Below are 144,179 nucleotides of genomic sequence, written 5' to 3' on the forward strand. Positions count from 1 at the left end.
CAAGTAGCAGCAATTGGTGATCCCTTCCCACCTAACTAAATTGGATCAAGTAAAATTATATCTACACGAAAAACTAGGCATTCCACAACAAGGACAATATAGAGAGAACATCTTTTTCACCAAAAAAATAGTATGACAAGTGACGATATCAGGGGAACCTTTAAACATCCCATTCGCTTAATTGGCATTCAACTTGGAGTACGGATCGTCTCCCCTCATCTGTGCTCTCCCGACGGTTCTTTACCACAGAATACAGGGGGCCCCACAAGGTGATGCGTTCCAATTTTTAAAATTTTTATTTTATTATTTTTCACTTGTTGGCTCCTAGGAGTGTCAATTTGTTGCCCGAACCATTAAAATCGAACCACATCGGCCTATTATAGCCCGAACCAACCCGAACCGAACCTTAATGGGCTGTGTTTGGGCTAAGGGTGGTAGACCATAATGTCTTGGATTGGATTCGAACACATTTCCCTTATAATTTTCCTATGCTCTCCCTGCCTTGAAACATGGTGTTAATATTCGTGACCTTCCGGACGAACAGTTTGTTTTCGTCAATAATATTAGGGTAATCTTCATCTGGACCCCTTGAGGTTTGGTCTATGTCATTTTTAGTCAAAAAAAAAAAACTGAGATTATGCATCTGCCTCCCTTGTACTATAGAAAAAAAATCAAATTTAAGGACAAATTATCACTTCGATGACGAATTCGCCCTTATTCTTTTTTTTATTATTTTTACATTTTAAGGGGTTAAAGTTTATTAATTTACAAAATTAGACCCTCCTTCATTACCCGATTCCCATATCCCTAGTTCTACCAATTCTAAATCCTTATTTTCCAAATCCTACTTGAAGATTAGGAAATGAAAATTAGTGGGTGAAACGTAATCTCCAACTCGTGAGCAAGAGGTGTTTGTGTTTGGCCTCGGAGAGAGAAGAGAGCCTAAAAGATGGAATTAAGGTACTTACGATTTCTACTGCTGCTGATGTTGTTTGCTCTTCACAAGTCCTCCGTTTCAGGTATTCATTCAAACCTAAATCCTCTTCAGTTCTTCCACCTATTTAAAATTTCATTAGAGACCTGAGACCCTCATTTACAATTTAATTTTAGCTTAAGCCTGTATGATAAGAAGAATCTGAGACGCAGGTTTTTGTCCTAAGAATAGTGATTAAACAAAGGATTATCCATCACTCTAGAGAATATCTAGTTCTACGATTTAAACGTAATCGTAAGTTCTTAGAGAAAGTCATTTCACCTCCTCCGCCAAAGCTCGTAGAGACTCCTCCTGATATGGAGAAAATATGATCGAACCGGGTTCATACTTGGTTTGATCCTTGACTCCGGTCGAGACGGAAGGAATCGACTTGCTCCCGAGCGAACCGAATCCGTAAGCTGACTTGCTGAGGAAGAAAACTTATTCAGCTCCAAGCACGCCCTAATCCAACGTATGGATTAGGTTAATTACCCTAATGATGGCAGACTCAAAATTGACGGCTGCGGCTAATCATTATCGAAGGGATAATCATCGTATAACCTGGAGGTTATCTCAGGAGTCCTCTACTAATCCAAACTAGTAGAAGTCTATCGCTCAACGGATCTAACTGTTAAGATCCAACGACTACCCAAAGAAGGCTCAAGTGCATCCAACAAAGGAGATTCGAAGGTACACTCTATATATGTAAAACCCAGCCATAACCTTGACCCGGAAACCTTGTTATTTGTAGGTCCTGTGACCCGAAGTAAAGTAAGAAGTCAGCTTTGGGCCATCCCAGTGGAGGACTTGGTGTCTGGCTTTGAATCCATGAAAGTTGATGATGAAGTTCTATTTATGGAAACTGAATCTTGATGAAGATCGGATTAGTTGATGGACTTGGAGTGCTCTCTATCTTGGTTTGAAGGCATTTCTACCTATTAGGTAAGTCACTTGACATGTGTGCAAAACCCCTTTAGGAATGGATTTGATCTGGGTCTTCAATTCCCTGTTTTGGAATTACTGTCTACATTGGTCAACTGATTGGTCGACTGGACCAATCGACCAATCCACTCGACCAATGAGTGCTGTCTTTGGCAATTAGGTTTTGCATTCTCTATTTAAGTCCAATCTCGAGTCTACTTCGTATTTGCTGCCTCCAAACTCTTTGGAACGAACCAAAGACCTCTGCAAGTCATCTCCCTTGCATCCTTGGTGATTTTCTTGACGGATCTTCGTCAAAACTCTTCCTTTTCATCAAAAGGTATGTCTACACTCTCTTCTTCTCCTCCATCTCTGTTTTTCTTTCCTTTTTAAGTTGAGACAGTAGAGGAGATGCTGCATTCTCTGTTGCAAACATCTCTGGACTTGTCTCTCATGATCATCCTAAGGATTAAAGGCTAGAACAATGATCTTAACCATGATCATTGCAAGCTTTTGAAGGAATCATGATCAAACCATGATCTAATCTTTGTTAAACTTCTGATTTGAATTCTGATATCCTTGGATCTTCTATATTGATCATGTTAGTAGTTAATTGCTGTGTTTTCTTTTCATGATCCATGATCTATCAATCTCTAGTTGTTCTCTTCTACCATACTATGTGTTCTTCATGAATCATGATAGTTACATATATGGTAGGTTTTGTTTCCTTATTTAGATTTATGCTTTTAAGCCTATTTCCTTGAAGATCTAAGTATGCTTTTCATGATACCTTTACCTGAAGCAATGATCCCTTCTCCTATTGTTCTTGTCTTTGATTTCTATTTTGAATTCATAAAGATCCATGGTTGATCTAACTATGGTAACTTTTTGTTTCCTAATTTGGATCTTGATGGCTTGATTTGATTAGTGTTTTGAGGTCCCCTATATGTTAGAATACTACTGATGTAGTTTACCCCTTGATTAGTACCCTTTTGAACCACCAAATTCGGATTTCATATCTTAAAACTCTGTTTTTTTTAGGGCTATCGTCTCGCATTGGTCGATTGATTGGTCGACCGACTACCATCGACCAATCCACTCGACCAATGAGTACAAAGCAACTCCAGAATTGGTCTCGTGTTGGATGTTTTGGTATCTTTTCTCTTAGGGATCTTTCCTAATATGTTGTATACACTTGTTTAGGACCTTCTTCTCAAGTTTGCCAAGATCTTACTTGATTTCTTAGGATTCCTTTGCGAGTTATAAAAGGTAAGGATGGTTATTTCCTTAATTACATAGATAGCATGAATCTAGTTTCTATATTTGAATATCATTGATATGTTTCCTTAATTAGATTCTTACAACGATATACTACTGCTGCATAACCTTGATTACAGTAGCATTGCTTAAATTGATTCATGTATGATTTACTTACCAATTATATACAAAGTGATTGTAATTATTGATTTCTTTCCATATATGAAGTTACCATATATGTGATGATCTGAATTGATGCATGTGTATGCTTAAGTATGGTTTGGAAAGGAGAGGTGTCCTTTTGACACTTCGTCCTTGGACTACTACGGGAATATTATGGAATGTTTCCGGAGATGCCCTATGGACACCTTCCTAAACTGTTGGATGACATATCTAGGATTGTCTAGTAGTGTTTGGCTAGGATGTCCTGTTATGTCGGACCCTAATCGGAGGGGGTATTGAGACCGAACGACCCGTGGTAGCAATGGGGATTCATGGGCGCTCAAGACCGGTAACCAACCCGTGAGAGGACAGGAATCACATTGTGGGGGCCATTTATTGGTAGGATTGCATATGGTTAGACTTGGGCTCACGGGCGCTTAAGACCGGTAACCAACCCGTGAGAGGACGTGAGAGCTTCCCATTTACCATATGTGGATGATCAATAGGGTTGATGAGTCCGTAGTCAGGGACTATGAGGACTCTAGTGTGAAGGATACCAGAAAGGATCGTCAGGGACGAGGAATGGACGTATCTGGATCTGACTTGATGTAACTAAGTAGAAGACTTGCATTTGGCTAGGTTTTACCCCGACATGCGCCAAGTACTTAGACCAATGGTGATGTGAGAGAGTGGTGACTTAACCCCCAGCCATGGAATGTCCCGAGGGATGCCGGACCCATTACCAACTGATGATGAGTGATTGAGACCTTCCTAAAGAAGTACGGTGCTATGACTTAAAGCATGTCTGCCAATAGAGACCAGCATACATAGAGTTAGATTCATTCATTCATTGCTTGTCTCATATCATATTGCATTTATGTTTGTTCTGAAATCTTGCCATTTATGTTATTATGGTTTTAACTGCCTTACTGAGTTTCTTTGAAACTCATTCCTTTATTGTACAATGTTTGTTAGACTATTCTGCAGGTACTGAATATTATGACGGTCCCTATGAAGAAGCGCAAGGCGAAGAGGCATATCTCCAAGAAGGTGATTGCGGTTACCACAATTACACTGAAGATCCCGCAAGTGGTTATGCTCCGTACGATGCTTAGTCTGACCATTGAGTGGAAGCATCCTTGTGCCATTTATGAGATTTATACTTATAAGGATGTTGTCTATAAAGTGGAGAACAATTTAGTTACCCATTGTACTTGCTACTGGGATTAGATTTTGTCTAGTTTATTCTCTTTTGGAGCTATTTTTCCGCTGGTTGTAGAGTGGGATTTTGCCTCACTTTACTTATCTGTTTTGACACTCTGATTATATCTAGCACTCTGATTTATATATGATTCATTCTTTCCTTATTGGATCTATGGTTTATCTTCCGCACTTTTATTATGATTGTTCATGATTATGTTATTGTTTATGTGGAAGGTTGATTACTCGATACCTGATCTTCGGGCTGTGGATCACACTCTCGGGTATGCCAGATAGGGTACCGGCTGGGAGGATGTGACAGATTGGTATCAGAGCCCAAGGTTCGAGGAGATCCTAACCACAAAAGACAATAACTGAACATTCTCGAGTCATTGATCCGAAATGACTCTTCTACTCTTAGAAGTGAATAATAGAACACTGAATTAGAAACTTAACCTTTGAGGCATAACAGAACATTTCCGAATAACATACCATAATTATACTTGAACAAATGTCACTAATGCAAGGAAAAGAAAAGTGCATAATATACAATAATTAAGTGAAACAAAATGAACTTCATTAATTTCAAAAGTTTTTACAACGATTACATCTGAAATGCATAAATGGAAATCCTAGGGTACAGTCTATCTAGGTGATCTTCTCCGATCTCTCGTATGCTCTGAACTCCTCCGCTAGCCGAGTCACCCGATGCTCTATCCTATCCTGTCGTGACTCCATCCTCTCATACATCTGCTCCTCGTCCGACCTCCATCCTCTCTAGCATGGAAGTCATCGATCTCATCTGTGCCCCAAGATCTAAAGTCTCTGAAACTGCATGTGAAGGGCCACCTGCCTCGAAGTGTGATGAAGGAAACTCGTGATGCACTGGCTCAGCCTCGTGCATATCTCGCATCATCTCCGGCCTGATCATCACTATCAGGACCGATATCCTCTCCTCCATCCTCCGACCCCCGATTCTCATCCTCCGACTCCTCATCATCCTCACCCTCCGGACCGGGAGAGATCTCTCTCGATCGCTGCAGTCTCATCCGACGAATGGTCCGAGTCCCAATAGAGTATCCCCGTGAACCGGTGTCCACTGGTGTATCCTCGAACCTCACCCCGAAATGCTTGAAGATCAAGGTCAGTAGCCTCCCATAGCAAAGGTTCCGCATGCTAGGCAGCAGAACTAAGTCCAGCATGACCTGCTGAATGATGTAAGAGAGATCGATCTCGAAGCCCATGTAGATGCGGTAGATGACTAAGGCCTCCATCACTGTGACCCGATGGTGATGTCCGGCCTTCGGCATAATGTTTCAGCCGACTATGCGACCGATAATCCGTGCAGAATCCGTCATCCGTCCGCTGGTCCACGGAGTGAAGCATCGACGACTATCCCATAGCGTAGAGCATATCTCGCGAAGCTCGTACGGCATCAGATGGCTGTCCAGATCTGCCCCTGCAGGTATCCACACACACTGCTGTGGATAGTAAGGAACCTGCAAGATCTCAGCCAGTGCCCGGGTGGAGAAGCGAATCTGAGTCCGGAAGACCCTGCTCCTTAGGACAAGTCTAAGTGGATGTCCTTGGCCTCGAGCCTCCTCCTCGTGTAGGTAAGGTTGCTGAAGAACAACCTCACTAGTTCCGGGTATACCGGCAGATCCTCGGTGAAGAGATGAGTCCACTGCAAAATGTCGAATCTCTGCCGAATCCTAAAGGCTCTGAGCTGGCGTAAGTGAAGTAGACGTCCCATCTCAATATTGCAAGAATCGAAGTAGGCCTCGTACAGAACTCGGCCCGAGGTGTGTCAAACATGTCCGGTCTCCTAACCTCCCGTGTCTAGGCTCGAAGGAACCCGACCTCTCGCCCCTAAGAGCACCTACAATGCGGCCACCACCTCTACCTCGTCCTCGCCCTCCCCTCTGCATAGTGTGTATCTGTGAAAGAAACAAGAGACAATTCCAGTTAGTGCTACCTTAAGATTTGAGCCAAAAGGGTATTTTCGTAATTTTTTGGAAAATTTCAAATTTGGGGGAAATTTGATTTGAACATACTAGCATGTGCGCAATACTTGGAATTTCATGTCTATGAAGTTTGTTTGATGAAAATCGATCAAAAACTTGGATTAAAGCGAAAAATTCAGCAAGAAGGAAATTTGGGGATTTCGCAATTTAGGTCAAAATTGGATTTTTGAAAAGTTGAAATTGGTTAAATCAAATTGTATGGACCTATCTACAATGTCATCTTGAGCATGTAGCATTTGATCTCGTGCGAAAATTTCAAGCGGTTTGAGAGAAAACGGAATTTTTCTAAAGATATTGATTTCGGTATGAAAACGTTGCGAGATGAACACCAATATGTTAAAACTTATTGTCTATGCATGGCATTGTGTTTAAAACCTAGGGAATATGTTTCTAAGCATTCCTAAGCATGATTTCTAGCATTGGATACAAGCAAAGCATGGTTTTGTTTGAAATGCAAGCATGAGAAGATGAAAATGGAAGAAAGAATGAGATTTTTACCTTGTTTGTGATGGTTGTGTGTTGTTGTGTTGTTGTTGAAGCACCAAATCACCTCAAGAACACTTGTGAGAACCTTTGGAGACTTTCCCTAGAGCTCTCTCACCTTTGGAAAAAGTTAGAATGAGGTTGGAATGTGGAAATGAGGCTTATAATGCGAATTTTCGCATTCTATCTGCATTGGTCGACTCATTGGTCGACTGGGTCAGTCGACCAATCACTCGACCAATGGTCACAGAGACCTCTTTTGCTGTTGAATTTTTGGAAAATGTGATTTTTGCCTTATGGATTATTGTTTGATGACTATATGGATATATTTAAGCTTGATTTAAGTTTTCAAATCATTTGGACTTGTGGTTTATGTTGAAACTTCGAAATTCGGTATTTTGATGTTCTCGGTTTTGCAGAATGGTTACTCTGAGAAGTGGGCGTGGTGAATCCAGTGGTCAAGGAGGTGGTGAAATACCTCATGGAGGTGGTGAAATACCTCATGGAGGTGGTGAGATACCTAATGTTGATCAGGGTACCCATGAGATACCTGGTGCCCCGAATGTTGGAAGTTTTCGAGATATTGCCAATATTATGGGCAACATGATGCAAAAGACAAGCAGCTCGGTTCAACCAGATGTTGGTGGGTTTCATGACTCGCATAATGAGACCCGAGCTGGTGCTAATGTGAATCCTCATGCCGCAGTCCCGAATGCGGGAGGTTTAGCTGAACTCCTCATACTCGCCTTGATGGAGAGTTTTCCCGAAGATGCAAGTACCCACTTTCACCGGAGTTACCAAGGACCCCTTGTTTCCTAACAAGTGGCTTCGTGAGTTGGAGAAGGCTTTCCGACATCCGCAATGCTCGGAAGCTCGCCAGATTCTGTTTGCTTGAGCATAAGTTGCAACAAGAAGCTGATGCATGGTGGATCTCCACTCGGCCTGTTTTGGAAGGTTTGCATGCAGGAGTTGTAACTTGGGAGTTGTTCAAAGAGGCTTTTTGTATGAATTACTTTCCCGAGGCGGTAAAAGATGCGAAGGAAGCCGAGTTCATGATTCTTACACAAGGATCTCTCGTCCGTGTTGGAGTACCAACAGAAGTTCGAGGAGCTTCATTTCTTTGCTCCAGATTCTCTCAAGGATGACCTCGCCAAAGCAAAGAAGTTCTTCAAAGGACTGCGCCCGCCATTAAAGCTTACCTCACGAGTCCAGCCTATAGTGAGCTATGCTCAAGTGGTGCAGAACTAGAAGAAGTTGGAAGAAACAGAGAAGGAAAGTGCTCGTGTGCAAAAGCCCTGGCAGTCAAGGAATTATGGTTTGGTGGATCGTAATGACCGTCGTTTTGTGAGACCTACACCCTACCCCACTCCTACCTTTCAGCCTAAGAGTGTAGGTCGAACACGGGTTTTCAAAGCAGCCCGGCCGGTTTAGGACAAGATGGCGGAAACCGACCACCAGCAAGTGCAAGTGCAAGTGCAAGTGCAAGGCCTTTTGTTCGAAGCCCTCTGTTGCAGCCACCCCTATTGGATCCAAAGAATCCCGTTTGCTTCTACCGCAAGCAAGCTGGTCATTTCGCTCGTGCTCCGTCCGAGCGGCCCGCCCAAGAGCCTGCCCCCCAATGGTGAAGAGTGCTCCCCGCTCCTCCCTCCGGTAGAGTTTTCAGTATTTCCAAGGCTTGAGCAGGATCCAAGCCATGAAGTGATTACAGGTACATTGTTAGTTGCTTCTATTTCTGCATTTGTCTTATTTGATACGGGTGCATCTCATTTGTTCATGTCATATGCATTCATCAAGAAGACTAACCTAATCCCTGAGAAGTTGTCTAGTTGTTTATTGATTAGTACACCTACTGGTCCTGTTGTGAAACTAGATAAGGGGTTATCTAAATGTCCTGTGTTGATTGGTGAGAAGAACTTGGAAGCCAATTTTGTAATTCTTGACATGAAGGACTTCGATATTATTTTGGGAATCGATTGGTTAACAGCCCACAAAGCTGTGTTCCTTTGTTCCTCAAAGAAGATTCAGTTCCATATTTGTGGAAGTCCGGTCTTGGAATTTCAGGGGGAAAAGAGAAGGGTTTGTAAGAAAGTGCTGTCCGCACTGATGCAAGTCTTTGCCCTAGTGGATGATGCTTCATCTGAAGGCAAGGGTAAAGTGGAGAAAAGAGTCGATGAAGTCAGGGTTGTCTGTGACTTTGTTGATGTCTTCCCTGATGATCTATCGGGAGTGCCTCCAGACAGGGATGTCGAGTTTTTTATTGATCTCGTCCCTGGTGCCGCTCCGGTATCTAAAGCTCCGTATAGGATGGCTCCTACTGAGTTGAAAGAGTTGCAAAATCAGTTGAATGAGCTCATTGATAGAGGTTTTGTACAGCCTAGTGTGTCACCTTGGGGAGCTCCGGTCTTGTTTGTCAAGAAGAAAGACGGTAGTATGCGCTTGTGCATCGACTACCGTGAGTTGAATAAGCTGACTATCAAGAATAGATATCCGCTGCCCGTGAATTGATGATCTCTTCGATCGGTTGAAGGGTGCAGTTGTGTTCTCAAAGATTGACTTAAGGTCCGGATATCACCAATTGAAAGTGAAGTCTAGTGATATCTTCAAGACAACTTTCCGAACGCGGTATGGTCACTACGAGTTTAGAGTCATGCCCTTCGGATTGACCAATGCTCCTGCAGTGTTCATGGACCTCATGAATCGAGTATTTCACGATGTGCTTGATAAGTTTGTGATTGTTTTCATTGATGACATCTTGATCTATTCGAAGAGCGAAGAAGAGCATGCGAGTCATCTAAGCTTCACTTTGCAAAGGTTGCGAGAAAAGAAGTTGTTCACTAAGTTTAGCAAGTGTGATCTCTGGCTTAAGAGAGTGGTATTCCTTGGTCATGTAGTTTCAGCCGAAGGTATTCGTGTCGATCCTGAAAAGGTTCAAGCTGTGGCTGATTGGGAAAGACCGAAGTCAGTAACGGAAATAAGAAGTTTTCTTGGATTGGCGGGTTACTACAGAAGGTTTATTGAGAACTTTTCTCGGTTGGCTGCTCCTATGACTAAGTTGACCAGGAAAGAAGAAAAGTTTGTTTGGTCTGACGCTTGCGAGAAGAATTTCCAAGAGTTGAAAGATAGATTGACAAGTGCCCCGGTTTTGACTATACCTGATAGTTCCGGCGGTATGACAGTTTATACCAATGCGTCAAAGATTGGATTGGGTTGCGTACTGATGCAACATGGCAAGGTCGTAGCCTATGCTTCTCGGCAATTGAAAGATTATAAGCGGAATTACCCCACTCACGATCTAGAACTTGCCGCTGTTGTCTTTGCTTTGAAGATTTGGAGACATTACCTCTACGGTGAGAAGATTGTCATTTTCACGGATCATAAGAGTTTGAAATACTTCTTCACTCAAAAGGAGTTGAACATGAGACAAAGGAGATGGTTGGAACTAGTCTCCGATTATGATTGTGATATTCAAGATCACCCCTGGGAAAGCAAACGTTGTTGCTGATGCTCTTAGTAGGAAGAACCAGAAGAAGACTTTGGATTTGAATGCTTTGAGTTTACCATTGTGGTCTTCTATTGAGAGTTTTGATTTGGAAATTGTCCTTGAGAATTCTGATTTTATTCTTTCTGCCATGACGGCATGATCTGGTCTTAGAGATAAGATTGTTGCTCTGCAGAGTTCCGATCAAGAGCTTTTGATCAAAGTTGAGAAGATTTCTTCGAATCCTGAGTCGGACCCCGACTTTGGTATATCCATGGATGGTGCTTTGTTGTTTAGAGGAAGACTGTGTGTGCCTGCAAACGATGAAAATAAGAAAGAAATATTGAAGGAAGCACACCAGTCAGTCTTTACTATACACCCGGGAAGCACCAAGATGTACAAGGACTTGAAGGAACATTTTTGGTGGATTGGTCTGAAGGCTGATGTTGATGATTTTGTTGCCAAGTGTGAGGCTTGCCAACGTGTGAATGCCGTTCGACAACCTCCATCCGGATTACTTCAACCTCTTCCTATTCCTAGTTGAAGTGGGAGGATATCTCTATGGACTTTGTGACTAGCTTGCCTCGGACAAGTAAAGGCAATGACACTGTGTGGGTGATTGTTGATAGGTTGACCAAATCAGCCCACTTCATTCCTATGAAGATCACTCATACTCGGATAAGCTAGCAAGGCTTTATGTGGATAATGTGGTTCGTCTGCATGGTGTGCGATTGAGTATTGTTTCGGATCGTGATCCTAGGTTCACCTCAAGGTTTTGGAATAGTTTGCAGAAGGCCTCAGGAACCCAATTGAACTTGAGTACAGCTCATCATCCACAATCCCGATGGACAATCCGAGCGGACAATTCGGACATTGGAAGACATGCTCGGATCTTGTGTGGTGGATATGGGTGGTAATTGGGATGAACACCTAGCTTTGGTTGAGTTTGCCTATAACAACGGTTATCAAGCAACAATAGGCATGGCTCCATTCAAGGCTTTGTATGGTAGTACTTGTAGGACACCTTTGTACTTGGATCGAGACAGTGAAAGAAAAGTCTTAGGTCCTGAAATGATTGAAGCTACGAGTGCTATGGTAGATATGATAAGAGAAAGGATTAAGTCCGCCTACCAAGTCAAGACAGAAATCTTATGCTGATAAGAGAAGGACCGATTTGGAATTTCAAGTTGGAGAGAAAGTATTTCTGAAAGTTTCACCAATGAAGGGTGTGATGAGATTCAATGTTAAGGGAAAGCTTAGTTACATTGGACCTTTCGAGATTTTGGAAAAGGTTGGACCTGTTGCGTATCGATTAGCATTACCTCCGCCTCTTGCTGGTGTTCACAATGTGTTTCATATTTCGATGCTCCGAAAATACATAGAGAATCCGGAACACATTTTGCAGCAAGCACCTGAAGGACTTAGTGCTGACTTGACCTACGATGAAGAACCGGCCGAAATCTTGGATAGGAAGGACAAGCAGCTACGGAATCGCACCATCCCTTTGGTGAAGATTCGGTGGAAAAACCATACCCCTGAAGAAGCTTCTTGGGAGAAAGAAGAAGACATGAAGGAGAAGTTTCCTTACCTCTTTGGAAGCACAGGTACGCTTTCAATTTCGAGGACGAAATTTCTTTAAGGGGGGGAGAATGTAAAACCCAGCCCTAACCTTGACCCGGAAACCTTGTTATTTGTAGGTCCTGTGACCCGAAGTAAAGTAAGAAGTCAGCTTTGGGCCATCCCAGTGGAGGACTTGGTGTCTGGCTTTGAATCCATGAAAGTTGATGATGAAGTTCTATTTATGGAAACTGAATCTTGATGAAGATCGGATTAGTTGATGGACTTGGAGTGCTCTCTATCTTGGTTTGAAGGCATTTCTACCTATTAGGTAAGTCACTTGACATGTGTGCAAAACCCCTTTAGGATTGGATTTGATCTGGGTCTTCAATTCCCTGTTTTGGAATTACTGTCTGCATTGGTCGACTGATTGGTCGACTGGACCAGTCGACCAATCCACTCGACCAATGAGTGCTGTTTTTGGCAATTAGGTTTTGCTTGCTCTATTTAAGTCCAATCTCGAGTCTACTTCGTATTTGCTGCCTCCAAACTCTTTGGAACGAACCAAAGACCTCTGCAAGTCATCTCCCTTGCATCCTTGGTGATTTTCTTGACGGATCTTCGTCAAAACTCTTCCTTTTCATCAAAAGGTATGTCTACACTCTCTTCTTCTCCTCCATCTCTGTTTTTCTTTCCTTTTTAAGTTGAGACAGTAGAGGAGATGCTGCATTCTCTGTTGCAAACATCTCTGGACTTGTCTCTCATGATCATCCTAAGGATTAAAGGCTAGAACAATGATCTTAACCATGATCATTGCAAGCTTTTGAAGGAATCATGATCAAACCATGATCTAATCTTTGTTAAACTTCTGATTTGAATTCTGATCTCCTTGGATCTTCTATATTGATCATGTTAGTAGTTAATTGCTGTGTTTTCTTTTCATGATCCATGATCTATCAATCTCTAGTTGTTCTCTTCTACCATACTATGTGTTATTCATGAATCATGATAGTTACATATATGGTAGGTTTTGTTTCCTTATTTAGATTTATGCTTTTAAGCCTATTTCCTTGAAGATCTAAGTATGCTTTTCATGATACCTTTACCTGAAGCAATGATCCCTTCTCCTATTGTTCTTGTCTTTGATTTCTATTTTGAATTCATAAAGATCCATGGTTGATCTAATTATGGTAACTTTTTGTTTCCTAATTTGGATCTTGATGGCTAGATTTGATTAGTGTTTTGAGGTTCCCTATATGTTAGAATACTACTGATGTAGTTTACCCCTTGATTAGTACCCTTTTGAACCACCAAATTCGGATTTCATATCTTAAAACTCTGTTTTTTTTAGGCTACTGTCTGCATTGGTCGACTGATTGGTCGACTGGACCAGTCGACCAATCCACTCGACCAATGAGTACAAAGAACTCCAGAATTGGTCCGTGTTGGATGTTTTGGTATCTTTTCTCTTAGGGATCTTTCCTAATATGTTGTATACACTTGTTTAGGACCTTCTTCTCAAGTTTGCCAAGATCTTACTTGATTTCTTAGGATTCCTTTGCGAGTTATAAAAGGTAAGGATGGTTATTTCCTTAATTACATAGATAGCATGAATCTAGTTTCTATATTTGAATATCATTGATATGTTTCCTTAATTAGATTCTTACAACGATATACTACTGCTGCATAACCTTGATTACAGTAGCATTGCTTAAATTGATTCATGTATGATTTACTTACCAATTATATACAAAGTGATTGTAATTATTGATTTCTTTCCATATATGAAGTTACCATATATGTGATGATCTGAATTGATGCATGTGTATGCTTAAGTATGGTTTGGAAAGGAGAGGTGTCCTTTTGACACTTCTGTCCTTGGACTACTACGGGAATATTATGGGATGTTTCCGGAGATGCCCTATGGACACCTTCCTAAACTGTTGGATGACATATCTAGGATTGTCTAGTAGTGTTTGGCTAGGATGTCCTGTTATGTCAGACCCTAATCGGAGGGGTATTGAGACCGAACGACCCGTGGTAGCAATGGGGATTCATGGGCGCTCAAGACCGGTAACCAACCCGTGAGAGGACAGGAATCACATTGTGGGGGCCATTTATTGGTAGGATTGCATATGGTTAGACTTGGGCTCACGGGCGCTTAAGACCGGTAACCAACCCGTGAGAGGACGTGAGAGCTTCCCATTTACCATATGTGGATGATCAATAGGGTTGATGAGTCCGTAGTCAGGGACTATGAGGACTCTAGTGTGAAGGATACCTGAAAGGATCGTCAGGGACGAGGAATGGACGTATCTGGATCCGACTTGATGTAACTAAGTAGAAGACTTGCATTTGGCTAGGTTTTACCCCGACATGCGCCAAGATTTCTTAGACCAATGGTGATGTGAGAGAGTGGTGACTTAACCCCCAGCCATGGAATGTCCCGAGGGATGCCGGACCCATTACCAACTGATGATGAGTGATTGAGACCTTCCTAAAGAAGTATTCCTGAAGATAGTGTTGATAGAGGTCGTGATCATATTCCTGAAGATCACCCGACTCAAATTTGTCAAGAATTGGCCAACGTCAATCAGAATTTAGGGCAGTTGGCTAAGGGAAGGATAACTGAGGATATTTACTCAGTCATTCGGAAGACCCCCTTTGCCGAGCCAATTGCGGGATATCAGTTTCCCCATAACTTCCGTTTGCCTACCTTTTCTACATTCGATGGCTCCGGAGATCCAACGGCCCACATTGGCTATTATCAGCAGACCATGGCAGTTTCAGGTAATTCTGATGAAATTTTATGCTGGATTTTTGGTTCATCTTTAACTGGAGCAGCACAAAAGTGGTTTTCGAACCTCCCCTCTGGAAGGATCGTAAACTTTGATGAATTGGCGTGCAAATTCATAGGACGATTCCAGGGTGGAATACAGGTCAAGAAAACGGAAGAAACTTTGTTTACTGTAAGACAAGGAAAAAGCGAATCGATCAGAGAGTTTCCGAAAAGATTCAACAAACTAAAAATGGAGATAGAAAATTTGGATGAGCAAGTAGCCAAACTGCTCTATTCACTGGACTCACTAACCGAAAACTCCTAGAGCTATTACTACAGGATATGCCTGCAACTTATGCTGAGTTGGTACAGAGATGCCAGAAGCAGGCCGAAGTCATGGAGATCCTAGATGCGCGCCAAGGGGATAACAAAGTTTCCACTAAGGAACATAAGGCTCCTGAGCAGAAGCAGAAGCCAAAGAAGAATGTCCGCGATTGGGTTGGAAAATCTCAGGCTTGGCGCCAGAGGTCTCCCGGTAAAAGTGAGTATACTCCATTGAATGCTCCTCAGGCTGATATTTTAAATATCATCAAAAGGCGAAATATTTTTAAGTGGCCACCAAAAATTCCTTTGAAGCCTGGAGAGCAGCAGGATCGAGAAAAGTATTGCCGATTCCACAAGGACTATGGTCATTATACAAATGACTGTCGTCATCTGAAAGCAGATATTGAGAGATTAATATCTCAGGGACACTTGTCCAATTTTGTTAGCAGAAGAAGGGAAGAGCCACGTGAGCCAAGCACAGCTGCCCCTAAAAGGGATCGTTCGGTTAGTTCAGAACGATCAAGGGAGGCTCCGAAGTCTTAGAAGGGCAAGGAGGTGATTGAAGCTACTTGGTCACCGATCCTTACCATTTTCAGAGGACCAGAGCCCGAATCACTCCGAAGTTTGAAAACAAAATCCAAATTTGTCGGAACCGGAGAGACGTAGAAGCGGAAGAAGCCAAACGGTGAGGATTCTATCACCTTTGGCGAGGAGGATGAAAGAGGCATTTGTCTACCTCATGATGATGCCATAGTCATCAAGGTAGAGATTGCACGCCGAGAAGTGCATAAAGTTTTGGTTGATACAGGGTCTGCCGCTGACTTAATTTCTTATGAAGTGTATCAAAAGTTGAAGGTGGATGAGGACTTGATGGATCCTTCATCCACACATCTATATGGTTTTGTAGGATCATCTGCGGTGGCGGAAGGATCTGTCCAGTTAGACTTATCTATTGGAAGTTTTCCTAAGGAAACAACCGTCCGAATCAATTTTTTGGTGGTTCGGGAACTGCCAACTTATAATGTTATCCTCGGGCGACCATCTTTATCCAAGATAGGTGCTATTGTTTCGACAAAACATCTGAAGATAAAATTCCCGACTGATATGGGAATTGGTCAAGTTTCCTCTGACCAGAGGATCTCTCGGCAATGTTATGTTGCCTATTTAAAAGACAAGGAGGGCCCGAGGAAGGTGACTGCCCTACCTATAGAAGTTCGAGATGATCGGGAAGAGGCAGAAATGCAAAGGCCCGAACCAGTGGAAAAGCTGGAATAAATCCAACTGTGTAACGAGGATAAGAAAAAAACTACTTACATCGAGTCTGAACAGCTGGAGGATTTCAAAGGTGAGTTGAAGTTATTTCTTCAACAGAATAATGATGTATTCGCATGGTCTGCTGAGGACATGCCAGGAATCGACCGGGCTGTCGCAGAGCACAAACTCTAGATAGATCCGAAGGTGAAACCAGTGATACAGAAAAGGAGAAATTTCTCCATTGAAAAGTATGAAGCCATTCGGGGCGAAGTTGAAAAACTGAAGAATTCTGGTTTCATAGAACCAATTGAATGCCCAACTTGGTTAGCTAACGTGGTAATGGTAAAAAAGGCGAATGGGAAGTGGAGGATGTGTACAGACTACACAGATCTCAACAAGGCTTGCCCTAAAGATTGTTATCCATTACCTCGGATTGACCTCTTGATAGATGCGACTGCAGGATATGAAACTCTAAGTTTCATGGATGCCTACTCAAGGTATAATCAGATCCTTATGAATAAGGAAGATGAGAAGTTCACGGCTTTCATGATTGATCGTGAAAGCTACTATTACAAAGTCATGCCATTTGGCCTGAAGAATGCAGGAGCTACATATCAAAGGGCCGTCAACAAGATTTTCAAAGATTTGATAGGGAAGAATGTTGAAGCTTATGTTGACGACATGCTTGTGAAGAGCTTTACAAAAGCAAATCATATTGCAGATTTAACTGAGGTATTCTCAGTACTGCGAAAATATCAAATGAAGCCGAATCCAGAAAAGTGCGCCTTTGGAGTTTCTTCAGGCAAATTTTTGGGCTTCATGGTGTCACAGAGAGGTATTGAGGCTAATCCTGCCAAAATACAGGCTCTGGTTGACATGGAGGCTCCCAAAATTGTTCGTGATGTGCAGTGCTTAACAGGGAGAGTTGCTGCTTTGAATCGTTTCATCTCCAAGTCTGGAGAAATGTGTTTGCCATTCTTCAAGGCACTCAAAGATTTAAGGGGCAGGAAGGAAGCAAAATGGACCGAAGAATGCCAGAAAGCTTTCGAGGAGTTAAAAGAAGCACTCGGACAACCGCCGATCTTGTCCCGACCAGAGAAGGGGGAAATATTACAGCTATATCTAGCGACGTCCCTTTTAGCGGTCAGTGCAGTACTTGTTTGTGAGAAAGATAAAAAACAGTGGTTTATTTACTATGTGAGCCACACATTGCTAGATGTGGAGACACAATATTCGCAGATTGAGAAGCAAGGCTCTGGCTCTCATGATGGCCGCCAGGAAGCTAAGGCCATACTTCCAGGCTCATCCAATTGAGGTATTTACAACTTTTCCTCTTAGTAAAGTTCTTAATAAACCTGATTTATCTGGAAGGATGGTGTCCTGGTCGGTTGAACTCAACGAGTTCCAAGTGAGCTTTAAGCCCAGAACTGCAATCAAAGCTCAGGCGCTAGCTGATTTTGTAGTAGAAACTACTGCACCAGTGGAGTCCACCATTGAAGATCCCATTATACCAACCACTTGGGAGGTATATGTGGATGGTTCGAGTAATAAAGATGGAGCAAGAGCTGGAATTCTATTGAAAAGTCCAATTCCAGCAGGATTTATTATTCGATATGCTTTGAGATTTGCATTCGAAGCAAGTAATAACGAAGCAGAATATGAAGCTCTGATAGCTGGACTTCGGTTGTCAAAAGCATTGTCTATTGCAGATGTTACTATTTATAGTGACTCTCAACTTATAGTCAACCAAGTCCAGGGGGAGTATGGTATTAAAAAACCACGCTTGCAGAAATATCAAGAGATAGTGCAAGCATTTCAAAAGCAATTTCGGAATTTGAAGATATCTCAGATTCCGAGGACTGAAAATACAGTGGCAGATGAGCTATCCCGATTAGCCAATGCCAAAGAAAAAAATCTAGACCCTTCGGTCTACAGTGAAGAGATAACATTTCCAAGTTATCATGAGAAAGAAATTTCTTATATTGAAGCAGAACGTTGCTGGATGGATCTGATAATCGAGTATATGAGAGATGACAAATTACCTGAAGATCCTAAAGAGGCAAGATTGATCAAGATACGATCGGCGAGATTTGTCATTCAGAATGGGAGACTATACAAAAGATCTTATTTTGGACCCCTTATGAGATGTATAGATCCCGAAGGAGCAAAATCAGCTTTGGCTGAGGTTCATGAAGGAATTTGTGGAGCTCACATGGGTGGACGAGCCCTGGCACACAAAATTCTAAGACTTGGGTTATATTGGCCTAAGATCTAAGAGACTGCTATGGAATATGTTCGTCGATGTGGCAACTGTCAAATTCATGCTACAGTATCAAAGCGCCCAGCGGAAACCATGACTTCAATTCTAGATCCCATTCCCTTTGCGATGTGGGGAATTGATATCATGGGCAAATTCACCAAGGCGTCAGGCGGACGACAATATCTGATATTAGCAATTGATTACTTCACAAAATGGGTTGAAGCCAGCACCCTGGCAACAATTACTGAGAAAAAAGTGGAGAAATTCGTGCTTGAGTCAATCATATATCGCTTTGGGATTCCAAAGATTATCGTCACTGACCATGGTACTCAGTTCGACTGTCCGCAATTTGAGCAATTTTGCGGAACATATATGATCGAGCATCGTATGTCCTCAGTGGCATACCCCCAGAGCAATGGACAAGTAGAGGTTACTAACCGAACACTACTGGAAGGGATAAAGACAAGACTCGAAGCTGATAAGGCTTCTTGGGTCGAAGAACTTCATAATGTACTGTGGGCCTATAGAACTACGGTTCGAACACCCACAGGAGAAACTCCATTCAGGTTCGCATATGGGTCCGAAGCATTGGCACCGGTGGAGATAATGGCGGGGACATTACAGGATCGAGAATTCAAGGAAAAAGCAAACGAGCAAGGACTGCTTGATAGTCTTGATTTGTTGGACGAAGTTCTGGCAAAGGCAATAGCACGAACTCAACATTATCAAAGAAGGATAGCGTCTCACTATAATACTCGAGTGAAGAATCGTCGGTACTTAGCTGGAGATTTGGTGTTGAGAAACACCTTAGCTTCAGACCCACGCCACCAAAGAAAATTGGACCCTTCCTGGGAAGGACCTTATATGGTTGTAAAACCAGTCGGTTCAGGAGCTTACAGACTGAAGAACATCAACTCCCAAAAAGAGTTGGATCGTTCTTGGAATGCCAGGCATCTCAAAAAATTTTATCCTTGATGATGATTACAATTTTGTTCGTGATGTAAACATTTTCAACTCAATCAATGCAATTATTGGCTTTCAACAAATTATCTTTTGATTGGGGGGCATCATACACCACATTCAAGAACAAGATCCAACTATAAGGCATTGAATGAAAGTCTGTGTGGCTCCTTCAACACTTATGGAATTCTTTTTTCGGAATTTCTTAAGTCAAGGCATCGGATGAAAATCTGAGTGAGTTCCTTCCGCAAGGCGTCGGTTTGAAACCCGAGTAAGTTCCTTCAAGACTTATTGAATTTTCAAATTATACTTAAGTTAAGGCATCGGTTTAAAACCCGAGTGAGTTCCTTCTACAAGGCATCAGTTTAAAATCCGAGTGACTTCCTTCTCAGACTTATTGTATTTCTCCGGAAATCCTTAAGTAAAGGCATCGGTTTAAAACCCGAGTGAGTTCCTTCTCAGACTTACTGTATTTCTCCGGAAATCTTTAAGTAGAGGCATTGTTCTAAACAACTAAGACCTAGTGCAACAATGATTCAAATGACTAGCAAAGTTCAAGATGAAGTTAACTTCTTATTTCTTCAAAAGACCAAAAGAGGCCAGTCTTAATATCAAAACATAAGATTACAAGAGCTGGATACAATCTTCGGTCAAAAAAGAAAGTCATCATCGATGATCATTAAGAAGTCATACAAGATCGGCACAACTTTTCTAGAACAAACACATGAGTCAACCATTGGTATGGATTCAAGGAAAAGAAGAGGAGAAATGAGGATTACAAAAAACATTTCAGTATGTATAAAATCCTCTGCAATTTCATACTCTTTGTCCAGCTTGTCTAGGAGAAGTATGGTCCTCGACCACACTTGCATTCAAGGCAAGCTCGTCATAATTGACTCCTTCCAGGGGAGAATAAACAGGAGAATCTTCCAGATAATGCATAATATCTGGATCAGAGGCGGAGGATCAATCTTATTTTTGGTCCAGTCAGGAGGAGGAAGGCCCAGGTTGGTAAATACTTCAGGATGGCAAACAGCACTCTAGGGAGTCGTATCAAAATGAGGATCCTTCCTTAGTATTGATTCCCATGCTTCGTTCTCACCATCCCGGTACGCCTGCAAGTTATAAGCATTCAGCATATCAACAAAGGGCTTACTGTGTAAATACTTGAAGAAGCAGGCTTTGCGAACATCAGTTGGAAGGGATTCGGGCAAAGGAACGACAGCTTGCCTTTGAGGTAACGTTTCAGATCCTTTGGCTCCTGACTTTCCAACTCCTTGCTCCAGTTGCCGAATCTTCTCCTTGGCATCATCTAAGTCTGACCGAAGACGATCAATCACCGAATTCTTTTCTCCTGCAACCTCCCAAGCTAGTTTCCTAAGGCGAGCAATCTCAGCATCTTTAGCTTCAGAGATTTCCCAAAGCCTGGAAACTTCATTGCTCAACCTATTGAGCCTAGAGGCTGCTTCCACTTGGTTGTGGAAGTTACCAGTAAGACTCCTGCAAACAACTTCCGAGTTAAAAAGGAGCAGAAGAGTAATATTCAGAATCGAAAGATAATGAAGAAAGACTTACATCACCATTCACTTCATAAAGACATCGTCTCGAAGTTTGGAAAGAACTGCACTCTCAGAATTCATTCGAGCAGCAGTGCACCATTCCAACGCTTTGTCAAACTCGTTTGACACTAATTTGGGTGAAGGATGAGAAGGATGAGCTACATCACTTGCCAACCAACGACGCTTCCTGGTGGCAAAATCCTCCGACTCCAAAGGAGAGAAAGAGGATGCCAAGCAAGCACTAGAATTGGAAATAGGAGCAGTACCTGCAGGAACTGCACCGTCATCAGACGCCAACATAGTTTCCTCAGATGCCCGAAGAGTCTCCTTCAGGGGTGCACGAACGGTCTCTGCGGCAGTGGCGTCAGCAGCACCGTCAACAGTGGAGTGATCAAGATCTTTCTGGGAAGCACAAGCGATCACTTCGAGGGCGAGGGCGTAGGGGCGGCATCAATAGAAACTGTGGGAATCTGACTTGAACATTCACCAACAGCATTCGCCTTACGCTTGGAGGATTCACTAGCTGAAACCACCTCACTGGCCCTAACCACAGCCGACGGAACGATTTTCTTACAAGATTTCGCCCTGATAAAGTTCGGATCGATTCTGGGAGCCACTGTATACACAGAAAAAGTTGTATCAGTACAAAAGCCCAACAACAACAGCAACAAGGGAAAACCCTAGTTTTCTGTCAAATATGAAAACCCGTTTAACTAAACCCCAAGTAATACTACTGTGCAGTTTACTCAGGGGGAAGGAGAAAGAGATGAGTAATCAAAAAACTCACTTGTTCAGAAGTTGATAGAGTTATTGTTGGAATACGAGGAATACGGAAGCAAGCAGCAGGACGGAATGTCGCTTTAGCAAATCTAACTTACAGATAGCAGGATAGATGGAGAGTACCCACGAAGGCTTTAAATAGCCTCAGGTATTGAGACGACGGTTGAGAGCCAAAGGCAACCAATGGGCCAGATCGAAAAGACGCTTCGAAATCCACAACATGCAAGATCAACGGTCAAAAGGAGGCCACGTAGAAACGAGCACCTGATGCGAGAATACCTCCAACCGTCGCACCGCCATTGTGATAATGGATGTATTATCGATTCATTGGAAACAGTGAATGGTATACTAAGGCAAGGAAACGTTTGGACTTCGCGGATACCAAAAGGGAAACATGTGGACTTTGCAGTAAATAAAGGAGTGGGGAAGATTAATGCATCTTTCCGAAACGTATCTTCATAATATCTTTACAAGATTATCATTCGTCGAAGAATGTGAAGTTAAGTGATAAGTTTTATCATTTATATTTTGATATTCAAGACAAGATTTCGATAGGAGATGAGGAAATAGTAAGGCCAACATGAAAAAGAAGTGTTTATTCATTAGCAAGGAGGTCAATCTTTACAAAAAAAAAAAAAAAAAAAAAGATAACTCCCTAAGCCTCTTCTTCATTGTTGCCCGAGGAGCCCTGGGCAGGGGGACTTTTCTCAGGATCCTGAGAAGAGCCTTCCTCAAGATTGACGTTGTCAGAACCCTTTTCAGCAGCAGCTTCTGACTCGGCTTGAGACTTTTCCTCTGGAAGCGCCGGCTCGTCAGCAAGATATGCTTCATATTGTGGGTCGGCTGGAAAAGGATCATCTTCTTCCTGAGCCCAGTCTGGGAGATCCATGCCTAATTTCCCGAAGACCTCTTTATGGCACACCTCACGAAAGGGAGCAGTATCGAAGGAAGGGATTGATGCGAGAATTCGCTCCCAAACGTCATTCTGCCCCAAGCGATAAGCTTGGATGTTGTAGGCACCCAGCAATTGGGAGAAATGTACGTTGTTCAGGTACTTCTGAACACAATCTTTCCAGAAGCTCTGGCTTGATGTGCTTGGGCTTGCTAGGAACCGCCCACTTCAGATATCTTTCGTTCTCCGCTTTCCGAAATTCCCACAACAACGTGGCGGCTTCTCTCCGCTTCTTGGCCTCGCGCTCGGCAGCAACAGCACGAGCCTTTAAAGAATTAAGGGCCTCCTTGAGGGAGTTCACTTCTTCCTCGTGCTTTCTTTGCAGTTCCTCGGCAGCTGCAATAAGCCGGTCTATCTCAGAATTGGCTTTGGCCAAATTCTCTTCACAGGTTTGCAGCAAGGAGCTGTTGCGGCCAACCCGGCTCAATGCTTCCATGTGTTGATAGAAGCTCAACACAACGATTCTGGGAAGGCAGAAATTATCAGAAGAAGTCATAAGAAATTATGAAAAAATAAGTAAGCAAGAAGACCGATACCTTGTGGATTGACTAACAAGGGCAACGTCGTCCAGGGTTTCAAATTCCTGGCAATCAGAAGGAATAAGACTGAGGGAGCTCCACTCTGCAGCTTTCTCAGGGTCTTGTATCACCCTGTCGGTCAACTTCAGGGTCCACTGGGGGGTGAAGACCTCCTCACAATCCGCAGAATTTTTGGATTTTTTATGGGAGGAAGCATCAACTATATCATGCCTCCTTTTGGTTCTAACGGAGGAGGAGACATTAGACCTCTCCACCATCGGCTTTTTCCCTTTACCCGAAGCATCAGCCACGGGCCTGATATTCCTGATACCCCTGTAAGAGGGGTCGGGAGAGGGAACAGAAGCCTCTTGATCAACGGTCAAGGCTCTAGGCGATCGTTGCTCGGCTGTCACAATGGCCCTAGCGGCCTTCACTCGCAGGTTCTCAGGGTTCATTCTTGGAGGCACTGCAAAGAAGAGCAAGGGTCAGAATTAAAGATGTATCACTTCAGTAAAATTCAAAGATGATGGTTAGAAGCTCACAATGAGCGAAGCCCCAGTACTGAAGAATGGAGTTATACTCCACCTCAAGTCCATGTATCTCTTGATACCATGGAATGGATTTGATTTTCCTGATGGCCACCTCGTCTTTTTTGGATAAGGGAAGGCCCCGGTTATTCTCAGAAGAAGAAGTACACCGCCTCCAGACGGTCGGGAAGTTAAGATCTGATGGAGGCGCTCGATAGAAAAAGTATCATTCGCGCCATCTTTTGTGGTTAGAAGGGCAAGTTCCTTTGACAAGGATGCTACCCCTCCAATCAAGTTCAGCCTTATTGCGTTTGGACAGAAAAACCCAGCCGGGAGGATGGGAGATGGAAAGAGCATGAAAATGCACAAAGAGAGGAAGAGATGGTGTAATGCCAAGTTCAAAACAGAAACCTAAGAAGCCGACGATGAGACGCCAGCTATTGGGAAGTAGCAATTTAGGACAAATGTCCCAGTGATTCAGAACGGCTGAGAACAAAGGATTAAAAAAGGGAAAGCGAACCCCGCTTTCTAGTGCATCTATATACAGAGAAAACTCACCCGAAAGGGTTGAATCAACCCTCTCATCAGGATGGGGAGCCCTAACCTGATAAGAGGAGGGAAAATTGAAATCTTGGATTGCTGAAAGGAGGGTTTCCTCCTTGAAAATGGAGGGGACAGAGCCAGGTCCGCCATCAGACCTGGAAGTTTGAGGCTGCCTAGAAGACTCGGCAATTACCCTAGGAGTCTTGGAAGATCCAGACTCAGGAGGGACAAAAGGAGTTTTGGTTTTTCTCTCCAAAGTTTTTTGAGAAACTTTAGCAAATTCGCGCCAGAGGACAGTTAGGGTTTTATTATCACTATCCGACTGTTCGAAAGAAGGGGAAGCAAAAGCTTCGTTACCACTACTATTACTAACACTGGGTACCAGAGAAACCCTATTATCCGCCATTACTTGTTTCAGTAAGGTACAAAAAGAAAAAGACCAGTAAACTTACTGATTCAGTGAGGCAAAAGGTCGAGAGCAAGAAGGCATGAAGCAGATGACGAAGGTTCAAATTCCAAACAAGAAGAATGAAACCTACGAAGACAATGAACCGCTTTTAAAACACCCGCACGAATGTTCGGGAATCTGAACGATCGAGATTGATTCAAAATCGACGATCGAGATTGGAAGACGTTTTGAAAGTTTGAATTCACGAATCCGAAACAAGCGTTCAGAAACCGTCTCTTGGGTTACGTGAGCCACGACAGATGAACTGCAAGGAGACACGTGGCATTACCCTCACAACGCTCGAGGAAAAGTGACCACCGCATTAAATGTGATATGACATTTAATGGAACACGCAGAGTGTGAAACCCAGCCCTAACCTTGACCCGGAAACCTTGTTATTTGTAGGTCCGATGACCCGAAGTAAAGTAAGAAGTCAGCTTTGGGCCATCCCAGTAGAGGACTTGGTGTCTGGCTTTGAATCCATGAAGGTTGATGATGAGGTGCTATTTATGGAAACAGAATCCTGATGAAGATCTAATTAGTTGATGGACTTGGAGTGATCTCTATCTTGGTTTGAAGGCATTTCTACCTACTAGGTAAGTCACTTGACTTGTGTGCAAAACCCCTTTAGGTTTGGATTTGATCCGGGCCTTCAATTCCCTGTTTTGGCCTTGTGTCTCGCATTGGTCGACCGATTGGTCGACCGGGCCGATCGACCAATCCACTCGACCAATGGGTGCTTGTCTTTGGCAATTAGGTTGATTCTTGCTCTATTTAAGCCTAACCTCGAGTCCACTTCGTATTTGCTGCCTCCAAACCCTCTCGGAACGAACCAAAGACCTCTGCAAGTCATCTCTCTTGCATCCTTGGAGTTTTCTTGGCGGATCTTCGTCGGAACTCTTCTTTTTGCATCAAAAGGTATGTCTACTCTCTCTTCTTCTCCTACATCTTTGTTTTTCTTTCCTTTTTGAGTTGAGACAGTAGAAGAGATGCTGCATCCTCTGTTGTTGCAAACATCTCCGAACATGTTCTCATGATCATCCTAAGGATTAAAGGCTAGAACAATGATCTTAACCATGATCATTGCAAGCTTTTGAAGGATTCATGATCAAACCATGATTTAATCTCTGTTAATTTCCTAATCTGAATTCTGATCTCTTTGGATCTTCTTTCATTGATCATGTTAGTGGTTAATGGTTGTGTTTTCTTTCTATGATCCATAATCCATAGAATTCTAGTTGTTCTCTTCTACCTTACTATGTGTTCTTCATGATGCATGATAGTACATATATGGTAGGTTTTATTTCCTTATTTAGATTTATGCTTCTAAGCCTTATACCATGAAGACCTATGCATGTTTTCATGTTTTCATTACCAAAAGCAATGATCCATCTTCCTATTGTTCTTGTCCTTGTTTTCTATTTCAAACTTCATCAAGATCCATGTTTGATTTATTTATGGTAACTTTTTGTTTCCTAATTTGGGTCTTGATACCTTGATTTGATTAGTGTTTTGAGGTCCCCTATATGCTAGAATACTACTGATGTAGTCTACCCCTTGATTAGTATCCTCTTGAACCACCAAATTCGGATTTCATATCTCAAAACTCTGATTTTCTAAGCTTATCGTCCGCATTGGTCGACTGATTGGTCGACTGGACCACTCGACCAATCCACTCGACCAATGAGTACAGCAACTCCAGAATTGGTCTGTTTCGGATGTTTTGCTATATTTTCTGTTAGGGATCTTTCCTAATATGTTGTATATACTTGTTTAGGACCTTCTTCTCAAGTTTGCCAAGATCTTACTTGATTTCTTAGGATTCTTTGCGAGTTATAAAAGGTAAGGATGGTTATTTCCTTAATTACATAGATAGCATGAATCTAGTTTCTATATTTGAATATCATTAATATGTTTCCTAAATTAGATTCTTACAATGATATACTACTGTTGCATAACTTTGATTACAGTAGCATTACTTATTCATGTTGAATTGATTCATGTATGATTTACTTACCAATGTTATACAAATGTTTGTAAATATTGATTTCTTTCCATATATGGAGTTACCATATATGTGATGATATGAATTGATGCATGTGTATGCCTACGTATGGTTAGGGAAGGAGAGGTGTCCTTTTGACATTTCTGTCCTTGGACTACTACGGGAATATTATGGGATGTTTCCGGAGATGCCCTCTGGACACCTTCCTAAACTGTTGGATGACATATCTAGGATTGTCTAGTAGTGTTTGGCTAGGATGTCCTGTTATGTCGACCCTAATCGGAGGGGTATTGAGACCGAACGACCCGTGGTAGCAATGGGGATTCATGGGCGCTCAAGACCGGTAACCAACCCGTGAGAGGACAGGAATCACATTGTGGGGGCCATTTATTGGTAGGGTTGCATATGGTTAGACTTGGGCTCACGGGCGCTTAAGACCGGTAACCAACCCGTGAGAGGACGTGAGAGCTTCCCGTTTACCATATGTGGATGATCAATAGGGTTGGTGAGTCCGTAGTCAGGGACTATGAGGACTCTAGTGTGAAGGATACCGGAAAGGATCGTCAGGGACGAGGAATGGAAGTATCTGGATCCGACTTGATGTAACCAAGTAGAAGACTTGCATTTGGCTAGGTATTACCCTGACATGCGCCGGTACTTATACCAAATGGTTGTGAGAGAGTGTGTTGACTTAACCCCCTGCCAAGGTTTGTCCTGAGGGATGAAGGACCCATTACCAATCGGCTGCTCAAGACCGGTGAAATGATCCGTGAGAGAATCCAAGATATCTTAGATGGTTGAGGATGTGAGTGGACTTCCTAAAGAAGTACGGTGTTATGACTTAAAGCATGTCTGCCAATAGAGACCAGCATACATAGAGTTAGAATCATTCATTCATTGGTTGTCTCATATCATATTGCATTATGTTTGTTCTGGAATTCTGCCATATATGTTATTATGGATTTTAACTGCCTTACTGAGTTTCTTTGAAACTCATTCCTTTATTGTACAATGTTGTTAGACTATCCTGCAGTCTTGAGTACTATGACGGTCCCTATGAGGAAGCGCAAGGCGAAGAGGCATATCTCCAGGAAGGTGATTGCGGTTACCACAATTACTCTGAAGATTCCGCGGGTGGTTATGCTCCGTACAATGCTTAGTCCGACCATTGAGTGGAAGCGTCCTTGTGCTATTTATGAGATCTACACCTACAAGGATGTCGTCTACAAAGTGGAGAATAATTTAGTTACCCAATGTACTTGCTACTGGGATTAGCTTTTATCTAGTTTATTCTTTCGAGCTACTTTTCCGCTGGATGTAAAGAGGGATTTTTGCCTCACTTTACTTATCTGTTGACACTCTGATTATATATTTAGTATTCCGTTTCGTTTACGATTCATTCTTTCTTTATTGGATCTATGATTTATCTTCCGCACTCTTGTTATGGTTGTTCATGATTATGTTATTGCTTATGTGGGAGGTTGATCACTCGATACCTGATCTTCGGGCTGTGGATCACACTCTCGGGTATGCCAGATAGGGTACCGGGCCGGGAGGGCGTGATGATTGGTATCGAGCCCAAGGTTCGAGGAGATCCTAACCACAAAAGGCAACAACTGAACATTCCTGAGTCATTGATCTGAAGTGACTCTTCTACTCTTAGAAGTGAATAATAGAACACCTGAATTAGAAACTTGAACTTTGAGGCATAACAGAACATTTCTGAATAACATACCATAATTATACTTGAACAAATGACACTAATGCAAGGAAAAGAAAAGTGCATAACATACAATAAATAAAGAGAAACAAAATGAACTTCATTAATTTCAAAGGTTTTACAATGATTACATCTGAAAAGCATAAATGGAAAATCCTAAGGTACAGTCTATCTAGGTGATCTACTCTGATCTCTATATGCTCGAACTCCTCTCGCTAGCCGAGTCACCCGATGCTCTATCCTCGTCTCGTCGAGACTCCATCCTCTCGTACATCTGCTCTCGTCCCGACCTCCATCCTCTCTAGCATGGAAGTCATCGATCTCATCTGTGCACCAAGATCTGAAGTCTCCGGAACCGCATGTGAAGGGCCACCCGCCTCGAAATGTGATGAAGGAAACTCGTGATGCACAGAGCTCGGCCTCGCGCATATCTCAGTATCATCTTCGGCCTGATCATCACTATCGGGACCGATATCCTCTCCTCCATCCTCGGATCCCTCATCCTCATCCTCCGATTCATCATCATCCTCACCCTCTGGACCAGGAGATCTCTCTAACCGATGTAGTCTCATCCGTCGAATGGTCCGAGTCCCAATGGGGTATCCCCGTGATCTAGTGTCCATCGGAGTATCCTCGAAACTCACCCCGAAATGCCTGAAGATCAAAGTCGAAGCCTCCCATAGCAAAGGTTCCGCATGCTAGGCCGCGAGAACTAAGTCCAAGCATGACCTGCTGAATGATGTAGGAAAGATCGATCTCGAAGCCCATGTAGATGCGGTAAATGACCAAGGCCTCCATCACCGTGACCCGATGGTGATGTCCGGCTTTCGGCATGATGTTTCGGCCGACTATGCGACCAATAATACGTGCGAGAACCCGTCATCCGTCCGCTAGTCCACGGTGTGAAGCATCGGCGGCTATCCCATAGCGTAGAGCATATCTCGCGAAGCTCGTACGGCATCGGATGGCTGTCCGGTGCTCCGCTCCGGCGGTATCCACACACACCGATGTGGGTAGTAAGGGACTGCGGGATCTCAGCCCGGTGTCCGGGTGGAGAAGCGAATCCGAGTCCGGTGGACCCCGCTCCCGAGGACAAGTCCGAGTGGATGTCCCCGGCCCCGAGCCTCCTCTCGTGTAAGTAAGGTTGCTTTGAAGAACAACCTCACTAGCTCCGGGTATACCGGCAAATCCTCGGTGAAGAGGTGAGTCCACTGTAAGGTGTCGAACCTCTGCCGGATCCTGAAGGCTCTGAGCTGGCGTAAGTGAAGTAGACGCCCCATCTCGATGTTACAATAGCTGAAGTAGGCCTCGTACGCAAACTCGGCTCGAGGTGTGTCAAATAGGTCCGGTCTCCTAACCTCCTCTCTCGGGCTCGAAAGGAACCCGACCTCGCCCCCGAGAGCACCTACGATGCGACCTCTACCTCTACCTCCTCCTCGTCCTCCCCTCTGCATGATGTATCTGTGAAAGAGACAAGAGACAATTCCAATTAGTGCTATACAAGATTTTAGCCAAAAGGGTATTTTCGTAATTTTTCGGAAAATTTCAAATTTGGGGGAAATTTGATTTGAACATACTAGCATGTGCACAATACTTGGAATTTCATGTCTATGAAGTTGTTTTGATGAAAATCGATCGAAAACTTGGATTAAAGCGAAAAATTCAGCAAGAAGAAATTTGGGGATTTTGCAATTTAGGTCAAAATTGGATTTTTGAAAAGTTGAAATTGGTTAAATCAAATTGTATGGACCTATCTACAATGTCATCTTGAGCATGTAGCATTTGATCTCGTGCGAAAATTTCAAGCGGTTTGAGAGAAAACGAAATTTTTCTAAAGATATCGATTTCGGTATAAAACCTTGCGAGATGAGCACCAAATGTGTTAAAACTTGTTGTCTATGCATGTCATTGTGTTTAAAACCTAGGGAATATGTTTCTAAGCATTCCTAAGCATGATTTCTAGCATTGGATACAAGTAAAGCATGGTTTTATTGAAATGCAAGCATGAGAAGATGAAAATGGAAGAAAGAATGAGAGATTTACCTTGTTTATGAAGATGGTGTGTTGTGGTGTTGTTGTTGAAGCACTAAATCACCTCAAGAACACTTGTGGGAACTCTTGGATATTTTCCCTAGAGCTCTCTCACCTTTGGAAGAAGTTAGAATGAGGTTGGAATGTGGAAATGAGGCTTATAATGCGAATTTTCGTATTCTGTCTTCATTGGTCGACTGATTGGTCGACTGGGTCACTCGACCAACCACTCGACCAATGGTCACAGTGACCTCATTTGCTGTTGAATTTTTGGAAAATGTGATTTTTGCCTTATGGAATATTGTTTGATGACTATATGGATATATTTGAGCATGATTTAAGTTTTCAAATCATTTGGTCAAGTGGATTTTTGATGATTTTAAGTAAAGAGTGGAAGCAAGTTGTTGATGATGTTCTTGGATATCTTGCTTCTGATTTGGAAACCAAGGTGACACACTAGGTGGGAAAAGTTAAGGAAGAGAAGGGAGTTTCACCTTGGGGAGCTCCGGTCTTGTTCATCAAGAAGAAAGACGGTAGTATGCGTTTGTGCATCGACTACCGTGAGTTGAATAAGTTGACTATCAAGAATAGATATCCGCTGCCCGGGAATCGATGATCTCTTCGATCAGTTGAAGGTGTGCAGTTGTGTTCTCAAAGATTGACTTAAGGTCCGGATATCACCAATTGAAAGTGAAGTCTAGTGATATCTTCAAGACAGCTTTCCGAACGCGGTATGGTCACTACGAGTTTAGAGTCATGCCTTTCGGATTGACCAATGCTCCTGCGGTGTTCATGGACCTCATGAACCGAGTATTTCATGATGTGCTTGATAAGTTTGTGATTGTTTTCATTGATGACATCTTGATCTATTCGAAGAGCGAAGAAGAGCATGCGAGTCATCTAAGTTTCACTTTGCAAAGGTTGCGAGAAAAGAAGTTGTTTGCTAAGTTTAGCAAGTGTGATTTCTGGCTTAAGAGAGTGGTTTTCCTTGGTCATGTAGTTTCAGCCGAAGGTATTCGTGTCGATCCTGAAAAGGTCCAAGCTGTGGCTGATTGGGAGAGACCGAAGTCAGTAACGGAAATAAGAAGTTTTCTTGGATTGGCGGGTTACTACCGAAGGTTTATTGAGAACTTTTCTCGGTTGGCTGCTCCTATGACTAAGTTGACCAGGAAAGAAGAGAAGTTTGTTTGGTCCGACGCTTTGTGAGAAGAATTTCCAAGAGTTGAAGGATAGATTGACAAGTGCCCCGGTTTTGACTATACCTGATAGTTCCGGTGGTATGACAGTTTATACCGATGCGTCAAAGATTGGTTTGGGTTGTGTACTGATGCAACATGGCAAGGTCGTAGCCTATGCTTCTCAGCAATTGAAGGATTATGAGCGGAATTACCCCACTCACGATCTAGAACTTGCCGCCGTTGTCTTTGCTTTGAAGATTTGGAGACATTATCTTTACGGTGAGAAGATTGCCATTTTCACGGATCATAAGAGTTTGAAATACTTCTTTACCCAAAAGGAGTTGAACATGAGACAAAGGAGATGGTTGGAACTCGTCTCCGATTATGATTGTGATATTCAGTATCATCCTGGGAAAGCAAATGTTGTTGCTGATGCTCTTAGTAGGAAGAACCAGAAGAAGACTTTGGATTTGAATGCTTTGAGTTTACCATTGTGGTCTTCTATTGAGAGTTTTGATTTGGAAATCGTTCCTGAGAATTCTGATTTTATTCTTTCGCCATGACGGCAAGATCTGGTCTTAGAGATAAGATTGTTGCTCTGCAGAGTTCGATCAAGAGTTTTTGACCAAAGTTGAGAAGATTTCTTCGAATCTCGAGTCGGACCCCGACTTTGGTATATCCATGGATGGTGCTTTGTTGTTTAGAGGAAGACTGTGTGTGCACATGCAAACGATGAAGTTAAGAAAGAAATATTGAAGGAAGCACACCGGTCGGTCTTTCTTCAGTACACCCGGGAAGCACCAAGATGTACAAGGACTTGAAGGAACATTTTTGGTGGATTGGTCTAAAGGCGGATGTTGACGATTTTGTTGCCAAGTGTGAGACTTGCCAACGTGTGAAAGCCGTTCGACAACCTCCATCCGGATTACTTCAACCCCTTCCTATTCCTAGTTGGAAGTGGGAAGATATTTCCATGGACTTTGTGACTAGCTTGCCTCGGACAAGTAAAGGCAATGACACCTTGTGTGGGTGATTGTTGATAGGTTGACCAAATCAGCCCATTTCATTCCTATGAAGATCACTCATACTCGGATAAGCTAGCCAGGCTTTATGTGGATAATGTGGTTCGTCTGCATGGTGTGCCATTGAGTATTGTCTCGGATCGTGATCCTAGGTTCACCTCAAGGTTTTGGAATAGTTTGCGAAGGCCTTGGGAACCCAATTGAACTTGAGTACAGCTCATCATCCACGGTCGATGGACAATCCGAGCGGACAATTCAGACATTGGAAGACATGCTCGATCTTGTGTGGTGGATATGGGTGGTAATTGGGATGAACACCTAGCTTTGGTTGAGTTTGCCTATAACAACGGTTATCAAGCAACAATAGGCATGGCTCCATTCAAGGCTTTGTATGGTAGTACTTGTAGGACACCTTTGTCTTGGACTGAGACAGGTGAAAGAAAAGTCTTAGGTCTCGAGATGATTGAAGCTACAAGTGCTATGGTAGATATGATAAGAGAAAGGATTAAGTCCGCCTTGATCGAGACAGAAATCTTATGCTCATAAGAGAAGGACCGATTTGGAATTTCAAGTTGGAGAGAAAGTCTTTCTGAAGGTCTCACCAATGAAGGGTGTGATGAGATTCAATGTTAAGGGAAAGCTTAGCCCTCGTTACATTGGACCTTTCGAGATTTTGGAAAAGGTTGGACCCGTTGCGTATCGATTAGCATTACCTCCGTCTCTTGCTGGTGTGCACAATGTGTTTCATATTTCGATGCTCCGAAAATACATAGAGAATCCGGAACACATTTTGCAGCAAGCACCTGAAGGACTTAGTGCTGATTTGACCTATGATGAAGAACCGGCCGAAATCCTGGATAGGAAGGACAAGCAGCTGCGGAATCGCGCCATTCCTTTGGTGAAGATTCGGTGGAAGAACCATACCCCTGAAGAAGCTTCTTGGGAGAAGGAAGAAGACATGAAGGAGAAGTTTCCTTACCTCTTTGGAAGCACAGTACGCTTTCAATTTCGGGGACGAAATTTCTTTAAGGGGGGAGAATGTGAAACCCAGCCCTAACCTTGACCCGGAAACCTTGTTATTTGTAGGTCCGATGACCCGAAGTAAAGTAAGAAGTCAGCTTTGGGCCATCCCAGTAGAGGACTTGGTGTCTGGCTTTGAATCCATGAAGGTTGATGATGAGGTGCTATTTATGGAAACAGAATCCTGATGAAGATCTAATTAGTTGATGGACTTGGAGTGATCTCTATCTTGGTTTGAAGGCATTTCTACCTACTAGGTAAGTCACTTGACTTGTGTGCAAAACCCCTTTAGGTTTGGATTTGATCTGGGCCTTCAATTCCCTGTTTTGGCCTTGCTTTATCTGCATTGGTCGACCGATTGGTCGATCGGGCCAGTCGACCAATCCACTCGACCAATGGGTGCTTGTCTTTGGCAATTAGGTTGATTCTTGCTCTATTTAAGCCTAACCTCGAGTCCACTTCGTATTTGCTGCCTCCAAACCCTCTGGAACAGACCAAAGACCTCTGCAAGTCATCTCTCTTGCATCCTTGGAGTTTTCTTGGCGGATCTTCGTCGGAACTCTTCTTTTTGCATCAAAAGGTATGTCTACTCTCTCTTCTTCTCCTACATCTTTGTTTTTCTTTCCTTTTTGAGTTGAGACAGTAGAAGAGATGCTGCATCCTCTGTTGCAAACATCTCCGAACATGTTCTCATGATCATCCTAAGGATTAAAGGCTAGAACAATGATCTTAACCATGATCATTGCAAGCTTTTGAAGGATTCATGATCAAACCATGATTTAATCTCTGTTAATTTCCTAATCTGAATTCCGATCTCTTTGGATCTTCTTTCATTGATCATGTTAGTGGTTAATGGTTGTGTTTTCTTTCTATGATCCATAATCCATAGAATTCTAGTTGTTCTCTTCTACCTTACTATGTGTTCTTCATGATGCATGATAGTACATATATGGTAGGTTTTATTTCCTTATTTAGATTTATGCTTCTAAGCCTTATACCATGAAGACCTATGCATGTTTTCATGTTTTCATTACCAAAGCAATGATCCATCTTCCTATTGTTCTTGTCCTTGTTTTCTATTTCAAACTTCATCAAGATCCATGTTTGATTTATTTATGGTAACTTTTTGTTTCCTAATTTGGGTCTTGATACCTTGATTTGATTAGTGTTTTGAGGTCCCCTATATGCTAGAATACTACTGATGTAGTCTACCCCTTGATTAGTATCCTCTTGAACCACCAAATTCGGATTTCATATCTCAAAACTCTGATTTTCTAAGCTCTCATCTGCATTGGTCGACTGATTGGTCGACTGGACCACTCGACCAATCCACTCGACCAATGAGTACAAGCAACTCCCGAAATTGGTGCTGTTTCGGATGTTTTGCTATATTTTCTGTTAGGGATCTTTCCTAATATGTTGTATATACTTGTTTAGGACCTTCTTCTCAAGTTTGCCAAGATCTTACTTGATTTCTTAGGATTCTTTGCGAGTTATAAAAGGTAAGGATGGTTATTTCCTTAATTACATAGATAGCATGAATCTAGTTTCTATATTTGAATATCATTAATATGTTTCCTAAATTAGATTCTTACAATGATATACTACTGTTGCATAACTTTGATTACGGTAGCATTACTTATTCATGTTGAATTGATTCATGTATGATTTACTTACCAATGTTATACAAATGTTTGTAAATATTGATTTCTTTCCATATATGGAGTTACCATATATGTGATGATATGAATTGATGCATGTGTATGCCTACGTATGGTTTGGGAAGGAGAGGTGTCCTTTTGACATTTCTGTCCTTGGACTACTACGGGAATATTATGGGATGTTTCCGGAGATGCCCTCTGGACACCTTCCTAAACTGTTGGATGACATATCTAGGATTGTCTAGTAGTGTTTGGCTAGGATGTCCTGTTATGTCGGACCCTAATCGGAGGGGGTATTGAGACCGAACGACCCGTGGTAGCAATGGGGATTCATGGGCGCTCAAGACCGGTAACCAACCCGTGAGAGGACAGGAATCACATTGTGGGGGCCATTTATTGGTAGGGTTGCATATGGTTAGACTTGGGCTCACGGGCGCTTAAGACCGGTAACCAACCCGTGAGAGGACGTGAGAGCTTCCCGTTTACCATATGTGGATGATCAATAGGGTTGGTGAGTCCGTAGTCGGGGACTATGAGGACTCTAGTGTGAAGGATACCGGAAAGGATCGTCGGGGACGAGGAATGGAAGTATCTGGATCCGACTTGATGTAACCAAGTAGAAGACTTGCATTTGGCTAGGTATTACCACGACATGCGCCGGTACTTATACCAAATGGTTGTGAGAGAGTGTGTTGACTTAACCCCCTGCCAAGGTTTGTCTCGAGGGATGAAGGACCCATTACCAATCGGCTGCTCAAGACCGGTGAAATGATCCGTGAGAGAATCCAAGATATCTTAGATGGTTGAGGATGTGAGTGGACTTCCTAAAGAAGTACGGTGTTATGACTTAAAGCATGTCCGCCAATAGAGACCAGCATACATAGAGTTAGAATCATTCATTCATTGGTTGTCTCATATCATATTGCATTATGTTTGTTCCGGAATCCTCGCCATATATGTTATTATGGATTTTAAGCGCCTTCTTGAGTTTCTTTGAAACTCATTCCTTTATTGTACAATGTTGTTAGACTATCCTGCAGTCTTGAGTACTATGACGGTCCCTATGAGGAAGCGCAAGGCGAAGAGGCATATCTCCGGGGAAGGTGATTGCGGTTACCACAATTACTCACGAAGATTCCGCGGGTGGTTATGCTCCGTACAATGCTTAGTCCGACCATTGAGTGGAAGCGTCCTTGTGCTATTTATGAGATCTACACCTACAAGGATGTCGTCTACAAAGTGGAGAATAATTTAGTTACCCAATGTACTTGCTCTGGGATTAGCTTTTATCTAGTTTATTCTTTCGAGCTACTTTTCCTTTGCGGATGTAAAGAGGGATTTTTGCCTCACTTTACTTATCTGTTGACACTACGATTATATATTTAGTATTCCGTTTCGTTTACGATTCATTCTTTCTTTATTGGATCTATGATTTATCTTCCGCACTCTTGTTATGGTTGTTCATGATTATGTTATTGCTTATGTGGGAGGTTGATCACTCGATACCCGATCTTCGGGCTGTGGATCACACTCTCGGGTATGCCGGATAGGGTACCGGCTGGGAGGGCGTGATGATTGGTATCGAGCCCAAGGTTCGAGGAGATCCTAACCACAAAAGGCAACAACTGAACATTCTGAGTCATTGATCTGAAGTGACTCTTCTACTCTTAGAAGTGAATAATAGAACACCTGAATTAGAAACTTGAACTTTGAGGCATAACAGAACATTTACGAATAACATACCATAATTATACTTGAACAAATGACACTAATGCAAGGAAAAGAAAAGTGCATAACATACAATAAATAAAGAGAAACAAAATGAACTTCATTAATTTCAAAGGTTTTACAATGATTACATCCGAAAAGCATAAATGGAAAATCCTAAGGTACGATCTATCTAGGTGATCTACTCGATCTCTATATGCTCCGAACTCCTCTCGCTAGGCGAGTCACCTGATGCTCTATCTCGTCTGTCGAGACTCCATCCTCTCGTACATCTGCTCTGTCGACCTCCATCCTCTCTAGCATGGAAGTCATCGATCTCATCTGTGCACCAAGATCCGAAGTCTCCGGAACCGCATGTGAAGGGCCACCTGCCTCGAAATGTGATGAAGGAAACTCGTGATGCACGAGCTCGGCCTCGCGCATATCTGTATCATCTTCGGCCTGATCATCACTATCGGGACCGATATCCTCTCCTCCATCCTCGGATCCCTCATCCTCATCCTCGATTCATCATCATCCTCACCCTCTGGACCGGGAGATCTCTCTAACGATGTAGTCTCATCCGTCGAATGGTCCGAGTCCCAATGGGGTATCCCTGTGATCTAGTGTCCATCGGAGTATCCTCGAAACTCACCCCGAAATGCCCGAAGATCAAAGTCGAAGCCTCCCATAGCAAAGGTTCCGCATGCTAGGCCGCGAGAACTAAGTCCGGCATGACCTGCTGAATGATGTAGGAAAGATCGATCTCGAAGCCCATGTAGATGCGGTAAATGACCAAGGCCTCCATCACTGTGACCCGATGGTGATGTCCGGCTTTCGGCATGATGTTTCGGCCGACTATGCGACCAATAATACGTGCAGAACCCGTCATCCGTCCGCTAGTCCACGGTGTGAAGCATCGGCGGCTATCCCATAGCGTAGAGCATATCTCGCGAAGCTCGTACGGCATCGAGATGGCTGTCCGGGTGCTGCTCCGGCGGTATCCACACACACCGATGTGGGTAGTAAGGGACCTGCGGGATCTCGGCCCGGATGTCCGGGTGGAGAAGCGAATCTGAGTGCAGGTGGACCACCGCTCCACGAGGACAAGTCGAGTGGATGTCCACTGGCCCCGAGCCTCCTCTGTGTAAGTAAGGTTGCTTTGAAGAACAACCTCACTAGCTCCGGGTATACCGGCAAATCCTCGGTGAAGAGGTGAGTCCAGCAGTAGAGGTGTCGAACCTCTGCCGGATCTGAAAGGCTACGAGCTGGCGTAAGTGAAGTAGACGCCCCATCTCGATGTTACAATAGCTGAAGTAGGCCTCGTACGAAACTCGGCTCGAGGTGTGTCAAATAGGTTCGGTCTCCTAACCTCCTCTGCTGGGCTCGAAAGGAACCCGACCTCTGCCCACGAGAGCACCTACGATGCGACCTCTACCTCTACCTCCTCCTCGTCCTCCCCTCCGCATGATGTATCCGTGAAAGAGACAAGAGACAATTCCAATTAGTGCTATACAAGATTTTAGCCAAAAGGGTATTTTCGTAATTTTTCGGAAAATTTCAAATTTGGGGGAAATTTGATTTGAACATACTAGCATGTGCACAATACTTGGAATTTCATGTCTATGAAGTTGTTTTGATGAAAATCGATCGAAAACTTGGATTAAAGCGAAAAATTCAGCAAGAAGAAATTTGGGGATTTTGCAATTTAGGTCAAAATTGGATTTTTGAAAAGTTGAAATTGGTTAAATCAAATTGTATGGACCTATCTACAATGTCATCTTGAGCATGTAGCATTTGATCTCGTGCGAAAATTTCAAGCGGTTTGAGAGAAAACGAAATTTTTCTAAAGATATCGATTTCGGTATAAAACTTTGCGAGATGAGCACCAAATGTGTTAAAACTTGTTGTCTATGCATGTCATTGTGTTTAAAACCTAGGGAATATGTTTCTAAGCATTCCTAAGCATGATTTCTAGCATTGGATACAAGTAAAGCATGGTTTTATTGAAATGCAAGCATGAGAAGATGAAAATGGAAGAAAGAATGAGAGATTTACCTTGTTTATGAAGATGGTGTGTTGTGGTGTTGTTGTTGAAGCACTAAATCACCTCAAGAACACTTGTGGGAACTCTTGGATATTTTCCCTAGAGCTCTCTCACCTTTGGAAGAAGTTAGAATGAGGTTGGAATGTGGAAATGAGGCTTATAATGCGAATTTTCGTATTCTGTCTTCATTGGTCGACTGATTGGTCGACTGGGTCACTCGACCAACCACTCGACCAATGGTCACAGTGACCTCATTTGCTGTTGAATTTTTGGAAAATGTGATTTTTGCCTTATGGAATATTGTTTGATGACTATATGGATATATTTGAGCATGATTTAAGTTTTCAAATCATTTGGTCAAGTGGATTTTTGATGATTTTAAGTAAAGAGTGGAAGCAAGTTGTTGATGATGTTCTTGGATATCTTGCTTCTGATTTGGAAACCAAGGTGACACACTAGGTGGGAAAAGTTAAGGAAGAGAAGGGAGTTTCACCTTGGGGAGCTCCGGTCTTGTTCATCAAGAAGAAAGACGGTAGTATGCGTTTGTGCATCGACTACCGTGAGTTGAATAAGTTGACTATCAAGAATAGATATCCGCTGCCCAGAATCGATGATCTCTTCGATCAGTTGAAGGGTGCAGTTGTGTTCTCAAAGATTGACTTAAGGTCCGGATATCACCAATTGAAAGTGAAGTCTAGTGATATCTTCAAGACAGCTTTCCGAACGCGGTATGGTCACTACGAGTTTAGAGTCATGCCTTTCGGATTGACCAATGCTCCTGCGGTGTTCATGGACCTCATGAACCGAGTATTTCATGATGTGCTTGATAAGTTTGTGATTGTTTTCATTGATGACATCTTGATCTATTCGAAGAGCGAAGAAGAGCATGCGAGTCATCTGAGTTTCACTTTGCAAAGGTTGCGAGAAAAGAAGTTGTTTGCTAAGTTTAGCAAGTGTGATTTACGGCTTAAGAGAGTGGTTTTCCTTGGTCATGTAGTTTCAGCCGAAGGTATTCGTGTCGATCTGAAAAGGTCCAAGCTGTGGCTGATTGGGAGAGACCGAAGTCGATAACGGAAATAAGAAGTTTTCTTGGATTGGCGGGTTACTACCGAAGGTTTATTGAGAACTTTTCTCGGTTGGCTGCTCCTATGACTAAGTTGACCGGGAAAGAAGAGAAGTTTGTTTGGTCGGCGCTTTGTGAGAAGAATTTCCAAGAGTTGAAGGATAGATTGACAAGTGCCCCGGTTTTGACTATACGATAGTTCCGGTGGTATGACGATTTATACCGATGCGTCAAAGATTGGTTTGGGTTGTGTGCTTGATGCAACATGGCAAGGTCGTAGCCTATGCTTCTCGGCAATTGAAGGATTATGAGCGGAATTACCCCACTCACGATCTAGAACTTGCCGCCGTTGTCTTTGCTTTGAAGATTTGGAGACATTATCTTTACGGTGAGAAGATTGCCATTTTCACGGATCATAAGAGTTTGAAATACTTCTTTACCCAAAAGGAGTTGAACATGAGACAAAGGAGATGGTTGGAACTCGTCTCCGATTATGATTGTGATATTCGGTATCATCATCTGGGGAAAGCAAATGTTGTTGCTGATGCTCTTAGTAGGAAGAACCGAGAAGAAGACTTTGGATTTGAATGCTTTGAGTTTACCATTGTGGTCTTCTATTGAGAGTTTTGATTTGGAAATCGTTCTCGAGAATTCTGATTTTATTCTTTACGCCATGACGGCAAGATCTGGTCTTAGAGATAAGATTGTTGCTCTGCGAGAGTTACGATCAAGAGTTTTTGACCAAAGTTGAGAAGATTTCTTCGAATCTGAGTCGGACCCCGACTTTGGTATATCCATGGATGGTGCTTTGTTGTTTAGAGGAAGGCTGTGTGTGCACAAAGCGATGAAGTTAAGAAAGAAATATTGAAGGAAGCACACCGGTCGGTCTTTCTTTGTACACCCGGAAGCACCAAGATGTACAAGGACTTGAAGGAACATTTTTGGTGGATTGGTCTAAAGGCGGATGTTGACGATTTTGTTGCCAAGTGTGAGACTTGCCAACGTGTGAAAGCCGTTCGACAACCTCCATCTGGATTACTTCAACCCCTTCCTATTCCTAGTTGGAAGTGGGAAGATATTTCCATGGACTTTGTGACTAGCTTGCCTCGGACAAGTAAAGGCAATGACAACTTTGTGTGGGTGATTGTTGATAGGTTGACCAAATCAGCCCATTTCATTCCTATGAAGATCACTCATACTACGGATAAGCTAGCCGGGCTTTATGTGGATAATGTGGTTCGTCTGCATGGTGTGCCATTGAGTATTGTCTCGGATCGTGATCCTAGGTTCACCTCAAGGTTTTGGAATAGTTTGCGAGAAGGCCTTGGGAACCCAATTGAACTTGAGTACAGCTCATCATCCACGGTCGATGGACAATGCGAGCGGACAATTCGGACATTGGAAGACATGCTCGGATCTTGTGTGGTGGATATGGGTGGTAATTGGGATGAACACCTAGCTTTGGTTGAGTTTGCCTATAACAACGGTTATCAAGCAACAATAGGCATGGCTCCATTCAAGGCTTTGTATGGTAGTACTTGTAGGACACCTTTGTCTTTGGTGAGGCAATTGAAAGAAAAGTCTTAGGTCTGAGATGATTGAAGCTACAAGTGCTATGGTAGATATGATAAGAGAAAGGATTAAGTCTGCGCGATCGAGACGAGAAATCTTATGCTCGATAAGAGAAGGACCGATTTGGAATTTCAAGTTGGAGAGAAAGTCTTTCCGAAGGTCTCACCAATGAAGGGTGTGATGAGATTCAATGTTAAGGGAAAGCTTAGCCCTCGTTACATTGGACCTTTCGAGATTTTGGAAAAGGTTGGACCTGTTGCGTATCGATTAGCATTACCTCCGTCTCTTGCTGGTGTGCACAATGTGTTTCATATTTCGATGCTCCGAAAATACATAGAGAATCCGGAACACATTTTGCAGCAAGCACTGAAGGACTTAGTGCTGATTTGACCTATGATGAAGAACCGGCCGAAATCCTGGATAGGAAGGACAAGCAGCTGCGGAATCGCGCCATTCCTTTGGTGAAGATTCGGTGGAAGAACCATACCCCTGAAGAAGCTTCTTGGGAGAAGGAAGAAGACATGAAGGAGAAGTTTCCTTACCTCTTTGGAAGCACGGAGTACGCTTTCAATTTCGGGGACGAAATTTCTTTAAGGGGGGAGAATGTGAAACCCAGCCCTAACCTTGACCGGGAAACCTTGTTATTTGTAGGTCCGATGACCCGAAGTAAAGTAAGAAGTCAGCTTTGGGCCATCCCGGTAGAGGACTTGGTGTACGGCTTTGAATCCATGAAGGTTGATGATGAGGTGCTATTTATGGAAACAGAATCTGATGAAGATCTAATTAGTTGATGGACTTGGAGTGATCTCTATCTTGGTTTGAAGGCATTTCTACCTACTAGGTAAGTCACTTGACTTGTGTGCAAAACCCCTTTAGGTTTGGATTTGATCTGGGCCTTCAATTCCCTGTTTTGGCCTTCTTTGTCTGCATTGGTCGGCTGATTGGTCGGCGGGCCAGATCGACCAATCCACTCGACCAATGGGTCTTGTCTTTGGCAATTAGGTTGATTCTTGCTCTATTTAAGCCTAACCTCGAGTCCACTTCGTATTTGCTGCCTCCAAACCCTCTGGAGCAGACCCAAAGACCTCTGCAAGTCATCTCTCTTGCATCCTTGGAGTTTTCTTGGCGGATCTTCGTCGGAACTCTTCTTTTTGCATCAAAAGGTATGTCTACTCTCTCTTCTTCTCCTACATCTTTGTTTTTCTTTCCTTTTTGAGTTGAGACAGTAGAAGAGATGCTGCATCCTCTGTTGCAAACATCTCTGAACATGTTCTCATGATCATCCTAAGGATTAAAGGCTAGAACAATGATCTTAACCATGATCATTGCAAGCTTTTGAAGGATTCATGATCAAACCATGATTTAATCTCTGTTAATTTCCTAATCTGAATTCCGATCTCTTTGGATCTTCTTTCATTGATCATGTTAGTGGTTAATGGTTGTGTTTTCTTTCTATGATCCATAATCCATAGAATTCTAGTTGTTCTCTTCTACCTTACTATGTGTTCTTCATGATGCATGATAGTACATATATGGTAGGTTTTATTTCCTTATTTAGATTTATGCTTCTAAGCCTTATACCATGAAGACCTATGCATGTTTTCATGTTTTCATTACCAAAAGCAATGATCCATCTTCCTATTGTTCTTGTCCTTGTTTTCTATTTCAAACTTCATCAAGATCCATGTTTGATTTATTTATGGTAACTTTTTGTTTCCTAATTTGGGTCTTGATACCTTGATTTGATTAGTGTTTTGAGGTCCCCTATATGCTAGAATACTACTGATGTAGTCTACCCCTTGATTAGTATCCTCTTGAACCACCAAATTCGGATTTCATATCTCAAAACTCTGATTTTCTAAGCTCTCTGTCGCATTGGTCGACTGATTGGTCGTGGACCACTCGACCAATCCACTCGACCAATGAGTACGGCAACTCCAGGATTGGTCTGTTTCGGATGTTTTGCTATATTTTCTGTTAGGGATCTTTCCTAATATGTTGTATATACTTGTTTAGGACCTTCTTCTCAAGTTTGCCAAGATCTTACTTGATTTCTTAGGATTCTTTGCGAGTTATAAAAGGTAAGGATGGTTATTTCCTTAATTACATAGATAGCATGAATCTAGTTTCTATATTTGAATATCATTAATATGTTTCCTAAATTAGATTCTTACAATGATATACTACTGTTGCATAACTTTGATTACAGTAGCATTACTTATTCATGTTGAATTGATTCATGTATGATTTACTTACCAATGTTATACAAATGTTTGTAAATATTGATTTCTTTCCATATATGGAGTTACCATATATGTGATGATATGAATTGATGCATGTGTATGCCTACGTATGGTTTGGGAAGGAGAGGTGTCCTTTTGACATTTCTGTCCTTGGACTACTACGGGAATATTATGGGATGTTTCCGGAGATGCCCTCTGGACACCTTCCTAAAGCTGTTGGATGACATATCTAGGATTGTCTAGTAGTGTTTGGCTAGGATGTCCTGTTATGTCAGACCCTAATCGGAGGGGTATTGAGACCGAACGACCCGTGGTAGCAATGGGGATTCATGGGCGCTCAAGACCGGTAACCAACCCGTGAGAGGACAGGGAATCACATTGTGGGGGCCATTTATTGGTAGGGTTGCATATGGTTAGACTTGGGCTCACGGGCGCTTAAGACCGGTAACCAACCCGTGAGAGGACGTGAGAGCTTCCCGTTTACCATATGTGGATGATCAATAGGGTTGGTGAGTCCGTAGTCAGGGACTATGAGGACTCTAGTGTGAAGGATACCGGAAAGGATCGTCAGGGACGAGGAATGGAAGTATCTGGATCGACTTGATGTAACCAAGTAGAAGACTTGCATTTGGCTAGGTATTACCACGACATGCGCCGGTACTTATACCAAATGGTTGTGAGAGAGTGTGTTGACTTAACCCCCTGCCAAGGTTTGTCTCGAGGGATGAAGGACCCATTACCAATCGGCTGCTCAAGACCGGTGAAATGATCCGTGAGAGAATCCAAGATATCTTAGATGGTTGAGGATGTGAGTGGACTTCCTAAAGAAGTACGGTGTTATGACTTAAAGCATGTCTGCCAATAGAGACCAGCATACATAGAGTTAGAATCATTCATTCATTGGTTGTCTCATATCATATTGCATTATGTTTGTTCTGGAATTCTGCCATATATGTTATTATGGATTTTAAGCGCCTTTACTTGAGTTTCTTTGAAACTCATTCCTTTATTGTACAATGTTGTTAGACTATCCTGCAGGTCTTGAGTACTATGACGGTCCCTATGAGGAAGCGCAAGGCGAAGAGGCATATCTCCGGGGAAGGTGATTGCGGTTACCACAATTACTCTGAAGATTCCGCGGGTGGTTATGCTCCGTACAATGCTTAGTCCGACCATTGAGTGGAAGCGTCCTTGTGCTATTTATGAGATCTACACCTACAAGGATGTCGTCTACAAAGTGGAGAATAATTTAGTTACCCAATGTACTTGCTACTGGGATTAGCTTTTATCTAGTTTATTCTTTCGAGCTACTTTTCCGCTGGATGTAAAGAGGGATTTTTGCCTCACTTTACTTATCTGTTGACACTCTGATTATATATTTAGTATTCCGTTTCGTTTACGATTCATTCTTTCTTTATTGGATCTATGATTTATCTTCCGCACTCTTGTTATGGTTGTTCATGATTATGTTATTGCTTATGTGGGAGGTTGATCACTCGATACCTGATCTTCGGGCTGTGGATCACACTCTCGGGTATGCCAGATAGGGTACCGGCTGGGAGGGCGTGACACAGAGACTATTGCCTGACGAAGAACCCAATTAAAAACCAAGCCCTCGGGATCGACCGAACGCTTGGTCTGGGGGCTCGTGATATGGAGAAAATATGATCGAATCGGGTTCATACTTGGTTTGATCCTCGACTCCGGTCGAGACGGAAGGAATCGACTTGCTCCCGAGCGAACCGAATCCGTAAGATGACTTGCTAAGGAAGAAAACTTATTCAGCTCCAAGCACGCCCTAATCCAACGTATGGATTAGGTTAATTATCCTAATGATGGCAGACTCAAAATTGACGGCTGCGGCTAATCATTATCGAAGGGATAATCATCGTATAACCTGGAGGTTATCTCAGGAGTCCTCTACTAGTCCAAACTAGTAGAAGTCTATCGCTCAACGGATCTAACTGTTAAGATCCAACGACTACCCAAAGAAGGCTCAAGTGCATCCAACGAAGGAAATTCGAAGGTACACTCTATATAAACCTCACTACCATACGAGGTGAGGGACTCAGATTCACATAGACACTGGTAGACGTAAACTATCAGAGGCTTACAATCTAGATCACCTTTCCCAGTTCTTCATTCCTTAGCTCTGTGCTTCTAGCAGAGCCGTTTGTGATTAAGTTCATCAACTGACTTAGCCTTCGGAGGTGGACTTCCGACCCCCGCAGTCGGGCCTCATCTGACGCTTTCGTTTTGCAGGTCATCACAAGGAGATCTAAGGGCTGAGCAGATTTTGGACGCATCACCTCCAATCGCTCAAACCAATATCACGAAGCAACAAAAAAAAAACGGTAGTAAGAAAACAACAAAATTCTAGCGTAAACAATCTGGATATCTGTTCACTCAACAAAGATCGCAACTGTAGCTCGTACGATCTCATCAATCATATGCAGGGGCGGACCTATGAAGGGGCCGGAAGGGGCCATGCCCCCCCCCCCCGGATTTTTTAAAATTTTATGCATATTCCCTTCATTCCTTTAATTTTTCCGGTTTTTTCTCTTCCCACATGTGAAATGTCCGTATTTGCCCCCCCCCCCCCAATATTGTGAACAATTTTTGAAGGTAAAATGATGGGTATAAATGTCATTCCTAATAAAAAAAACTAATTCACCAATCCCTATTTATTCTCCCCTCTCTTCTTTCTCATATTTTCTTCCTATTTATTCTCTTCTGTTTCTATAATCTTGGGTTAAAGGAAATTTTTGAAAAGAAAAAAAAAAAATCTTATTAAGTATTCAAAAGTCAAAATGTTATTTCTAATTAAAATCTAACTTTTCAATCCCTATTTATTTTCCTATCTCCCCTCTCCTCTATCCTCTTTTTTTCCTATTTATTCTCTTCCCTTTCTATAAGCGTGGCTTAAGAAAATTTGGAAAAAAATCTACTCCACAATTAGGTCTCTTTCTCTTTCTCAATTTATTTATTGTTTCTCTTTTTCTCTTTTCTTTCTTTTTATTTTTTCTATTTGATTTTAAATTCTATGTTTCTTTATTTCTTCTGTAATTTTTGTTATTTGATTTTGTATTGTGAATAAAATGTCTATAGTTAGTAGGTAACTAACTATCATTGATTTGCATCTCTTACCTAAAAAAAATTTTTTGGTTTACATCTCCTATCAAAGAAATTTTTTGTTTGCATCTAACTTTTTAAGGTTGAAATCATGTACATATTTTTTTTAAATTGTTGCTTCAATTTTACCTATATTTTGTCGGAAAAAAAAATCATTATCAATAATTTATCTTTTTTTTTTCAAATATGTGTGGGCCCCGCCAAATATACGTGGGTCTATTATTTAATTTAATAAAATAGTTTAGAGGTAGGACCCCAAATGGGAAGGTTATCTGGCCTTCATTCTTCGCCCCCCCCCCCCACTATTGCATCCTCGGTCCGCCATTGATCATATGCCATACCTCTACGTGCGCGTGGTCAAGGCCAAACGCACAAATGCAAAAGCTGATTCCTCGTTTGTCGGTGCGACTTTGGTAAATCCCTGCCGGTTCGTCTTCCTTCCTCTTGTGCTAGTGAGACGTTGGTCTTCTGCCGGTTCGTCTTCCTTCCTCTTGTGCTAGTGAGACGTTGGTCTTTTGGGCTCGGTTTCGTGTCTTGTCCAGCAAGAGAGATCTGCGATGAGAGATAGCTTGGAGAAGAGAGAGGTGCGAGGAGACGGCTGAAACCAAACTTCCCTTCTGCGAGAGACAGAGTTATGCAACATCAATTTCTTACAGTAAGTTTTCTTCATCGTCGACTCCATTTTTCTCCCTTCAAGATCGACTATTATTTTCTTCATCTTCGATACCTTCTTCTCCCTGTTTATTTGACGGTTTGAGGAACTCGTCTCTTTAGCAGCCGTTGCATTTTTCTTCATCTTCCGATTACCATTATTATATATGTATTTGACTGTCGTTTCAGTCACTTGACTGCTGTTTTGATTTGATCGAAATGACTTAGATCGTGGGTTTATTTTAACACATCGTACTTACATGGTCATCGTTTCATGTTGTAGTACTCTTTTTTTGGGTAGGAATTGGTTCATCTTGTTTTACGGTATTTGCTTTCCTGCTGACTATCAATGTGAGATGCAGACCAGTCAAGGGAACTAATTTTTTCCAAAGCATTGTATTTTTTATGGTTCGAGACACTGGAACCTGCTAAATATGGTTTAACTATTTGAACACTGGTCGATATTGGTTGAAACAAATGACTTTCTCAACTCCATCCATATCTCTTTTCTTTTTCCTGCAAAACTGAGATGTCTCGGTGTTTCTGACTTTTCACCTCATATTCTGTGATGATAAGCATCAACGGTGCTATGTTTTTAAATTTAAATTTATGGAGTTGCATATAAATGAGGAGATAGAAGATTTCCTTATAATTGATATTGTAAGACTAGAACCAAAACTGACCTAATCCCAAGAAGGATCGTAGCAAAACCTCCAATGAATAAGGAATCATATGAGGGATCCAAGTTAACTATGGAACTTATATGAGTGAACAGTTCGCTGTTGAAGAAGCAGTTACAGGCCACAAATTTGCAACCTGGTCTAGTGACTCTGGCTGTGGCTTTTAGAACTATGGTTTCAGGACTGACTTATTCGCTACAGAATTCAACTTTACCCTATTTTCTTATACAATATTATAACTCTTGTATCTCCTTCAATCAAATGTTAGTAGATGTAAACTTGTAGCTTAGGTTGATTTGAAGAACAATTCCAAGTCTGTATTGTGATTTTGATATTGAACACAGTCAATGGAAATTGGTAGAACAACATCCTTTTATGTTAGTGTATTTTCCTTCATTTGCTAATGACATGGTCATCTAAATCTTAAACAGCAGGGACCCAAGCAAGAAGTGATGATTTTAATGAGGATCTGGTGAGCTGTAGCTCCAAGGAATCTCTAAATTTATGATTTGAATGGTCATAATAAGCTGATCTTATACAGAATTTCTTTTTTGTATGGACTCAACCATTGAGCAGAGTGCGTTGGTTCGCTCTTTGATTGTCTATAATCAACTCAACCATCGAGAGAACGATGCTTCAGGTCTCCAGTTCCAGATGCCAGCCAATGTGTATCTTTGTTTCTGATTGTTGAATGTCACGTGACTCGGTTGAAGTACTTGGGTTGCTGGTTTGCTTCTCAAAGTAGTACCGTATCTGTACCCCCACCCCTTGAGGGTTCCCTGTAATATGGGCTGGTCTTGTTGGTGTTGAGTTGTCACTTTGTATGTCTATCTTCAAAAGAAAATTTTGGCTAATCCCCTGTTTCCCTACTACATGGACAAAGACGCATGGGTAGTTTTGCCTTGTAACCTCTCTCTCTCTCTCTCTCTTTTCTTTTCCTTTCTTTGATGAAGTGCAAGTGAGATTCTGCACATTTTCTCTTATAATATTTAGTATATTGCAATTAAGACCTATTACACTTTTTTTCTGTGGTGATTTGATAATTTCCTTTTATAAAATCTAATTTAATAGAAGTATGGGGTTATCAATTTGAACTTCTTTGTAACTTGCTGTTAGGATTTCATGCATTGCTGTTTCTGTGTTACTAATACTGATGACTATGCATCTAGTAGGCTTTTGATATACTGATCAACCCATTTGGATTAACTAACACCTTTTCCAACATCCATGATAGAGATGGAAAGCAGATGAAGTGAGGACCAGCGGCTGATGTTTCGAAACTGTTGTAGCATACAGAATGAGAGGGTTGGGCAAGAGATACCTTTACTTAAATCAAATGTCATGCAGAAGAATGTTGTATGGAAATATAGCATGTGGACTTCAAATCTTAAAGGTATTAAAAGACGGTGTGTGTGTGTGTGTGTGTATATATATTTCTTCTTTTCTTTGGAAGTTAAAATTTTAAAATTTATTGATGGCTAAATGACATATTCAACATCCCCCTTTTCCCCCCTTATTAAAGTTTACAATATAGATGTAGATGCTAAGATGTGTGTTGTATGGATATAGCTTGTGGACTTCAAATCTTGAAGTATTACGGTATATATAATTCTTTGAAGTTAAATTTAGGATTTTATTGATGGCTAAATGATATATTCAACATCCCCCTCCTTTTTCCCCCTTATTAGAGATTACAATATAGATGGAGATGCTAAGATGCATGATATGGTGCTAGAGCTTGCATGGTAGATTAATTTTATTTAAGAATGTTGAAAGATGCATGATGTGATGCAACACCTTTTAGTTCACTACAAAAAAGGGCCTACTAGTGCCCCTTTTTTTTCTGCCACTAATTAGGCAAAAAACAGTACCGCCACTACAAGTGCTGCAGCCATTGAATGGTGGTGGTTTCTAGTACTGCTCATGAGACACCTAATTAGTGGCGGCTTTACAAAATCGCCACTAATCACCCCTATACACTTGACCGTTAAACTTAGACATAATTAGTGGCATTAGTTGAAAACTGCCACCAGTTAGGTGGTGGTTTTTTATTTTTATTTTTTTTATTATAAATCCACATATTTGCTTTTGTTATGGTATATGATTATACTTTTCATTTGCATAAGCAGCATAACACAAATACATGGATACAAAAATGCTAAGAAGGATAAAATATTCTAAGAACAATAATTTAAGAAAGACAAATGCAAAAATTATATTTATCAAGTTATTACTAATATGATGAAACCTAAATTCCAAGAATGTCTATTTAGAACTTGGTATCTCCAACTAACTTGAAATTACAACTCTTAATATTAACTCAGCCAAAGTTGTATTACAAACATTTACAAGATTAAAAGTATATCTCACCTAGGACACCAACTACTGCCATAATACCCCCGGTCTTCAAAAGTGCCAAGTATGAATGGTCCCTAGACGTAGTGTCAACAATAAAGTCCAAAGACTCTTCTCAAAACCTGTAAGGACCTATTTGGTTACATGAATCCAGAGATTTTAAATCTTTTGATTCATGAATGCGAGATTTATACCCATTTGGTTATGAAAATCCCTAGATTCATGAAATCTAGAGATTCTCATTTTTACACAAAAAACATGAATTTGTAGATCTATGGGTATGGTGAGAGATTTCACCCCTACTATAAAAGAGCTAAACATTTGTACATTCACAAAAATCACGTCGACAAAACTCTCCAACTTTCAAACTAGACGAAGAGCTCTCTAGGGTTTTCGAACAATAGAGAACTTTTCCAGATTTCTTCATCTTCTCGCTTCAACGTTCTCTCCACTACTGTTCTGGTCGAAGGTAGATCTTGGTTTTCATTTCTACTTGGTTTTTCTTCTACTTCCACTGATATCCTCTTCTCACGGTAGGGTTTTGGAGCGAAATAACGAGATTTTTGTTGGAGCACATTTTCTTGGAGCAAATCACAAATAAAATCTATGCTTCTTCTTCTTCTTCTTTCTGCGTTTTGTAACCTTGCTATCTTTCTTCTTCTTCTTGCTGATTAAATGAGAATAGACAATATACACTGCCATTACTTTATTTTTGTTCATTTATTTTGGATTTTATTCTTCATGAGTAGAGCACCTTCTTCTTTTGTCTTTATGTGGGGGCTGGGGGACGATTATGGCCTTGGTCCTAAGAAATTAGGGTAGAGTGCAGGGGCTTAAGCTCTTATTTGTTAGCATGTAACAATAAAGAAAACAAGGTATTTTGGTTAATGAAAACAAGATATTAAGGGATGGTTTGATGCAAGAATTTGCAATAATTGTGTGAATGACTGGTTTTTAAAAACTTTGAGGTTACGGTTTTGACCATAATTCAGCCGAAACTCTGCATGTTTCTGAAGACCATTTTGGTTGGTCATATTTTGACAAAAGAATTTTAGGGAAACCCTCATTAAGCATTTCTAAATATGCATTAGGAATGAAGAAAAATCTTTTAATATTACACAATGTCAATGTTTGCTAGTCTCACTGTATCTGTACAAATGTGACTAACGGTCAAGTAAAAGTTTACAATCTAAGTAACACCCTACTCAACTATTCCTCAATTTCTACATCAATACTATTTAGAGCTCTAGAAGGCTTGAAACAAATTGGGAAAAATGGGTTTGCATCTAATTTTAAATCTTACCCAAATCTTGCTTAGATTCAACAAATCAGTGCCGTAAATGCGTCGTAGTAGTCTTGACCCATTTTCCCACCAAGAAATGAATGTGGTTTTGGAAAAATATGAAGTATGGGTTTGCTATTGGAGTTTTCCACCTCTAATTGGTTAAACTACATGAAACTCACAAGATAGGTCAAATTTATCTTGTTTCAACTTTGGTGATGCTTTATATGTTTGTATTTAGACTGATTCAAAACCATAACTTTTAAGTAGAAAACCTGCATTATGACTGAGTCCATACAGTTTTGCTTCAACCATTGTTGAAACTGAAATCATTTGTAAAACATCGGTGGTTTTTTTACTGAATTTAGCTCTGAAAGGGGAGGCCTTAGGTGAGGCATTTTAGATCTTTGGAGACATGCGACGGAACCTGCATAAGCCTTTAGGCATGATGCATAACCCATATTCTTTGAATGTCCCATGAATGGCATTTCAAAATTACAATCAGAAATGCCCCAAGTAAGAAAGAAGTTAGAATATAGGGAAATGCCCATTTTTAGTCCTTTACTTATTTATTTATTGTGATTGATTTTGTCAAATGGACTCTCTTCTTTTAAAAAAATGTTCTCTTTCATTTTGTCAAGTCTTCTTGGTTGATTCCAAACAACTCGTGGTCTGTTTTGTCGTATTAATTTTTGTTATATTTTTCTCGATATAAATTTAATCTTTATTCTATTAGGTAATAGAGCTTGATACTTTATGTAATCATGAACCACTAATTTATTGGCAACAAACAATATAAGTTTCATTTGCTCTCTTGCTTCTTCTTCTTGCTGACTTATGATTGTTGAAGCTATTGACATCTCTCGATAGTTCTCAACCCCATTTATGATCTTGGTTGAGCTGGATTCCAACTAAGTCTTCCGGATTATATTTAAAAATACTTAACAAGAAGAGGTGCTATGTACCCTCAAGTATATCGACCTAACTATTGCTTTTAGGAGTTCTTAGTCTAAAGCTATTGACATCTCTCAATAGTTCTCAAGCCCATCCTATTTTTGTACAATTACAAGATGTCTATTGTTAGTGTCAACGATCGTTTAGGATTGTATTTGAAGTTTAGTGAGATAATATGCAAATTTTGAAGTCAAGCCCCAATTAGGATTGCGGGGGCGTCATCCCAACTTCAGAATCGGCTATATCAATGCTATGAAGCCTCTCCTGGGGATGTGGCTTCTTTAAGTGGTGTGAACCACTAGAAGAAGTAAGCACATCCAATCTTGCTTTTGTTATGCATACAAGACTGGAAGATGTAAAGAAGGAAGAGCTGAAAGCTTTGAAGAAAAGATTGAAATATGTAGAGAGTAAGCTAGAATTTCAACAAAATGCTATGGTTGCAATGAAACATTTTCATTTGTTATCTTGTCTAATTTGTAATAATTGTCTTGCCTTATCACTTTTACTATATGATTTCAACTTTGTGGTATTATGATATAAGTACTACATAATTCTAATTGATTGAAATTAATTGTAGAACACTACTAAAATGGATTACGAGAACAATGATGAACAACTTAGGAGACAGAGGGAGGAGTTAAGGAGAAATGCGTATGAAATAGTGCATCTTTTAGACTGAAATTTCCAAAAATATTTGATAGTTTGAAATGATACGATACAATTTTTTTGAAATTTGGCATTTGACAATTTTGACATAGCATCTAATTTTGACATTTGTTAATCTTAACTCCTCAGTTCAAGAACAATATTGGTTGGCCGAAACGAAATTTGAAATTTCAAATGCTGAGATTTTCTTAAATATAGAAGTTTGAAGCTTGTCATGCAGCTTAATGCATTGTTCCTCCTTCATGGCTCTAAGTTAGGTTACTATAGAAATTCCTAACATATTTCAGGCATTGCAGTTGAAATTGTATTGTGCTTTCTTTAATAGGGTTACATTGTAATGTGCTTTCTCAATAGGGTTCCTATTCAGTTGTTTGTAACAAATGGCATTCATGAAGGAATTTTTTATATTTTTATAAGTGGCTATTCTATATTTGCAACTTTTGAACTTGGATTTTGATGGTATGCATTATTTTGGCGTTTATTTCTTTATGTATAACTATGCAATTTCTTTAGTGCTCTGTATTGTGTGTACAATTACTTTGATAAAATTTTATTGGAAGTATACTTATTATCTCCTCTCTGTAGACTATTTCTCCCCAAATATCTCTTGGAACTAAGTTGTTTTGGTCTTATGAGCGCATGTGGCCACACTTTGGTGTTGGTGCAAGATACGACACATGGAATGATGTATTAATTTTATGAGATCTAATGATTCTCCTATAATTTTTCTATCTACCATCTTCTATATGTCATTTGATGCACACCTTATAGAATGTGAAAATGATTTGAAAAAACACTCAACACAAATTTTGGTTGGAATAAGTATTGTTGGAAGCCTATTCTATGTTATTTGGATTAATTCTATTTAATAAGTTGTTGTTTTCCACATTCACATAACCTTCCTTTTAGAACTATCGAGAGCTAGTTAGATTTTGGTTCTCCATGGTTACACTCCTTATCTGGATAAAGAAATTCAATTTTTTTTTTAGCTGAAATGCCTTTTTGATCCTCCTTGTAGATTGTGGTTGGAAAATTTGATACCAGCTACCCAATAACTGTTAGCTATTTTTGGGAGCCATATCAAAAGGTAAGCAAATAAACTCTTTAAGAATTTTGTTGTGAATTTGGTTCCATTATCTTATGTTGCTATCAACCATGCAATTGAGATCTTTGGCAGCAAATTTTAAGGAGAACTACTTGTTAGGAGATGTGGCCACAAGTTGTGGTTTTAATTACTACTTTTCCATGGTACTTAGTTAACATCCTGTGTAGCATTATTGATGGCAAGTCATGGTTTATGTAAATTTTTGGTTGCAGAGAGAGCTGAATGTGAATCTAGATTGGGATTCCCGTAGATATTGGAAAACCCATGTATCTTTTCTCATACAAGAACGGGTGTCCGAATCTTTGAAGTCTTTCATGCCCGAGTGGTGGAAAAAGGCTTTCAATATCTTTTTTCTGTTGAGGTGAGATTTTCTTCAGTTGATCCCTTTATTTTTTTAGGCAGCAGTCTATGGGATTCTGGGGTGGGTAGTTGGTTAACCGGTCCTAGAAAGATAGATTTATTGGTTATCAGGTTGATATTTGTCTAGCCTCTAGCAGGGGAGGGGTGTCAATCGGTACGGTACTAATTTTGAATACCGAAAACTAGAACCGTACCGTACCAAATTTACACGGTACGGTACGGTTTCGGTATTTGTAAAAACGGTTTGGTACGGTTTTGGTATTAAATCGGTACAGAAAAACGGTTTAAATACGGTATTTAGTGCGGTACACTTTTAATACAAACAAACCCATACCACTTTTGTTATTAGTTCATTAAGATTCTAATGAAATTGTGATCAAACAATCAATAGAATTTGATATTAACAAAGACAAAGCAAATAAATATAATTAATAGAGACAAAACAAGTAAATCTAAGAAGAGGAGTGAAAGATGAAATGAAAATTTGAAATAGGGAATTATGGATAGGGTAAAGGTAAAGCGTTTTAATTGTAAAATTACATTTATATCTTTTAATTTGGTACGGTTTCGGTACATACCGACGGTATGAGTACTTAAAACCGGAACCGTACCGAATTTTCAACGGTGCGGTACGATATGATTTTAGACGGCGCGGTTCGATATGGTTAAACGGTTTCATTATGCGATTGACACCCTTAAGCAGGGCCAATCAAAATGTCCACCATGTCGACAACTGGGGTATGGAACTCGGTGTTCCGTATAACATCTTTTATACCCGTCTGTTTTATTTAATTTTTTTCTTCTCCTACGGTTTGGTGGGCGTGGGACAAGTGAACTCAGATATGGGGCTAAAGAGAAAAGACTAACAAGAAAGGGATATAAGATTCCGAGCATTTAGGAATCTTTTTTGGTTGTTGGTGTAATATGAATGCATTAATAATTGTGATATTTGTGATTATTGGTGTTGTCCTAGCAATGGAAAAAATTAAAAGATTGTTGTTCCCAACTAGAGATCCATACCAGGGCGAGACTTTTCACGGCCAACAAGAAACACACAGAATTATTGGGGTATCTTATCATATTTGTCGAAAGTAAATTAGGCAGAGTAGAAAGGCATTCTTCGAGTTGTGTAAATTGGTGAGGGATAGGGGTCTCATGTTTGATAGTAGGCTTGTGAATTTGGAGGAACAAATGGTGATGTTTTTGAGGGTACTTGGGTTGAAGCATTTGAATTGTGACCTTGGTCATCAATCTAGTCATTCCGGTGAGACTGTGAGTTGACACTTAATTTTGCTTTGAATGCAATGATAAAATTCTTTCTAAGGCAAACTCAGTCTCATTGCATTTGATAATCAGTTTTGGAAAGGAAAATTCTCATTGCCATGTTAAATAGAATTCAATCATTGCCAATCATTGCCTCTTGCCATAGTTTGCCTTCTTGAATAGAATTCTTTCTAAGAGAAATTAAGTAGTCAATTTCTTGAGGTACAATTAACAATTCCTAGTTATCTGTTACATAAGCAATTATATGTAATTCATCTTTAGGAGTACAATACACCATTGATTTTAACATAAAGAATACACCATTAATTTCGAGTTCCATGTCCTCAGTGAGACATGTAAGAGTCAGGCCTTCCTAATTCGATTGAGTCGGATGGCATCCCCTTGTCAGTCTACCTGGCTTTCTAATTATGTTAGAGGTTTATCTGGTTGGAATTATTTGAATGTCCATCTCCAAACAATAGAAGAACACTGAGCAACAAGAATAGAGAAACAATTAATCAAAATGTACTAATGCTACTATTAGTTGCACAGTCTTGTTTTCTGGTTATAAATTACCGATTGAATGTATTATTGAGGCCACTAGTACTTACATGTTTTCCTTCTCTGGTATGGAAGTATCTGTTCCGTACACAGTTTAAGGACCGTAAATGATTATTATACAAGGATTCAGTCCAATCCTTGAAAAGCATAAAAATTAGGTATGTTTAACATATCTACCGTTTAACAATTCTTGCTGTTGTAACCTTGGAGTTAGTGCTGCAACCTTGCAACCACCACTTCAAGTGTTCATTCCTTGCTAATGCATAATCTCATTCCATTTCTACCTATGCTATGCTCTCATTTTGATTCTTGCATATGCATTTCTATGATTCTCTTCTTAGCATCTTGTATTCTTGTCCTAAACTGAAGTATGAAGCATGCTAAGTCTAATTTCTATGCTAGCATATGATCCTAATCCATTGCATATCAATTCCCTAGCTAATTCCCTAATTTCCCTTGCAATTGCATTTGATTTCAATTGATGCTATGATTCTTGTCCATAGAACTTAGGGTTTCAATTTGGGGATTCCTAATTAGAGCATTAGATTATGCTAATTACTTGCTAGATAGTGTTCTTATACTGCTACAATCAATCCCTCCAAGTTTCGGATCGATCCGAGCCCTGGAAGCTAGGTTTCAGATCAAAATTCACTATTCAGCCCCGCACTTCACTTGGTCGACTAGGTCAGTCAACCAATTGGTTTCTGAACTGTGTACTTCGCCGATTTGATCCGTTCAACCTCCGATTATCCTGATTTCTTTTCTAATCTTTCATCTATGTTTGTCTAGGGTCTATATACCATCTTTGGATCATTCTTTTGTGACCTTTGGATTAGCTTCACATTGTCTCAAGGTAAGGATGGTTATCACCATATAACATAGACTATGTGATTATTACAATGATGTTGACAACTTAGTAGGCTTAGCTTCTTTGTTATAATTGAACATCATATGACTGTTGTACATGCTTTAGAACAGTAGTAATATGTTTACATACTCTTGCTTATCATGATTGTTATTTCTTGTCAATTTCATATATGATTGATCATGTGATGTTATGATTTATCTTTCAATATAATGAAGTATCATGTATGTATGATATTGTGAAATTGAGAATGTGATCAGATAAGTATGATTTGGGATTGGGGAATGTCTTTTGACATTTCTGTCCTTGGACATCGGAGGGAATAGTATGGGATGTTCTCCGAAGATGCCCATCGACGCTTTTCCGGATTATTGGATGTCATATATAGGATTTGTCTAGATGTGTTGGCTAGGACATCCTTGTTGTATCAGCCCCGAATCGGAAGGGCATTGAGACCGAAAGAGCCATGGTAGTAATGTGGGTTTATGGGCGCTCAAGACCGGTAACCAACCCGAGAGGACATAGATCACATTACGGATACTCGTTGAGACCATTTATTGGTAGGGTTGCAAATAGCTAGACTTGGGCTCATGGGCGCTCAAGACCGGTAACCAAACCATGAGAGGATGTGAGAGCTTCCCGTTTACCATTTGTGGATGACCAATAGGGTTGATGTGTCCGTAGTCCGAGTTGGTTGTAGCCGTAGGATACGGGACTCTAGTATGAAGGATACCGAACCGAGTTGGTTGTAACCATAAGGGAAGTATCTGGCTCTGACATGATATGAATGAGTAGATGACTTGCATTGGGGTAGGCTTTACCGTGACATGCGCCAATACTTATACCAATGGTGATGTGAGAGAGAGGTGACTTAAACCCCAGCCATGGATTGTCCCGAGGGATGCAGGACCCAACTACCATCGAAGAACCCAAGATACCGAGATGGTTGAGGGAAGACTGATTTGAGACCCACCCGGAGAAGTATGGTGCTATGACTTAAAGCATGTCTACCATAGAGACTAGCATGTATAGAGTTAGAATCATATTTGCATCATCTGTTTCATGTCATCTTGCATTATGTTATGTTTTGTATCATGTGACTTATGTATTATGGAATAACTGTCTTGCTGAGTTCTTTCAAACTCATGTCTTTCTGTGCAATTGTTTTGTTAGATTACTCTACAAGTGTTGAAGAATCTGATGGCTCTTTCATCAAGACGGACCCCGATGCCACATACAACTCTCAAGGTCTTGGCTACTATGAAAATCACATTGAAGATTCTGAGGGTGGTTACATTCCGTACTAGGATTAGCTCGACCTTAGTGTGGGAGAGGCCGTGTTTGATTTCGAACATCTATACTATGAGGATATTTTGTATAAGATAGAGGAGACCTTAGTTTAGACTTTTATATTATTATCTCTTTGAAACTTGGATATGTAATCTTAACTTTAATTGATCTACATTCCGCTGTTACCGAGGGAGTGATTTCCGCTCACTCTCTCTCTCTTTTTGGATCATGTGTATACATTGGTATCTTTTATTCCGCACTTTGATTATCTTGTTCTTATCTTAATCATGATTTCATTTATTATATGCTTTGACTTTGATTATTATTGTTCATGATTGTGTTATCGTGTATGTGGGAGGCATGGTTGCCCGATACTTGATCCATGGGACTGTGGATCACATACCCGGGTATGCTAGGTAGGGTACCAGCTGGGTGGATGTGACACCATCACTCTGGTATGAGGAGTTCTTACCAATCTTTCCGCATTCGACACAATAGCTTGAAGATGTCCATAAGCAGCAATACGGGTCTCATTATGTAAAGTCATAAAACCCGTCATCATTTGGTTGAACTGAGTAGCTTGCTGCTACATCATATTACCCATGGTGTTGGCAATATCCTAGAAATTTTCCACCGGCAAAGCACCAAGGAGATCATCAGCAATCTGGCCATTCATCGGAGTTTGCTGACCAAGGTCCCCATCAGGTATGGTCCTATTAGGTACTCTTCCAGTCTCGTTGAGGCTTGCATTAGTGTTACGATTCTTGAGATTAACCATCCTACAAATCCGAAAAATCAAACACCAAAAATTAAAGATCCAACAATATCCACTTGATCTTATGCTTTCAACATTCATATCAGACTTAGAATCATTAATATAGTCATCATATAAACATTCACGGGTCAAAAATCAAATTTTCCAAAAATCACCAAAATCAAAGCTTACTAACTCTGTGGGTCAATTGGCTGGGTCGATTGACCCAGCCGTCGACCCACATAAACAGTGCGTGATTTTCAGCTTAAAAGCCTACTTCTTCAAATCAAAACACGGTCAAACACTCAAGAACTTGTGAGAGAACTCTGGGGAAAGGTTTTCCAAGATTTTCAAAGGTCATCCAAGGTGGTTTAGGTCTTCTACAATAACTCACAAACACACATTGATCATCAATCAAAGGTATACACTATTCCCTCTCTCAAAAGCTTCAAATCTTGACTTGCATTCATCCAAAACCATGAAATACTTGTTGCAATAGTTAGAAATCATGTCTAGGAACACTTATAAACATGCTCCAAGCAATTTTAACTCAATGTCATGCTTCTACAACAAGTTCTATCAATTTCATGCTCTCTTTTCACTTTCACACTGCAAAAATCTCCTTTTTGAAAACTTCTCCCATTTTCAAACCACAAGGAATTTTGACCCCAAACCACTTTCTACATGTTTGAAATGATATGGTAGAGGTGTGCATGCAATTCGATTGAACCAATTTCACAAATTCAAAAATCCAAGTTTTGACTTAAAATGAAAATTCTCCTTTGCTTTCTTGCTGAATTTTCCCTTGTAGACCAAGATTTTGAGGGATTTTTCTCAAACAAACCATCCTAACATGTTATTCCAAGTATTATGCACATGCTAGTACGTTCAAATTGCAATTTTGCCAAAATAATTTTTTTTGAAAATTACGATAATGCCCTTCTTGCTGAATATTTATGCAAAAACACTAACTCAAATTTCCTTTGTCTTCTAAACAGATACATACATCATGACACCACATGTTCGACGCTTAGGTGGTAGGAGAGGCAGGGGTAGAGGTCAAGCACCAGTCCTAGGGCCACGGGATGAGATCATCCGTAGAGATCGATTCGTCACACCACATGCAGAGTTCTTGTATAAGGCATACTTCGAGTATTGTCATATAGAGTACAGCCGTGTACTACAGTTACGATAGCTCAGGACATTCCGATTCGACACCATGCAGTGGACACATCTCTTCACTGAGGATCTACCAATCTATCCAGACCTAGTGCGACTGTTCTTCAGCAACATGTCTCACTTCTACTAAGGCAGAGGTCAGCGTACTTTTGAGCTATTCATCGAGAGTCGAGTCCGAGAGACACGGATCAGATTCTCCACCAGCACACTGGCACGCATTTTTCAGGTACCATACTATCCAGATGAGTGCAGATGGATACCTATGGGTGCCGAGGTAGACTCATTCCTTCTTCCATACGAGCTTCATGAGATCTGTGCCACACTTTGGGACGACTTGAGGTGTTAAGTCCACGTACTAGTGCTAGGATGACATTTTCTTCTAGAGTCATCGGTCACATCGTGGTCCGAAACATCATACCGAAGGTCAGACATCATCATAGGGTGTCAATGATGGAGGCCTTGGTGATCTACCGCATCTACATGGGATTCCAGATCGACTTGTCATTCATCATCCAGAATGTCATGATAGATATAGTAGAGCATCCTGGTGTGCGGAACCTTTGCTTTGGTCGACTTTTGACACTTGTCTTCCGACACTTCGAGGTGAGCTTGGAGAACACATAGATGCTTACTCGGGAGCTGGGTTATGACATCACGGCTAGGACCATGGAAAGATCCACCTTAGTCATGCTGAAAGATTTGAGGGCGAGGATGATGATGAGGATGAGTCTGAGGATGATCAGGACGCAGAGAAGGAGGAGGATGTTGATCCAAATAATGATGACCAGGCAGGAGAGGATGTAGAGATGCGAGGCTAATCCAGGTCATGATGAGATTCCTGCACCACCACCACACTTCAAGGTTGGGGGTCCTTCACATACAGCTCTTGAGACACAAGATTTGTATGCTCAAATGCTTGCCATGACTTCCATTCTGGAGAGGATAGAGGTCGGACAGAGAGGATGGAAGCTTAGCTTACACAGGTTGTGGAGGATGTTAGAGTACTCAAAGATCAGAGATAGATTCCTATATAGATTGTACTAGGATTTTCTTTTATGCTTTCAGTGATGTAACTCTTTTGTAAAAACTTCCTAGAAATTAATGAAGTTCATTTGTTTCACTTTCTTATAGTATATTATGCATTTCTTTTATTGCATTAAATTATGTTTGTTCAATCATAATTATTGCGCATTATTCAACAAACATATTATGCTTCATTATTTATATTTCTAGTCCAAGTTCTTTATTATTCACTTCTAAGAAAACTTGAGTCATTTCTAAGTCTATGACCCAAGAATGTTCTATTATTGTTTCATGTGGTTAGGATTATTGATGAGCACATTTATGTGTGAACTCTTAGGGCATAAAGCATGCATTTTATACACTTAGAGTAGAGTTACCTTGGGTTTTATGTTGTTTTTGCAGATTTTAGGACTTTTCAAGATTTAAACAAATATTTGGAGTTTTGGGCTTGAATCATGCTATTTTACACGTCAAGAAGTCCATTCAAATTCTCAAATGCGAAAATGGGCCTGATCTGGAGCATGATAGGCTAGACATGTGTGATTATGGGCCAACTCCGAAATATTGAAGAGATAAAGAAGGCAAATTTGATCTACGACTGAGATTTTAAATCAAATCTACAGAGATATTATTGAGAGAGTCCAAATGGAAAATAGTCCTTGCATACCTCAATATCTTATCTCTTATCTTGGATTTAATTAAAGAAAGAAAAAGAGGAAAAATCCCGTTTTTGAATGCCTCTGTCCAGTTTTGATCAAACCCTTCATCGAACGATCATCCGATGTCCGATCGTGCTGATTTTTGGAGGAGAGCTTCACGACTACTTAAACCTCAAATCCAACGGTGGAATTATGCATCTGATCTCTCTAAGTCGGCGCGATTACTACATCAAAACCCTAATTGGTTGAGTCAGATAGAAACCCTGAGTTTTATTCAAATTCAGCCGTGCTTCATATCTCATGTAAACTCTATAAAATGAGAGCATACTCCATCAAAGGAGGGTGTTCTAGAGCTTAGTAGAAGCATTCTTTCTTCTCTCTTTAGTTTATTAAGGTTTTCTCTAGTTTTCTTTGCTTGCATTAGTGAAATTTAAATTTCTAGATTCAATGTTTAGGTTTAATATTTTTATGTAATGCAATTCAATTTCAAGCTTCAAGTTCAAGTTTCAATTTTTTTAGATTCGTTTTTCTCTGGGTCTAGCAGTTGCAGATTTAGATTATTCTAGATCTAGATCTGGTTGTTAGGGTTGGTTGAGATTCGAATCGTTTGTTCAATTCGCAAGTAAGTAACCTTCTTTATTAATCTTCTCTCCTCCCTCCATTCCCGCTTCTATCTACCCCTCCATATTCTTAATTTAGGACTTACTTTCAGCATTATTTATTGTTCTCCTTTCCCTTGGATCCTTGATCAGAGATGCCTACAGTCGTGCCTCTCTTTGGTTAAGGCTTCCTTTTCCTTTTATTGCTTTGTTTATTGTTTTGTTATTTACTTTCTGTTATTTACTTTTCTGCCTATTCATTAATCATCTCGGATCACATAACCGGAGCAAGACAGTCGTGCCTCTGCTTCTGGTGACGGGTGGTGTTGCATCTGCATTTTAGCTATGAACTAAATTTTACTGATTGCTTTAACATACTTACTTGGTTTTACTTTCTTTTCCTTTTTATTTTTATTGTTCGCATTTTTTTTCCCTGTCTTTTATTTATGCATTGATTATGTTTAATTTATTTTTCGTTTCAATTCGATTGCATTAGACGTATAAGATTAGGATCGTTTAGTTTAGTTAATTAGTTAACAGAAATTGAATCATTACACTCTCGCATTACTATTAAGAAGTTGAATTATAAGTGGCATACCTCCTTGAGATCGACCCGTTAGCTACACGATATCTGCGCTTGCGGTTACTTTTAAATTTCACAGACAAGTTTTTGGCGCCGTTGCCGGGGAGGTATTAGTCTACTTTGTTTTTCTCATTCTTAGGTAAATTGAAGTGATTTAAAAAAAAAAAAAAAATTCAAAGATATTACTCTTAACTTGAGTATAAACAAAAACTTATAGTAGTCCCCACTCTACTGTAGAATCCCCAGGATTCGATTGTAGGTGGCTCCGAAGACTATACGGATTCCCTTGCTGTCAAACCTATACAACGCTCAGCTATACAGCAACCTTACGGCTTTGGAATCATTGTTTCAATCTTTGTGGTGGGAAATTCACTACTTTCCCTTCGTTTTTGTTATTTTCTTTTCTTTTATTCTGTAGTTACTTTATTTATTTAGAAAAAAAAAATCTCTCATTCTTTCATAAGAGCCATTAATTGCATTAGGTGGTTAGTGCATGTGTGTCTGGACTCGTGATTCTACAAATAGAATTGTCCGAGTGTCTAACTTGACCATGGAAGGTCTACCTCCACCACCTCCACCTAAGAGTCTTAGGGATAGATTTTATCCAACCCGATCTGCACAACCTTCCTGTATACGTTTACATGAAGTGAGGGTAATAATTTTGAGCTCAAATCTCATTATCTATCTATGTTACCCCAATCTCATGGGTTACCTGATCAAGATGCACATTTGTTCCTTAGGGAGTTTGAGGAGGTTTGTGGCTTTATGAAGGTACAACAGCTCACTGATGATGCTGTAAAACTACGATTCATTACATTTGCATTAAAGGACCAAGCCAAAAAGTGGCTTTATAGCTTACCTAGGGATAACATTATATCATGGGAACAATTTACTGTCCTATTTTTGAAGAAATTCTTTCCTTTCTCTAAGACTAATAAAATAAGAAATGATATTCTTCAATTTCGTCAGAAACCCAATGAGTCCTTTGCTAAGGTAATGGAGAGGTTTCAAAGCCTTCTCCAAGAATGCCCTCACCATGGTATAGAATTATGGCATTTATGCCAAATAATTTATGAGGGTATCGATTACCAAACAAAGCAACTTTTGGAATCAATGTTCCCCACAGGATTTACATCATTCACTGATGATTCCAAAGCTTGGAATTTTCTTTTAGACCTAGCAGATAGAACTAGAGAATGGGAGTCAACCCAAGAGTCTAAAAGGACTAGTAGGGGATATTTTGTTGATAGCCAAGTTCATAAGGAAGTACAAATAGATAACCTTTTGAAAAAGTTAAAAACTTTGGTAGTTAAAGCTGCACCACCAAGTCAAGCACATTTTATTGACAAATCTATTGCTATGTGTGCATGGTGTCAATCTCCTACACATGTAATTGAGGAATGTCCTAGCTATTCTGGAGGCTAACATGAGAATGTCAGTGCGATGTTTCCAAACCTGTACAGTAACACGTACAATCCTGGGTGGAAGAATCATCCTAACTATTCATGGTCTCAAGGGCAAAACCAAAATAGATTAAGCAATTATTCCACACAAAATCACTTTTGTGCCCCTCAACAACAAAGTGCACAATTTTCTTATAATCAAAATGTTCAGTTCCCTCAAGCCCCTAATTTTCAGAATCCCAATTTAGCTAGGCCTGTCAATTCTTCTATTGTGCCTCATATGCCTCTCATTTCACAAAATCAATCATCACTTGGTTTCAACAAAGGTAACAATTCGGAGTTTTCTCGTTTTTCTACCTTAGAGAAAAATATGGAAGCATTTTCCAGCACCTTTATGGCTTCTATGCATAATATGGAAAAACAAATTTCCACTCTTGCAAATGCTTTGTCTGAGCGAGAAAGAGGTAAAATGCCTAGCCAACCTGAGTTAAATCCTAGGATTCAGATTCAACAAAGACCATCAAATTTACCAAATCAAGTCAACCAAGTTGAATCCTCCCCTTCTTCTTTAGCTCCAATTAATTCTGTGTCTGCATTGCGAAGTGGGAAAGGGTATTTAACAGGTGAGTCACATATTAATGAAAAGAGCGAGATTAGTGACCACTGTGATGAGGAAAATGTTCAAGTATCTCCTAAAAAAGGTTTGTTTGAGAAACCCATAGAAGTTGAGAATGAGTCAAATACTGTAGTTGAGGAATCTTTTGATTTTCCTAATAATGTGATTACCAACTTTGAAATTGATTTTGATTATGAATTTCAATAATGTATGGATATGTTGGATGATGATAGTGAAACTTTCTTTTCTGAAGTCTTAAATTTTCACACACCTTTGGAGCCTATTAAACCCCTATCCATCTCCATCTCCATTCCTAAGCCTTCAATAATTGAATCACCCAAGCTAGAATTGAAAGAATTGGTTTCTAATTTAAAGTATACTTTCCCGGGACAAGATAATCCTCTTCCCGTCATTGTTGTCTCCGATTTAATTCCTGACAAAGCAGAAGAGTTGATCACACTGTTGAAAAATAATAGAGAACCATTGGGTTGGTTTATCACAAATATCAAAGGTCTAAGCTCTTCCATTTTACAACATCATATTCATTTTATGAAGGATGCTAAACCGTCTAAAGAACCTCAACGTATGATGAGAATTTTCTTTTACATGGTGAATGTTTTTCTTGAAGTTTTTAGGGATGACTTTTCTATTCATGATTTTTCTTATTTGGAGTGCCTTCCCCATCATACGTTGCTATTGAAGATAAGACAAAAGCTTCCCATGATAAACACATCTTGACTGAAAGGTATACCCCTCTTTTGCATTGCCTTTATTCTTCTTTTCATGCATGCATTGAGGACATTGCATTACTTAAGTGTGGGGGGGGTATAACTTTGTTGTAGATTTTAACTTTGACTTTTGGTTAGTATTCATATTCTTTCAATTGCTATGATGTGTGAAATGAGAGTGATTTTGGTACCCATCATGAACGCATAAAAACCCTGTTGAGAGGAAGGTAACTTGTATATATGTTGAGATGATAATTTCCTTAGAAAAATAAAAGGCCATTAACTTAAGGCGTTGGACCATCTATGAGTTTTGTGGGTCCTTGTTTCTTTGGCTAGAAGTTGAGATCAATTTTATGTATGGCATGACAAAAAAAAAAAAAAAAAAAAAGAGTAGAAAGTAAAAGTTGAATTCCTTGGAACTAGATAGGGCACTCCGACTCAAGAATTGAGGTGACTTGATCGAAACTCTTAGGAAGGAGATTATTGAAAAGAACTCTCGCATCACTGTCTATGTGGGCATATGCAAAGCAAAGCTACAAAGTAACTTGGGTTTCTGGTGTTTGCTCCACCATGTCATTCAAGCCAACCGTAGTGGAGTAATGTAGAGTTCACTACTCAAAAGAAAAGAAAGAGATAAATACAAGTGTCATCAATGCCTTGGTAAAATTGTTTGGTCAAAAATACTTCAAAACCTTAGTACTTGGTCCCCTTACTTTATTAGTGGTTCTGCTTAAATAAGAGGTGTACTTGAAAGATATAAGGTGAGTCTTTGATTGAGATATATGCTAAGAGAACAATGGGATATGGAGCGGCTTGTCGGACAGTCTCAAGAATCAATATGGGGTAATAAAGTTCCAAGTGTGGGGGATCTTAAATCAATGGTGAGAAAAATTGTCATAGCTATTGATCATGTATGAGTACTTATCAATTGTTAGAGTTGGAATTTGCAATGTTTTATTTTGAGCTAAAATTGGAATTTTGGATGTACATTCACTACAAACATCCACGAGACAAAACTCGTCCTCTAGGGGTAACCTAGTGGTTTAAAGGCTTGTCCTACAAACATCCACGAGACAAAACTCGTCCTCTAGGGGTAACCTAGTGGTTTAAAGGCTTGTTGCACATGCTAAGTGTAACCGTGATTCCTACGAAAGTGAGTTAGGAATTATTTTGTTGCACTAGTTTCTTACCTGCATTTGTATATTTCTTTAATTTTTGCTTGAGGACAAGCTTAGTCTAAGTGTGGGGGAATCTGATGAGCACATTTATGTGTGAAATCTTAGGGCATAAAGCATGCATTTTATACACTTAGAGTGGAATTACCTTGGGTTTTATATTATTTTTGCAGATTTTAGGACTTTTCAAGATTTAAACAAATATTTGGAGTTTTGGGCTTGAATCATGCTATTTTACACGTCAAGAAGTCCATTCAAATTCTCAAATGCGAAAATGGGCTGATCTGGAGCATGATGGGCTAGAGATGTGTGATAATGGGCCAACTCCGAAATATTGAAAAGATAAAGAAGGCAAATTTGATCTACGACTGAGATTTTAAATCAAATCTACAGAGATATTATTGAGAGAGTCCAAATGGAAAAGAGTCCTTGCATACCTCAATATCTTATCTCTTATCTTGGATTTAATTAAAGAAAGAAAAAGAGGAAAAAGAATTATATTCAGAAAGAAAAAGAGGAAAAATCCCGTTTTTGAATGCCTCTGTCCAGTTTTGATCAAACCCTTCATTGAACGGTCATCCGATGTCCGATCGTGCTGATTTTTGGAGGAGAGCTTCACGACTATTTAAACCTCAAATCCAATGGTGGAATTATGCATCTGATCTCTCTAAGTCGGCACGATTACTACATTAAAACCCTAATTGGTTGAGTCAGATAGAAACCCTGAGTTTTATTCAAATTCAGCCGTGCTTCATATCTCATGTAAACTCTATAAAATGAGAGCATACTCCATCAAAGGAGGGTGTTCTAGAGCTTAGTAGAAACATTCTTTCTCCTCTCTTTAGTTTATTAAGGTTTTCTCTAGTTTTCTTTGCTTACATTAGTGAAATTTAAATTTCTAGATTCAATGTTTAGGTTTAATATTTTTATGTAATGCAATTCAATTTCAAGCTTCAAGTTCAAGTTTCAATTTTTTTAGATTCGTTTTTCTCTGGGTCTAGCAGTTGCAGATTTAGATTATTCTAGATCTAGATCTGATTGTTAGGGTTGGTTGAGATTCGAATCGTTTGTTCAATTCGCAAGTAAGTAACCTTCTTTATTAATCTTCTCTCATTCCTCCATTCCCGCTTCTATCTACCTCTCCATATTCTTAATTTAGGACTTATTTTCAGCATTATTTATTGTTCTCCCTTCCCCTGGATCCTTGATCAGAGATGCCTACAGTCGTGCCTCTCTTTGGTTAAGGCTTCCTTTTCCTTTTATTGCTTTGTTTATTGTTTTGTTATTTACTTTCTGCCTATTCATTAATCATCTCGGACCACATAACCGGAGCAAGCCTATAGTCGTGCCTCTGCTTCTGGTGACGGGTGGTGTTGCATCTGCATTTTAGCTATGAACTAAATTTTACTGACTGCTTTAACATACTTACTGGTTTTACTTTCTTTTCCTTTTTATTTTTATTGTTCGCATTTTTTTTTCCTGTCTTTTATTTATGTATTGATTATGTTTAATTTATTTTTCGTTTCAATTCGATTGCATTAGACGTATAGATTATGATCGTTTAGTTTAGTTAATTAGTTAATAGAAATTGAATCATTCCACTCTCGCATTACTATTAAGAAGTTGAATTATAAGTGGCATACCTCCTTGAGATTGACCCATTAGCTACACGATATCGTGCGATTGCGGTTACTTTTAAATTTCACAGACAATTATCCTTGAACTGTGGGCTCTGATACCACTTTGTCACATCCACCCAACCGGTACCCTATCTGGCATACCCGAGTGTGTGATCCACAGCCCTAAATATTAGTATCGAGGAAATCAACCTCCCACATTTACAATAATATAATCAAGAACAACACTAAAATCAATATTAGAGTGTAGCAAAAAATCACTCTACAGTAATAGTGGAAAAGTAGATCAAAAGTAAAAAGAGTATTACAACCAATTTCCAAAATGGAAAGAAAGAAGTAAACTAATCTAAACAAATGGTTTTTCAAATCTATAAACAGTATGTCTATAAGAAAAAAAAAGATGATGTCACATTGCTGACACACAAGTACTAAGGCCGGACTAATCTTGATAAGCTCCAACTTCGTACTGGTAGTCTTCACCGTCTTAGTGACCGTAGCCAGTACATTGGGTACCGTATGAGTCATCCGCTTGGGCTTTATAGTACTGGCCCTCATAGTCATCTGTACCTGCAGATAAGTCTAGCAAAGGTGTTGCAAAAAGAAGTGAGTTCAAAAGAACTTAGCAAGGCAGTTTATTCCCCAATAAAACAATAAAGCATGATAGCAAAACATAAAGGATGCACATGATATGAAATAGACTTGCAACTATGATTCTAAGTCTATGCATGATGGTCTCTATTGGTAGACATGCTTTAAGTCATAGCACCATACTCCTCTGGGTAGGTCTCAAATCTCCCTTAACCATCTTGGTATCTTGGGTTCTCCGGTGGTAATTGGGTTATGCATCCCTCTCGGACATTCATTGGCTGGGGTTTAGGTCACCGCTCTCTCACATCACCATTGGTCTGAGTATTGGTGCATGTCAAGGTTAAACTTAGCCCAATTCAAGTTTTCTACTTAGTTATATCAATTCAGAGTTAGATACTTCCATTCCTCACCTCTCGCGATCCTTTTCCAGTACCCTTCTTATTAAGGTCAGCGTATCCTATGGCTACAATCAACTTGGACTACGGGCTCATCAACCCTATTGGTCATCCACAAATAGTAAACGGAAAGCTCTGATGTCCGCTCACGGGTTGGTTACCGGTCTTGAGCGCCCACTAACCCCCATTGCTACCACAGGTTACTTGGTCTCAATACCCTTCCGAATCGGGTCTGATATAACAGGGTAAACCTATCCAAACACTGCTAGACAAGCCCTAGGTTGTCAACAAATAATCAAGGAAAAAGTCAAATGGCATTATAGGAAAGCGTCCCATACCACTTCCACTGATATCCAAAGACAGAAATGTCAAAAGAACATTTCCCATTCCCCAATTACACTTAAGCAATCACATTCCCAAATTAGTCATTCACAAGCACAACTGATAATACAATACATAGGGAAATAATCATTCATACATGATTGAAATAATAATTGAATCACATGAACAAGTCCTACTGTAGTTGAAGAAATTACAATAGCAGTATAATTATAAGAAAGCTAAGACAACAGTAGTATGATCATGCAATCCGAATCAAATACAGGTAAACATGCATATTAGTTTATTAGGGAACAACCATCCTTACCTTAATTAACTTCGAAGAATTCTGGAGAAATAAAGAGGATAGGTCCAAGGTTAGCATATAAACCCTAAACAAGCATAGTTCAATCATTAGGAATAAGCTCATGAAGATTAGAAGTCAAAAAGATCGAAATAAATCAATAAAACAACTACTGTCATTGTGGGCTGATTGGCTGGGTCTACTGGGCAATCGACCCAAAGGAACAAGACGGAGAGCGAAAAACCTGGATTTTGATCCGAAACTCATCTTCCGAGATTCAAAACACTCCGAAATTTTAAGGGAAACTCTAAAACAATAGTCTAAGACTATCTAGCATAGTTTAGACATCAACAATGATCAAAACGATAGAATTCTAAATTAATCAAAAACTAAGGTTTTCAGAGAAAACAGTTCGTGAATTCTACGGAGAGGCTAGAGAGAATGAGATTTCACTCTAGAAGAATAATAACAGTTGATCATAGTTAGAAACTAATATAGGAATGAATCTAGCATGATTCAAAATAAAAAACAATAGAATGATCACACATTCATGAAGATCTCACAAGGTCTTTTCTTAAATTCGATTTGTGTAGATCATAGAAAGCATTGGAGTGAATGGAGATTCACTCACAACTACAGAGATTGAAGAAGAGGTATTTGTAAGGATACAAAACCATTTTCAAAATCACAGAGATGAAAAGGAATCAATTAGAAGAATAGATCAATGAAAGATTATGAGTGATTACTAACCTTAATGAGGGATGACCGTCGAAAAACTTGAGAATTCGCAACGGATCTTCCACAACACCAAAGAGAGGGCTTGAGAGCTTTCTCAGAGGCTTTAGAAACAAGTATGGCTGAAAACCACGAAGTTCTATTAAGTAGAGCATCAAAACCCTAAAAATCAGAGATTTACACTTAAGCCCCTGTAACTATGGATCGATTGGCCCAGTCGACCCAAGCAGTCGACTTAGGTTGACAGCAAGCCTAGATCAGGTAATTGAAGCTTCAAACCTCAAAATTTTCAATGGGGCTTTTCCCAACACAACAAGCAACTTACCTAGCATTGAGGGATCCCTTCAAACCATGTCCACCTAGGCTTCAAGTCCATCAACCAAATTCTTCTTCTTCAAGGTGCAATTTCTTCTCCAGCTTTGACAAGGTTTCCAAGTATGGAAACCATCATCAATCTCCATGGGTTCTAGGTCAAACACCATGTCTTCCATTGAGATGGCCAATAATTGCCTTCTTCCTTCATTTCGGGTCTTCGGAGCTACAACCAAAAGGGTTTCCGGGTTAGGGTTAGGGTTGGATTTCACACCCAAGGAGTGAAGAAGCTTCAAAATTGCAAGCTCCCTTTCTCTCCCATGTTCTCAGCCTCCTTTTTGCAAAAACAATGCATTTATGGGGTTAGAGAATCATAATATATCTCCCAAATCTGCCCCGAAATTGGGCAGGGGTGGTTGGTCCAGCCGATCAACCGACCCTATATCTCCTAATGATAAGGCCGATTGCGACGGGCTTCAAAGGGTATAAAGGTCCTTTCAAGGGCTGATCATTGGTATATTTTACCTTGAAATTCGAATCATCTAGCATTGGTTTACGGACATGCCAAAACCTCCTTATGCCTTCAAGATTGATCTTCTCTCTTCTTTTGAAATCCATTAGAGTGATCGGGTCTTCATTGGTCATCCACCTTCATAGGTTCCATTTCCGAACACCTGGACTTAACTCTTATGGTTTAGAGTTGTCGCTTACTTGTACTCCAAGTTCGCAGTTCTTGAACCAAAGGGTTAAAGTGTCAAAATCCATGGGATTTCACACTCTCTCTGGGAAATCCAATTTTTTGAATAAAGGGATATAATCAAGCTCATCACCGTGTGATGCAACCAAACCCTTGAACAGACAGTAACCACCGTGCACAATATGAAAAGAAAGACAGAGAGCTGTATGATCTCCTTGTTCATCTGGGTCTCCAACCAGTTCCTCTGGGGTGCAGTTTCGGAATTGTTGAGCATCACTTTGGTTTCACGGCCAACGTTGACTGCAACACCAATCAACCAAGCTGTGTTCTTGATCTCGCAACCACAAGAACAATATTTTTAGGACCAAGGGACACTCGCTTCCCATTAATCTCCATGCTTCTTAGAAAATCATGTGTTCCTATGAACTCCTTTCTCAATCATCTTCAAAAGTGTCTCGTGGATTTTCCATCCAAATTGATAGTCTGAATATAAGCAACCCTAGAAGGATTGTTGGTAGGGAGCAAATACCATGTCACATGAAGGAGTATCATCTGAAGTAAACTAATGATCTCCCCAACTAGAATGTCCTTCCATCTCTTCCACTTCCGCTCTAATTCATCATTTCAGGATGTGAAATCCTTTACTTCAAGAGCACATTTGCATGGTTGATAAAAATAAGATATTGAGGTATTTTAGTCATATCATATATATTTAAACAATATGAGGTGTACTTTGATTTCTCCAACTTTGAAATTTGAAAGAACTTAATGGTAGGAGACGATGTTAGTTACTTTGGAATCCATACATAATTTATTGCACTAAAGATACCTAACATTATTTTATAGTAGAGGAACCTACACCAGAAAACTCCAATATAAATATAACAAAACGCCAATATTTGAGCGACATTTTAATTATAGTAATAAAAAATATTCCTTAATTGAAAAATGAAAAGAAAGAAATAGAATATGCGAATATTCAAAAAAGTAGACAGTGATTAAAACCTGTGATATTTTTGGGTTGAAATCCTTTGCAGCCAAGAGTTGAGCGGCAATCCAGCGGCACTCAATATATGAATGCCACATGTACATTTAACTTTTTTCACCATTAGATAATTCAAATCAATCTAATCAATGGTTCATATTGATTCAGATCAAACCAAACCACATCTCTTTTTCACTGTTCTTTTCTGTCTTCCTTTTCCTGCGAAGCAATTAACTGCTGTGCTTCAGGTCCCAAACTCCATGAACCTGGATCATAGGAGGGGATTAAGAAAAGGCAACAGGAGAAGACAAAATGTCGTAGGGAAACTTTTAAAGTAAATCAGTTTAATATTCAAATCTGAAAAGGAAGAATTTCTTATAAACAAGAATTGATATTCTCATCCAACAATGCCAATCTTAGAAAAAGGAAGATTTCAGTTAAAAAATCGCAACTTTTGGGACAGCCCAAAATGCAGTAGTGACTTATGCAAATGTAAAGGAAGATAGAAAAGAACAGTGGAAGAGATGGTTTGGTTTAATCTTTGTTTGATCTGAATTCATGTGAACCACTGATTATATTGGTTTGAATTATCCAACGGTAGGAAAAAATAGAAGTACAGGTGGCACTCATATATGTGATGCAGGGGGATTTCAACCCATTCTGAAATGCCATTGTAGACAAGTTCGATGAAATTTTTAATGATTCAGATAGTAATGTTCATGAAGCTCTCCACTACCAGACAAGACCAAGTCATAGAAAGAAGAAATTACATCTTATTCCCAGAAAAAGTATCTCAAACGATTCAAAGAAACAACAGCAACGTGGCAAGTTTCGTGCTTCATTCTTATATTTTGAACGGAAATCACTATTCAGGATTTCAAAACCAAGCTCTCTAGCTATCTAAATATTCTTCTCCTTCTCTTCTGCTTCTCTTCTTCTTCTCCTTCATCTTTAATTATGTGCTCTTTTCTCAATTTCAATTTCGGGACTGTTTTCTTTGTATTCGTTCTCTTATCTGGCTCCTGGAACCTACTCTCACCCTCGTTCTATAATTTCTACTTCTCCCCCTTTTCTTATTCTTTGTCTCGACCTTTGACTTGCATGGATAAAATTAAGAACTACACGGCAATACAAAAATTTCAGAACTTTACGGCAATACAAGAATTTCAGGACTTTACAGCAATATCAGAGTTTAGGTTATTGAACAGAAAATCTATATTTGATTGTTCTCATCTGCATCCATTTCTTGAAATCACTACCAGTTCTGGAGGTGGGTTCGGACTCTCTGACAGTGAAAATGTCACAGTTACCGTAAGTGGAATTTCGCATCCTGCACAGTTTGATTGGGTTGCCATGATCTCACCCTCTAATTCCAGGTTAGCAAAAAATGAAGACTCCTTTAAATTCTCCCATTTTTAATTTGTTTCCTCCCCTTCTTTCACTACCAGAGCATTCTTTTTTGTGTACAGTGTTACAGCTTGTCTTTTGAGTGAACTATTCTACTATCAAACTGGAGATAAAAGCAAACTCCCCCTTCTATGCCATTATCCTGTGAAGGTAAACCCAATTGAGAATTTTAAAAATCAAATATGTTGCAAGGTTATGAATTAATGATCTTTATTTTTTGAAACTAACAGGCCCAGTTCTTGAGCAATGATCCAGATTATCCAACATGCAAGAACCACGAATGTAAGGAATACAAAGAGGGCGTATGTGCAATGAGAACATGTATGGGTTCAGTGACATTTCATGTCATTAACATCAGAACTGATATAGAGTTTGTGCTCTTCACTGGAGGGCTCGAACTGCCTTGTTTGTTAAAACGATCAAATCCTTTGAGCTTTGCTAACCCAAAATCTCCATTATATGGTCATCTCTCAAGCATAGATTCCACCGGAGAATCGGTAAGTGAGGTTCTTATATGTGCAAATATGTGTTTATAGCCACAGAGATGTGAACTGAAAAGGTCTAATTATGTGGGTTCTTTGTAGAGCAGATGAGGTTAACATGGGTGAGTGCAGACCAAGAACCCCAAATAGTTCAATATGAAGATGGGAAATTCCAAAGATCAGAAGTAACTACCTTCACCCAGAAAGATATGTGCAGTGAGTCTCTAATCTCTTCCCTTTTACATTCTCCTTACTTTACTCTTCTGGAATTATGCAACTTCTTTTTTGTTTTTCTTTTTTTTTTTCGGGGAATTTTTAGCCCTTTTCAGTTCCTTGTTCATGTAAGATATAATTGACATGGGTCATCTTCTATTGACCAAAAAAAAAAAAAGACATCTCTTACAAATATGAACCTTGGAAAACCCGTTTCTTAGGGGAAACGCAAGCTCATGTATTGGACAAACAACAAGTGGGAGACACGTTTTCCGGCTTCTTGACCCAAACCATTACATCAAAACAGTGCATTCCATAAACGCATGATTGGCTCAAAATTAATTGTCCTCTTGCCATACTGGTTGCTTAGAGAAGAATGACCATTTCATGCTAGATGAATTAGAGAGTTTCTACGCAATAGTAAAATGAAAATCTCGGATGATTTTCACAAATAGGCGTAGATGTTACAATTTTTTTTTTTTGGGGGGGGGGGGGGGGGGGGGGGGGCGGGGGGGGCCGGGGTTTATGCTTAAATAAAAAAATGTAGCAGGTGATAGAAGTAATTTTTTTTTGGGTCAAGGATGGAAGTGAATATTCAAAGTTGCTACATTCGCGTTCCTCTGAAATCTACCAACGGGTAAGAGCAAAACTAGGATAACAAAAGTCAATGGCCAAACTCTAATATCGTTCTAATACAGTGTCAATTTCGTTCACAACAGAGAGTTTATAGTTGAGCATTGAAATATCTCTCCATGCTTAGGCAATTTTCATAAATTCCTTGAAAATGACCAACTAGTTTGATTAGCTAACTTCCTCATTAAATAAAAATTCTTGAACCTAGAGAATGACCCTTTACAAGACATCGAAGATACAAAGAGATAGTTGGTTTCAAGTCCTCCAAGATAGATTAGTTCTAATGTGGTTGAAAGCAGAGAAGTGATTTTGAAAATTGAGCAGAACTAGGAATTCCATAATAGGTTGGCAGACAAAACCTTCTTCACTAAAGTGAACATAACTCCCTCTAGAAAATAAGAAATGTCTCACTACTTCTAGACATTTGCATCCTAAAAATCTTGTACTAATTCCATCTAGATTCACACAAGATTATTGAAAGCCTTGTGTGGCTAGAGAGAGAGAGAGAATGTTTATGTGGTTCTGTTGTACGTTGCATCCTACGTCCACGGAGATAATGATTGTGCTTCCTTGATTATGATACATCTCATATTAATAAGTTAGAGTCCTTGTTCATCACAAGTTTAGGACCCTTCCCCTCTAGTAAAATTCTATTTACACGAGTAAGGTTAGGGACTAGGTTTTACATTGACAATGATTCTTGCGTGTTTGAGATAAAGTAGAAATCTGTTGTTGAGATAGGAAAGAACTCTAGAGATCCAAATGTGTTTTGAGATGAGGCAAAACTCTAGAGATTATAATATGTTGAGATACGGGTTCAGCCACGGATGTTGTGAATTGCCAGAAATATCTTTATCACACCACCTCAAACTCAAGGACAGAGATGAGACCTTGAAGTTGGACAATAGGATGTTGAACCATTGATTGTTGAGTAGCTTTGTGAAAATATCAATAAGTTGGTCCTAAGTAGATAAATATCATTTCTAAAGGTCCCATTTTGCAATTATCCAAGACAAAGTGAAAATCAATCACAACATGCTTTGTATAGGCATGAAAGACTGGATTTGCAGAGAGATAAGTGACACCAACATTACCACCATAGAGTTAGAGCTCGAGGTAAATAAAAGTGTAACTGCTTTAAAAAAAATTGAAGCCATGTGAGCTCATCTATTGCATTGGACAAATCCCTATAATAATATCCAGAACTAGGCCGAGCAACTATGGGCTTCTTGCAGGAACTCCATGAGATAAGATTGCAACCTAGAAATATAGCATATCCACCCGTAGATTTTTTATCATCACAACAATGAGCCCATACAACATCCGAAAAGGCAATAAAGTTATTGGAGATTGATGGCGAATAAAAATACTAGGAGAAGAAGAACTTTTAAATACCATAAAATATGTTGCACTGCAGATCAATGATCGAGAATCGGAAAGTCCATGATCTAACAGACCTTATTAACAAACTGATTGTTTGGTTGTGTCATGTTAGCATATTGAAGAACCCAACAACGCTATGATAAAGGGTAGGATCAAGCATTAGTTCCCCTATAAATTTACTCAATTTGTCAGTAGTGGATATTGGAGTAGATACAAGTTTATTGTCAAACATGTTTGCCCTTTGAAGTAGATCCTTGATGTAATGATGTGGAAGAGATGAATGCCATCGTTGGATCTCGAGATAGACATGCTAAGAAAATAGTGGAGTGGGCCCAAATCCTTGAGAGCAAAAATAAAACTAATCTTGCATAAGAACTAGCTTAAGCCAAAAACTACTAGTCAGGATAATATCGTCAATATAAACATGAATATACATAGTGTCAATAGGTCCATGAAAAATAAATAAGGAGCTATTAGTCCCCTAGATCCAACAAAACCATACTCGAGAAGAAAATACCTAAGTTTGTCAAACCATGCATGAGGGACTTGCTTCAAACTATAAAGAGAATGATGAAGCATACATACATGATCAAGACGATGTGGATTGATGAACCCTGGAGGTTGCGTCATATAAATAAATTTAATTCATGAACCCATGAAGGAATGCATTCTGAATGTCCAATTGCCAAATGGGCCAAGAGCAAGACACTGCATGAGATAAGACAAGCCGAATAGTATTGGGCTTGACAACCAAACTGAAAGTTTCATTGTAGTCCAACCCTTCTATTGGTTAAACCTTTAACAACTAATTTGACATTGTACCTTTTAATGGACCATTAGCCTATCGCTTGATGTGAAAAACCCATTTACAACCAATAATATTATGAGAGCATAGAGGAGGAACAGAAAAACAAGTCCTACTTTTCAAGAGAGCAGTAAACTCTTCATTAGGGTCACCCAATGTAGAGTATGGGATCAAAAAGTATCTAAAGCAATGAGCCATGGGTTCAGTTAATGAGCTCTGAAATACTTGGCCCATTTGTTGGTTAGTAAAGTCTACAATCTTTAACCTCAAGAGATTGGTTAAGTTGGCAAAGAACAACAACTTATAGTATGAGCTCAAAAATTTGAATACCTTTAGGGCAATAGGCGAAGTTCTACCATTTATATAATATATAAAGCTATTCCTTGAGCAATTAGGTTGTTGAGGTGTGCATAAACTAGCCTGAACAATCCTCAATTCCACCCCCCCCCAAAAAAAAAAAAAAAAATTCTCTGATTCTTATTTAGCCAATGTAGGCCCTAAACTATGCTCTTAGATCTCTAACCTGCAGCTGATATGGATAATTTTATTTTATTTTTTTGGGTGGGATGAATACCGACAATTGATAAGTTTGTGATTCCTACAAGTTATTATTAGCCCCTCTACCATACTGAAATTATAGACAAAACCCTATATTTTTCAAAATAACTATTACCCCCCCCCCCATCTCAATGGTATCATTTAGATACTAAGATTTAGTGCATAATGTCGGAAGTAGATAGACCATTAACATTGCTAACGTGAAATCGATATAAACTGATGTAATTGTACATAAACGGTACTTGTAGTAGTCATTTTGGATATCTAGATAAAGTAAAAGAGAATGATAGGATGGGTTGGCTAGAAAAAGGGGTCAACATAGTGAGCAAATGTTGGGGTTATAGGGTTTCCTTAATCCATGCCAAGGGTTGACCTTGAATGACTCTCTCTCTTCCTATTGTTTTCTCTCGAATAATTTTAATCTCCATCATCCTATAAGTTGAGTAAATTGTTGGAGTGTTTTTTTGGTGAAAAATCATTAATGAAATCATCAAATCAAATAGTTTTTAATACCTAAAATGCATCATGAGCATACATTATTCCTCTTTTGGTAGAAAGATTCTCATTCAGAGGGCCCAAAAAAAGGCAAAGGGGACCAAATGTAGAGATCAAAAACCTAATAAGTGGAAATGGTTCAATCTTTCCTTCTAGGCACGGAGAGCCATTAGGGCTAGGACTGAGCTACATGTGCAAAGGAGAGTTCCATATCCACATACAAGTTTCTTGTAGATAGTTTTGGTGGACTAATATATGCCTTATGTAACCCATATTATTATTAAAATCTCAGTTCCTACATGGTATCAATTAGTTTGATTTACTAGGTGCCCACTAGATAGAGGCCACTTCGATACCCACTAGATATTTGGGAGTTGAGTTGTGTATTGGAAGAGCAATGAGAGACATATTTTTACCAATCGTGGATCGTATCAAGGCTTGTCTATAGGGTTGGAAAGGCCTTTTGCTCTCACAGACAGCAAGGGTGGAGTTGGTGAAGTCAATTATTTCTAGTGTGCCGACTCACATTTTTTCTGTATACTTGTGGTTGTCTTTTGTGCTTACATATGTGAAGCTGTGGATGCAAAATTTTGTTTGGATAGGGAAAATTGAGCAATGTAAATTGGTGATGGCTAAATGGATGTACCTTTACCACCCCAAGGAGGAAGGAGGTCATGGTCTTAGGGGATTGCGGGATGTAAATTTATCTTGTTTGTGCAGGTTAGGGTGGAAGATTAAACATCACTCCTCTTTGATGGGATCATTCTTGAGGGCTAGTTCTTTGTCTGTGGATGGTTCACTGAAAAGAGGTAAAGTATGCTCTTCTATTCTTCTCGGTCATAGGAAAGTCTGGGGTATTATTTTTGAACAAGAACGGTGGATGATTGGTAATGGTGTGAGTGTTAACTTCTGATGGACAGGTGGTTGGGCCCTTACTTTATAATGGAGAGTTCACAATTGGGGGTTACCTTTTTTCATAACATTTCTAATAAAGTGCTTAATTTTTTTACATGAGAGGGTGTGGGATTTTCCTTTAAGTTGATATGGTAAATTGGGTTTTATCACTAACGCAGGTCAATCAATTGTCTTGAGGGATTTGAACTTGATGGATCAGCAATTCAGCATCATTGGAAATCTAAGTTGGATGGGCAATTTTCCATGAAATCTACCTGGACTATTCTTAGAAGGAAATATGGAAGGTCAAGTGGTTCAATACCATATGGGGAACCAAATTGCAGCCAAAATAGTGTATCTTTGGGTGGAAGATGACGTTGGGGAAATTCCAAATGGATGCTCTTGTTTAGTGGCGTGGTGTTTCCTTGGTCTCCAAGTGCATGTACTGTGGTACTGTTGCTAAAGATATTGAACACTTATCCATTGTCGTTTTGTGGAAGAGATTTGGTAAAAATTATGTAACATTTTTGTTGTCAGATGGAGTCCATGGTGGACTTGGGGAAGTAGTGGAAAAGGAAGAGTCACCTCAAAACCTTGGTTGATGTGTGGATGAGGGGCTTTATGCTCATAACATGCTCCACTTGGATGGAGCACAATAGTAGGAAATTTGGGTCATTAGGGTGTCAGGTGGAGTGGGTTCTTAGGCAATTCTCAAAGGGTTGCAACTAGGGAGTTACAGGGTGGATATGGCTTTGAGTAGAGCTAATACACAAGTGATGATTCAACTGGGAGTGATGGTGTAGGTGAGGTCTAGCAATGGCCCTAGAGAGGTGGTGTGGAGAAAGCCGCCAAAGGGCTAGGTTAAGCTAAATATTGATGGATTTGCTTTAGGCAACCCTAGTCAACTACAAGTTGGTGGTCTAGTTTGAGATTCTAATGCCAATGTATTGTCTTCTTTCCGTTGGTATGTGGGTGTTACAACATGCATAGAGGTTGAGTTTATAGGGCTTATGAAGGGACTGAAAGCAGCTCGTGATGTGGTGGTGGAGAAGCACTAGATTGAGATGCATTTGTTGATGGTGGAGAGAGAAATAAGGGTGAGTTTAAAATTCCATGGATATTTCTGTAGGCCTAGTGTGAGTTGAAACCTTTCTTGAATGGCATTGATTGTAGGATATCATATTTCTACCATGAAGCAAATTCAATTGCATATCTTTTTGCAAAAACTACATCAAAGGATTAGACATCCTTTCTGTAGGGGAATGACATAAACATATGCAGAGGGAGTTACTATGGGATGCAATGGAGCTCCCAAGTTTCAAGTTTAGCTAGTCTTGGTTGTATGGAATTGTTTTTCACTTTACATTGATAGAGGAACCTATGAGTTTGGGTGTAATAGGGACAACTACTGTTGCAGGGGTGAGTGCTTGGTTCCTATTGAGTGTCAATGGTTTATAGAAAGTTACAAGTTTGATCCTTTTATTCAAAAAAATTGGTTTGGTTTACACTCATCGATCGGTCTGGTTTCTTTTGAGTCTTTTCATTTCTCGCAAAAATTTCTTTCCATTTTCTTGAACCTTCCGGTGTTTTCTTGTTTTCTTTGAGATTCTTGAAGTTTTTCTCCCTGTTTTGAATGGTGAATGCAGGTTCTTAGTTGAGAATGGCTCGTGCTTCACATTGTGTTGCCAACGGACGTGGGGGTGAAAACCTAATGTTGGACGTAACCTCACATTGAGGTGAACTAGGGTAAAATTAATCTGTGTCTCCTTCTTCCTTGTTTTCTATTTGATTGTATGTGCTTGATTGCTCTAATCCTAACATTCTTCACCATCTCCTATTGGTACTCTCAATACTCATTTGACATTTCCATTGAAATTGAACTTTGGTAACTATATGCTCTAGCGTGCGCATTTCGTTCCTCTTCTTTGAGGTCACAATTTGTTCAGTTTTGTCGATGGATCTACACATGTCCATGGTCTAATCCAATTCCATCACCTGATTTAGTTCCCTTTGATGGGTCTATTTCTTCTTTGTCCATGTCAACGTCTTCTGCTTTCACACCTGACCTTTGGGATTGGAAAGATCAACTCATATTGAGTTGGATTGTTTCTTCCCTCAGTGAAAGCAATCTATCTCACATTGTTTATGCATAGACATCCAAGTAGGCTTGGGAAACCCTAGCTGAATTCTAAGCACCTACTACCAAATCTCTTACATTGGATCTTGGGGACCGTTTGTTTTGGATTCAATGCAGTAGCACTTCAATTGGTGATTATCTTTTGGAGATTTGTTAGATTGCAGATGCTCTTGATGCAATTAATTTTTTGGTACCCAATGAAGATCTCATATTAGCTACTTTATGAAGTCTCAGTGACGAGTACCACCATTTTTCAACTTTCATCTGTCTTTGATCAGAGTCCCTTACTTTCAACAACCTTTTTGGATTCTTGTTTACTCAAGAATTACACATTCGTGCCTCTGCTGCTCATTTGGCATCATAAGTAATATTTGCTAACTTTGCATCTACTGTTTCCAACTCTGGTGCTCAATCTAGTTTGAGAAATTTTTCTAGCAATTCCTCCGTGGTGGCCAACGCTTTTATGGTAATCAAAGGTTTAATGGCAATTGTCGAGGGATTGTTCTGTTTGATTGAACAAAACAACCTGACCAAAACTAATCTAAAGGTCCTGGTAATTCATTTGATTGCAACTTTTCCACTAGGGACTGTCTTTATTTCACATACTATAAATTCAAGCTCTAGAATTTTTGTTTGTTGACATTTGTGTTCATCATATTCACAACATTTTAACCACTGATATGTTGGTAAGCAGCTTTGCACCGTTGTGGTTCTTGGTTCATTTTCATCCTCATCTTTATGGGTACTTGATTCAGGCTCTAACACTCATCTAACCATAGATCTAAGCAATCTTGCAATTTGTGAACCATATTCTGGCCATGAGAACACTGTTGTAGGTAATGGTCGGGAGTCCCTTCTCGCTGTTCAAATTCTTGGTTGGTCACTCAAATTTTGTCTGCCAAGAATTCTAAATGCTGCTGGTTGAGTTTCAACTTATTGTATGTTTCACAATTTTCTTCAGACAATAATATTTCTTTTGTTTTTTGTGGTGGCTCTTTCCTTATTAAAGATTTATAGACATCCCAAGTACTTCAGAGAGGCCAGAGTAGCCATGGGCTCTATTCCATCCCTCTTCATTTCACTACTCCTTTTGTTGTTGTTGTTCTTCCTTGTCTCTTTGGCATAGTCGTTTAGGACTCCTGCTATTACCCGCACTAAGCAAACTTTGAAGTCATTTAATACTTTAATTTTAATTACTATGATGCTTGCTATAGATCACATAGCCATCGTTTTACCTTTTTTGTCTGTTGTTTCACATAGCTGTAAGCCTTTGAATCTCAGTCATAGTAATTCGTGTGTGGCCTTCCCCTGTAGCTTCCTTTGATGACTTTTATTACTGTGTCATTTTTGTTCATGACTTCTATGTACTGTTGGTTGTATCCTTTAAATGAAAGTCTGATCTACTTACTGTATTCACCAAGTTTAACAATTAGTAGAAAGTTACTTTCAGCTTTCCATTTGTTCTTTCCAATCTGATGGTGGAGATGAATATCAAATGTTGGTCTCTCTTATTGTTTTTGACATTTCTCATATACATTCTTGTCCACACACTCAAGCCCAAAATTTTATTGTCGAAAGGAAACATAGGCATATCATAGAATCCTGCTTATCTCCTATGTTGCACGCTCATTTGCCTTCCATTTTCTGGTTAATAGCTTTCCATACAACAATATATTTGTTCACTCATTTGTCCTTGGATTCTCTATGTGGTGTTTCTCCTCTTAAGGCCCTCTTTGATGTTTCTCTAGATCTGAACTTTTTAAAAGTGTCTAGGTGTTAATCTTACATTGGCTTCGACCATATTCCGAAAGCAAAATGGGCCCCTGATCTTGCCGTTGTGTCTTTCTTGGCAATGTGGTAGCTTACAAAGGTTACACTTGCTATGATCCTTTTTACTAGGAAGGTCTTCATTTTGAGAAAATATCAAGTTTGAAAGGAATCTATTCTCCTTGAAGCAAGCTTGGGGCTTCTCTACTCCCTATTGAGCAATGAATGACTTGTGAAATTTCCCAACCCAATTTATGTATCCCACCAGATGTTACCCCAACCTCAATTGTATTTTCTTTACATGTAAATTCTCAAAATGTAACTCCTCATAGTGGATTACCCTTATCCCCTATTTCTGGATCTATTGATCCTTAGGCTCAGCCCAGTGCCCTGTTTGATGCCCAGCTCACACAACATTGTGCTCAACCTCCTACACTACATAGTGCTCATGAAAATGCACCATGTAGACCTCAATCCAACCAACAGCCCACTAGGCCCAACAATGAAGCATCGTATAGACCTCAATTTCGCCCACGGCTATTAGGCCCTGGCAATGCCACTTGAACTCTATCTAGCCCAGCCTCCATTGACGAATTTGGTTTGGTGGTTCAGCCTGTTCCAGTTATTCCACCTAGTTTAGTAGCTGAAACCAATTCAGTGGTTCAACTCTGTTCTGAGGTTTGGTCTCTTAGCGAGGCCTCTACTCAATTGATGACTACTCAATCTCGCATTGGTTCTCTTAAATTATTACTTGGTTAAATTTAGCATTGATTTGTGATGATTCCGAAGTTCCTACCTACTTCTCTCAGGCTTTCAAATCTCCTCTTTGGAGGCAAGCCATGTAGGATGAATTCAATGCCTTGATTGCAAATGGCACATGTACTTAAGTTCCCTCCTCACCCCTACAAAACATAATTGTGTGTAAGTGGGTTTTTTGCGTGAAGCAATGTTTTGATGGCACCATTGCGTGCTACAAAGTGCGTCTTGTTGCCAAGGGCTTTCATTGGCAGCTGTGTTGACATTGGTGATGCTTTTAGCCCCATTGTTGTCCTTGCCTATTTCTCAAGATTGGACTATATGCCAATTGGACATTTCCAATGCGTTTCTTTATAGTGACCTAGAAGTGACGATTCATATGCAATAGCCACCTGGCTTTGTTGACCCCACTTGTCCTAACCCTATGTGACTCCTGCAGAAGTCCTTATATGGCCTCAACAAGCACCTTGTGTCTGGTTTCACAAATTGACTACTTTTATTGTGTCTTTTGGCTTTGTGTGTTCCCACACTGATGCATTTTTTTTCATCTACAAAAAAACCATAGCATCTGCTCATAAGAACTTGAGAGATCTCCACTATTTCCTTGGCACCGAACTTTGTTGTACCTTTGATGTTTCTATAGATTGAATAGAAGTATATTCTAGATCTTCTTTGACACGTCAGTGTGCATGAAGCTAAGCCTAGCCGACTCCCATGGCCTTGGGGACCCCTCTTAGTCTCTCTTCTGGTTTACCTTGCCTAAAGGAGTGCCTTATCAGTGCACTATTGGTGCTTTTCAGTATCTAGCCAACACTCGCCTTCACATAGTTTTGTTGTTATCCAAGTGGTGTAATTTATGCAAAGCCCCACTGATGTTCATTGGACAATTGTCAAGCGTATCCTACGCTACCTTTATGGTGCTCTTGCACATGGTCTTCCTTTGCTCACTGGTCTTCAATCTCCTTGATTGCTTTTGCTGATGTTGATTGGGTTGGATGCCCTAATGACAGACAATCTACCACTGGTTCTTCATCTCATCACTTTTCCATCATGTTTTACATCACTTTGGGATGAATGGACTTTTATCCCAAAGTCCCCAATCCCATCAAACTTCTCAATGTTTACCTTAGAGCTCCCTATTGGGACTCTTAAAAAATCTAGGTATCTAGGGTTTTTACCCTGACCTATAGCTCTACTAGAGCATGTGGTAAACACACTGGGAGGAGAATCCTCCTTAGGCAGACTGAAACCCTTGTTAATCTCCACTTTTACAACAGAAACTCTTACAAATTAGAATATTCAGGAAAAATATAAGTATAACTGATAATAGAAACAATCTAAGAAATTATAGAATTAATTTTAACCCTAAAACAGTGTTGGCCAAATATGCTCAGTTAACAGCAACAACAAATCATATACAATTGTTAACAAATTACAACAAATAACATAAAGTAATTGCCCAATTAACAACAGTAAGCAGATAATGCAAGAATGTTAACAATTTCTAGCAAATCAAATACCAACTAATTAAAACTGTAATTATCAGATAAAAGTTAATCTCATAAATAGGCATTGATTACCTTACTGTACCAAATTGGATTGCCTAAACTTGACAGAGCCCGATTAACCAAGATGGTAAACTGTAATGGGCAATTAGTGACCAAGATGATAAATAATCATGCCAAGATTCCCATATGAAATCACAACCCCTGAATTAGAGAAACAGAGAGCGAAACCCCAATTTAGATTCATCACAGAGAGCACCGGAAAATTGGCTTTGATGCCAAATGTTGTGATTACTAGTGATGACCTTCAAAGAATCGCAAGGAGAGACAAGAAAAAACACCAAAGATGATGACAGAGTACGGCCAAATTAGGCCTACGTCTCTGGGACTCAAGAGAGAGTCCGATTGCAAAATGAGAGGTAATAGTACCTTAAAAATTTTAGGGAAAACATGTACACAAGAGAAGGATAATCATAGTGACCAATCTAACGTAGCCATTCTCCTGAAACTGTATCTTGATCACCGAAAAACTCCATCTCCAATAGTAGTGGCAGCAATGCCGATGAAGCAACGATCACATGAGAGAGAGGAGAGAGAATAGAGCTCGATAGATGTGAACCAACAAATGACCTTAACCCACTTAGCATATATACATAGACTTGAACCAAAACGGTTCTTCCATAGTTCAACCTAAATACTGAATTTACAGATTAACCATTACATTTAAAGTACCTAAAGATAGAGAATGGGAGAGCTGAAAGGAAAAGGAAAAAAAATTTCCCCACTGTCGACTCACTTTTGTAAGGAAATAGAACAAAAAATAACAATAGTTAGATCAAAGAAGAAATTATCACATACCTAATTTCATTGAAAACCCTTACCAATATGAACCACAACACTCAAGAAATACCAGATGAGAAGAGGAAACAAATCAAAAGAGACAAATATGCTCAACTAGTTCATTTCCATTGGAAATAGGTGCATCTCCTTTGACGGAGGAGATGAATGAGGAGAGAGAAGTGTGAACAATTCAAGGATTGCAAGGGAGTCTGTGTTCCTACGATTGAAACCTCTGGAAGTAGGGAGATGTAGGAAGATGGTGGAGGATATGGACAAGAAGTGGGGAAACAATCTTATGCGAATGCGCTGGAGAACTCAATGATGCTTGAAATCCACTCCCTTCCAAGTCCGATGCAAGTTGGTTCGGATCGCCAAATTGTGATCCCTCAATAGGAGTATGAATGGCAGAGAAATCAATTTCAGTTTGCTTTAATTGGTAGAGCAAACTTTCGCCTACCAATGGATGTGATCATGAAACAAGCTCGTACAACCTGGAAGCTTAATCAGGGGATGGTTCTTCACTCTTTTGGTCGTGGATTTATAGTTTTTCAATTCAAAAATGAAGGAGACGTGGCTGAGGTCTGGCGGCTTGGGTGGTAGAAGGTAGAAAACTAGATCCGCTTCCAAAGGGGACGTCTTGATTTTAACATTCATTCCCCTCAACCTATGTCAAAGCTTGTCTAGGCTTGTTTTCCTAATTTGTTGGAATATTGGCATGAGAAGGTCTTGTTGTCGATTGCGAAGACAATTGGTCGGCGGTGTCTTTGGGCAAGAAAACAAAGCTCGGTCCTGTTCAACACTATGCACGAATTCTCGGTTTGCAATATAAAAGAAAAAAGTTGTCTACAAAAGAGAAGAATAGAGAAACGGCCATGGAAGAGCCACAGAGTCCTTCTTAGTTGCAATTCCAAAATCCAATCGGGAGCTATTGCATTTCAATTCAAATTCAAATTCTTATTCAAATTTGGCATAGGAATTGGGAAATAAGAGGAATCTTGGGATGGTGGAAATTCTTGTCATAGAGGAGTTTGTATCAAAACTTCAATCCTCTCTCACTCGTTGGATGAGGTGCATCCTAGTTCAAAAGGAATTTCAGTGAAGGAAGAAGAGGAGGATGAGATGATTATGACATGATTAAGCAAGCTGACTCTAATTTGACTCTAGGTGGGTGGACCATCATGGGTCCCACAAAAAATCAAGTGTAGGAGAGATGTTTAAGGAAGATGATTCTAATTTGGAGTGAGACTTGAATGTTGCACATTTAATGCACAACACTTGCTGCCAATGGTTGAGATTTTGATATCGACCTTTGGCAGCAAAGTGCTACACATTTAATATGCAGCACTGAAGTCGAACTATCTAATTTGAATCTGAATGAGGTGGGCCAGTAGGGATCCACGAAAATTCAATGGAAGGAGAAGAGGAAGAGAAGTTTATGGAAGCTGCTTCTAATTTGAATTTGGGTGAGATGGGCCAGAATGGGACCCATAAAAATTCGATGGAAGGAGAGGAGGTTGACTATGTTACAGTCCCCACCGAATTGGGAACCCAATCTCACTTGGACAGGGGTATTGCATTGCTTGAGGAGAGGTCGGAAGTCCCTGCTAGTTCTAAGCTTTCTCATTCTCAGATTGAGGGATGTTGTGGACGTCCAAAGAGAGGGAGACCTAAGAAGACTTCTAAAACCAAGGTGAATTCGTCACATAAGAGGGAAGTTGGTCATGGTTAGGTTAGTCTCATGGTAGTGCTTGATGATATTCAGCAGGAGGATGCAGCCCATGTAGCGAGGCATACTCAAGAGTGACAATGCCATTCGGTTGCAAATGGTGTTGTTTGATGATAGTCTTTACATGTTCATTGATGTAGGTATATATTGGATTATCAGGGGTATTTGAAGAGTGCCAGGAAGAAAATGATAGTGAAGGAGCTGGAATGGGATGCTTCTAGCTGTCCAAGTTTTATTCTAATTGACATTTGTGATATACCAGATATTATTCTGTGTTTGCATGGGTTCTACATCTATGAGGAACCATGAGTTTGGGTGTAGTTGGGGCAAATGATGTTGTAGCAATGAGTCACGGTTTCATTGAACTAATAAAATTATGTTTCCGTTGTATTTCTTTTTCACTTTTGATACAAATGACCCTTTAGCGAAGAAAAAAGATATGCTCAATTGATATCTATTACCATGGGAATAGAGGGACAAAAGATTAAGAGGGATTTTTTTTTTTTTTGGGGGGCGGGGGTGGGGGTGGGGATGTTCTCGTCTCTCGTTTTGGAAACATTATTAGGTAAGAATTAGGGTTTTTAGGTTAGTCTTTTTTGGTTAAACTTTTTTTTGATAATCTTTTTTTGTTAGATAGAAATGTAATATTTAGATTTGGAATTTAGTAAAGACACCAGGAAAGTATTATTAGGAGCATTTTAAAAGAATTTGACTCTAAATCTAATGTCTTTTCAATATCTTTAAATAGTGACTTTTATTAATATTGTCACTAATATAAAATGTTAGATACAACTTTTTTGTCAATGCGTCTAAAATATTTTATAAATGCCAAATGCCTCTAAAACCCTATTTTCTTGTAATATGAGAGAAAGTGAGACAATATTTATGTGGTTCGGTTGTACTTGCATCCATGAAGACAATGATTGTGCATCCTTGATTTTTTTTTTTCTTTTCTTTTTGGTGATTGTATACAGCTCATATAAATAAATTAGAATCCTTTTTCATCACAAGTCTAGTACATTGACGGTCATTCTTGTGTATTTGAGATAAAGGTAGAACTTTGTTGTTGAGACAAGACAGAACTTTGGAGATCCTTGTGTGTTTAAAATAATGTAGAACTTTTGGAAATCGTTGTGTATTTGAGATAATGTAGAACTTTGGAGATCCAATTGTGTTTAAGATAAGACAAAACTCTAGAGATCCAACTATATTTGAGGTAAGGTAGAACTTTGGAGATTATGATCTATTCAAAATAAGGGTTTGGCTAGGGATTTTTAATTTGTCCATGTACATTGCCAAAAGAGTCCTTTGATAAAATGGTGGCTAGGGCAACCCCATGGCTTGGGCAGGGTTGTTTGTAATTGCCAAAAATAACCTTAACAAGGATTTACTAAAAAGTTAACTTAAAAATGGTCACTGTTTAGTCATTTATTGCTTTTAGATATTTTGTTTAAGCTTGTGGGCCTTAACCTAAAACTGGTCAATGTTTAGTCATTTATTACTACTTAGATATTTTGTTAAGCTTGTGAGCCTAGTGGGCTATTTTGTTGGGCCTTAGGAAATTCTCCAACATCAACATGGGAGATATATATGTTCATATATTTATGTCCTGTTGAGGGACTATTGATGAGATAAAACAACTTTAGGTTAAATGATCACCTTGGAACATTTGAGTTTTTTATTATTATTATTATTATTATTATTATTATTATTATTATTATTATTATTATTATTATTATTATTATTATTATTATTATTATTATTATTATTATATTGTACTGAATTGTTTTTTTTTTTTCTCAATTAAATTTTTAGGTTCTCTACTGAAGAGCCCAGCCGAGGATTTTGGGTGGCATGATCCAGGCTACATTCATTCTGCTGTGATGACAGGACTTCAACCTTCAACTTCTTATTCATACAGATATGGAAGGTATCAAATTTGTTCTCCTGATATGATTTCTTTTACTAGAAATGAAAAGGGAACATATTGGACTCTTGATGTTGGAATTGAAAAAATCGTACTCAAAGCATAAAATTTTCCACATTTATTGAGTCTGGGGATGGTCACATATATGCTGAAAGGTCTTTGCAATGAACAAGAAATACACAAAGATTTTTGAATTATGCTTAACTCTTCTGCATTACATACATGCAAAAATATTGATGATTTCTATAATACAGTGATTCAGTCGGTTGGAGTGATCAAATTCTGTTTCAAACTCCACCAGCAGCAGGGTCACCAGAACTCAAATTCCTTGCCTTTGGCGACATGGGAAAAGCCCCACTTGATGGCTCCGTTGAGCACTACATTCAGGTAATAATCTGAAAATTTCTATTGCAGAACTACAGAGATTTCACCAACAATTATATCCAAGTCATTAAATCTAGAGTTTTTTACATGTATTCCATGACTTTGCATCGAAACTGATGACACCTACCTAACTTTGATAACCTTATAAAGAGGTCCAAAAAACTTAACACCACCCCTGGGCAGTTAACAGCTGAGAGGAGATTACCATTTTACCCTCAAAAAATGAAAATTTTAAAGATAATGTGAAACTGCATTTACACCCTTGATATGGAGAGTTTATGATCAGACCGGGTTCATACCTGGTCCGACCCTTGACCCCGGTCGAGACGGAGAAAACCGAATCGCTCCCGAGCGAACCGGATCCGGAAGATGGCTTGCTGAAGAAGAAAGTTTATTCGGCTGCAAGCGTGCCCTAATCTTACTTATGGATTAGGGTAATCACCCTGATGATGGCAGACTCAAACTGACGGCTGCGGATAATCATTATCAAAGGGATAACTATCGCATAACCTAACGGTTATCTCAGGAGTCCTCTACTAGCCCAAACTAGTAGAAGTCTATCGCTCAACGGATCTAACTGATGAGATCCAACGACTACCCGAAGAAGGCTCAAGTGCATCCAACGAAGGAGATTCGAAGGTACACTATATAAACCTCACTACCATACAAGGTGAGGGACGGATCAATCGATCAAAAAGAATACTATCTGAAACTCAGGTTCAGATACAGACTGATAGACCTAAACTATCAGCGATCTGCTATCTAGATCACCTTTCCCGTTTCTTCATTCATTAGCTCTGTGCTTCTTGCAGAGCCGTTTGTGATTAAGTTCATCAACTGACTTAGCCTTCGGAGGTGGACTCCCGACCCCAGCGGTCGAGCCACATCTGACGCTTTCGTTTTGCAGGACATCACGTGGAGATCCAAGGGCTGAGCAGATTTTGGACGCATCATTTGGCGCCGTCTGTGGGAAACGACTTGAAAAGCCATGGTGACTAGATCAGCAGCCGCTGCACAACGCAATTCCGGTTTTCAGATACCTGGGGTGAATAATCCAGATATTCCCCAGGAAAGCCAAAATCCTATCGAAGTGGATGATGGCCAGGGGAGGACGTAATCCTCCTCCCCGATACAATCCAAGATCAATTGGATCAGGTAAAGATTCAACTCTTGGAGGTGAGCCAAGCACTCCGCGTGCTCACCAGACGAGTGGTTTTACCACAAGAGCCTGATCAACGCGATTCAGGGAGACGTGCATTGCCACGTGACCAGAGAATGGCTGAAGACCGGAATGTTGATTAGAATTTCCGTGAAGGAGACCGAGGACTTCGGAGGATCGATGATCAACCGAGGCGAGGCGATCGGTTCGACAGACCGCAAGAGAGTACAACTGATTCAAACACAAGGTTGGATACAGGGGTGAGAACTCACTCACCCACTGTCAGAAGAACCGTTCGTGATGATTGAGCAGTTCGTGACGAGAGGAATGTTCGGGAAGGATGGGCTGTTCGTGATGATCGAGTAGCACGGGATGATCGTGTTAATCGAGGTCGTGATCATATTGCTGAAGATCACCCGACTCAGATTGGTCAAGAATTGGCCAACATCAATGAGAAGTTAGGGCGGTTGGCTAAGGGAAGAATAATCGAGAATATTTACTCGGTCATTCGGAAGACTCCTTTGCTTGAGCCAATTGCAGGATATCGGTTTCCCCATAACTTCCATTTGCCTACCTTCTCAACATTCGATGGCTCCGGAGATCCAACAGCTCACATCGGCTATTACCAACAGACCATGGCAATTTCAGATAATTCTGATGAAATTTTATGCAGGGTTTTTGGTTCATCTCTAGCTGGAGCGGCACAAAAGTGGTTTTCTAACCTCCCCTCTGGAAGGATCGTAAACTTTGACGAATTGGCGCGCCAATTCATAGGGCGATTCCAGAGTGGGATACAGGTCAAGAAAACGGAAGAAACCTTGTTTACTTGTCAAACAAGGAAAGAACGAATCGATCGAGAGTTTCGAAAAGATTCAACAAAGTGACGATGGAGATAGAAAACTTGGATGAACAAGTAGCCGAAACCGCTCTATTCACAGGGACTCACTAACCGGAAACTCCTGGAGTTATTACTACAGGATATACCCACGACTTATGCTGAGTTGGTACAAAGATGCCAGAAGTAGGCTAAAGTCATGGAGATTCTAGATGCACGCCAAGGAGATAATAAAGTCTCCAATAAGGAACAAAAGGCTCTGAGCGAAAGCGAGAAGCCAAAGAAGAATGTTCGTGATCGGGTTGGAAAATCCCAGCCTTGGCGCTAAAGATCCCCCGGTAGAAGTGAGTACACTCCATTGAATGCTCCTCGGGCTGATATTTTGAATATCCTCAAAAGAAAAAATATTTTGAAGTGGCCGCCTAAAATTCTTTTGAAACCTCGAGAGCAGCAGGATCGGGAAAAGTATTGCCGATTCCACAAGGACTATGGTCATTATACTAATGACTGTCGTCATCTGAAGGCAGATATTGAGAGATTGATATCTCAGGGACATCTGTCCAGTTTTGTTAGCAGGAGAAGGGAGGAGCCACGTGGGCCACGTGCGGCTGCTCCAAAGAGGGATCGTTCGGTTAGTTCAGAACGATCGAGGGAGGTCCTGAAGTCTAAAAAAGGCAAGGAGGTGATTGAAGTTGCTACTCGGTCACCGATCCTTACCATCTTCGGGGGACCAGAGCCCGAATCATTTCGGAGTCTGAAAACAAAATCCAAATTTGTTGGAGCCGGAGAGGCGCAGAAGCGGAAGAAGCTGAATGGTGAAGATTCTATCACCTTTAGCGAAGAAGACGAAAGAGACGTTTGTTTACCTCATGATGATGCTATAGTCATCAAGGTAGAGATTGCACGGCGGGAAGTGCATAGAGTTTTGATTGATACGAGTGGTCTGCAGCTGACCTAATTTCCTACGAAGTATATCAAAAATTGAAGGTGGATCAGGACTTGATGAAACCTTCATCTACACACCTATATGGCTTTGCAGGGTCATCTGCAGTAGCGGAAGGATCGGTTCAGTTGGATTTATCCATTGGAAGTTTTCCTAAGGAAACAACTGTCCGAATCAATTTCTTGGTGGTTCGAAAACTACCAGCCTATTATATGATTCTCGGGTGACCATCTTTATCCAAGATAGGTGCTATTGTTTCGACAAAACACCTGAAGATAAAATTCCCGACTGATATGGGAATTGGTCAAGTCTCCTCTGACCAGAAGATCTATCGGCAGTGTTATGTTGCCTATTTAAAAGACAAGGAGGGTCCAAGGAAGGTAACTGCCCTCCCCATAGAAGTTCGAGATGATCGGGAAGAGACAGAGATGCAAAGGCCCGAACCAGTGGAGAAACTGGAGCAAATCCAGCTGTGTACCGAGGATGAGAAAAAGATTACTTATCGGGTCCGAAGCAGTTGGAAGAGTTTAAAGATGAGTTGAAGTTATTTCTTCAACGAGAATAAAGATGTATTCGCATGGTCTGCTGAGGATATGCACGGATCGATCGGGCCATTGCAGAGCACAAACTCGGATAGACCCTAAGGCGAAACCCAGTGATACGTAAAAGAAGAAATTTCTCTATTGAAAAGTATGAAGCCGTTCGGAGCGAAGTTGAAAAACTTAAGAATTCTGGTTTCATAGAACCAATCGAGTGCCCAACTTGGTTGGCCAACGTGGTGATGGTGAAAAAGGCGAATGGGAAGTGGAGGATGTGTACAGACTACACAGATCTAAACAAAGCTTGCCTAAAAGATTGCTACCCGTTGCCTCGGATTGACCTCTTGATAGATGCGATTGCAGGATATGAAACTTTAAGTTTCATGGATGCCTACTCGAGGTATAATCAGATCCTTATGAATAAGGAGGATGAGAAGTATACGGCTTTCATGACTGATCGTGAGAGCTATTATTACAAGGTCATGCCTTTTGGCCTGAAGAATGCAGGAGCAACATATCAGAGGGCCATCAACAAGATTTTCAAAGAGCTGATAGGAAAGAATGTTGAAGCTTATGTTGATGACATGCTGGTGAAAAGCTTTACAAAAGCAAATCACATTGCAGATTTGATCGAGGTTTTCTCGATCGAGGAAGCATCAAATGAAGTTAAACCCCGAAAAATGTGCCTTTGGAGTCTCCTCGGGCAAATTTTTGGGTTTCATGGTATCACAGAGGGGAATTGAGGCTAATCCTGCCAAAATACAAGCTCTGATTGATATGGAGGCTCCCAAAACTGTTCGGGATGTACAATGTTTGACAGGGAGAGTTGCTGCTTTAAATCGATTTATCTCCAAGTTTGGAGAAAAATGTTTGCCTTTTTTCAAGGCACTTAAAGACTTGAAGGGCAGTAAGGAAGCAAAGTGGACTGAAGAGTGCCAGAAAGCTTTCGAGGAATTAAAAGAAGCACTTGGACAACCACCAATCTGTCAAGGCCGGAGAAGGGGAAATATTACAGCTATATCTAGCGACGTCCCTTTCGGCGGTCGGTGCGGTACTTGTTCGGGAAAAGATAAGAAACAAATGGCCGATCTACTATGTAAGCCTCGTGTTGCTAGATGCGGAGACGAGATATTCGCAGATTGAGAATCGGGCTCGGCTCTCATGATGGCCGCCGGGAAGCTAAGGCCATATTTTCAGAGCTCATCCAATTGAGGTATTTACAACTTTTCCTCTTAGTAAAGTTCTTAACAAACCTGATTTGTCCGGAAGGATGGTATCCTGATCGGTTGAGCTCGAGTGAGTTCCAAGTGAGCTTTAAGCCCCGGAACTGCAATCAAGGCTCGAGGCATTAGCCGACTTTGTAGTAGAAACTACTGCACCAGTGGAACCCACCATTGAGGATCCCATTATACCAACCACTTGGGAGGTATATGTGGATGGTTCGAGTAATAAAGATGGAGCAGGTGCTGGAATTCTATTAAAAAGTCCAGCAGGATTTATTATTCGATATGCTTTGAGATTCGCATTTGATGCAAGTAATAACGAAGCGGAATATGAGGCCCTGATAGTAGGACTTCGGTTGTCAAAAGCATTAGCTATTGCAGATTGTTACTATTTATAGTGACTCTCAGCTTATAGTCAACCAAGTCCAGGGGGAGTATGGCATTAAAGAACCACGCTTGCAAAAATATCGGGAGATAGTGCAGGCATTTCAAAACCAATTTCGGAATTTGAAGATATCTCAGATTTCGAGGAATGAAAATTCAATGGCAGATGAGCTATCCCGACTAGCCAATGCCAAGGAAAAGAATCTAGACCCTTCGGTCTACATTGAAGAGATAACTTTTCCAAGTTATCATGAGAAAGAAATTTCTTATATTGAAGCAGAACGTTGCTGGATGGATCCAATAATCGAATATCTAAGGGATGACAAATTACCCGAGGATCCAGTAGAGGCAAGGTTGATCAAGATTCGATCAGCTAGATTTGTCATTTAGAATGGGAGACTATACAAAAGATCTTATGCTGGACCCCTTATGAGATGTATAGGCCCCGAAGGAGCAAAATCAGCTTTGGCTGAAGTTCATGAAGGAATTTGTGGAGCTCACATGGGTGGCAGAGCCCTGGCCCACAACATTCTAAGACTTGGGTTATATTGGCCTAAGATCCAAGAAGCTGCTATGGACTACATTCGTCGATGTAGTAACTGTCAAATTCATGCTACAATGTCGAAGCGCCCGCGGGAAACTATGACTTCAATTCTAAATCCCATTCCCTTTGCAATGTGGGGAATTGATATCATGGGCAAATTCACCAAGCCATCAGAGCGGACGGGAATATCGATAGTAGCAATTGATTACTTCACAAAATGGGTAGAAGCCGATTACTGGGCGACAATTACTGAGAAAAAGTGGAGAAATTTGTGCTTGAATCAATCATATATCGCTTTGGGATTCCAAAGATTATTGTCACTGACCATGGTACTCAGTTCGACTGTCCACAATTTGAGCAATTTTGTGGAACATATATGATCGAGCATCGTATGTCCTCAGTGGCATACCCCCAAAGCAATGGCCAGGTAGAGATTACTAACCGAACGCTACTAGAAGGAATAAAGAGAAGACTCGAAGCTGACAAAGCTTATTGGGTTGAAGAACTACATAATGTCTTGTGGGCTTATAGAACTACGGTTCGAACACCTACAGGAGAAACTCCATTCAGGTTGGCATATGGATCCGAAGCATTGGCACCAGCGGAGATAATGGCGGGGACATTACGGGATCGTGAGTTCGAGGAAAAAGCAAATGAACAAGGACTGCTTGATAGTCTTGATTTGTTGGACGAAGTTCGGGCAAAGGCAATAGCACGAACTCAACATTATCAAAGAAGGATAGCGTCTCATTATAATACTCGAGTGAAGAATCGTCGGTACTTAGCCGGAGATCTGGTGTTGAGAAACACCCTAGCTTCCGACCCGCGTCACCAAAGAAAGTTGGACCCTTCCTGGGAAGGACCTTATATGGTTGTGAAACCGGTCGGTTCAGGAGCTTACAGGCTGAAGAACATCGATTCCTAGAAAGAGTTGGATCGTTCGTGGAATGCTAGGCATCTCAAAAAGTTTTATCCTTGAGGATGATTTCAATTTTGTTCGCGATGTAATCATTTTCAACTCAATGAATGCAATTTTTGGCTTTCAACAAACTCTCTTTTGATTGGGGGGCATCATACACCACATTCAAGAACAAGATCCAACTATAAGGCATCGGATGAAAATTCGTATGGGTCCTTCAACACTTCAACACTTATGGAAATTTTTTGAACTTTCTTAAGTCGGGGCATTGGATGAAAATCCGAGTGAGTTCCTTTTGCAAGGCGTCGGTTTGAAACCCAAGTGAGTTTCTGCGAGACTTATTGAATTTTTGAATTATCCTTAAGTATAAGGCATCGGTTTAAAACCCGAGTGAGTTCCTTCTCAGACTTATTGTATTTCTCCGGAAATCCTTAAGTATAAGGCATCGGTTTAAAACCCGAGTGAGTTCCTTCTTAGACTTATTGTATTTCTCCGGAAATCCTTAAGTATAAGGCATCGGTTTAAAACCCGAGTGAGTTCCTTCTCAGACTTATTGTATTTCTCCGGAAATCCTTAAGTATAAGGCATCGGTTTAAAACCCGAGTGAGTTCCTTCTCAGACTTATTGTATTTCCCCGGAAATCCTTAAGTATAAGGCATCGGTTTAAAACCCGAGTGAGTTCCTTCTCAGACTTATTGTATTTCTCCGGAAATCCTTAAGTAAAGGCATTGTTTCAGACAACTAAGACCTAATACAACGGCGATTCAAGTGGCTAGCAAAGTTCAAGATAAAGTAATTTCTTATTTCTTCAAAAGATCCAAAGAGGCCAGTATCAAAACAATTACAAGAGCTGGATACAATCTCTAATCAAAGAAGAAAGTCATTACAGGTGACTGTTAGCAAGTTATACAAGATCGACGCGACTTTGCTAGAACAAACATATGAGTCAACCATTGGTGGGGATACAAGGAAAAGAAGAGAAGAAATGAGGATTACAAAAATATTTCAGTATGCATAAAATCCTCCGCAATTTCATACTCTTTGTCCAGCTTGTCCAGGAGAAGAATGGTCCTCGACCAAACTCGCATTCAGTAAGACAAGCTCGTCATAATTGACTTTTTCCAGCGGAGAATAAACAGGAGAATCTTTCAGATATTGTATAATATCTGGATCGGAAGGTGGAGGATCAATCTTATCCTTGGTCCAGTCGGGAGGAGGAATACCCGGGTCGGTAAATACTTCGGGATGGCAAACAAGACCTTGTAGGGAGTCGTATCAAAATGAGGATCTTTCCTTAATATTGATTCCCATACTTCGTTCTCACCATCCCGGTACACCTGCAAGTTATAAGCATTCAACATATCAACAAAAGGCTTACTGTGTAAATACTTGAAAACGCAGGCTCTGCGAACATCAGTTGGGAGGGATTCGGGCAAAGGAACGACAGCTTGCCTTTCGGGTAACGTTTCAGATCCTTTGGCTCCTGACTTTCCAACTGTTCGCTCCAATCGCCGGATCTTCTCCCTGGCATCATCCAAGTCCGACCGAAGATGACCAATCATCGAATTTCTTTCTCCTGCCACCTCCCAAGCTAGATTTCGAAGGCGAGCAATCTCAACATCTTTAGCTTCAGAGATTTCCCGAAGCCTAGAAACTTCATTGCTCAACCTACTGAGTCTAGTAACTGCTTCCACTTGGTTGTGGAAGTTACCAGCAAGACTCCTGCAAACAACTTCCGAGTTAGTGAGGAGTAGAAAAGTAATTTTTCAAAATCAGAGGATAATGAAGAAAGACTTACATCACCAGTGACTTCGTAAAGACTTCATCTGGAAGTTTGGAAAGAACTGCGCTCTCAGAAGTCATTCGAGCAGCAGTACACCATTCCAACGCTTTGTCAAACTCGTTTGACACTAATTCAGGCAAGGATGAGAAGGATGAACTACACCAAGCAAAGGATGAGCTTCATCACTTGTCACCCGACGGCGCTTCCTAGTGGCAAAATCCTCCAACTCAGAAGGAGAGGAGGAGGATGCCAAACAAGCACTAGAGTTAGAAATAGGAGCAGCACCTGCTAGGACCACACCTTCATCAGACGCCAACATAGTTGCTTCAGATGCCCGAAGTGTCACATCCACCCAGCCGGTACCCCATTTGGAATACCCGGGATGTGATCCACAGTCCAAGGATCAATGATCTGAGGTCCATGCCTCCCACATACACGGTAACACAATCATGAACAGTAATAATCAATGGTAAAAACAGTTAATACTAAATATCATGAATAAGATAAGACTACATAAATCAGAGTGCGGAAGGCAATAACATTAAAGCATAATCATAAGGGTGAGAGAAGGTATGATAACCACTCTCTCAGAACAGCGGAAAAGAAGTGTGATAACGTCAAATACATGTCTAAGTGTCAAAAGGTAAACTCAAAGATAAGTTAGTTACAAGACCAATGGTTCCACAAATACACTAGGGGAATGGGGCACTATGCTAGGGTTTCTTCTATACTAATAGTAGTTTCCTCAACAGTACAGATGAAGTAAACCCAGCGCTGCCGCTCCCGCACAACTGTGGGGCTAACCCTGGTGCGAATAATAATCCTCCTCGGCTCCAATATACGAATCCTCACCGACGCCACTACCCGGAGGGTAGTATGTGGAATCATAGTCCGCCTCATAGGAGGTGCCATCGTAATCTTCGGTACCTGGAATGTAATCTAAAACATTTGCACAAAAGGAATGAGTTCGAAGAACTCAGCAAGGAAGTTATTCCATAATTAGAAATCATACACATTCAGAACATATAATAATGCAATGTGATATGGAACATATGATGCAGATATGAGCCTAACTCTATGAATGCTGGTCTCTAAGCTAGACATGCTTTAAGTCATAGCACCGTACTTCTCTGGGTCGTCAGTCACTCTCCCATTTCCATATCTTGGGAATGCCCGGGGAAGATCGGTAAAGTCATCAAAAACCATGGTAAGGGGAATCGGTCACCGCTCTCTTACATCACCATTTGGTCAAGTACTGGCGCATGTCACAGTAAAGCCTAGCCCAATGCAAGTCATCTACTCAGTCGGTCAAGTCAGATTTAGATACGTCCATTCCTCGCCCTCGGCGATCCTTTCCGGTATCCTTCACTCTAGAGTCAGCGAAATCCCGGATTTCGGACTCATCAACCCTATTGGTCATCCACATATAGTAAACGGGAAGCTCTCACGTCCTCTCACGGATTGGTTACCGGTCTTGAGTGCCTGTGAGCCCAAGTCTATCCATATGCAACTCTACCAATAAATGGCCCCTTTCAAGTATCCGTAGCATGGTTTATGTCCCCTACCGGATTGGCTACCGGCCTAGAGCGCCCATCCAACCATACACTACCACGGGTTGTTCGGTCTCAATGCCCTTCCGATTCGGGTCTGACACGACAAGGATGAACCTAGCCACACCACTAGACACTCCTATGTATGTCATCCAATAACTCGGGAGAGTGATAGGCACCATCGGAGAATATCCCATACTATTCCCTCCGATGCCCAAGGACAGAAGTGTCAGTAGGACGCCCTCCAATCCCAAGTCATACGTAAGCAATCACACATCAGATCTCATCATTTCTCATGCATCCAATGCATATTCATAATAGTACTCAAATCATGATATTGAAACGAATCATTATAAACATAAGTAAATCAAAATGATAGAGTAATACAACAATTGTATAAAGATTTAAATATTACTGTCCTAACACATATGTATCAGTATCATAATGATTGAAAGAAATTTAGGGACTTCATTCTTGAATAAAGCATAGTTCAATATTTGATGACTTATATGTTTATGGATATAACCATCCTTACCTTGGATGAGTTGATGATGAATTGAGAATACCAAGAATAGTCCAATAGAAGTGTTAAGGCCCTAAACAAACATCAATAATAAGTTAGAAAAGAAGTCGGGAAGATCGGATGTCATTCGAGTCAAAACTTACCAAGGTTGCTGTCAGCAACAACTTTGGTTGATGGTTTTGGTTGATGGTATCGACCAAAATGATCGACCAAAATAGTCCTCGGGCAGAATAGTGGATTTTGGGGATTTTTGGTCCGAAATGAGTCTTCCGGTGTTCGGATCAATCTGGAACTTGGAGGCATACTTAACAACAGTAGTAGGACACTATAAATCAAGGAATTAATCCAATCCAATGGTCTAATTAAAAAGCCCCAATTTGAGCTATCAAGTTCAAGTGATAAACATCATGGCATGAGTTGGAATTGATTGCATTGATGAGGAATAGCATGCAATAGCTAGAGGAACTAATAGAAATTCGATTGGAATCATATGGCAATGTTAAACATGAACATAATACACTTTATAGCTCAGTTTGATATCAAATGGTATGATGTTAATAGGTAAAGCATGGAATACATATGCTAGGCATAAGATATAAGCATTAGCATCAATGAATGGCTAAGGGAATCATGGATTGAGCATGAGTAGGCACTTGGAGTGGTGGTTGCAAGGTTGCAGCACCATTCCAAATGTCCCATTAGCAAGATGACAATAGAAAGGAGTAGAAAATGGTAGGGTAGAGAGTGGAATGAAGAGTCTTACCTTAGTGTAGAAGATGAAGGCAAGAATCAATGATAAACTAAGTGTCTTTGATGAGATACCCTTCACACTAACCAAGGAGCTGCTTTGGGAAGCTCTCCCCACGTTCCCAGGTGAGAAAAATGATTGCAAAAGGCTCAAGGCTCAAGGTCATATTAAATAGAAAAGGAATATTCCATGGAATCATTAACTTGGCAGACTGGGACATTTTGGTCGATGGTATCGACCAAAATGATCGACCAAGATGATTTCAGCAGAAAACTCAGGTTTAGAACAGCAACTTCAAGTAGGGATTTGAAAGGCTATACAAGGTCAAATTGAGTGAGGTTTTCTTCCACAATTCAATCAAGAAGTCTAGTTTCGGGGAATACCTTCGGATTGTGCACAGGAGGTCATTTGGTACATCAACCATATTAATCTTCTCCGATGCGCAGATTTTCCTTAAACACTGACAATGCATTTAAGCAAGGGGTATCATTGTCAATGTCCATGGGCTCGGTCTCCGAATCATGATCATCAATCAGGATGGTCCATAGATCTCTTCTTCCACCGCTTCGGGTCCTTGGACCTGAATACAACAGTGGATCCGGGTCAGGGTCAAGGTTAGAATAGGGCTGGATATTACACGAAGAGTCTCCTTCGGGGGTGCACCAACAGGTTCACCAACAGGCTCACCAGCAGGAGCGCCGGCAGCACCATTGGCAACGGAGTGATCAAGATCTTCCTTGGAAAGACGAGCGATCACTTCAGGCAAAGGAGGCGCAGGGACGGCATCAATAGAAGCTGCAGGAATCTGACTTGAAGATTCACCGCCAGCAGTCGCCTTACGCTTGGAGGATTCACTAGCTGAAACCACCGCACTGGCCCCAACCACGGCCGACGGAACGCTTTTCTTGCAAGATTTAGCTCTAATAAAGTTCGGGTTGATCTTGGGAGCCACTATGCAAAACAACAAAAAAAAACCAGCCGTATCAGTACGAAATAAACGACAAGCAACAACGGGGAAACCCTAGTTTTCTACAGCTTCTGATAGACCAACAAACTAAACCCCAAGTATAACTACTGTGCAGTTTACTCCGGGGGGAAGTGGGGAAAGAGATGAGTAATCAAAAAAAAAAAAAAAAAAACTCACTTGTTCAGAAGAGGATAGAGCCGCTGTTGGAGTACGAGGAATACGGAAGCAGGCCGAAGGACGAAAGGTTGCTTTGGCACTTTAGCAAATCTAACTTGCAGAAGTCAAGATAGATGTGAGTACCCACGAAGGCTTTAAATAGCCTAAGCTATAAGACGACGGTTGAAGGCTAAGGACAACCGACAACCCAGATCGAAATGACGCTTCAAAATCCGCAAAAAGCAAGATCAACGGTCGAAGGGATGCCACATGGAAACATGTGGAAGCGAGCACCTGATGCAGAGATACCTCCAATCGTCGCACTGCCATTAAAATAATGGATGCATTTCCGATTCATTGGAAACAGTGAATGGTATACTAAAGCAGGAAAACGTTTGAACTTCGCAGAAGGGAAACGTGCGGACTTTGCAATAAATGAAGTAGTGGGGAAGATTCATGCATCTTCTCGAAACGCATCTTCACAATATTTCTACAAGATTATTATTCGGCGAGGAATGAAAAGTTAAGTGATAAGTTTTATCATACTTTGATATTCAAGGCAAGATTTCGGCAGGAGACGGGGAAATTTTGAGGCCAAAATGAAAAAAGAAATGTCTATTCATTAAATTGAGGGTAAATCTTTACAAAAGAACAACTCCCTAAGCCTTTTCTTCATTGTTGCCCGAGGGACCCTGGTCGGGAGGACTTTTCTCTGGACCCTGAGAAGAGCCTTCCTCAAGAGTGGCATCGGCTGAATCCTCTACAGCAACAACTTGAGACTCGACTTGTGATTTCTCCTCTGGAAGAGCCGGCTCGTCATTCAGATATGCCTCATATTGAGGGTCAGCTGGAAAAGGATCATCTTCTCCCTGAGCCCAGTCCGGGAGATCCATACCAACTTTCCCGATGACCTCTTGGTGGCATACCTCACGAAAGGGAGAAGTGTCGAAGTCAGGGATTGTTCCAAGGATTTGCTCTCAGATGTCGTTCTGCCCCATTCGATAAGCTTGAATGTTGTAGAAACCAAGCAACTCGGAGAAAGGTACGCTGTTCAGGTATTTCCGAATGCACTCCTTCCGAAGCTCTGGCTTTATACGCTCAGGCTTGCTAGGGATCGCCAACTTCAGATGTTCTTCGAGCTCCCTACTTTTGATTTCAAGGCTGTCACCAAACAACGTGGCAGCTGCCTTTTGCTTCCTGGCCTCGCGCTCGGCAGCAGAGATACGAATTTTCGAAGCTTCAAGGGCTTCCTTGAGGGAGATCACTTCTTCCTCATGCTTTTTCTGCAGCTCCACGGTAGCTGTAGTCAATTCTGTCTATTTCGAGAATTGGCCTTGGCCAATTTCTCTTCACAAGTTTGCAGCAAGGAGCTGGTGCGACCAACCCGGCTCAATGCTTCCATGTGTTGATAAAAGCTCAACACAACATTCCCCGGGAAGACGGAAGATATCGAAGAAGTCATAAGAAATTATGAAAACATAAGTAAGCAAGAAGACCGGTACCTTGTAGATTGACTAACAAGGGAGGTGTCATCCGGGGCTTCAAACTCCCGGCGATCGAAGGAGCAAGATTGAGGGAGCTCCATTCTGCAGCTTTCTCGGGATCCCGAGTAACCCCGTCGGTCATCTTCGGGGTCCACTGGGGATGAAGACCTCCTCACCATCCGTCGAAGCTTTGGATTTTTTATTTGAGGGAGCATCAATTGTGTCATGCCTCCTCTTGGTTCGGGCGGAGGAAGAGACATTAGCCCTCTCCACCATTGGTTTCTTCCCTTTACCCGAAGCATCAGCTACAGACCTGATATTCCTGATACCCCTATAAGAGGGGTCGGGAGAGGGAAGAGAAGCCTCTTGATCTACTGTCAAGACCCTGGGCGATCGTTGCTCGGCTGTCACAACGGCCCTAGCGACCTTCACCCGCAGGCTTTCAGGGTTCGTTCTGGGAGGCACTACAAAGAAGAAGGACAAGAATCAGAATTCAAAACATATTACTTAAGTCAAATCAAAGGATGATGGTTAGAAGCTCACAATGAGCCAAGCCCCAAGATCTTGAAGGATGGAGTTATATTCCACTTCATATCCATGTATCTCTTGATACCACGGAATGGATTTGATCTTTCTGATGGACGCCTCATCTTCTCTGGATAAGGGAAGGCCCCGGTTACTCTCGGACGAAGAAGTAAACCTCCTCCAGGTGGTTGGGAAGTTAAGATCTGATGGAGGCGCTCGACAGAAAAAGTATCATTCGCGCCATCTTTTGTGGTTAGAAGGGCAAGTTCCTTTGACAAGGATGCAGCCCCTCCAATCAAGTTCAGCCTTATTGCGTTTGGAAAGAAAGACCCATCCGGGAGGATGGGAGATAGAAAGAACATGAAAATGTAAAAAAGGAGAAAGAGATGGCGTAATGCCAAGCTCAAAACACAAACCCAAGAAGCCGACGATGAGACGCCAGCTATTGGGGAGGAGCATCCCAAGACAAATGTTCCAGTGATTCAAAACTGCGGAGAACAAAGGATTAAAAAAGGGAAAGCGAACCCCGCTTTCCAGTGCATCTATATACAGAGAAAATTCACCCGAAAGGGATGAATCAACCCTCTCATCAGGATGGGGAGCCCTAACCTAATATGAGGAAGGAAGATCAAAATCTTGGACAGCTGAAAGAAGGGTTTCTCCATTGTAAATGGAAGGAACAGAGCTAGGTCCACCATTGGACCCGGAGGTTTGAGGCTGCCTAGAAGACTCGACAATCTTGGAAGATCCAGACTCGAGAAGGACAGGAGAAGTTTCGGTTTTTCTTTCAAAACCTTTTTGAGAAACTTCAGCGAACTCCTGCCAGAGGACGGTTAGGGTTTTGTTATCACTATCCGACTGTTTGGGAGCAGGAGAAGCAAAAGCATCACCGCTATTACCAACATGGGGTACTAAAGAAGCCCTATCGTCCGCCATTACTCGTTTCAGTAAACTACAAAAAGAAAAGACCAGTAAACTTACTGATTCAGTGAGACGGAAGCTTGAGAGCAGGAAGGCGCGAAGCGGAGACAACAAAGGTTCAAATTCCGGACAGGAAGAATGAAACCTACGATGACAACGAACTGCTTTTAAAACTCCCGCACGAGTGTTCGGGAATCTGAACGATCGAGATTGATTCAAAATCAACGATCAAGATTGAAAGACGTTTTGAAAGTTTGAACTCACGAATCCGAAATAGGCGTTCGGAAACCGTCGCTTGGATGACGTGAGCCACGACAGATCAACTGCAACGAGATATGTGGCCTTACACTCACAACGCTCGAGGAAAAGTGACCACCGCATTAAATGAGATATGACATTTAATGAAGCACGCAGAGATCATCACCTGACGACGAACCCTGTTAAAAACCAAGCCCTTGGGATCGACTGAACGCTTGGTCTGGGGGGCTCGTGATATGGAGAGTTTATGATCAGACCGGGTTCATACCTGGTCCGACCCTCGACCCCGGTCGAGACGGAGAAAACCAAATCGCTCCTGAGCAAACCGGATCCGGAAGATGGCTTGCTGAAGAAGAAAGTTTATTGGGCTGCAAGCGTGCCCTAATCTTACTTATGGATTAGGGTAATCACCCTGATGATGGCAGACTCAAACTGACGGCTGCGGATAATCATTATCAAAGGGATAACTATCGCATAACCTAACGGTTATCTCAGGAGTCCTCTACTAGCCCAAACTAGTAGAAGTCTATCGCTCAACGGATCTAACTGATGAGATCCAACGACTACCCGAAGAAGGCTCAAGTGCATCCAACGAAGGAGATTCGAAGGTACACTCTATATAAACCTCACTACCATACAAGGTGAGGGACGGATCAATCGATCAAAAAGAATACTATCTGAGACTCAGGTTCAGAATACGACTGATAGACCTAAACTATCAGCGATTTGCTATCTAGATCACCTTTCCCGTTTCTTCATTCATTAGCTCTGTGCTTCTTGCAGAGCCGTTTGTGATTAAGTTCATCAACTGACTTAGCCTTCGGAGGTGGACTCCCGACCCCAGCGGTCGGGCCACATCTGACGCTTTCGTTTTGCAGGACATCACGTGGAGATCCAAGGGCTGAGCAGATTTTGGACGCATCAACCCTAAACCTGGCCAAAACCTATTTCCAAAGTTGAACTATTCAGGTGGGTGAAGGGGGAAATCGTTCGCCCATATTTTTCTTTCCTTTCTCCTATGACCAAGTATTGTGCTTGGCAAATCAAGGGCATTGCCGGAAACTACCTGTGAAACCCAGCCCTAACCTTGACCCGGAAACCTTGTTATTTGTAGGTCCGATGACCCAAGTAAAGTAAAAGTCACTTTGGGCCATCCCGGGGACTTGGTGTCCGGCTTTGAATCCATGAGGTTGATGATGGGTTCTATTTATGGAAACGATCCTGATGAGATCTAATTAGTTGATGGCTTGGGTGATCTCTATCTTGGTTTGAAGGCATTTCTACCTACTGGTAGTCACTTGACTTGTGTGCAAAACCCCTTTGGTTTGGTTTGATCTGGACCTTCAATTCCCTGTTTTGGCCTTCTTTGTCGCATTGGTCGGTTGGTCGCTGGGCCGTCGCCAATCCACTCGCCAATGGGTCTGTCTTTGGCATTGGTTGATTCTTGCTCTATTTAAGCCTAACCTCGAGTCCACTTCGTTTTCTGCCTCCAAACCCTCGGAGCGACCGCCTCTGCGTCATCTCTCTTGCATCCTTGGGTTTTCTTGGCGGATCTTCGTCGGAACTCTTCTTTTTGCATCAAGGTATGTCTACTCTCTCTTCTTCTCCTACATCTTGGTTTTTCTTTCCTTTTGAGTTGAGGCGGTGAAGAGATGCTGCATCCTCTGTTGCAAACATCTCCGAACATGTTCTCATGATCATCCTAAGGATTAGGCTAGAACAATGATCTTAACCATGATCATTGCAAGCTTTTGAAGGATTCATGATCAAACCATGATTTAATCTCTGTTAATTTCCTAATCTGAATTCGATCTCTTTGGATCTTCTTTCATTGATCATGTTAGTGGTTAATGGTTGTGTTTTCTTTCTATGATCCATAATCCATAGAATTCTAGTTGTTCTCTTCTACCTTACTATGTGTTCTTCATGATGCATGATAGTACATATATGGTAGGTTTTATTTCCTTATTTAGATTTATGCTTCTAAGCCTTATTCCGGGAGACCTATGCATGTTTTCATGTTTTCATTACCGAAAGCAATGATCCATCCTCCTATAGTTATTGTCCTTGTTTTCTATTTCAAAATTCATCAAGATCCATGTTTGATTTATTTATGGTAACTTTTTGTTTCCTAATTTGGATCTTGATACCTTGATTTGATTAGTGTTTTGGGTCCCCTATATGCTGAATACTACTGATGTAGTTTACCCCTTGATTAGTACCCTTTTGAACCACCAAATTCGGTTTCATATCTCAAAACTCTGATTTTCTAGCTATCGTCTGCATTGGTCGACTGTTGGTCGTGGACCACTCGACCAATCCACTCGACCAATGAGTCAGAACTCCGTTGGTCTGTTTGGATGCTTTGCTATATTTTCGTTAGGGATCTTTCCTAATATGTTGTATATACTTGTTTAGGACCTTCTTCTCAAGTTTGCCAAGATCTTACTTGATTTCTTAGGATTCTTTGCGAGTTATAAAGGTAGGATGGTTATTTCCTTAATTACATAGATAGCATGAATCTAGTTTCTATATTTGAATATCATTAATATGTTTCTTAATTAGATTCTTACAATGATATACTACTGTTGCATAACTTTGATTACGGTAGCATTGCTTATTCATATTGAATTGATTCATGTATGATTTATTTACCAATGTTATACAAATGATTGTAAATATTGATTTCTTTCCATATTGGAGTTACCATATATGTGATGATATGAATTGATGCATGTGTATGCTTACGTATGGTTTGGAAGGAGAGGTGTCCTTTTGACATTTCTGTCCTTGGACTACTACGGGAATATTATGGGATGTTTCCGGAGATGCCCTCTGGACACCTTCCTAAACTGTTGGATGACATATATGGATTGTCTAGTAGTGTTTGGCTAGGATGTCTGTTATGTCGACCCTAATCGGAGGGGTATTGAGACCGAACGACCCGTGGTGCATGGGGATTCATGGGCGCTCAAGACCGGTAACCAATCCGTGAGAGGGCGGAATCACATTGTGGGGGCCATTTATTGGTAGGGTTGCATTGGTTAGACTTGGGCTCACGGGCGCTTAAGCCGGTAACCACCCGTGAGAGGCGTGAGAGCTTCCCGTTTACCATATGTGGATGATCAATAGGGTTGGTGAGTCCGTAGTCGGGGACTATGAGGACTCTAGTGTGAAGGATCCGGAAGGATCGTCGGGGCGAGGATGGAAGTATCTGGATCGACTTGATGTAACCAAGTAGAAGACTTGCATTTGGCTGGTATTACCCCGACATGCGCCGTGCTTATACCAAGCGGTTGTGAGAGAGTGTGTTGACTTAACCCCCTAGCCATGGAATGTCCGAGGATGCCGGACCCATTACCACTGATGATGAGTGATTGAGACTTTCCTCGGGTGCGGTGCTATGACTTAAAGCATGTCCGCCAATAGAGACCAGCATACATAGAGTTAGAATCATTCATTCATTGTTTGTCTCATATCATATTGCATTTATGATTGTTCGGAATCCTGCCATTTATGTTATTATGGTTTTAACGCCTTTCGGTTTCTTCGAAACTCATTCCTTTATTGTACGTGTTGTTAGACTATCCTGCGGTACGGAATACTATGCGGTCCCTATGAGGAGCGCGGCGAAGAGACATATCTCCGGGAAGGTGATTGCGGTTACCACAATTACTCGAAGATCCCGCGGGTGGTTATGCTCCGTACAATGCTTAGTCCGACCATTGAGTGGGCGTCCTTGTGCTATTTATGAGATCTACACCTACAAGGATGTCGTCTACAAAGTGGAGAATAATTTAGTTACCCAATGTACATGCTACTGGGATTAGCTTTTATCTAGTTTATTCTTTCGAGCTACTTTTCCGCTGGATGTAAAGTGGGATTTTTGCTTCACTTTACCTATCTGTTTGACACTCTGATTATATATCTATTATTCCGTTTCGTTTATGATTCATTCTTTCTTTATTGAATCTATGATTTATCTTCCGCACTCTTGTTATGGTTGTTCATGATTATGTTATTGCTTATGTGGGAGGTTGATCACTCGATACCTGATCTTCGGGCTGTGGATCACACTCTCGGGTATGCCAGATAGGGTACCGGCTGGGAGGGCGTGACACTACCCACCACCACCTTTGCTTACTGTTCAAACTCGATTTTAGGGTTTGATAGTTCTGAAGCTCTTGATTTTGGATTTTAGGGTTTTTCTATGCAAATGTCAAGAAATCTGAATTTTATCCTTAAATCCAAAAGAAAACTTTAGGTATGTTAGAAATTTTGTCTGAAATTAGAAAAGCTTAGATGACTTATCATCCTTAGTGTAGTTGGTAATCTTATTTCTAGAGGAATTTCAGCATCAACCATCAACCTCAATAGCTTAATGTATCTGGATCTTCGAAACAACCATATTTGTGTTGAGATCTCTAGTGACTTGGAAAGCTTACGATGCTGATAGAGCATTACTTAGTCGGAATCAGCTCTATGGATGGTTCCAAATTCTAGGGTTGTTTTAAGAGTTATGGTGTTATGAACGGTTTTGCTCAAACACTGAACCCAGTATCTCCTAGATGATTCATCCCAAGGTTGGAGGGCCCAACGAGAAATCTACATACTTCCTCTTTTTCCTTGGAAGGTGGTATGCCAACTTTGTCTGAGGCATTGATCCCGAGACAGAACAAAGCCTTTACCGAACCAAAGCGAATCGGATTCAAGGGATCGACCCATGGAAGACATCGAGATGCCATACCAAGGCCCAAGTCTCAATCATGTGTGGTGGGGCTCCCAAAACCAGCATCTCGATGAGCCCAATCTCGATTTGCCACACCAAGAAGCCAAGAGAATTGATCGGATCATATCCATGGCGAGACAAAGGTGTCAATCTTCGTCCCTAGAAACAACTGAGGTAGGAAGATATTGTGTGCCTCAGGGTCTAACAATCCGTACCTACCAGGATATCAATTGACTTTACCCATATCTATATGGGATGTCATTCTAGCTGAAGTGACGGTTGCACAGACTTGAATCTGTCACACAAACTCCCATTGCCATCTAGTATCAATAGTAGACCTGTTAGAACGGTCATATCCTTGCTAGCTAGGTCTTGACCCCAAAGAAGATCCTGGACACGCTAGACAATCCAACAATTACTAAGGATCAAGTTCAACTATCAATACCTCTTACCTACCACTGTATCTGGTAATGCACATTTACTCCTTCATTGCTTACTGTTCAGCCTAACAAAATGGCCTAAGTCACCAACCTTGGGGCAATGTTATTCGTAAATCTAACTTAAGTTTCAAAAGTAGTTGATTGACCCTCGAGCCGACCTGCACTCACTTTCTCCTTTGTGAATAGGTTTCAGAACCAGTAGTGGGATCTACTATGGTCACTCAAAGGGGTATGATTGACAATGATTATGAGTGCTTTTGGACACTAGATCTCAGTGGGTTCAGAAATAAGAAATAATGTGCCTCACAAACTCTGTATCTGTTATTCTGTTTGATTTGTCTTGACAGGATTATGAAGCTTGCCATACAAAAAAACATTCCTTCTCATAATTGGATTTAAAGTCTTCGCATTCTTCACTTGTTTAAAAGAGAGTGTCTACGTTCAGTTAACAGATTAGGTATTGGATTTTCTGAATAATCTTGCCCAACTTAACCGATGAAGAAAATGATGGATTCCCCCTTCACCCACCTCTATGAGTGTTTCAACCTTGAAAATAAGATGTAAAGTCAAGGGTACTTTGAAAATAGGGTTTAAGTTAGGGGGCATTTGAACCATTTTAACAAGTAGGAGGTATTTTGATCATAGCAAAAGAAAAAAAAGAAAGAATTTGAATCCAATCATGAATTGGAACGGGTCCTTGACAGTGTCTACCGGTATGGATCTCCTTGTAAGGTTTGTAAAGCCGGGGAGTTGCATCAGTTTCGGTGCAATTTTGTTTTTTTTTTTTTTTTTTTTGGGGGGGGGGGGGTTGCATGGGAAAATCTCTTAGATCTATAAGTACAGCTAAACAATATTTTATTTAAGGTCATGCACATGTATACATTCTCTTAGTTGAGGTTACATTGTCAAATGATCAGCCAGGAGCAATATCAGTCGCAGAAACCATGGCCGAAGAAGTTGCTTCAGGCAATGTTGATTCAATTTTCCACATTGGAGACATAAGCTATGCAACAGGATTCTTAGTGGAGTGGGACTATTTCCTTCACCAAATTGTGCCTTTGGCATCTCATGTTTCATACATGACTGCAATAGGAAACCATGAGAGGTACTGATCATATCTTCTTCACCTTCATTTAAGTTCATCTCTTCTTATTTGTCGCAATTGCAACTTGACAATAACAATTTCTCAGAGACTACATAAATTCTGGATCAGTTTTCATAACACCAGACTCAGGAGGAGAGTGTGGAGTTGTTTATGAGACATATTTCCAGATGCCCACAACTGATAAGGACAAGCCATGGTACTCCATAGAACAAGGACCCGTTCATTTCACTGTAATTTCTACTGAGCATGATTGGAGCCTCAACTCTGAACAGGTAATGCAATGGATAATCTATCTTACAATTTTTTTATCATTCCTTGAAAACGTATTTCATTCCAAACACATTCTAATAGGAAAACATTACAGTACCAATGGATAGAAAAGGATCTGAGATCAGTTGACCGGTCAAGAACTCCTTGGTTAATTTTCACTGGGTAAAAACGAGTAAACCCTCTCTCTCTTTCTCTCTCACAGAGTAGATATAACAAATATTATCTAGTGAGACATTTTTCTGCTGCAGACACCGACCTATGTATACATCAATACCAGGAGGACTAATTCCCAATGCGGTTCCGAAGTTTGTCACAGCCATAGAGCCATTACTAATGAAATACAAGGTTAGAAAGGTTTTCTAATTTTTCAATAAATTAAAAAAAAAAAAAAAAAATCTAACTCAGCTGATTAATTCCGAAAACGAACTAAGTTGTCAACATGAACCAGGTAGACCTAGCTCTCTGGGGCCATGTCCATAACTATGAAAGGATGTGTGCAGTTTACCAGAAAGAATGCAAGGCCATGCCGGCCAGAGATGTCAACGGGATAGATACATATGATACTACAAATTATACTGCTCCAGTTCATGTAGTTATTGGAATGGCAGGATTTGAACTAAATGACTTCACTAGCAATGTAAGTTAATGGGTTCCATTTCTAATTTTAGTTCTTTCGTTTGATTTCCTTCTTCCAAAAGAAATTTCCCATCAATTTATGTAAACACAAGCTGATGTCATCTATGTTCTATCTTTTTGTACAGAATGGTAGCTGGAGCTTAGTTAGGATTCCTGAATTTGGGTATGTAAGATTTCATGCAACAAAGCAAGAGATGAAGGCTGAGGTTAGTATATGAAGTGTCAGATTTCCATATTTACGAATTGAAAATCAAAGAAAGAAGCATCACTACATAAGGTTGATCAGTTCGGATAGAAAGAGTCTAAGAACCTTTGAGCTGAACAGTCATAATCAAGAAATTTAACTTCAAAAGAATAATACTAAAATGATCTTTTTGACAATCGAAGGAGATTAATATTAGATGAGGATGACTCATAACTACTAGAGATTATCGAATTGCTAATCATATTTCACTTCTTGGAATTCAAAACAATTTTATTTAAAAATACATGAAGAATGATTATATTTTCTGCCCTTATAGATTTAACTGATTTTATTTTCTGCCCTTATAGATTTAACTGATTATATTTTCTGTTGTCATCTTCAGTATGTGAATTCAAAGAAAAGGATGGTTGAAGATAGCTTCCGCTTGATCAAAAGCCATACGATGGACTATTAAGATTTTATGCTTACCATAGTTTCAATCTTTGATGTACCAATATAAGAGAGAGAGAGAGAGAGAGAGAGAGAGAGAGAGAGAGAGAGAGAGAGAGAGAGAGAGAGATTCAAATGTGTCAGAAAATAATTTTATATAATTACCGTATATTCTGGATACTAGAGTATGAAAAGGTTAAATATAATGGATAAGTCCACCAAATAAAAAAGAAAATTTCATCTACAATAGTAAGAGCTTTTTATTTCGATAAAAGGTCCTTTTTATTAAGAAAAAGTGGGAAAAAAAGAAAATTACATGAGGAATATATATGAACCTATGAACAATAGTTAAGGTTAGAAATTGGAATAAGTTTATTTTTTAGATGCATGATTCTGATTAAATGCTTTTAATGCAATTCTTTCCTCCTCAATTAACATTTCTTAGTTTTGGAGAGAAACTTTACATATTCCTTTAGTTGTTAATGGTTTCTTTGAGAAATGAGAAGGGGAGAAATTGAGAATTAAATTGATTCAAATAATTTCAAGAATTTTAAATGTTTTTAATGCAGTTTCTTCTTCCTCAATTAACATTTTTCGGTTTTTTAGAGAAATTCTTCATATTCCTTTGACTGTTAGTGGTTTCTTAGAAAAATGGGAAGGGGAGAAATTGAGAATTAAATTGATTCAAATAATTTTAAGAATTTTAATTGACCATTATAGACATCATTTATTAGTAATACAAAGGTCTACTTGATTGAATACAGAGGGGTATTGGAGGAAAACGAAATGTAGCTATGTCCATTGAGTTCATGCTTTATAATAATAGTATGATATATGTTTGGAAGTAAGGTAGCTTTATTTTCCAAAAGAGAAAACATTACAAATTACAGGCGATAGTATCTCTTACCGTTAGCGTCCTTCCTCACTAATTTGGATAGAGCCAATGGAAGAGCCTAAATGTGGAAATGGACTTTGTTTGGTGTGGACTTTTTTGGTGGACTGAAAAATCCAGCCAAAAATCCACAAAAGAGTTCACTTCCTTGATAGAATAATCAAAGGTACACCACCTAAAAGTAGAGACCTAGCAAAGGATTTCAGCCCCAATATTTATCACATTCCACGACATTCTGATGGTCCCTTTTAGGATTTGCAAGGTTGTCTCTGAATCATATTCAACCTGTAAATGTGAAATCCCGCATAATCCAAATCTATAAATCTATAGTGTAGATCCGAAGACCTGAAGTGAAGGAAGAAGACAGTTGTGGACCCTCTCAATTTGAACCCATTAGGTTTGGCCTATAACCAATGGAGGTTGATAACAAAGATCTTAGTATGGAAGCCTTGTATGATTTGGAAGAAGAGGTGACTTGAATGAGGTTTGACTCAAAAGGTGGATTTTAAATACAATGTTGATACCTTTGGAAGGCCCTATAAAGTCAAGTAAGACCCTTTTCTTAAGTTGGAAGAGGACCCAAATGGTGGATTTGGCTTCTGGGAACCAAAATTCAACATTTTAACATAAGGCACTGCCTTGGTCGATTGCTTTGATCAATCCAATCAACTAAGGCTAATGACCAAAGCAAGCCCAAGGACATAGTTTTCTATTTTGGAGAAATTAGGTTTTGGAGCCCTATATATTCAAACTTCGATCGAATTCGAACCACTTCACCTCTAAGCCTCTGGAGAACTTGAGAAGAACCTTAGAGCTCTCTCTTCAAAGCCAAGGAAGATCCCCAAGCATCCGTAGGAGTTTCTCCGTCAAATCTTCTTCTACGAGGTTAGTATTTGCATGTATTCTTTATTGATCTATTCTCTCTACTGTTTATACTCTTTGTTTTGATTGTGAGGAAGACCTTACACTACTGTAATGACCTAATCTCTGATCCTCATGGTCTTAGAGTGAATTCGCATTCACTCTATTCTTTCTATAGACAATACGGTGTGTTTTCGGTGTTTAACCTAGCATGAGACCATGATATGATCTATTCTTACTATAGTTATTTGATTATAATCTTTGTTAGAAATATTCCTAGGTTGTTTTCTATGCATGATCTAGTACTTTTTTTATCTTTAGAGTGAATCCCCATTCATTCTAGTCTTTCCATGAGAATCTGCTGATAAAGCCTATTAGGTGATTTATTAGATTTCTATTCCAATGGCCTTGTTTAATGTTTAGATCATCATAGATAGTTTTAATATGTTATTTAAGAATTTTCCTATTAATTTCGGAGTATTACGATATCATTCGAAGAGTTCCCGATCAAAGTTGGACGTTTTTGTCCGTATAGCATACCTTTGGTCGATTGCTTGGTCGATGCAATCGACCAAAGGGGTTTGTGACAACAAATTTTCTTTGTTTTAACTCCATTTTGCCTCTGATCATTAGGGTTTGTTCCTTATACCTCTACATGTTTGTTTAGAGTTATTTTGGTGATTTTGGACTTGCTCTTTGATCTCTTACTTGGAGTTTATGAACCGAACACAAGGTGAGCACATTCACTCACAATTGACATCATTATGTGCTATACTATGATAAGATTTGTATGCATATGTCAGCTATTGTTTTAGAACTTTTTATTTAATGTTATACTTTTGTAATTACAGTATACTATCTGAATTACGTGCTGGCATCGAATATGAATGATTGGATTGTGAATGGATCTTGGTTTGACATATGTATGGAATCATAGTGTGATGTGATTGTCTAGGTTGTGGTTGTGGAATGGAGAATGCCCTTTTAGTGTTTTTGTCACTAGACACTATTGGAGGTGGTATGGGACACATTCCTATGGTGCCCTTTGGCACTTTTCTCAACTACTAGTTGACATACCCAGATTTTGTCTAGAAGTGTTTGGCTAGGGAAACCTTGTCATATGTGACCCAATCGGAAGGGGTATTGAGGCCGAGTGACTTATGGTAGCAATGGTGATTTCTCAAAAGACCTGTATCAAAGCCATAAGATGACGTAAATTACATTGTGGGGACCATTCATTGGTAGGGTTGCATATAGTAAGCTTGGGCTCGTGGGTGCCCAATCATGCGAGAGGCATGAGGGGACACGAGAGCTTCCCGTTTATTATATGTGAATGACCAATATAGGGTTAAGAGTCTACGTAGCCGAGAGGGAGACGGTGACTTTAGGGGGAAGGTGTCACATCCTCCCAGCCGGTACCCTAACTGGCATACCCGAGAGTGTGATCCACAGCCCCGAAGATCAAGTATCAAGGAAATCATCCTCCCACATATGCAATAACATAATCATGAACAGAAATAAATCAAGGTTCAATATTATAAACAAGGTTCAAGACAAGAAATGAACAATCAGAATAATCAGAGTGCGGAAAGATACCAGATATCCAATGATATCAAAAAGGAGTGAAGTGAGGCGGAAACTCACTTTACCAAAATAGCGGAACGTAGTATAAAAATCAGAAGGGATTACAACTGAAACAAATGTACTAATAAATAAACTAAGATCAAGCGTCTTCAAGTTTATATATAACGTCTTCATAAGTATGGACTTCATCAATCCAATGAATCCGTTCTAACTCTATGCCGTTCTCAAAAGTAGTACGCAGCTTGATCCGCCGGGGGATCATCAAAGTAGTCTTGATCGTTGCCAGCACTTTGCGTGTAATACACTTCATCAGCTTGTGCTTCGCTGTACTGCTCGTCATAGTATTCTGTACCTGCAGGATAATCTAACAAAAAGAAATATACAATAGGGATGAGTTTCGAAGAAACTCAGTAAGGTAGTTAATCCATAACATCATAGATAACATGTGGCAAAACATAACATGATGCAATGCAGTATGAAACAGATAATGTATGAATGCATCTAAACTCTAGGTATGCTGGTCTCTATGGCAGACATGCTTTAAGTCATAGCACCGTACTTCTTTGGGAAGGTCACGCATACGGCTCCTGTTGGTAGTGGGTCCGGGCATCCCTCTCGGACAAACCATGGTAGGGGGTTAAGTCAACACACTCTCTCACAACCATTTGGCATAAGTACTGGCGCATGTTAGGGAAAAACCTAGCCCAATGCAAGTCATCCACTCAGTTACATCAAATCAGGTCAAGATACTTCCATTCCTCCCCTCTCGGGATCCTTTCCGGTATCTTTTCCACTAGAGTCACGGATATTACTCACCGGACTCATCAACCCTATTGGTTATCCACATATGGTAAACGGGAAGCTCTCATGTCCTCTCACGGATATAACTCACCGGTCTCGAGCGCCCATGAGCCCAAGTCTAGCCATACGCAACCCTCCAATAAATGGCCCCCACAATGTGATTCGCATCCTCTCACGGATATAACTCACCGGTCTTGAGTGCTCGTGAATCCCCATTGCTACCACGGGTCATTCAGTCTCAATACCCTTCCGAATCAGGTCTGATATAACAGGGGTATATCCTAGCCAACACTACTAGACATCCCTAGGTATGACAACCATTGATTCGGGAAAGTGTCGATGGGCAACCCCGAAAACATCCCATACTATTTCCGATAATGTCCATGGATAGAAGTGTCAAAAGGACACTTCCCAATCCCAAACCAAACTTAAGCAAACACATTCTCAGATCAGTCATGACATACACAACCAGCAGTTCATCATATACAAGAGAATGTAAAAGCAGAAATCAGATTAGGCAATAATCAGTAACTCATATATCATGAATAATAAAAAGACAATATAAACAAGTGCTACTGTTCCCACAGTAGGAGATCAGAATTAAAATACAATAACAGTAGGTAATCTCATAGTTTCATAAAGTAGAAACCAGAGAACAAGCAATCTATGTAGTTAAGGAATTAACTGTCCTTACCTTCTAACTTGAATGGAATCTTAAAGAATCAAGTATGATCTTGACTAAACTTGAGAAGACAGTCCTAAACAAGTGCACACAACATGTTAGGAAGGATGCATAAAGGAAAAGATCATAAATCAATCGAAACAGACCAAGATTGAGGTTGCTGTACTCATTGGTCGATTGATTGGTCTGCTGGACCAGTCGACCAATGAGTCGACCAATGCAGACAGTGGCCTGCAAGAATCCGAATTTTGAGAATTTAGAACCGAATTCGATTGTTCAAAAGGGTACAATTAAGAGGGGACTTATCATGGTAGTATTCTAGGGTATAGAGGATATCAAATCATAACTCAAACCAAGTTCTCAAGTTACAACTTAGAAATCATGAGGTTAACCTAATTAGGTTGAACATAGGTTAGGAGGGAAAAAAAATAGAAAGATTAAAGATAATGAACTAGGATATGAAAGAATTCAGATCTAGTAAAGAAAACATAATAATTGGGTTAACATGATCAACTAGGGGATTCCTAGGTTTAATCCAAGAGAATTAGGGTTTCACCCTTTTGGCTCCCTGGACAAATAATTGTGAGATCTGAATGAACGAAGACAAATCAAAACTGGAAAGTATAGATGATTAAGTTTTAGGTTAACACAAGGTCACCCAAAAAGGATTTCCCTTTCACAAGATAGGTTACCAAAAGTTCTCCAGACAATCACACAGGTTAGGGTTTTCAAAGGATTAGGGTTAGGTTTTCAAGAATTCAATAAGTAGGGTTTAAGAACATGATGATGATCATGAGTCTTAAAGAATATGGTGAGATCAGAGAATTGATGATTACAAGAATGCTTCATCACCTTTCTGATCTCAATGAAAACAGAATAAAAGAATGAAAATCAGAGATAGAAGAGAGAGTGGTTGAGATCATACCTTTGCCGTAGAAAGATGAAGAATTCTTCAAGTCTTTGAAAGAGATCACCAAAGAATGCAAGGGAATGGGTTAGATTAGGGTTCTAACTCGTTCCAGAGGCTTAGGAGGCAGAGGAGGCGGAGTATTCCCGAGATTAGACTTAAATAGAAGTGACAGGATTCAAATTTCAAAAACAGAATCAATTGGTCGATTGATTGATCGATTGGTCCAATCGACCAATGAGTCAACCAATCAAGACAGCAACTTCAAAACAGGGAATTGAAGGCTCAGATCAAGTCCAAACATCAAGGGGTTTGCACACCTCTAGAGTGACATACCTAGGAGTTAGAAATGCCTTTGAATCAATATAGAGACCACTCCAAGACCATCAACTAATCCAATCTTCATCCGGGTGCAGTTTCCACCATTGGAACACTAGCATCAACACTCATGGATTCCAATCCAGCCATCAAGTCTTCAACAGAAATGACCCAAAGATGAGTTCTTGCCTTACTTTGGGTCACTGGACCTACAATAAACAGAGTTTCCGGATTAGGGTCAGGGCTGGGTTTCACATTCTCCCCCCCTTAAAAAAAATTTCGTCCCCGAAATTGAAAGCGTACCTGTGCTTCCAAAGAGATGAGGAAACTTCTCCTTCATATCTTCTTCTTTCTCCCAAGAGGCTTCTTCAGGGGTATGGTCCTTCCAACGAATCTTTACCAAAGGGATGGTGCGATTTCGCAATTGCTTGTCCTTCTTATCCAAAATTTCAGCTGGCTCTTCATCATAGGTAAGATCAGCACTAAGCCCTTCAGGTGCCTGCTGTAAGACATGTTCCGGATTTTCAACATATTTCCGGAGCATCGAAATGTGGAACACATTATGCACAGTAGCAATAGACGGAGGTAATGCCAATCGATAAGCAACGGGTCCAACCTTTTCCAAAATTTCAAAAGGTCCAATGAAATGAGGGCTAAGCTTCCCTTTAACATTAAATCTCATCACGCCCTTCATTGGTGAAACCTTCAAGAAAACTTTCTCTCCAACTTGAAATTCCAGATCAGTCCTTCTCTTGTCAACATAGGATTTCTATCTTGACTGGGCAGACTTAATCCTTTCTCTTATCATATCCACCATTGCGCTCGTAGCTTCAATCAAATCAGGACCTAAGACTTTTCTTTCACCCGTCTCAGTCCAATACAATGGTGTTCTACAAGTGCAACCATACAAAGCCTTAAACGGAGCCATGCCTATCGTTGCTTGATAACTGTTATTATAGGCAAACTCAACCAAAGCTAAGTGTTCATCCCAATTTCCACCCATATTCACCACGCAAGATCTGAGCATGTCTTCCAAAGTTTGAATTGTCCGCTCAGACTGTCCATCTGACTGTGGATGATGAGCTGTACTCAAGTTCAATTGGGTTCCCAAGGCTTTCTGTAGACTGTTCCAAAACCTTGAGGTGAACCTAGGATCACGATCGGACACAATACTCATCGGCACACCATGTAGACGAACCACATTATCCACATAAAGTCTAGCTAGCTTATCCAAAGTATGAGTGATCTTCATAGGAATAAAATGGGCTGATTTGGTCAACCTATCAACAATCACCCACACAGTGTCATTGCCTTTACTTGTCCTAGGCAAGCTAGTCACGAAATCCATGGAGATATCTTCCCACTTCCGAGTTAGGAACAGGGAAGGGGCTGAAGCAATCCAGATGGAGGTTGATGAACGGCTTTCACACGCTGGCAAGTCTCACACTTGGCAACAAAGTCGTCAACATCGGCCTTCAAACCAATCCACCAAAAATGTTCCTTCAAGTCCTTGTACATCTTGGTGCTTCCAGGGTGTACTGTAAAGATTGATTGGTGTGCTTCCTTCAATATTTCCTTCTTAAGATCTTCATTTGCTGGCACACACAATCTACTTCTAAACAATAAAGCACCATCCAAAGATATACCAAAGTCGGGATCTGATTCAGGATTCGAAGAAATCTTCTCAACTTTGTCCTTAAGTTCCGGATCAGAACTCTGCAAAGCAACAATCTTATCTCTAAGGCCAAACCTTGCTGTCATAGCAGAAAGAACAACAGCAGAATTCTCAGGAACAACTTCCAAATCAAAACTCTCAATAGAAGACAACAAGGGTAGACTCAAAACATTCAAATCCAAAACCTTCTTCTGAATCTTCCTACTAAGAGCATCAGCAACAACGTTTGCCTTACCAGGGTGATACTGAATATCACAATCATAATCAGAGACTAGTTCCAACCATCTTCTTTGCCTCATGTTCAACTCTTTCTGAGTAAAGAAGTATTTCAAACTCTTATGGTCCGTGAATATGGCAATTTTCTCACCATAGAGGTAATGTCTCCAAATCTTCAAAGCAAAAACAACAGCGGCAAGCTCTAAATCATGAGTGGGGTAATTCCGCTCATAATCCTTCAATTGCCGAGAGGCATAGGCTACAACCTTACCGTGCTGCATTGTACACAACCCAAACCAATCTTCGATGCATCAGTATAGACTGTCATACGACCATAACTATCAGGTATAGTCAAAACCGGGGCACTTGTCAGTCTATCCTTCAATTCTTGGAAATTCTTCTCACAAGCGTCAGACCAAACAAACTTCTCTTCTTTCCGGGTCAACTTAGTCATAGGAGCAGCTAACCAAGAAAAGTTCTCAATAAACCTTCTGTAGTAACCTGCCAGACCAAGGAAACTTCTTATTTCCGTTATAGTCTTCGGTCTTTCCCAATCAGCAACTGCTTGGACTTTCTCAGAATCAACACGAATACCTTCAGCAGAAACCACATAGTCGAGGAATACTACTGTGAAACCCAGCCCTAACCTTGACTCGGAAACTTTGTTATTTGTAGGTCCAGTGACCCAAAGTAAAGCAAGAAGTCAGCTTTGGGCCATCCCAGTGGAGGACTTGGTGTCTGGCTTTAAATCCATGAGTGTCGATGACGAGGTTCTATTTATGGAAACTGAATCTTGATGAAGATCGGATTAGTTGATGGACTTGGAGTGCTCTCTATCATGGTTTGAAGGGATTTCTACCTATTAGGTAAGTCACTTGGTGTGTGTGCAAAACCCCTTTAGGTTTGGATTTGATCTGGGCCTTCAATTCCCTGTTTCGAAGTTCTGAGCTGATTGGTCGACTCATTGGTCGACTGGACCAGTCGACCAATCCTATCGACCAATGGGTTTTGTCTTTGGTAATTAGGTCTTGCTTGCTCTATTTAAGTCCAATCTCGAGTCTACTTCATATTTTCTGCCTCCAAACTCTTTGGAACGAACCAAAGACCTCTGCAAGTCATCTCCCTTGCGTCCTTGGTGTTTATCTTGACGGATCTTCGTCAAAACTCGTGTTCTTACACAAAAAGGTATGTTTACACTCTCTTCTTCTTCTTCATCCTTGTTTTCTTTCCTTTTTGAGTTGAGACAGTAGAGGAAATGCTGCATTCTCTGTTGCAAACATCTCTGAACTTATCTCTCATGATCTTTCTAAGGATTAAAGGCTAAAGCAATGTCCGTAATCATGATCATTGCAAGCTTTTGAAGGAATCATGATCTAAATCATGATCTCGTCTTCGTTTATCTTTGATTTAAATTCTGATGTTCTTAGATCTATTATATTGATCATATTAGTAGTCAATCGCTGTGTTTTCTTTACATAATCCATGATCTATCAATCTCTAGTTGTTTCTCCTCTATCATACCATGCTTTCTTCAAGAATCATGACTGATACATCTATGGTAAGTTTTGTTTCCTTATTTAGATTCATGTTCTTAGATCTATTTTCTTGAAGATCTAAGTATGCCTTCCATGATATCTTTATCAAAATCAATGATTCATTCTCCTATTGTTCTTGTCTATGATTTGTATCTTGAATTCTTCAAGAACCATGATTAATCTAATTATGGTAACTTGTTGTTTCCTAATTTGTAACTTGAAAACTTGATTCGATTAGTGTTTTGAGGTCCTCTATATGTTAGGATACTACCAATGTAGTTTACCCCTTGTTTAGTACCCTTTTGAACCACCAAATTCGGTTCTTTAGTCTTAAAACTCTGATTTTGTAGGCCATTGTCTCCATTGGTCGACTGATTGGTTGACTGGGACAGTAGACCAATCCAATCGACCAATGAGTACAGCAACTCCAGATTTGGTCTGTTTTGGATGTTTTGATATCTTTTCTTTTAGGGATCTTTCCTAATATGTTGTATACACTTGCCTAGGACCTTCTTCTCAAGTTTGTCAAGATCTTACTTGATTTCTTAAGATTCCTTTGCAAGTTATAAAAGGTAAGGATGGCTACTTCCTTAACAACATAAATTGCATAACTTAGTTTCTATATTTGAATCTTGTTAATTTATTTGTTTAATTAGATTCTTATAATGTTATACTACCGTGGTACTGTCTTGATATCAGTAGCATTACTTGTTTATATTAAATTGACTCATGTATGATTTACTTACCAGTTATACACAAGTTGAATGTAATTATTGATTTCTTTCCATATATGAAGTTACCATGTATGTTGATGTTATGGATTGATGCTTGTGTATGCTTAAGTATGGTTTGGAAAGGAGAGGTGTTCCTTTTGACACTTCTGTCCTAGGACTACTACGGGAATATTATGGGATGTTTCCGGAGATGCCCTTTGGACACATTCCTAAACTGTTGGATGACATATTTAGGAATGTCTAGTAGTGTTTGGCTAGGATGTCCCGTTATGTCAGACCCTAATCGGAGGGGTATTGAGACCAAATGACCCGTGGTAGCAATGAGGATTCATGGGCGCTCAAGATCGGTAACCAACCCGTGAGAGGACAGGAATCACATTGTGGGGACCATTTATTGGTAGGGTTGCATATGGTTAGACTTGGGCTCACGGGCGCTTAAGACCGGTAACCAACCCGTGAGAGGACGTGAGAGCTTCCCGTTTACCATATGTGGATAACCAATAGGGTTGATGAGTCCGTAGTCAGGGACTATGAGGACTCTAGTGTGAAGGATACCGGAAAGGATCGCCAGGGGCGAGGAATGGACATATCTGGATCTGACTTGATGTAGCTGAGTAGAAGACTTGCATTTGGCTAGGCTTTAACCCTGACATGCGCCGGTACTTAGACCAATGGTGATGTGAGAGAGTGGTGACCTATACCCCATCCATGGAATATCCTGAGGGATGAAGGACCCATTACCAACTAATGATGAGTGAATGAGACTTTCCTAAAGAAGTACGGTTCTATGACTTAAAGCATGTTTGCCATTAGAGACCAGCATACATAGAGTTAGATTCATACATTCATTGTTTGTCTCATACCATATTGCATTTATGTTTGTTTTGTAATCCTGCCATTTATGTTATTATGGATTTAACTGCCTTACTGAGTTTCTTTGAAACTCATTCCTTTTGTACAATGTTTGTTAGACTACTCTACAGGTTCTGAGTATCATGACTGCTCGTATGAAGAAGCGCAAGGAGAAGAGGCATATTTCCAGGAAAGTGATTGCGGTTACGACAATTACACTAAAGATTCCGCGAGTGGTTATGCTCCGTACGATGCTTAGTTTGACCATAGAGTGGAAGCGCCCTTGTGCCATTTATGAGATTTATACTTATAGGGATATTGTCTATAAGATTGAGAACAATTTAGTTACCTATTGTACCTGCTATTGGGATTAGATTTCATTCTGTTTCTTCTCTTTTAGAACTACATTTCCGCTGGTTGTAGAGTGGGATTTTGCCTCACTTTACTTATTTGATTTAGACACTCTGATTATATTTAGTACTCTGATTTATATATGATTCATTCTTTCCTTATTTGGATCTATGGTTTATCTTTTGTACATCGATTATTATTGTTCATGATTATGTTACTCTTTATGTGGGAGGTTGATTACTCGATACCTGATCTTCGGGCTGTGGATCACACTCTCGGGTATGCCAGTTAGGGTACCGGCTGGGAGGATGTGACAACTACACTCTTTAGCCAGAAATCACACTTGCTAAACTTAGCATAAAGTTTCTTTTCTCGCAGTCTTTGCAAAGTGAAATCTAGATGCCTTTCATGCTCTTCTTCACTTTTTGAATAGATCAAAATATCATCAATGAAGACAATTACAAACTTATCGGGCACATCATGGAAGACTTGGTTCATGAGGTCCATGAACACAGCAGGAGCATTAGTCAAACCAAAAGGCATGACTCTAAACTCATAATGGCCGTACCTTGTTCGGAAAGCTGTCTTAAAGACATCACTTGACTTCACTATCAACTGGTGATATCCAGACCTTAAGTCAATCTTTGAGAACACAGCTGCACCCTTCAATTGATCAATGAGATTGTCAATCCGGGGCAGCGGATATCTATTCTTGATAGTCAACTTATTCAACTCACGGTAGTCAATGCACAGACGCATACTACCATCTTTCTTCTTGACAAACAAGACCGGAGCTCCCCAAGGTGACACACTAGGTTGTATGAAACCTCTTTCAATGAGCTCATTTAACTGATTTTGCAACTCTTTTAACTCAGTAGGAGCCATCCTATACGAAGCCTTAGATATTGGAGCGGCACCAGGAACGAGATCAATAGAAAATTCAACATCCCTATCTAGAGGCACTCCCGATAGATCATCAGGGAAGACATCAACAAAGTCTTTGACTTCGTCAACTCTTTTCTCCACTTTTCCCTTGCCTTCAGAAGAAGCATCATCTACTATGGTGTAGATTTGCATCGGTGCGGACAATATCTTTTTACCAACCCGTCTTTTCTCACCTTGAAATTCAAAAACTGAACCTACGCAAGTATTGAATTGAATCTTTCTCGAGGAGCAAAGAAATACAGCTTTGTGGGCTGTTAACCAGTCAATTCCCAAAATAACATCGAAGTCTTTCATATCAAGAAGTACCAAATTAGCTTCCAAGTTTATCTTACCAACCAACACCGGACATTTAACTAATCCTTTATCTTGTTTCACAATAGGACTAGTAGGTGTACTAATCAATAAACAACTAGACAATTTCTCAGGGATTAGGTTAGTCTTCTTAATGAATGCAGATGATATGAACGAATGAGATGCACCCGTATCAAATAAAACAAATGCAGGAAAAGAAGCGACTGACAATGTACCTGTGATCACATCATGGCTTCCACCTTGCTCAGTACTAGAGATACTGAACACTCTACCAGAGGGAGGAGCAGGAGCACTCTTCAGCACTGGAATAGGCTGCTGGACAGGCTTCTTCGGACAATCGCGAGCAAAATGACCAGACAGCTTACAGTAGAAGCAAATAGGATTGCTTGGTCCCACCGGGACAGCTGCAACAGGAGGCTTCTGAACAAAAGGCTTAGGATTCGCGTTCACTAGCCTAGCACATGCATTCACTGGTGGTCGATTCCCGCCATACTGAAACTGACCAGGCTGTCGGAGGCCAGGGCTTTGACCTATACTCCTAGGCTGAAAAGTAGTAGTGGGATAGGGCGTAGGTCTCATAAAGCGCCGATCATTACGATCCACCAAACCAGGGTTTCTAGACTGCCAAGGCCTTTGCAGCGAGCATTCTCCTTTTCATTTTCTTCCAATTTCTTCGAGTTCTGAACCACTTGGGCATAGCTCTCTATAGGCTGGAGAGTGAGATAGCCTTTAATGGCAGGGCGCAATCCTTTAAGAACTTCTTCGCCTTAGCAATATCAGGCTTCAAAGAATCCGGAGCAAAGAAATGAAGTTCCTCAAACTTCTGTTGGTACTCTAACACAGACAAGGATCCTTGTGTGAGAGCCATGAACTCAGCTTCCTTCGCATCCTTTACCGCCTCAGGGAAATAATTCATGCAAAAAGCCTCTTTGAATAAATCCCAAATTACAACACTTGCATGCAAACCTTCCAAAACAGGTTGAGTGGAAGTCCACCAAGCATCGGCTTCATGCTGCAACTTATGCTCAGCAAACATAATCTTTTGAGCTTCGGAGCATTGTAGATGACGAAAAGTCTTTTCCAACTCACGAATCCACTTGTTAGGGAACAAGAGATCCTTGGTAACACCAGTAAAGTTGGGCACCTGCATCTTCAGAAAACTCTCCATCAGACGAGTATGAGGAGTTCCAGCAAGGCCACCCGCATTTGGAACTGCGGCATGAGTATTCACATTAACACCAGCATGAGTCTCATTATGCAGTGTCATGAAACCCGTCAACATCTGATTAAACTGAGCTACTTGCTGTTGCATCATATTGCCCATGATGTTGGCAATATCATGAAAGCTTCCGACATTCGGGGCACCTGGTATGTCCTGGGTACCTTGGTCACCAGTCTGCTGATCATGACCGCCTTCATGTATTTCACCATGACCACTTCCATGACCACTGGATTCACCACGCCCACTTCTCAGAGTAACCATTCTATAAGAACCGGAAACGTCAAAATTCCAAATTTTGAAGTTTCAATGAAATCATTATGTCCAAATGATTTGAAAATTTAATTCATGCTCAAACACATCCATTTAGTCATCCAACAACAATTCATAGGGCAAAAATCACATTTTCCAACATTTCAACCAAAATTGGAGCTACTGGGTCCATTGGTCGGTTGATTGGTCGATTGGTTCAATCGACCAATGAGTCGACCAATGCTCACAGAATACAAAAATTCACATTATAAGCCTCATTTTCACATTCAAACTTCATTCTAACTTCTTCCACAAGTGAGTGAGCTCTAGGGAAACATCTTCTAAGGTTCTTTCAAGCATCTTTGGGTGATTCAAGTGTTTTAACAACAACACCACAACTCACATTCATCAAACACAAGGTAAGACTATCATTTTCTCTTTTACTTTCATCTTCTCATGCTTGCATTTCAATCAAATCCATGTTTTACTTGTATCCATTGTTAGAAATCATGTTTAGGAATACTTAGAAACATATTCCCTAGGTTTTAAACACAATGCCATGAATAGACAACAAGTTCTAACACCTTCTTGCACTTCTCGCAAAGTTTTCATATCGAAATCGTTATCTTTAGAAAAATTTTGATTTCTCACAAACCGTTTGGAGTTTTCACATGAAATCAATTGCTACATGCTCCAGATCGCTTTGACACTCCACAAGCCGAGTTCCTGTATGAGGCCTACTTCAGCTACTGCCAGATCGAGCTAGGACATCTATTACACCTTCGCCAGCTCCGGGTCTTTAGGATACAGTAGAGGCTCGACACCTTGTAGTGGACTCATCTCTTCACAGATGATCTGCTTGTATATCCTGAGCTAGTGAGGTTGTTCTTCAGCAACCTTACTTACACCAAGGAGGCTAGAGGTCCAGGGCATCCACTTAGAATTGTCCTCAGGAGCAGGGTCCTTCAGACTCAGATTCGCTTTTCCACCAGATCGTTAGCCGAGATCTTGCGGGTCCCTCACTACCCAGATCAGTGCGTATGGATACCTGCAGGAGCAGCTATAGATAGCTACTTGATGCCATATGAGCTGCGCGAGATATGCTCTACATTGTGGGACAGCCACCGGTGCTTCACTCCAAGGAATAGCGGACAGATGACAGATTCTGCACGAGTTATCGGTCGCATTGTCGGTCGAAACATCATGCCGAAGGCTACACATCACCATAGGATTACAGTGATGGAGGCCTTAGTCATCTATCGAATTTACATGGGCTTCAAGATTGACCTTTCCTACATCATACAACAAGTTATGCTGGATCTGGTTTTGCGGCCTAGCATGCGGAATCTTTGCTATGGGAGGTTACTGACTTTGATCTTCAGGCATTTCGGGGTCAGTTTCGAGGATACACCAGTGGACACTGGTCCACGAGGATACGTCATGGGGACTAGGATGGTACGTCAGATGGGACTGACACATACAGTGAGATCTCCTGGTCCAGAGGGTGAGGATGATGATGAGATAGAGGATGAGCAGGAGTCAGAGGATGGTGGAGAGGATATCGGTCCTGACAGTGATGATGATCAGGCCGGAGATGATACTGAGATGCACGAGACAGTGCCGGAGCATCACGATTTCCCTTCCTCGCACTTCGAGATAGGTGGTCCTTCTCATGCGGTTCTAGAGACTTCGGATCTCAGTGCACAGATGAGATCGATGACTTCCATGTTGGAGAGGATGGAGGTCAGACAGGAGCAGCTATATGAGAGGATGGAGTCACGACAGGATAGGATAGAGTATCAGGTGACTCAGCTTTCAGAGGAGTTTCGAGCTTACAGAGATCAGAGGAGATCACCTAGATAGACTGTACTAGGATTTTCATTTATGCTTTTCAGATGTAGCAGTTGTAAAACTTTTCTTAAAGTTAATGAAGTTCTCCCTGTTTCACTTTATTATTGTGTATTATGCACCTTTCTTTTATTGCATTAAGTGACAATTGTTTAAGTATAATTATTGTGCATTATTCAGAATTATCCAGTTATGCTTCATTAATAGTTTCTAGTCCAAGTGTTCTATTATTCACTTCTAAGAGTAGATGAGTCACTTCTGGATCTATGACTCAGGAATGTTCTCATCTTTTTTTTCGTGGTTAGGATTTCCTTGAACTTTGGGCTCTGATACCATTCTGTCACATCCTCCCAGCCGGTACCCTAACTGGCATACCCGAGAGTGTGATCCATAGCCCCGAAGATCAAGTATCGAGGAAATCATCCTCCCACATATGCAATAACATAATCATGAACAGAAATAAATCAAGGTTTAATATTATAAACAAGGTTCAAGACAAGAAATGAACAATCAGAATAATCAGAGTGCGGAAAGATACCAGATATCCAATGATATCAAAGAGGAGTGAAGTGAGGCGGAAACTCACTTTACCAAAATAGCAGAACGTAGTATAAAAATCATAAGGGATTACAACTGAAACAAATGTACTAATAAATAAACTAAGATCAAGCGTCTTCAAGCTTATAGATAACGTATTCATAAGTATGGACTTCATCAATCCAATGAATCCGTTCTAACTCTATGCCGTTCTCAAAAGTAGTACGCAGCTTGATCCGCTGGGGGATCATCAAAGTAATCTTGATCGTTGCCAGCACTTTGCGTGTAATACGCTTCATCAGCTTGTGCTTCGCTGTACTGCTCGTCATAGTATTCTGTACCTGCAGGATAATCTAACAAAAAGAAATATACAACAGGGATGAGTTTCGAAGAAAACTCAGTAAGGTAGTTAATCCATAACATCATAGATAACATGTGGCAAAACATAACATGATGCAATGCAATATGAAACAGATAATGTATGAATGCATCTAAACTCTAGGTATGCTGGTCTCTATGGCATACATGCTTTAAGTCATAGCACCGTACTTCTTTGGGAAGGTCACGCATACGGCTCCTGTTGGTAGTGGGTCCGGGCATCCCTCTCAGACAAACCATGGTAGGGGTTTAAGTCAACACACTCTCTCACAACCATTTGGCACCCCCGCAGTGGGGAGTGTTGGGGAAAACCTAGCCCAATGCAAGTCATCTACTCGGTCATCAAGTCGGGTCAAGATACTTCCATTCCTCCCCTCTCGGGATCCTTTCCGGTATCCTTTCCACTAGAGTCCGGATATTACTCACGGACTCATCAACCCTTTGGTTTCCACTTGGTAAGCGGGGCTCTCATGTCCTCTCACGGATATAACTCCCGGTCTCGGCGCCCATGGCCCAAGTCTGCCATGTGCAACCCTCCAATATGGCCCCCCAATGTGTTCCCGTCCTCTCCGGATATAACTCACCGGTCTTGAGTGCCCGTGAATCCCCATTGCTACCACGGGTCGTTCGGTCTCAATACCCTTCCGAGGGGGGTCTTTTTGGGTTTTCCAATCCACCACTACTAGACATCCCTAGGTATGACAACCATTGATTCGGGAAAGTGTCGATGGGCAACCCCGGAAACATCTCATACTATTTCCGATAATGTCCAAGGACAGAAGTGTCAAAAGGACACTTCCCAATCCCAAACCAAACTTAAGCAAACACATTCTCAGATCAGTCATGACATACACAACCAGCAGTTCATCATATACAAGAGAATGTAAAAGCAAAAATCAGATTACGCAATAATCAGTAACTCATATATCATGAATAATAAAAAGACAATATAAACAAGTGCTACTGTTCCCACAGTAGGAGATCAGAATTAAAATACAATAACAGTAGGTAATCTCATAGTTTCATAAAGTAGAAACCAGAGAACAAGCAATCTATGTAGTTAAGGAATTAACTGTCCTTACCTTCTAACTTGAATGGAATCTTAAAGAATCAAGTATGATCTTGACTAAACCTGAGAAGACAGTCCTAAACAAGTGCACACAATATGTTAGGAAAGATGCATAAATCAATCGAAACAGACCAAGATTGAGGTTGCTGTACTCATTGGTCGATTGATTGGTCTGCTGGACCAGTCGACCAATGAGTCGACCAATGCAGACAGTGGCCTGCAAGAATCCAAATTTTGAGAATTTAGAACCGAATTCGATTGTTCAAAAGGGTACAATTAAGAGGGGAATTATCATGGTAGTATTCTAGGGTATAGAGGATATCAAATCATAACTCAAAACAAGTTCTCAAGTTACAACTTAGAAATCATGAGGTTAACCTAATTAGGTTGAACATAGGATAGGAGGGAAAAAAAAATAGAAAGATTAAAGATAATGAACTAGGATATGAAAGAATTCAGATCTAGTAAAGAAAACATAATAATTGGGTTAACATGATCAACTAGGGGATTCCTGGGTTTAATCCAAGAGAATTAGGGTTTCACCCTTTTGGCTCCCTGGACAAATAATTGTGAGATCTGAATGAACAAAGACAAATCAAAACAGGAAAGTATAGATGATTAAGTTTTAGGTTAACACAAGGTCACCCAAAAAGGATTTCCCTTTCACAAGGTAGGTTACCAAAAGTTCTCCAGACAATCACACAGGTTAGGGTTTTCAAAGGATTAGGGTTAGGTTTTCAAGAATTCAATAAGTAGGGTTTAAGAACATAATGATGATCATGAGTCTTAAAGAATATGGTGAGATCAGAGAATTGATGATTACAAGAATGCTTCATCACCTTTCTGATCTCAATGAAAACAGAATAAAAGAAAGAAAATCAGAGATAGAAGAGAGAGTGGTTGAGATCATACCTTTGCCGTAGAAAGATGAAGAATTCTTCAAGTCTTTGAAAGAGATCACCAAAGAATGCAAGGGAATGGGTTAGATTAGGGTTCTAACTCGTTCCAGAGGCTTAGGAGGCAGAGGAGGCGGAGTATTCCCAAGATTAGACTTAAATAGAAGTGACAGGATTCAAATTTCAAAAACAGATTCAATTGGTCGATTGATTGATCGATTGGTCCAATCGACCAATGAGTCGACCAATCAAGACAGCAACTTCAAAACAGGGAATTGAAGGCTCAGATCAAGTCCAAACATCAAGGGGTTTTGCACATTTCTAGAGTGACATACCTAGGAGTTAGAAATGCCTTTGAATCAATACAGAGACCACTCCAAGACCATCAACTAATCCAATCTTCATCTGGGTGCAGTTTCCACCATTGGAACACTAGCATCAACACTCATGGATTCCAATCCAGCCATCAAGACTTCAACAGAAATGGCCCAAAGATGACTTCTTGCCTTACTTCGGGTCACTGGACCTACAATAAACAGAGTTTCCGGATTAGGGTCAGGGCTGGGTTTCACAGAAGAATACCGGAAAGGATCTCGAGAGGCAAGAATGGACGTATCCGACCCTAAGTAGATGTGAATCAGTAGATTACTTGCATTGGGCAAAGTTAAATTCTGACATGCACCAATACTTATACCAATGGTGGTGAGTGATAGTAGTGACCTAAACCCCAACCATGGAAAGTCTGATAAGGATGCCTTGACCCAATTATTGCAGAGTACCCAATAGACTAAGAAGGTTGAGGGAAGAGTGACTGAGACTACCCAGAGGAGTATTGTCACATCCACCCAGCCGGTACCCCATTTGGAATACTTGGGATTGTGATCCACAGTCCAAGGATCAAGATTCGTAGGTCCATGCCTCCCACATACACAATGACATAATCATGAACAAAGATAATCAAAGCAAAAACAATTAATACTAAGTATCATGAATAAGGTAAGATTAAATAAATCAGAGTGCGGAAGACAGACAATATTAAAGTGTGAACATAATCATAAAGGTGAGAGAAGGTATCATAACCACTCTCTCAGAGCAGCGGAAAAGAAGTGTGATAAAGTTAATTACATGTCCAAGTACTTAAGAATAATCCAAAAGTAAGTTAATTACAGGTCCAAGTACTCCAAAAATACACCAGGGAAATGGGGCACTAAGCTAGGGTTTCCTCTACTCTAATAACAGTCTCCTCAATGGTACGGATGAAGTAAACCCAGCTTTCCCACTCCCTCACAACCGTGGGGCTAACCCTAGTGCGAATAGTAATCCTCCTTGGCACCAACACTCGGATCTTCACAGATGCCACTACCCGAAGGGTAGTATGCGGAATCATAGTCCGTCTCGAAGGGGGTGCCATCATAGTTTTCGGTACCTGTAGGATAATCTAAAAACATTTAAACAAAAGGAATGAGTTCGAAGAACTCAGCAAGGCAGTTATTCCATAATTAGAAATCATACACATACAGAACATACATAATGCAATGTGATATGGAACATATGATGCAGTATGATTCTAACTCTATGAATGCTAGTCTCTAGGGTAGACATGCTTTAAGTCATAGCACCATACTTCTTTGGGTGGTTAGTCACTCCCCCTCAATCATACAAGATATCTTGGGTCTTGCCAGGAAGTTCGATAAAGTCATCTCAAAAACCATGGTAAGGGAACACGTCACCGCTCTCTCACATCACCATTTAGTATAAGTATTGGTGCATGTCACAGTAAAGCCTAGCCCAATGCAAGTCATCTACTCAGTCGGTCAAGTCAGATCCAGATATGTCCATTCCTCGCCCCCGACGATCCTTTCCGGTATGCTTCACACTAGAGTCAACGAAATCCCGGATTTCAGACTCATCAACCCAATAGGTCATCCACAAATAGTACACGGGAAGCTCTCACGTCCTCTCACGGATTGGTTACCGGTCTTGAGCGCCCGTGAGCCCAAGTCTAGCCATTTGCAACCCTACCAATAAATGGCCCCTTTCGGGTATCCGTAATATAGTTTATGTCCCATACCGGATTGGTTACCGGCCTAGAGCGCCCATCAAACCATACACTACCACGGGTTGTTCGGTCTCAATGCCCTTCCGATTCGGGTCTGACACGACAAGGATAAACCTAGCCAACCAACTAGACAGTCCTATGTATGTCATCCAATAACCCGGGAAGGTGTCGATACGCACCATCGGAGAACATCCCATACTATTCCCTCTGATGCCTAAGGACAGAAGTGTCAATAGAACACTCCCCAATCCCAAGTTGTACGTAAACAATCACATATTCAAGTTCATCATCTTTCATGCATCCAATACATCTTATCATAAAAGTTAAATCATGATATTGAAATGAATCATCATAGATATAAGTAAACAAGAATAGTAATGTAACATGACAAGAGTATAAAGATGTCAATACTACTGTTCTAACACATATATAACAGTCTTATAAAGATTTAAAAGTAATCAAAAGGTTCTATTCATAAACAAGAACATAAATCATAAGTTGGTTATCTATATGCTTATGGAGATAACCATCCTTACCTTGGGTTGAATTGATGATGAATTGAGAATACCAAGAAATAGTCCAAAATAATTGTTAAGGCCCTAAACAAACATGAATAATAAGTTAGAGAAGAAATTAGGAAGATTGGATACTAATTGGATCAAAACTGGCCAAGGTTGCTGTCAGCAACAACTTTGGTTGACGTTTTTGGTCGATGGTATCGACCAAAAGGATCGACCAAAATTTCCTTTGGGACAGAATGATGGATTTTGGGTGTTTTCATCCGAAATTGGTTTTCCGGTGTTCGGATCAATCTGAAACTTGGAGGAATACATAACAACAGTAGTAGGACACTATAAGTCAAGAAATTTACCCAATCCAATGGTCTAAACAAAAAGCCCCAAATTGAGCTAACAAGTTCAAGTGACAAACATCATGGCATGAGTTGGGATTGATTGCATTGTCATGGAAATGGCATGTAATAGCTAGGGTAACTAATAGAATTTTGATTGGAATCATATAGTAATGATAAACATGAACATAGCATGCTCTACAACTTAGTTTTGGTACAAAATGACATGATGTTAATAGAAAAATTAAGGAATACATATGCTAGGCTTGAGATGGAGGCATAGCATCAATGGATGACTAAGAAGATCATAGGTTAATCATTTGTAGACACTTGGAGTGGTGGTTGCAAGGTTGCAGCACCATTTCCAATGACTCATCAGCAAGATAGGCATAGAAAAGAATAGAAAATGGTAGGATAGAGAGTGGAATGGTGATTCATACCTTAGTGTGGAAGATGTAGACAAGAATCAATAGTAAACAATGAGTTTTTGATGAGGTGCCCTTCACATTAGCCAAGGAGATGCCTTGGGAAGCTCTCCCCACGATTTCAGGTGAGAAAATGATTGCAAAAGGGCTCAAGGCTCGAGGTCATAATAAATAGAATGGGAATATTCCATGGAATCATTAACTTGGCAGACTAGGAAAAATTGGTCGATGGTTTTGGTCGATGGCATCGACCAAAATGTTTCTCAGCAGAAAAACAGGTTTAGTTCAGCAACTTCAAGTAGGAATTTGAAAGGTTATACAAGGTCAATTTGAGTGAGGTTTTCTTCCACAATTCAATCAAGAAGTCTAGTTTCGGGTAATACCTTCGGATTGTGCATAGGAGGTCATTAGGTACATCAACTAGATTAATCTTCTCCGATGCGCAAACTTTTTTTAAACACTGACAATGCATTTAAGCAAGGGGTATCATCATCAATATCCATAGGCTCGGTCTCCGAATCATGATCATCAATCAGAATGGTCCATAGGTCTCTTCTACCACCGCTTAGGGTCTTTGGACCTGAATACAACAGTGGATCCGGGTTAGGTTCAGGGTTAGAATAGGTCTGGATATTACATTCTCCCCCCCTTAAAAGAAATTTCGTCCTCAAAATTGAAAGCGTACCTGTGCTTCCAAAAAGATGAGGAAACTTCTCCTTCATGTCATTTTCTTTCTCCCATGAAGCTTCTTCGGGGGTATGGTTCTTCCATCGAATCTTCACCAAAGGGATGGTGAGATTCCGCAACTGCTTGTCCTTTCTATCTAGGATCTCGGCTGGTCCTTCATCGTAAGAAAGATCGGCACTAAGTCCTTCGGGTGCTTGCTATAGTATGTGCTCCGGGTTCTCTATGTACTTTCGAAGCATTGAAATATGGAACACATTGTGAACTGCAGCAAGAGATGGAGGCAAGGCCAAGCGGTATGCTACAGGTCCAACCTTTTCCAAAATCTCAAAAGGTCCAATGAAGCGGGGGCTAAGCTTTCCTTTCACATTGAATTTCGTCACCCCTTTCATAGGTGATACTTTTAGGAAAACTTTCTCTCCGATTGGAAATTCTAAGTCGGTTCTTCTCTTGTCGGCATAAGATTTCTATCTAGATTGAGCAGACTTGATCCTTTCCCGAATCATATCAACCATATCACTTGTAGTTTCTATCATCTCTGGACCTAAGACTTTTCTTTCACCAGTCTTAGTCCAATACAAAGGCGTTCTACAAGTGTTACCATACAAAGCCTTAAATGGAGCCATGCCTATTGTCGCTTGGTAACTGTTGTTATAGGCAAACTCAACTAAGGCTAAGTATTCATCCCAATTTCCACCCATGTCAACCACACAAGATCTAAGCATGTCTTCTAGTATATAAATTGTCTGCTCATATTGTCCATCAGACTGTGGGTGATGAGCTGTACTCAAGTTCAATTGGGTTCCCAAGGCTTTCTGCTGACCATTCCAAAACCTTGAGGTGAACCTAGGATCACGGTCAGAAACAATACTCACCGGCACTCCGTGTAGACGAACTACATTGTCCACATAAAGTCTAGCTAGCTTATCCAAGGTGTAAGTGATCTTCATAGGAATGAAATGGGCTGATTTGGTCAAAACCCAACCCCACCCCCCCAACCCACTCCTCTCCCCCCCCCCCCCCCCCCCCCCCCCCCCCCCCCCCCCCCCGTGGGGGGTGCCCCCCCCCCCCCCCCCCCCCCCCCCCCCTCTTTTTTTTTTGCCCCCCCCCCCCCCCCAAAAAAAAGAAGCCCCTTTGGGCCCCCCCCCCAGAGGACTTGGTGTCGGCTTTGAATCCATGAAGGTTGATGATGAGGTTCTATTTATGGAAACGAGAATCCTGATGAAGATCTAATTAGTTGATGGACTTGGAGTGATCTCTATCTTGGTGTGAAGGCATTTCTACCTACTAGGTAAGTCACTTGACTTGTGTGCAAAACCTCTTTAGGATTGGATTTGATCTGGGCCTTCAATTCCCTGTTTTGGCCTTCTTTATCTGGCATTGGTCGGCGATTGGTCGGCGGGCCGAGTCGACCAATCCACTCGACCAATGGGTCTTGTCTTTGGCAATTAGGTTGATTCTTGCTCTATTTAAGTCTAACCTCGAGTCCACTTCGTATTTGCTGCCTCCAAACCCTGCTGGAGCAGACCAAAGACCTCTGCAAGTCATCTCTCTTGCATCCTTGGAGTTTTCTTGGCGGATCTTCGTCGGAACTCTTCTTTTTGCATCAAAAGGTATGTCTACTCTCTCTTCTTCTCCTACATCTTTGTTTTTCTTTCCTTTTTGAGTTGAGACAGTAGAAGAGATGCTGCATCCTCTGTTGCAAACATCTCTGAACATGTTCTCATGATCATCCTAAGGATTTAAGGCTAGAACAATGATCTTAACCATGATCATTGCAAGCTTTTGAAGGATTCATGATCAAACCATGATTTAATCTCTGTTAATTTCCTAATCTGAATTCCGATCTCTTTGGATCTTCTTTCATTGATCATGTTAGTGGTTAATGGTTGTGTTTTCTTTCTATGATCCATAATCCATAGAATTCTAGTTGTTCTCTTCTACCTTACTATGTGTTCTTCATGATGCATGATAGTACATATATGGTAGGTTTTATTTCCTTATTTAGATTTATGCTTCTAAGCCTTATTCTATGAAGACCTATGCATGTTTTCATGTTTTCATTACCGAAAGCAATGATCCATCCTCCTATTGTTCTTGTCCTTGTTTTCTATTTCAAAATTCCTCAAGATCCATGTTTGATTTATTTATGGTAACTTTTTGTTTCCTAATTTGGATCTTGATACCTTGATTTGATTAGTGTTTTGAGGTCCCCTATATGCTAGAATACTACTGATGTAGTCTACCCCTTGATTAGTACCCTTTTGAACCACCAAATTCGGATTTCATATCTCAAAACTCTGATTTTCTAAGCTCTTTATCTGCATTGGTCGACTGATTGGTCGTTGGACCACTCGACCAATCCACTCGACCAATGAGTACGGCAACTCCAGAATTGGTCTGTTTCGGATGTTTTGCTATATTTTCTGTTAGGGATCTTTCCTAATATGTTGTATATACTTGTTTAGGACCTTCTTCTCAAGTTTGCCAAGATCTTACTTGATTTCTTAGGATTCTTTGCGAGTTATAAAAGGTAAGGATGGTTATTTCCTTAATTACATAGATAGCATGAATCTAGTTTCTATATTTGAATATCATTAATATGTTTCTTAAATTAGATTCTTACAATGATATACTACTTTTGTTGCATAACTTTGATTACGGTAGCATTGCTTATTCATATTGAATTGATTCATGTATGATTTACTTACCAATGTTATACAAATGATTGTAAATATTGATTTCTTTCCATATATGGAGTTACCATATATGTGATGATATGAATTGATGCATGTGTATGCTTACGTATGGTTTGGAAAGGAGAGGTGTCCTTTTGACATTTCTGTCCTTGGACTACTACGGGAATATTATGGGATGTTTCCGGAGATGCCCTCTGGACACCTTCCTAAAGCTGTTGGATGACATATATAGGATTGTCTAGTAGTGTTTGGCTAGGATGTCCTGTTATGTCGGACCCTAATCGGAGGGGTATTGAGACCGAACGACCCGTGGTAGCAATGGGGATTCATGGGCGCTCAAGACCGGTAACCAACCCGTGAGAGGACAGGGAATCACATTGTGGGGGCCATTTATTGGTAGGGTTGCATATGGTTAGACTTGGGCTCACGGGCGCTTAAGACCGGTAACCAACCCGTGAGAGGACGTGAGAGCTTCCCGTTTACCATATGTGGATGATCAATAGGGTTGGTGAGTCCGTAGTCGGGGACTATGAGGACTCTAGTGTGAAGGATACCGGAAAGGATCGTCGGGGACGAGGAATGGAAGTATCTGGATCGACTTGATGTAACCAAGTAGAAGACTTGCATTTGGCTAGGTATTACCACGACATGCGCCGGTACTTATACCAAATGGTTGTGAGAGAGTGTGTTGACTTAACCCCCTGCCAAGGTTTGTCTGAGGGATGAAGGACCCATTACCAATCGGTCGCCCGGAGATATCTTAAATGGTTGGAGGGAATCCAAGATATCTTAAATGGTTGAGGATGTGAGTGGACTTTCCTAAAGAAGTACGGTGCTATGACTTAAAGCATGTCTGCCAATAGAGACCAGCATACATAGAGTTAGAATCATTCATTCATTGTTTGTCTCATATCATATTGCATTTATGATTGTTACGGAATCCTGCCATTTATGTTATTATGGATTTTAAGCGCCTTCTTGAGTTTCTTTGAAACTCATTCCTTTATTGTACAATGTTGTTAGACTATCCTGCGGTACGGAATACTATGACGGTCCCTATGAGGAAGCGCAAGGCGAAGAGACATATCTCCGGGGAAGGTGATTGCGGTTACCACAATTACTCCGAAGATCCCACGGGTGGTTATGCTCCGTACGATGCTTAGTCCGACCATTGAGTGGAAGCGTCCTTGTGCTATTTATGAGATCTACACCTACAAGGATGTCGTCTACAAAGTGGAGAATAATTTAGTTACCCAATGTACTTGCTCTTTGGGATTAGCTTTTATCTAGTTTATTCTTTCGAGCTACTTTTCCATTGGATGTAAAGTGGGATTTTTGCTTCACTTTACTTATCATTTGACACTACGATTATATCTATTATTCCGTTTCGTTTATGATTCATTCTTTCATTATTGGATCTATGATTTATCTTCCGCACTCTTGTTATGGTTGTTCATGATTATGTTATTGTTTATGTGGGAGGTTGATCACTCGATACCTGATCTTGGGCTGTGGATCACACTCTCGGGTATGCCGGATAGGGTACCGGCTGGGAGGGCGTGATGATTGGTATCGAGCCCAAGGTTCGAGGAGATCCTAACCACAAAAGGCAACAACTGAACATTCTGAGTCATTGATCTGAAGTGACTCTTCTACTCTTAGAAGTGAATAATAGAACAACTGAATTAGAAACTTGAACTTTGAGGCATAACGAACATTTACGAATAACATACCATAATTATACTTGAACAAATGACACTAATGCAAGGAAAAAGAAAAGTGCATAACATACAATAATTAAAGAGAAACAAAATGAACTTCATTAATTTCAAAAGTTTTTACAATGATTACATCTGAAATGCATAAATGGGAAATCCTAAGGTACGGTCTATCTAGGTGATCTACTCGATCTCTATATGCTCACGAACTCCTCTGCTAGGCGAGTCACCCGATGCTCTATCTGTCTGTCGAGACTCCATCCTCTCGTACATCTGCTCTGTCGACCTCCATCCTCTCTAGCATGGAAGTCATCGATCTCATCTGTGCACCAAGATCTGAAGTCTCCGGAACCGCATGTGAAGGGCCACACACCTCGAAGTGTGATGAAGGAAACTCGTGATGCACGGGCTCGGCCTCGCGCATATCTGTTCATCTCCGGCCTGATCATCACTATCGGGACCGATATCCTCTCCTCCATCCTCGATCCCTCATCCTCATCCTCGATTCATCATCATCCTCACCCTCTGGACCGGGAGATCTCTCTAGCGATGTAGTCTCATCGTCGAATGGTCCGAGTCCCAATGGGGTATCCACTGTGATCTAGTGTCCATCGGAGTATCCTCGAAACTCACCCCGAAATGCACGAAGATCAAAGTCGAAGCCTCCCATAGCAAAGGTTCCGCATGCTAGGCCGCGAGAACTAAGTCCGGCATGACCTGCTGAATGATGTAAGAAAGATCGATCTCGAAGCCCATGTAGATGCGGTAAATGACCAAGGCCTCCATCAACGTGACCCGATGGTGATGTCCGGCTTTCGGCATGATGTTCCGGCCGACTATGCGACCGATAATACGTGCGAGAACCCGTCATCCGTCCGCTAGTCCACGGTGTGAAGCATCGGCGGCTATCCCATAGCGTAGAGCATATCTCGCGAAGCTCGTACGGCATCGGATGGCTGTCCGGTGCTGCTCCTGCGGTATCCACACACTTTGCTGTGGGTAGTAAGGGACACTGCAAGATCTCGGCCGATGTCCGGGTAGAGAAGCGAATACGAGTGCTGGTGGACCACTGCTCCCGAGGACAAGTGCGAGTGGATGTCCACGGCCCCGAGCCTCCTCTGTGTAAGTAAGGTTGCTTTGAAGAACAACCTCACTAGCTCCGGGTATACCGGCAAATCCTCGGTGAAGAGGTGAGTCCATTTGTAAAGTGTCGAACCTCTGCCGGATCTGAAGGCTACGAGCTGGCGTAAATGAAGTAGACGCCCCATCTCGATGTTACAATAGCTGAAGTAGGCCTCGTACGAAACTCGGCTCGAGGTGTGTCAAATAGGTCCGGTCTCCTAACCTCCTCTCTGGGCTCGAAAGGAACCGACCTCTGCCCACAAGAGCACCTACGATGCGACCTCTACCTCTACCTCCTCCTCGTCCTCCCCTCTGCATGATGTATACGTGGAAGAGACAAGAGACATTTCCAATTAGTGCTATTTCAAGATTTGAGCCAAAAGGGTATTTTCGTAATTTTTCGGAAAATTTCAAATTTGGGGGAAATTTGATTTGAACATACTAGCATGTGCACAATACTTGGAATTTCATGTCTATGAAGTTGTTTTG

The 144,179-nt window shown here is 40.7% G+C and overlaps 1 protein-coding gene, 1 long non-coding RNA gene and 1 other non-coding gene across 3 annotated transcripts; 2 read left to right on the plus strand and 1 right to left on the minus strand.

The window, feature by feature from the left end:
• The first annotated feature begins 47,837 nt into the window (after positions 1–47,837).
• LOC149028908 (uncharacterized) lies at positions 47,838–59,742 on the plus strand. The gene is made up of 5 exons (XR_016170659.1): positions 47,838–48,015; positions 49,926–50,084; positions 54,967–55,035; positions 55,266–55,414; positions 59,276–59,742. It is a non-coding gene; the product is annotated as an uncharacterized LOC149028908 (long non-coding RNA).
• A 5,383-nt stretch (positions 59,743–65,125) lies between these two features.
• LOC149028909 (small nucleolar RNA R71) lies at positions 65,126–65,232 on the minus strand. The gene has a single exon (XR_016171343.1). It is a non-coding gene; the product is annotated as a small nucleolar RNA R71 (small nucleolar RNA).
• A 9,768-nt stretch (positions 65,233–75,000) lies between these two features.
• LOC149028910 (putative inactive purple acid phosphatase 27) lies at positions 75,001–115,332 on the plus strand. The gene is made up of 13 exons (XM_089139323.1): positions 75,001–75,458; positions 75,552–75,639; positions 75,720–75,986; positions 76,079–76,187; positions 91,499–91,613; positions 91,865–91,997; positions 113,542–113,729; positions 113,815–114,001; positions 114,094–114,161; positions 114,248–114,344; positions 114,448–114,636; positions 114,761–114,841; positions 115,223–115,332. The coding sequence occupies exons 1-13, from the start codon at positions 75,040–75,042 to the stop codon at positions 115,292–115,294; spliced, it is 2,013 nt and encodes a 670-aa protein (XP_088995449.1). The 5' UTR covers positions 75,001–75,039; the 3' UTR covers positions 115,295–115,332.
• The last annotated feature ends 28,847 nt before the right edge of the window (positions 115,333–144,179 follow it).

The sequence above is a fragment of the Hakea prostrata genome, chromosome 1 (assembly GCF_041222555.1).
Source record: "Hakea prostrata isolate BN-2017 chromosome 1, UWA_Hpros_2, whole genome shotgun sequence".
Taxonomy (NCBI): domain Eukaryota; kingdom Viridiplantae; phylum Streptophyta; class Magnoliopsida; order Proteales; family Proteaceae; genus Hakea; species Hakea prostrata.

Coding starts and splice junctions, on each gene's coding strand:
- LOC149028910 (XM_089139323.1), top strand. CDS start 75,040: ATGTGCTCTTTTCTCAATTTCAATTTCGGGACTGTTTTCTTTGTATTC. Junction 75,640..75,719: donor TATGCCATTATCCTGTGAAG/GTAAACCCAATT, acceptor TGAAACTAACAG/GCCCAGTTCTTGAGCAATGA. Junction 113,730..113,814: donor GCAATAGGAAACCATGAGAG/GTACTGATCATA, acceptor ACAATTTCTCAG/AGACTACATAAATTCTGGAT.